Source organism: Caretta caretta, chromosome 4 (assembly GCF_965140235.1).
Source record: "Caretta caretta isolate rCarCar2 chromosome 4, rCarCar1.hap1, whole genome shotgun sequence".
Taxonomy (NCBI): Eukaryota; Metazoa; Chordata; order Testudines; family Cheloniidae; genus Caretta; species Caretta caretta.
Genome location: NC_134209.1, coordinates 110,508,313 through 110,630,208, shown reverse-complemented (window position 1 = coordinate 110,630,208; position 121,896 = coordinate 110,508,313). Strand labels below are relative to the sequence as shown.

Sequence of the window (121,896 nt, the reverse complement as noted above, 5' to 3'; positions counted from 1 at the left end):
TTGTAGTTGTTAATGCCAGTTTGTTCTCAAGAGCTTCGGGTCACTCATTGAGGTATGCTATCCACATTCTACACTGCAAAAATCACAAACAGAAATTTATGGTCTGACTTTCAGAGGGGTTGACCATTTTTATTGAACTATTTTTTATTTATTTTACTGAACTAGTTTTATTGAAATGCAGGTGCTCAGATCCCTTGAAAATCACAGCACTGCTGTATACTCCAGTAATGTAATCTTGCCACATTTATGTTCTGAAATCAGTTTGGTACACACTGACATCTCTTTGTACAGTAGTCCTTTTAGTTCCTGGAAAGCCACTCCTTTTTGTCACCTAGTAACTTTTTAATAGTCAACATTAAGCTCAGAGTTTCAGAGCTAGGTACTTGATTTTTCAGTAGGACTACGATGCAACATTTTTCTTATGCCCTAATTAAGTTACAAACTGAAGTTACAATATTTTGGAAGTGTTCTGAATGTGAGAAGTTACAATAATATTTTCTATATTTAAAAATGGAAGTAGCTGAATGTAAGATAACACCTGGTACAGATAAATCAAGTCAAGTACTGGAACAGATTTGGCATCTAAACCTAATGACAAGAGAAACACTGCTAAAGGGTGACCTTCAAGATAATGAAGATACAGCGGAATATATGCCTAGATTGATCTTTCTCATGCAAGAACTCAGCAGTTCCCTCAGCCAACAGCTACAACATAATACAGAGATCCTACAAGACACCTGCCAGCTATTGAATACTCTTCAAAACAAACACAAGCAATTGGTTTCAAGTCAAGGCAAGTAAAGATGAGTTTAACCATAAAGAGAATTTATTTAATATATAGTAAGCCAAATTTTGCCCTCTGATGCTCATGTGAAGTCACATTTTACATTAATTGGAACTTCAATATTTGTTCTTTCAGTAGAATATATTTTACTTTTTATTCTCTCCATGTATTTTTCTGAAGAGATAGTGATTTAAAAAAGGTTTCCATGTAGAATAATGAATTAAACTGAATGAATATAAAGTTTCCTTATCTATATTGTTTTGCATTATTATTTGTATAAAAATAAACAAGTAAGGGCCAATTCTTGGCTCTTCTGCCCTCTGATCCTGCATAGCTCAAGCAAACCAGAAAGTCTTCCTCCAGTCTTTCCTGAGGAAACTAAATTACTCTAGATTTTCCCCTTCTTAATGTACTGTTAAACTGGTCTGCTAATAGTATTTAATTACATAAATTTACATTTAATGGGTCAATTATGTGCTTTCACGTGGGATTCACATTAAAAATAGTATCCTGAACAAAGGATAGCATGCTTTTTCAAACCAAAAATTTCCCCCAAATCCCACCACATCAAGAATATTTAGCAAAATATAGCAGAAAAATACAATCTCTGCATTTAATAATATTTTAGTTTAGCACACCAGGATTAAGAGACTGAGAGATACAATTTCCTGACTCAGATCTTCAGCTATGCCCGTACTTATGAGTCTTAGCTCTATGGTTTTCGTAAGATATCCAAGATCATACAAGAGCTTTCTAGTGAGAAAAGACCTGCTTGCAATTTGGTTTTCCCAACTATGTATATGTGATCGGTATTAGCTACTTTTCATTCATTCATAACTCTCTGATTCTCTTTTTCCAAAAAGATTCTTTTCCATAGTCTCTCTCTTTCATATAAAATAACGAGTTAGTAAAGAAGTTAGGAGACACTTAAACATAGACTGCCACTGTATTCTGAAACTGGGTTATCTCAGGTCAGAAAAACAAGGAAAGTACAGTCCTTAAAGTGATCACATGCTTTTAAAAAATGCACAGCAGGAAATTTCAAGGTTAACATTGGAACAACATGCGGAAAGGCTCTTTTAACACAATGTTGGTGAATAGTCTAAAATTACTATGCAGTGATATGGTTCAGCTTTTAAACAAATACAGGTCAGGAAATTCAAAGGTACATAGGATAGGCAAACCTCAGTTTTCAGAATGGCTCAAGAATATATGAAAAAAATGGAACTGGGGAAAACTGAAAATTTCAAATAAAAACCTACATTTTTATTTCCAAATTTCAGGTAATGGGGGTTTGCATAACTGGAGTTTACATGTAATATCCATAGCATCTGTAGCAATATTTTGTATTACTGTATCTAGTGTCAGCTTTAAAGCCTTAATATGCATGTTCGCTGTACATAAATTGGTGTGTAGGCTGTAAGGAAAATATGAGACAAATTTAAGGTGAAATGGCTTAATGGCTGCAACTTTATTTAGTAAATAACACACAAATTGAAACCACCTAGATGCAGGCAAATAGTTTCTGCTGTAGTGGGTAACCATGGTGATGTTTTTGTAATAGTCTTATGCTCTGGATCCTACTTATAGTATTAGGTAACAGTTTGGTCACTTAAATAGTTTTAAGATTGCTCAATAGGTTTTGCAAGCCTTGTCAGGTGATATAAGCAGTACTAACTGTTTGCTTAAACCCCTGAAGCCAGTCTGTGTCCAGCTACTGCTCCCCTTCTCTGTTACACCAAGTGGATCTCAGATGCAACTGGAAACTGATCTTCCTCATAGCCCCTTAGTCCATCCATCCATTCTGGAATCCCTCTCTCCATACAGTTAGGATCCAAAATGTAGACTCCCCTACAGATGGCACTAGGTGCATCCATATACATGTATCTGATGTGTGAGAGAGATTATGATTAATTTAAATTTTTAAAAATCCCATAATTTAATTACACGTTGGCAGCAATTTTCACAAGTGGGTGAGGGAGAGGAATACACCCACTAAACCTTAGCAGTTCAGGTGCTTTTTTTGAAATCTACTCTGAGGGTTCAGAAAGTATTGGACAAATAGTGGAAGGAATGGAGCACATCCCCCTCTGCCTTTCTTATTCGGTTTTACCTCAAAGGATTGGTAAAACAATAGGAATTTTTACCCTAGTCGGTCATCTTGAAACCACACTTGAGCTACTTCCATATCATGTTCCTGAGATGACCATTGGGATATTCTCAGAATGATTGCCCCCAAACTGATAATTAAGTTAGTGGAGGATCCTTTTCTCAGTATTAATATTTAATTGTTGTGAGTTATGGTATGAACTGATTTTTTTACATCCGGTAGAAGTGCTTAGAGCTCTAAGACTAGACATATTACAAATCAAAATACATATAAATAAAACCACTTTTTTTGTTGTAAATGGACAGAATACATGACCTTTACATATTGGCTGAGTTGCAGATATTGGAAGAGCATTGGGTTAGGAATCAGTTGCGCCTCTGACTGCTAGTGTGGTGGTGGGCTGGAAATAGCTGGTGTAGATAATGAAGTAGGGACAGGTACAGGAGAATAGGACTTTATTCTAAATGAAGCCCTCTTTAAGGCCAGAATGGTATAGGGACATTTTGGGATTCCCTTTGTTACCTTACCAAGTATATGCTAGCTGGTCCATAAGGTAAGATATCTTGAATCAATTATATTTACTGTACAAACCACGCACCAAATTCTTCTAGTAAATCTGTAAATGCAAAGCATTTCTAATGAAGACAGTGGAATTTTTACATTAGTAAAATTCAGATTTACTCAGATTTACATTAGTAAACAACATGCACAATTTAGCCTTATAATGGCACATACTTAAGCCAGTAAGGGTGCATGCAAATCATGCTATATCCACTCTCTTCATTTCTTTATTCTTCAACCATTTTTTTCACATTATGCAATCATTCATTCTTTATTGAAATCTACATTTTTTTTTGAAGTTTGAAATCTCAGATCCAAGGCAGTTTACAGTTGCTAGAGTGAAAAAATGCATCTGCACAATTTTTTTCCAACTTCAGAAATAAAAAAATACATACTTTTCATACTCTGGTAATTGAACAACCATTAAATACATTTTCTTTGGATCTTTCAAATGTTAATTCCTTGGCTGAGGACAAATATAAAAAACTTTCTTGAAAATGTAATTTTTGGAGACAGATTTATATAAGCCTCTGAAAACTAGGACTGAAAGAAAAGGCCCATCTAATCTATCGCATCACACCAATAACGTTATCATATAATACAATTATTTTTCATGTAGAAAACAATAAGGTATTGATTAATCTAGACAGCTTCCTCATTAGGTGTGAAAGAAGGAGCAGTGAAGGTGAGTCATTGGATTCTATTCAGAAGAGAATCACCCTATTTGGTGTCCTTTCCCCCCTCTCTCTCAATCTTTTGCAAGTGGTAAGTGTTGCATATGGTGTTTCATCTCTATCACTTTTTTATTTGTTTTGACTTGCACTGGATTTAACCTCAGAAACAAGCCTGTGAGTATCACACAGTACTGAACAGAAATATGCTGAGAAATGCTCCCAGAGATTTGTAATGCATCTAATAAATGAAGAGAGACAGTTCCAAAACTCTCCAATTGCTACAGAGTTGACAGCAAAAGGCTTGAGGGTTGCTGTAAAAGTAATACATCTAAAATCCTTGAACGTTTTTCTTTGCAAGAATTTCCAGGAAAGGGCATAAGACAAGACAAATCAGGAAAATAAAATAATCCATTTTTCTTATAAGGTCACATTGTGACAGATATGGCAATTTCCTGTCATATGCTTGGGAGGCCTTACTGAATTAAGATTCGCAAAAAGAAAAGGAGTACTTGTGGCACCTTAGAGACTAACCAATTTATTTGAGCATGAGCTTTCGTGAGCTACAGCTCACTTCATCAGATGTATACCGTGGAAACTGCAGCAGACTTTATATACACACAGAGAATATGAAACAATACCTCCTCCCACCCCACTGTCCTGCTGGTAATAGCTTATCTAAAGTGATCATCAGGTGGGCCATTTCCAGCACAAATCCAGGTTTTCTCACCCTCCACCCCCCCACACAAATTCACTCTCCTGCTGGTGCTAGTCCATCCAAAGTGACAACTCTTTACATAATCAAGTCGGGCTATTTCCTGCATAGATCCAGGTTTTCTCACATCCCCCCCACCCCCATACACACACAAACTCACTCTCCTGCTGGTAATAGCTCATCTAAACTGACCACTCTCCAAGTTTAAATCCAAGTTAAACCAGAACATCTTAATGATGTTCATTAAAGATGTTAATGATGTTAATGATGTTCTTAAAGATGTTCTGGTTTAACTTGGATTTGTGCTGGAAATGGCCCACCTGATGATCACTTTAGATAAGCTATTACCAGCAGGACAGTGGGGTGGGAGGAGGTATTGTTTCATATTCTCTGTGTGTATATAAAGTCTGCTGCAGTTTCCACGGTATACATCTGATGAAGTGAGCTGTAGCTCACGAAAGCTCATGCTCAAATAAATTGGTTAGTCTCTAAGGTGCCACAAGTACTCCTTTTCTTTTTGCGAATACAGACTAACACGGCTGTTCCTCTGAAACCTGAATTAAGATTATGTATCTTTGGAATCCATTGTGTTACATGCATGGTTTTTGTATTATTGTCGGCTGGGATAGTATGTAATCTCTCGACGGATGGAGCTGTGACAGATGTGAGACCCGAGGGTTCAAAAGACTATACTGTTCAATGTGCCTGAGAATGTACTTTTGGGACAAAAAGTGTTAAGTGGTTTTCCTGGTGAATTCCTAATGGGAGGTGAATGCAAATTCCTCACCTCTGGTTATGCAAAAATACCCAGCCCTTTGAAGCTATGTCCTGAGGAGTGGGCCATTGTCTACTGACTGTCTTGTATATGAGGCCAAGATCTAAGGCCCAAGGTTTAACTGAGGAATACCTAATAGGAGTTGAATGCAAATCCCTTACCCCAGTTATGCCAAAAAAAATCCAATAAACCAAAACCCAGCCTTTTGAAACTATGCCCTGAGGAATGGGCCATTGTCTGCTGATCACCTCATACATGAAGCCAGAAAGGCCCAAACTGTGTAAAGGAAAGACTGAACTATTCATGGTTGTTCTGATTCTGAATCTGAGAAAGTTATGAACTTCTAATCACAGGGTAGACCCAGTTATGAGTTTTGAAGGATTGACACCAGAACTTGAGACTTCAGGTGGTATGATAAGCTTTTTAACATGCATGTAGGGTCTTTTATTGTTTTAAATTTGTTTTATCTGTAAATCTTTCACTTTCAGAATAAATGTGCTTGCTTAGAAAGAGCTGTGTGGTAACTTGTAACTGAGGGAAACACTGTTCATAGCCTCTGGAGAGAAAGCAAAATGCAGACAATGTCCTATTTAGGCAGTCTGGCTTCATGGGAATATCACAGTGTGGGCAGAGAACTGTGCAGCTTGGAAAAACCCCAGATAGAAGGAAGAGAGAAGAGGGTCTCCATCCGAGAGATGTTGATTGAGGAGCTGGTAGCCTAGTGTGAGTGCCTTTGGTCTTTGTAGTCCTCTCTGTCCATAAGGGTGAAAATGTCCAAGTCCTTTGTCCCTGACAGTAGTGAACCAACCCACCACATCATGTTCTTTTCTCCCACCTTGTTCAATTCACACTCCGCTTCAAAAACATTGTCATCCCCCTCTGTGAAATGAGGAAATAATTTGAAGTGTATGCCACTCACAGAGACAGGTACAGGGGGTTTGGTTTCATCTACCAGCTTAGTTTTCCTGGCACAGTCTCTCCATCTCGAGCTGGTATGTTCCCTGTCCTCTTTCCTCATGCTGCTCCTCCTGTTGGCTCTGGTTCTTCTTCTCTTCTTTCTCATCCTGGCACTGCCGCTCCTGGTCTGTTAACAGCTGGAGTTCCAGTCGCACTCTGTCCCTCTCCAGCCTCTTGTACTCTGTCAGTCTGTCCACAATTTCTGTTGCAGTGAGGCGTTCAATCCCCATGAGACATAGTTGCTGCCTCTGGCAGCCTCTTCCTTGCTTATCTCCAGGGAGTTGGCTCCAAGATTTTCCCCACCTGTTGGACCCTCTTTCAATGGGCTGGATGTTCCCTGCAAACCTGAGCCATCATTTCTCTTCCCGTCGTCAGAAAACAGCAAGTCAACAAGGTGCACCTTTGTCCACTCCTTAGGGTTGCACTGCCTTTCGCTACATAACTCAAGCTGCTGACTTTTCTTCAGCTGTTCTTAACCCATTTCCCCCCTCACCCAGTCTCTCTTCTCTCTATTCCTTTCCCTAAAACACCATGAGACTTTTTCCTCTGTGCTATTTCCTTACGCAGTATTTGCTTTCACTGCTGTTAGCACTTCTGGCAGTTCACCCTGTCATAGATCCCTCATACACTGCCATCATATATGACAGTTTCAGGAGAACTACACCTGCCTTCCTCCCTCGTCCACTAAGTGCACCACACCGGGATCCCAGCTCCTCAGCTGTCACACCTCTCTTGAATAGAGATGCACATCTCTCCCCCTCCTGACAGGGGCTTTTCCAGGCTGCAAAGTTCCTTGCCAACACTGTGATATTCCCAGCAAGCCAGACTGCCTAAACAGACCAGCACCAATGCTTTATTTTCTCTCTAGAGGCTATGAACAGCATAATTGCCCTCAGTTACAAGTTACCATACAGCTCTCTGTAAGTAAGCACATTCATTCTTAAGGTGAAAGAATTATAGAGAACATATTCAAAACAATAAAAGAACCTACAAACCTGCTTTAAAAGGTCACCCCAACTCCAACCTCGATCTCTGGTAGGTGTCAGTCCTTCAACACCTGCAACTGGGTTTTCCTTGTGGTTACAAGTTCATAACTATTTCAGCTTCAGAATGAGTACAGCTATGAATAGTTCAGTCTTTCTTTTACACAGCTTGGGCCTTTCTGGCTTCATGTATGAGGTGATCAGCAGACAACGGCCCACTCCTCAGGGCATAATTTCAAAAGGCTGGGTTTTGGTTTGTTGGGTTTTTTGGCATAACTGGAGGTAGGGGATTTGCATTTAACTTCTATTAGGTATTCCCCAGTAAAACCACTTAACACTTTTTGTTCCATAAATCCATTCTTGTCTGGCACATTGTTGAGTATAGTCCTTTGAACCCCCAAGTCTCACATCTTTCACTTCTCCCTCTTTCAGAAGTTACATAAACAATTAATGTAATACAAAGGACCTCAAAGATTCTTAAACTTAATTCAGTAAGGTCTCCCAAGGATATGGCAAGAAATTGCCACACCTGTCACACAGTTGTTATAGAAACAACAGCTAATTCCTGTGTTTCCGCACAGGAGTGTTCTCAGCTTTCATTAGAAGAAATCTCCACCATGTCTAGGGTTTGATCCGACAAGGCACTTAACTTTAACCATGGGTTTCAGAGGAACAGCCGTGTTAGTCTGTATTCGCAAAAAGAAAAGGAGTACTTGTGGCACCTTAGAGACTAACCAATTTATTTGAGCATGAGCTTTCGTGAGCTACAGCTCACATCTGATGAAGTGAGCTGTAGCTCACGAAAGCTCATGCTCAAATAAATTGGTTAGTCTCTAAGGTGCCACAAGTACTCCTCTTCTTTTTGCGAACTTTAACCATGTGGGAAGTCTCTGTCACTACTCAGATACTTAATTGCTTTGCTGGATCAGGGTCAGAGTGGTCAGCGCCTTGCAGAATGAGGCCTTCTGGACAGAAAAATAATTAAGATTGAATATTGGACTGCTCCTGAGCTAATTACAGCTATTATGCAGCAGTTTTCTGATTTGAATTGGTTGTCTTCAAGAATTTAGCTACTGTCTGATCATTAAACTAGTATTAATTAGAAGTTCTGGGAGGGCTGAGACTATAGTTTTATAAGTCAGTATCCAGTTCTTCATCAACTAAGTCACTCAAATTCACTTTGCTTTTGAAATAAATACTTTATTGTGTATTAAATAAAAAATGAAAGAAAAGAAACAGAATATATTATCCAATATGCATATACATAAGCCATTTGCATAGCTGTGCAGAGTTCCTTGTGTATGTATTAGGTAATATAGTGATAGCCATGTCGGTCCCAGGATATTAAAGAGGCAAGGTGGGTGAGGTAATATCTTTTATTGGACTAACTTCTGTTGGTGAGAGAGATAGAAGCTTTTGAGCCACACAGAGCTCTTTTTCAGATCTCAGAGTACCTTTTTTAGACCTAAGAAGATCCCTGTGGGGCTCAAAAGCTTGTCTCTCTCACCAACAGAAGTTGATTCAGTAAAATGTATTACTTTACCCGTGTGGTCTCTCGTGTGTGTATTGACTTTTTTTTGCATACTATCACTAATATTTCAGTGACAATTAATTACATTTTTTTCTAGAGATCATCGCTCTTGTGGGTTGTCTTCGGAAAATAAATGAACTCTTTCTGGATACAGTTACACATCTTCAAGAGGCAAAAAACAAATTTTATGATATTAGATGCAGACATGATGATAAATCTCAATCCCAGATTGTTCAAGTTGTTTCCAATGAAATAGTTGTGTGCGAAAGAGAAAAGACACATTCTGGGAAAGTATCTGCTGGTGTACGTCAGCGACTCCAGGTAACTTCTCCCATGAATGAAAGGAAAAGTCCGAACATTCACCAAGTCCAGTCAAGTGAAAACAAAACAGTGGAAAAAGAAACTGCTTTATCAGTAAGTGAAAAAAATTCTGATCAAGAACAGGCAGTAAGCAGAGACCTCCCAAAGCTAATGGAAAATGAAGATCACAAGCTCCTACAGAGTTCACATACAGAGCAAAAAGATTGCAACAGAAAGGATGAAAGTCATGGAGCAAGGCCTTATAATAAGAAATGCCCAAAGAGAGCTTTTCAAGAAGTTCCCGGGAGCAATGGAGATGATATAATTGTATCTGGAAAGTCCGAAGATATCTGTGATAGATCTGTAATCAATCTTTCTGATCAAGAACAGGCAGTAAGTGAAGAACCTCCAACTCAGATGGAATATGAAGATCACAAACCAACAGAGAATTCATGTGAAGAAGAAAAAGATGATGAGAAAAAGGAGGAAATTTATGAGATTAATGGGAACAACACAAACAAGGCAATTGAGTCTGCAAGGTCGGAGAATATATGCAATACACCTGCTATGAATCTTTCAACAAATGATTCAGAAGAAGTGGAAAGATCAAGTCCCTGGATGAACAAAGAGTAAGTATGAAAAAGTTGACTATTTGTAAACACACATCTGCGTGCACTCCAGCCATTGGACGTGCATAAAGGGCAGTTCACCCTTTAGTATGGACACTAAATAAAAATGTAACTCTGCACTGAAGATTTTAATGTAGCTTCCTGAAATCTTGAGCACATAAAAGGTCAGATTTGAAACTTATTGAAATCAGTAGAAAGATTTCATTGATTGATGTCAATGAGCTTTGGATCAGGTCCCAAAATTAGGCAGCTTTCCTATAATTTGTAACATACATTTTTAATCAGTGTTACTGATATTTTTCTAGGTCCTATGCACTTGTTAGTTAATGCAAGGTATTACTGATCAGTTCCCTGTGCTTTATAAAAACTGAAAAGATAGGTGGATAATTTGGATATATTTATTATTTAAATATATTAAATGCATATATAAATTGGTTTATTGCTTACATAATATAGGACAAAAAAAGCCCAGAGAATAATATTGTGTATTTTTCTGCAGATTTCTAGCAGAAGTGAGTGGTAATATTGAACCTGAAGTTGCCTGTTATATTACAGCACCTTCCATCACTCTCGAAAATTTAGTATGCAGGATCATCAATGACATGAGTTCCTTGGTGGTGGAAGATTCTGAGGCGCTGGTCAGCAATGTCATCAGTGTTGCGTGCTTAGACCAGGGGAAACTAATCCCCTTTCCTATCAACATTGCAATCCCATTCACTGCACGCTACAGAGGAAATTATCGAGACATCATGGTGAAGGTGACCAATATGAACTTTCAATCAAGTTACTTAACTCCCATTTCCTTTGATGGGTACCAGGGAAACCAGAAGGTTGGTGAATTCTTATTTGAGTATTATGACAGGGTCTATTGTGGCTGAACAGTTAAGGTTGAGTTAAATTTTGCAATTAAAGAAGTGATTAATAAGCCATGCTTTCCATCATGAATTTCCTATATTGCCAAGGTTACCTAAATACGAAGACCCACATTTTCTAAGGTGACCATTAGTTTTGGGTGCCTCAAGCTTCAGGTGCTAATTCACGCCCCCAGAACAACCCCCAAGATAGGGAGGCATAAAGGTGACCTAAAGCTGCCTATCCTCCCTTCCTCCCACAGGTGGCTCAGAGTATAATTTGGTTCAGTGTGGATCTAACCTGATTTTTTTCTAGACTAAATTGTATTTCTCTCTCCAAGATTCCCCATGATTGATTGGATACAAAACTCCCCAATTAACATCTTCTCTTCAGAAACATTAATTGGAGAAGTACTTTGCCCCAGAATACAGATGACTCTACAGTTTTGTTTTGTTTTAAATGTGAGCATGCGTGTGAAGTTGACAATTCTTTAGTAAATGAAACAGAGGAGAGATTATTTTGCATTTAACCTAAAGAACAGTAACACTTATATCTGCATACACCCACCCTCCCACTGACTAAACATAGGATGAAAACTTGTTAATGACACTGAGCCTTATTCACCACTGAAAGTTACTGGAGTAACACAGTAGAGAACCAGGCTGTCAAAATGGTAATAACATTTAAGTTATTTTCATTTTGCTTCTCAGAATACAGTTAGTTCATCCACCGGAAATGATAATCTACTAACAATTGTAGCATCCTTTTTCTCCCAAAGGGGACCTTTGCAGAGGTGAAAATTTGCCAGCTTGGTATTTTTTCTGTGGTTTCATGCTTAAAAAAAGAAACATTCACCATTCCAAAGAAAGGGCTCTCACAAAAGCTAAGCATGGATTCTAGAATCTCTTTCTACTACCCTCCAGAAATGTTCAGTTCTCCAGTGACCATGCAGTTAAAGGTAAGTGTGAAATATTCATATTTTTCTTTGCATCATGTCCAGGTCACATGAGTAGTTCCAAAGAGAAACCCATCATAATGATGAAGGCCTCCAAACAGTGTTATTACTGTGGTTCCACTGCATAGACAGCTAGGTGGATATGGAGTGGACATTAAGAGGGACTCTGCAACCTTTATGCATAACAGACCTGGGCTTCATGTCAAATCCTTTTTAAAACCCAGGTGCCCTGATTAGCCTGCCTTAATTGATTCTAGCAGCTTCTTGATTGGCTGCAGGTGTTCTAATCAGCCTGTCTTAATTGTCTCCAGAAGGTTCCTGATTGTTCTGGAACCTTCCCTGTTACCTTACCCAGGGAAAAGGGACCTACTTAGCCTGGGGCTAATATATCTGCCTTCTATTACTCTCCTATAGCCATCTAGCCTGACCCTGTCACAGCAGATATAAATGAAGCAGTAGCTATTTGTATGCTTGCTATGTTCTGGGAAACAAGACTGTTTCCAACAATATTAATAATTATAATTAAAAAATCTACACAGTACATGAAGTCTTTGGGTCAGGCAGTGGTGTATTCTGTAGGCAAACTTTCTCCGCTCTGATCCATTCCCTTTGAGCTAATCTGGAAGTGCAAAAGAGTCATTGTCTCCCTATAAGTCAGTGGTCCTCAAATTGTGGGGCATGCTCGCCTGGGGGGTGCAGAGGAATATTTTTTGCAGGACAGGCCATCTGGTGGAGCCCTGGCCAGCCCTTGGGGGGCAGGTTGAAAGCTGCCTAGTCCTGCTGTGCCCCCAGACCAGCTTCGACCCCACCTGCAGCTCCATGATGTCCCCAGACGCAGCTCCACTCTCACCCCTGTTCCAACCCCAGCCCAGCTCTGATCCCAGCTGCAGTTCCACTCTCCCCGCTGCTCCACTCTCAGCCCCAGCCCCAGCTCCAGCCCCACTTCACCCTTTGCTGTTCCAACGTCCCAGCTCTGATCCCAGCTCCGTTCCACTCACAGCCCAGCTCCAGGCCTGGCCCAGCTCTACTCCGCCCCCCTGCTCTGCTCGCAGCCACAGTTCTACTCCATCCCCTGCTCCACTCCAGCCCAGCTCCAACCTCAGCCGCAGCTCCACCCCCAGCCCAGCTCTGCCCTCATTCGCTCTCTGCCCCAAAGCCAGCTCTGCCTCTAGCCCCAGTTCTGCCCCCAGCTGTGCAGTAATAGAGGGGGGTTGCAGACAGATTCCATTACTGGTAAGAGGGGGCATGACAGGAAAAGTTTGGGCACCGCTGCTATAAGTCCGATGCTGGGAATACCTCATTGTGTGGATGTCCCCAGCAGGCATAGAGCCAATAAAACCTGTTCCTATTCCTTCCTCCTTAGAGTCACAAGCACAGAGGGTGTTCCTAGAGTTGGGAGGTCAGGAATGGCTGGACTATGATATGCTTCAGCTATTCCTAGATAATATATTGATCCTAGGGGATTATAACCAGCTGGTCCAAAGTTAGAGAACTGGAAGGCTGTTGTACTAGGGACCGAGAATCTGGGAGAGAAAATTGGCTACCTTATAGCTTCCCTGATCTGGTGCATCCAGAAAATCTGACCCTATTTTTGCAAATATGTGTAAATAATTACTTTTACTAATAATGATATGAATACTCTTGTTCTCACCTCCATCCTTTCTCAAGCAAAACTCCCAGTGTAGTCAGTGAGAGTTTACTCTGACTAAGAACCTCAAGATTTGACCTAGCTGTAATATGTAAATGAAAACAACAAGTTAAATCAGAGCATGAATTTAAAATCCTTGGCAAGCAGAATGTGTATTAAAAGAGTCATAAAAATGAATATAAGAGTACAGACAAAAAGGTAGTGTATAAATTCTACCTTTTAAAACAATCACACACACTAACAGGAGTCCAAATTATTTAATTAACAATGGCAGCAGTTTCTGATGACACTGTTACAAAGCACTTGGTTGTGCATATGGTAAAATGATTGGGAAAGGAAGAATCTTAGAGCTCATCAACAGAGTTAAAGAAAAAAATCTAGATGGTCTCAATTAAAAAATGGGAAGAGATTTTGTGAAATGCAACTCTCCTCCAGTTCCTGAAGTTAAACTAAAATGATTTTTAAAAAAGCAACATTTAAGTACTTGTACATTAATTATTCTGTTACTTGCTATACATAGGTCCAGCCAATTGAGCCATCACTGGTTTCCATATTAAAGGCAAAATATGACATGTACCATGCAGTAGTGTCTACTAGCCCACTGGTTCATATCCAGCATCCTTCATCCCAGCCATTTAACAAGTCAGTCAGTGTTATTCTACCCTGTCCTCCAAATCCAGAAAAAAAGAGATCGGGAGATGCAACAGAACATGGAAGAGCATCTAGTGCCACTGTAACCAGGGTTACAACTGCATATCATCTTTGGTAAGTGAGAACTTCTACCTACAAATCCAGCAAGATCAAGGCATCAATGGAATTGCAAATAGCCCTGACCAAACTAGTTTTATATTAAAATATATTCTTCACCTTAAAGTGTTCTGAAGGTGTCCTCTTCAAAAAATATAATTGGCCAGATTTTCAACTGATGTAAAACATAGCTCCATTGACTTCAATGAAACCACCCTGACCTACACCAGCTGGGGATCTCACCCAGGGTTTTTAACAGAAGATTGGGAAAAATTGAGACATATGTAGTAAAGAAGAATTTTGCTGTTTTCATTTTATTTAACTCCAGATTTTGCCAGCTTGACTCACACTGAGTAGTATTTTATTCCATGAGTAGTCCAGAATACAACTCAATGTTAGTCAGAGTGGCAGCTACGATCATGTCCAGGATTCACCCTTCATTGCTGTAGATGGCTGAGTTTATTTCCTAGCAGAACAAACCAAAAAACCCACTCACTCTAAGTTCTGTTTCCTACTCAATGCTTCTTCATGGCCATTAATGACATCAAGTACAATGTGAAACAAATAGTTCAAAGCACAGAAGGATCAAGGACAACAACCTTATAATGGGCAGATGGCCAGCCTGGTCTCTGGGCTCTACTCTAAAAGGTCAGAAGGTTATATGGGTCAAGAGTTCCAAAACCTAGTGATTTTTTGAGTGCCTTAATTTCACGGTGCCCAGCACTGCTCAGCTTTATGGGTGCCAGGTTTATATAATTTTTGGTGGTGCCCAGAATGGATCCAAACAGAGCTGTCCCGTCCATAGAACGGACTGGGACAACCACCCCGGCCCCCGTGATTTGGGGGCCCCACACTTCAGGGGGACACGAGGTCCAGAGTGGCCTGGAGGATTAGTGGGGGGCCTGGTGCTGGCAGCAGTAAGTGACGCAACCTGGCCCAAGCCTGCTCTGCCCAGCCCCGGCGTTGCTTGGGGGATGGGGTGGAAGCCAGAAAGAGGTGCAGTGGGGGCTTGGGGGAAAAGGGTGGAATGGGGAGGGGGTGGAGCAGGGCCATGCTGGCGCTGGGTCACGTCGCTTGCTGCTGCCAGCACCAGGCTCCCCGCTAGCCCTTCAGGCCACCCTGGACCCAGCATCCTGCTGAAGCGCAGAGCCCCACAAAGTGCGCTAAGCCCAAACATTGGTGGAGCCGGGCCCATGTTCCTAAATATTGGTGGAGTATAGGCACCACAGGCCCATATAACTCGCCGCCTATGCTCAGCTTGATCAGAGGGTGGACGTACAGCACCAAGTTCTTTCTGAAAATCAGCCCCTCCCCCTTAGAAAATAGAGACAGCTGTAATCACTAGTCACTTTTGGTAATCTTGGTGACAATTCCTAATAGTAGTTCTTAACTGGCAGGTTAATGAAGTGCTCCTGACAACGAAACCCACTTGTCTGCTTCCCTAGGTGAAAGCCTGGATAAAACCCTGTAGTAGGAACAAAGGTAGTGGGATTTCTTTTTAGGGGCCAGTTGGAGCAGGTTGCTGTCAGCCTAGAAATGTTGCTCCTCTAAATCCCAAAGAGATGGTTTAACCAATCCTACTGATCCTTTGAAAATTATAATATATATTCCATCATGTAAAATCAAATAGGCTGCCGCACAAGCAGGGGTTTAGGTGGTAAAGGGAATAACTGTTCCAATTTTTCACTTCTGGAAACCTCCTTAGATCACTTTTTAAAAAGGATTAAGTCTCATTCTAATCCCTTGTAGACCCTCATCCTCATCATAGATGCACCCTGTGATTTGGCAAGGTTGGTCATCACTGCTTATAGAAAGTTCTAAACCGATATCCTGTACCACGGGTGTTCGATAGTTCACAAATGCTTGCATCTCACCTGCCCACACTTAGCAATGCTGTCAGCCTAGAGCTGTGTAAAGTACATGACTTGAACTTCAGATGTACCTGAATTTATGCTAGGTTCTAATTTGAAGTGTGCCTGTAACATGGATTCTGTTCCTTGAAGACCCAGGATACTTCATTACTTCAGTTAGTACAAATATACCTGTAATGCAGAGGAGAAAGAGGGTATAATGCAGAGGAGAAAGAGTATAAACCAGGGGTCAAACTAAAATGTCTCAAAACACAATTTAATGTGGCTGAATAACTTGATTCAATGGCCTAAGAATAGTGAGCCACATAGTTTTAAGCTTTTCTGCTCCTATACATTACATAGTGTTCAAGGCCTGGATTAACACAAAATAAAACAACAAACTGCAACTTATTTTCACGTATTCCTAGTACTTTGAACCATTTTATATTTAACCAATAAATGTCTTAGAACTCTTTAAAGCATAATCTTATACCACATACATGTAATGTAGAGCAGAAAGAGACTCAGGATCTATACAAAACAGGGCTCAAACTAAAACAAAACGTCTGAAGGACACAGGTATGGGGGGGGGGGGAAGGGAGGTAGTTTGTCCAAAAAGCTCAACCACTGAACATACATGTTCATGAAATACTGTGCAGCGTCCATATAATCTTGATGCAAACTCTTTTGCTTCCTTTGGATATCTGCAGAATTTCTCAGGCCATTTTTTAGAGTATATTTAGGCTTTCTTCAGAACACCTGATTTCCCACAGCACTAGTTGAAGACCACAGGACATGAAGGAGCTCAGCTTTTTTGAAAATTGGGCCCTTAAAATTCAAGCTTTGTTTATAGGGATAGGCTGGGTGGAGGAAGTCACATTGTGGTTTTTTTGTGACCCTGATTGAGTCTGTCCCATGTGATCAGACTGTTCACTCCAGTTCAGCAGAAACTATTTTAATTTTGTTCTTCCTTGATAGGTGGCTTTTCTGCTGAGGTCTCTGATCTAGCTGAAGAAGTCAAAAATAAACCATGTCTCCTAGCTGCTGTGTTTCTCTGGCTCCGATAGATAGCATCTTAGTGTGTAATTGTCTGTAATTTCCCCAGTTGTTGTTAACTGTCTTATTATGAGTTTATATTTTGGTTCACGTAACAACTATAACTAGTTTTGGAAGGCTAGTTTTATTTTCCCCAAGATCAGACTTTTGGTTTTACACAGGGCTAACGTGTATTTCCACTTCTGGTGAATCAGTGTAAATCAGATGACCTTGTCAAAAGCAAACCTTGATATAAGTTTTGCTCAATATTAGACTAGAGGTTAACTACATTCATTTGGACATGAACCTTTCCAAACTACAGAGCCTGAGTATACCCGCAAACCAGTCCATACATGCCATTTTCTAGATGCAGTTTTTCAGTAAGAGACAAACCATCCCAGATGGTCTGCAGCTAGGCAGATTAAAGAGAAGGGAAAAGACACTGCTACAACACAAGTATTTAATATCCACAGAGCTTTATTTTAACCTTTGTAATGATTTCTCCTGTCTTGTGGTTGTCCAGGGCAATGAGTGCCTCTGTGAGAAAACATGGAGAGAATCTTGGTGAATCCTTGAAAGTATTGGGTTACAGAAGCAAAGAAGAGGAGTGGGTTGTGCTTGATGATGTTATTGTGCGGAATGCACGAAACGGACTTGTATCATTTGAAGTAGATGAGTATTTAGAAAGGTAACATATAAATAATTTCATTCAATTATTTAGATAAAAGATTCATATCCAAAGAAATTAATGAATGGGAACTTACTAGAGTTGAGAAATCATTCACTAAGAATTATTTTACTTGCCAAAGTTTGGCTCTTCCAGTCTGTAAATGTTTCATGAGATACGGATGACTTTCTTAGATTTGTATGTTATGAATAATTATGCCAAAAATTATTTTGGTAAATAATTTTTCATCTGTATATTGTGCACAAACATAACACAGAATGCACTTGACATCTGAAATTTAAGTTATAGTAATTAATTTTGATTGGACAGTATTTCTGCTCCCTGGCTGGATGAGCATAACTGTCAGTTTTAAGATTTCAGGTTGACATATATTCTCCAGTATTCACTTAAAATTCTCTGTTTATGTAAAGATTCTGCCAACAAATTTTGTATGATAGATCATGCCTGGGAACCAAAACAACCTGAGTCTAACCACAGTTGACTCAAATGCATTTAAACCTTTGAAAATCAATTTGTGATTTGTTTTCCGCAGAATTTATGCACATGATTTCATACATATTGGGTTTAGTGCTGCTATGTTTATGCAGGATAAATCCCTATTGATGTCTATGGGAGTTCTGCAAAAATAAGGACTGTGTTCTCAAAACCATGAACATTAGAATAAAGACCTTATTGTGTTGAACTGGGAGGTATTTGGGAGTTTGGTGAAAGTGCAGATTACTATGTACATGTGCAGCAATTACCTCTGTCATTCACTGTAGTTTATTACTGTATCATTTTGAAAACAAAATAGAGGATATTTTGATATGCCCTAACACTGAACACCTAACACTCAAGTTTCATACAAGTAGCAACAAGTTGTGTATCTTACTCATGTCAAATAGCCAGATTTACATCTGAGTCTGTTGTTAGAGAGGCTTATCGTATCTTGCATTATTGTTCCATCCAGCTAAATATTCTAAATGGCTCTAGAAGTGAAAAGCTCTGTAAACACATCAGGAAGAAACATGGAAAAAAAAAACAGTTCCCTACATATTGAATCATAAATATACTGCTATTAAAATATGTAAAAAAATTGCCTCAGTTTCATCATATCTTAAAAATATAAAATGAAACGAATATATAAATTCATGTTGTTTTAAATACTTATTTAAAATCTTTAATTTAGTATGATATAAAGGTCTGAAATGAGACAGCTTTTGTATTTATTCTCTGTAATGTACATACTATACTTTGCAATTACAATATAGTTGATCAAATATGAGAATATATATTTCAGCTGAAGATCCTACATACTATATATTAGTCATCATTTCTATACATTTTTGATACACATTAATTCTACTTCCCTCAAAACCAGTTACCCTCTTATTCCAATTACAATATTTTGATTCATCAGCTGGGTTTTGAGTCTTCATGAGAACTGAAATAACATAGGGATTAACATACTTGAACTGATCACTGAGAATTTATTCTAATATTCTGTGTAACAGCAGTCAGTGCCACTGGTGGATGTTTCAGATGGAGGTATAACCTTCCCATTACAACCAAGATCATTTAGTTATTCAATAGCTTATTGTAAGAGAGCAAGAAAATTCTTTCCTGCCCCCAAGTTGTGGTTATCTTATGCCCTGAAGCATGAGTTATTCATATACATATCTAGCCTTTCATATTTTGTTTTAACTCAATAATATCCTCTGGCAACAAGATCCAAAAGGTACACAGCACAAAAGATGTTTTGTTTCCCTTTCAAATTTACTACTAAATGGCCCAGTTGGAATCAATGGGATTTTTGTTGAAAGTCAGTGGGACTTAAGATAAGTGCCAAACTCACAATTGAAAATTTTACCTATGGCCTTTAGTGGGAGAAAAATGAGGTACAACAGGGGAATGTTTCAATAAAGCTTTCAATCCTGAACAGCTTGACTTTTGGCCTGATGTCATATTCCAGAAAACTAATCTGAGCATTTGTTTCCTACCTTGAGGAGGAAAAATGTTATAGAATGGTCATCAGTTACCTGAACCACTATATTATCTTGCTTGATAAGTTGCAAAAGGTAAATAAAACGATTTATAATTCAATAAAGAATTAAGTGTCACCTCAGGGACTACTTATTTTCTTCTCTCTTCTTTTCTTCTTAATGCAGCTTTATTGTCATCCGCCTCTCATTTGCCATGGACAATACACATCTAGTTCTATTTATGCAGGCTCTGGAGGAAGCCATTCGCAGCACCATGGCTAATGTCGTACTATATCAGAAAAAAGAAAACCCTCATAAAATAGTTGTTTTACTGGTTCTGTCCAAAGAACTGAACTGGGAGCTGCAAAACCTGCGTGAGGAGGGATACTTTGGTCCTCCAGAACCAACGCAACAGTTTCAACTAAGAGAAGGAGAGCAGATTCATTTTAGATTTAGTGGCAACATATTTGCCTCAGGTAAACTGGCCATTTCTTGTACATAAATACAACCTATCAAGTGAACAAATCTCATATAATATAGAACTTTGTCTTGCTTCCACCTGTTGCAAATAGTGAGCTTGCATTTAGGTAATTCTTTGAAACGGCACACTTCACTGTTGTCATTCAGTCCTTATTTTTTGTAAACTTGTAATTCGATAGGCAACCACTCCACTCTGATTACATGAAAAGAAGTTCATATGGTGAAATCCTAGCCCACTTGACATTAATTGGTATTTTGTCAATTACTTCAATAGGGTCAATATTTTACCCATAGCCCTCCCTTTTCTACTAATCTTCTTTTATGGTCATTTTAAGAACATCTCATTGGGGTTAAATGGATTTTGAATAAAAAAGGACAGATTCTGTTCATTTACATCAGTGTAAATCTGGAGTAACTCAATTGACTTTAAGGGATAGTGGCATCTAGGGCATATTAATGTTGTTGCTGGTGGCCCTCTGAATTAATTCATGTTATGATAGCCTATTGTTTAGAAATTTCACAAGTGCTCACAGTTGGTCTAACTGCTGTCATTCACTATTACCATGGTAAAAACTATTCACTACACTAAGCACTTTTGAAAAGCCTACCCAAAATATTTATGCTCTTCTTTGCCAGGTTTTAAAATTAATTATGAGGGTGTAGCTTACCACCTTCAGAGGTCACATTGTACACATTACATAAATTCTTCCCGGGGAAACCCATCCAAAGAAAATCAGTGTGAAAAAAATAGTATTAGCTTTGCAAGTATATTGCATAGTTATACAAAATATGTGAAGAAAATGTTACGGTTGCAGAGTTAAGTACTCAAAAAACAGGGAAATGCAAAACTTATGGATGTACATGCAACTCTTCCCCCTTTCTGTAGTCATTATAATACAAGGTTTACTTACATGACAATACACATCTCAAATAGTCATGTTATCAGTTGGGTTAAAGTCCCTTAAACTGATGAGTATAGCAGCCTCCCTTCATTCAGGTTAAATAAAAGAAACAATAGCAGTCTCAAAGAGGGGCATCCAAGGCTACTCAAAAATTTGAGCTATGTAGGTGGAGAACTCTGCTGGCTATTGTTTGGGCAAGAATAGGTCTGAGAGAGCCAGAAGCAGGAGAGTGACATAGAAGGAGCAGAGAGAGTCAAACATAGCCTGAACAAGCAGCTGGTAAGACAACCCTGGAAAAAAGCATACTGAGAAAACATTTGGGGGGGGGGGGCGGGGGTGGAGTGGTAAGGGAGGCATGGAGGGAGTGCAGGCTGAAGGAGTTTGCACCAGTGTGCAAGGAGAGTGTCTCCCGTTTTTTGGTTTCTCCTGTGTTCAGGGAAACAGGACTTTGTCCATTCTTTGTAAATAAACAAGATTGCATCAAAGGTACCTGATTCCATCATCAATTTTCCCTCCCAACTGGAACATCCTCAAGGGTCCTGAAGTTTGACCAGCTGCTCACCTCAAAAAGTGTAACATTTAACAAAATAGTACACATTGTTTCCTAGAGCCTTAGATACAATATTTTCTTCTGCTCGTACTAATTTAATTGTCAACATGGACTTTCATTTCTTGTCTCTCCATGGTTTGTATTTCATTAATTTTATCATCTCCATGTGCATTGCTTTTCAAGCAGCAACACATCTCTCCTTAGAGGCACTTTGAGGCAGCTAACTGCAAAGATAATGTAACCGTTAATTTAAGTGGCCAGGAAAGTGTAGCTGTTGCTCTGTGTTTCATACTTAGGTCCCAGGCCTGAATACAATTTGTTTTGTATGATTTTATTTGTATAAGTCCTATTGACTTATCTTGCTCTGCAAAAGATTTTGTGTTTATATACCGGAGAATCAGACATTAAAACTCAGTCTAAGAAATACATCTTTTTATAATGAATACAGATGATGGGAAGAATTTTGGAAAAGCCTACAGGCTTACTTTTCATTCACAAAGAAAGCCCAGACTGGAGCTCCAACTCCAAGAAGTGGATGAATTTGGTAACTACAGCTCACCTCATTACAAGGGAACTGCAGTATTTTACAAAATGAGCAGAGAAACAATAGCCAAGAAGTGGGATCAACCCCTTCTGCCTGATGACTATCAGGACCAGTCACCTTTATGCAAGTTAGCACTAACCTTACCAAAGGTAAGTTCCACAACTCCTTACTATTTGAAGTCTCTCTCTTCCAGACATTTTTGTGAGATTGATATATCCTTTATCAGTAAGGATCCTAATTTGCTTTACAATCTACAGTCAGACACAGAAATAACCCATCTATAAAATGTCACTACTGGGGGCGGGGGTGAAACATAGTAGCTTTTTCACCTTGCACAGCTCCACTGGGTATTAATTTAGGACTGGAAATAAAGAATCTCATTCAGCTGAAACTGTGGGGAGAATTCCCCAGTTGAAGTTTATCCAGGACACTGCAATTCGCCCCCTGCTCTCCAAAACATACCATGGAATGGCTACAAGTGGTCAGTATCGGAAGTTATTATTAAATATATGGGGGCTAGACCATGCCTTTAAGGCAGAGACCAGTGTTTGGGAAGGTGCAGAGCCACAATTTCACGGGGAGCTCAGGGAAGAATTTAGACTATCCATTTTCCTTAAGTATCCATAGATATATGGTTATCTTTGAACCTGAATACTCCATCCCCTTGCATGCCCGGTAAGTCTCTGTAACTTTGTCATGTGCGTTATTGGCTTGTCTCCATCTCTAAGACATGCATAAGATTTTCAACAATCTTCTCTCACTTTGACCATTGTAATGTCACTGGTTGCCTCCTCAAGACCCAGATCTCCAGATAAAGAAATGCCAATTGACCTCCAATACCAATTGTGTCACCTTCAGCCTCAAACATCTCTACTCCATCTCCCAATTTATTACAGAACTCTTCTGTTTGTTTTTAAAATCCTCCCCAGATTTGCTGCAAGACCTTGCGAACCATGTTGTAAACTGCCATAGCTCCATCAAAGTCAAGGCCAATTTACATCAACTGTCAATGTCTCCATTTCCCATTGTATTCCTCCCACGTTTATAGCACTAGTCTCCCACCATTGTCCCTTTACGTAGTTTCACCACTCTTGCTATGAGTCCCTTTTCTGCAGATCTGAAACAGCCTTCCTTGATGTTGTTTCCCCATTACCATACTCTTTATTTCTCTCTCCCTCTGCTATTTTTTGCTATCTAAAGGTTGAAACTGAATTAAGTTGTGTACATTTTTGCACCAGGATACATTTTATTTAAGTGAAATATAATTCAAAATTCTGTTATAAAAGACAATATATTCCTTTTCCTTTTTTATTTATTTATTTTAATTTTTCAGCAGAAAGTTAGCCTTCCTTCAGAAGTGATCTACAACAGTTATATGTGGCACTTCCCTGGAGAGTCAAAGGGGATACTTAAAGAAAATCTATTTATTTGGACTCAGGCTTCACTTTGTTTCCTTCCCTCCTCCCACCCCAGTTCTGTGGTTTATTCCATCTTCTTTCATCTTGGTGCATAAGAATCATGTTATGTATGACGTTGGATGGTACTTGAAACAAATCACATTTGCAGCTATCAAGTGCTTCAGCTTTGCTTTGGTACTTAATCACCTGCCAAGACCTTTTATTGCTTTCTGTATTCTATTGCAAAGAACATGAGCCCTTATATGTCCTGATGGGACATTCTATCAATTTGCAGTAATTACACGTGCCCCTGCTCCCCCCACCCCATTTAAATGTACGGTCATCTTTGCTATCAATACAACCTTCCAATCCCAGTGTGGTGAGGAAGTTAAGGCTGAACTGATACCAATGGTTATGAAAGAAGCAAGCACAGGAACACTGGTAATTTGGTAGTTGCTCTGTAGTGACTGGAAAACTTCTATTATTGGAGAGACCCCCCCCAAAACACATCCCTGGAAGTAAATTTTGTGGGCTCAATATTTAAAAATGAGCCCGCTCAATCTGAATAATTTCAGTAGAGGGGCCTGAATTGAGGTATAGAAAAACAGTCTGCTTCGAGTGGTTTCCTTACATGCCATTCTTAGACGCCATCATGGGGAATTCTGGCTGAAGCAGCAAACAATTTCTCCTCGAGTTCCCAGATAAACACATGCAGTAGCAGAACGTCTGCCATCCTCAGAAAAGGTGCAGCATGCGTTCCCCCTTCCTGCTTGGCCAGCAGAGCTAGCTTGTGTGGGGAGTGGAGCCATCTCCCTTTTAGGGTGCTCGCAGCACAAGTCATTTAACAGGTACCGTATTCACTAGCCTCACTGTGGCTTGCCTTTTGCAAATGGGCACAAGTGATGGGAAAGTCTGCACAGGGCCAGCCACTATATGGCTCAAAGTGTCCTCTTTCTATACCTGCCTCTTCAGAATTCAAAGTGTGTAATCAGGCTGCTTTAAATAACTCTGAAATTGCAGTATGCGCATTTATTCTACAGATTAGAATGGAATAGACCAGGAATAAGTCTGGTCCTTCCTTGCTTATTTGTAAGCATTGATGAAATCTCAGAGTTGTAGTTCTTCTGTGGATCTAGAATAAGTTAACCTTTTTTCTGCTATACAGTTTCTATATTGAATATAACAATTTCAAAATTCCCTTGAGCAAGATAGGCCTTATTACTCTAAAAATGTGTTTCTTGATAGGAAATATATAACAGACATATGTAATACATAATTTCAGGGGATCAGTGCAAGCCTTGGGTTTCCAAAGAAACTTCCTCAAGTTTGTAGTGATGAGTTTACTTAGGAGAGACTGAAAGGGATCAGATTCTGCCCTGAATGAAAATATAAAAAAAAAAAAGTAATTTCTTAGAAATGCTCAAATATGGCAAGATTTGCACTTCACTTCCCCCCTAAAAAATGAAATGCTTCTCTACAAAAGACTGAGTAGAATAAATAGCATCATAATCAGATCTCTCTCTCTTGCAAATATTTTTTGTGTACAGAACCAACATCTGTTTAGAAACAGTTGGCAAGAATTGCCATTTTAAATTGCCTTCTGTCCTTCTTTTTAACCTTAGCAAGAAAAAGGACAAATACTGGAAGTACTTTAGTTAATTCAACTTCGGTCTCTTAAAAGACATTGGTTTACATCAGGGGTCAGCGACCTTTCAGAAGTGGTGTGCCGAGTAATTTAAGGTTTTGCGTGCCAGTAATACATTTTAATGTTGTTAGAAGGTCTCTTTCTATAAGTCTAGAATATATAACTCAACTATTGTTTTTTTTTTAATTTTTAAAAATGTTTAAGAAGTTTCATTTAAAATTAAATTAAAATGTAGAGCCCCTCAGACCAGTGGCCAGGACCCGGGCAGTGTGAGTGCCACTGAAAATCAGCTCGTGTGTCGCCTTTGGCACACGTGCCATAGGTTGCCTACCCCTGGTTTACGTGCAAAAGGGCAATGGGAATGTCATATGCATTTTAGTGGTAATGAAACCCTCATGAATACAGGGTTAGACTTTGGCCATGTCTACACTACAAACTGTGGTTGATGCAAGTTACAGCGTCATTAAGCCACCGCAATTAGCATATCACGCTTGCATGGGCATACTTGTCTCCTTACGTCAGCACTGCACATCCACACAAAGAGTGCTTATATCGATGCACAGAGCAGTTTACCATGGATAGGTATCCCAGTGTGCAACTTGCCAGTGTCCAGCATATAGTCTTTTAGGAAGTTTTGGCAATGCATGGTGGGGTTGAAACAAATCATGCAGGAACCAAGGTGTCAACTTCTCAGTGTTTAACAGTCTCCGTCTCATAATTGTCAAAACTTTTTCAAAATTCCAAAAACCTGTATGGCCCTCCTCACTATCCACCATCTTTGACAGAAGCATGGAGCCTGCACAGCTCTCCACTATTGTCATAAGCATTGCAAGCACAGGATCCATGATCCTCCGCTATTTGCTGAGTTGCAAGAATGAATCAGCAGGGAACATGATGATTTCTTGGAGAACCAATTCAAGGTCACTGATGGCCTTCACAGTGCAGCTGCATATGATGGAGTGCCATTTCTGGGCCTGAGAAACAAGCACTGACTGGTGTGATTGCACCGTAATGCAGGCTTGGGATGATGAGCAATGGCTGCAGAACTTCCAGCTGCAAAAGGCCACATGCCTGGATCTGTGTGCCACGCTCACCCCAACCCTCCAGTGTAGGGACACCAGAATGAGAGCTTCACTAATAGTGGATCAATGGTGGTGATTGCACTGTGGAAACTTGTAATGCCCAATTACCCACTGACTGATAGCAATCACTTTGGAGTTGGAAAAAACACTGTGGGGCTCTTGTCATGAAAGTATGCAGGGCCGTTAAATCAACTCTGCTAGGCAGGACTGACTCTCAGCAACATGCAGGAGATTCATAGATATTTAGGTCAGAAGGGACCATTATGATCATCTAGTCTGACCTCCTGCACAACGCAGGCCACAGAATTTCACCCACCACTCCTGCAAAAAACCTCACACCTATATCTGTGCTATTGAAGTCCTCAAATCGTAGTTTAAAGACTTCAAGAAGGAGAGACTCCTCCAGCAAGTGACCCGTCCCCCATGCTACAGAGGAAGGCGAAAAACCTTGGATGGATACTGGATGGATTTTCAACAAACTGTAGTAGAGTGACAGATGGCACGCATATCCCTATATTTTGGCACCAGACCACCTTGCTACAGAGTACATCAACAGAAAGGGCTACTTTTCTATGGTTATGCAAACATTGGTGGATCACCCTGATGTTGGTGATGCATCCCTGGTGAAGTGGTCACAGAAAGTGCATGACACTTGTATCTTTAAGAACACAAAAAGCTACAAGCAGGGACTTCCCCACCTCCCCTCCAACTACCAGATGATTATTAGCAAATGTTGAAATGTCACTCAATAGTGATTTTGGGAGACCCAGTCTACCTCTTGCTCTCCTGACTCATGAAGTTGTACACAGGCCACCTTGAAAGCAGCAAGAAAAGATTCAGCTACAAACTTAGGAGGTGCAGAATGAGAGTTGAATGTGCTTTTGGTAGATTGAAAGGCTGCTGGCATCGTTTACTCACAAGATTTGATCCGTGTGAGAAAAATAGCCCAATGGTTATAGATACCTGCTGTGTGCTGCATAATATGTGTGAAGCAAAGGGGGAAAGTGGCTATCTGCTAAGTTTGAACAGCCAGACACAAAGGATATTAGAAGAATTCAATGCAGAACTATGCAGCTTAGGGAAGCATTGAAGGAGCTCTTACTTTAACAGTGAACCACAATATTGTGTTGTGCACTGTGCTGTGTCTGGCCTGGCTGTTTGGGAGCCTGTTAGGAATTGTGTGGTGCTTGATTTATGGTTATTACAGTGTGTTTGTCACTGATCCCATGAGATGTGTCACACTGTACAGCAACAAGTGGGTGCCTTCAGAATTGGTAGGCACTCTGCGACATATGTTGTGAACTAATAAAGATTAATTAGGTTCCAAATAATAGAATTTTATTCGGTAATAAGCTTAGTGAAACAATCCAGAGTGGCATGCAGGGTGGTGGTAGGGTCTCCACCAAGTCTGACATACATCTTTATAAAAGTGGCAGGTCTGCAGCTTGGCACAGCATTGACAGAAGGCCTCCTTGGCTTTCTGGTATGCCTGCCTCAGTTCCTTCACTTAGACACAGCACTGCTACTGGTCCCTCTCATATCCCTTCTTCTGCATCCCCCAGGAGATCTGCTTATAGATGTCAGCATTATTATGGCTGGTCCAGAGCTGTGCTTGTTCAGTCTCTTCTCCCCAAAGGCACAAAAGATCCAATATCTCCTGTCTACTCCAAGCTGGGGCATGTAGCCAACACGGAGGGTTGGGAAATTACATAAAACAATGGAGAGTTGTTAGGTGTGCTCACCAAGCTGTGCACTTAGGAAAAGGCACTTAAAAATGTGCGGGGCTTTAAATGGGAGGGGGCCTTCCAGTCTATGTAATCCCTGGGCAGAGGAGTTTACAATAGAGACCAGAGCGATCAGTGTTGGGTATTGTGGGACAGCTGCTGGAGGACTGTTAGGGTCAACATAGTTAACAGTGTGTACACTTGTGCTGCGTCAACCTCAGTACATCGATCATCAGTGCTACTCAGGGTTAGTAGGTTGCCGTAACTGGGTACTTACATTGGTGGGAAACAAATGTAAGTGTAGACACATGCACAAGTAGGTCAACACAAGGCAGCTTACGTTGATCTAACTTTGTAGTGTAAACCAGGCCTTTGTCCTTTCTTTTTGGCTGGTCAATGTGAGTGGTTTATGAGTTTATGTTCCATATGGGGAATTCCACTGCTATGAACTGTAGACATTTGGGATTCATAGTCCCAAGCATGGGGGAAGTATAATCCAAAGAGTTTTTGTCCTCCTTTACTGGCTTGTCAATGTGAAGTTTGAGGCTGCTGCTATTTCCAGCTAATAGGTTTAGTTCAAGCAGTACAGGACTTATATTTTGATTGTTGGATTCTGGATTCAGTCCCTGCTAACACCCCATCCAAGAGTCTGCTACAAAGAGACATGAGCCAAAGAAAGAAACACTCTTGCAATAGTTTGTGCAATGCTGAATTTGAGTAAGCACCAGGCCTTTCCTTCCACTTTGTTTTGACTGAAAGTCAGAATCTGGCTTACAATGAAAGCCAATCATTTTTGTATTTTTTATCAATTTGTGTCATAATTCTTTGATCTTTATATGTGATTTGGGATAGCATAGCAAAGCTAGGATGATTTGTTATTTTATAGCACCAAAAATTCTGCAAGGCATTTAACAAAATACATTAAAAAAAAAAGATTCAACCCCTGCCCAGAAGAGCTTACAGGGAAGTCAGTGGGCACAGGTCGAGAGTGCACAGTTTGACTCATGCCATTGGAAGTGAGGGCGACAGAGTCAAAAACAGAATGGCATAGCAAAGGACAAGGGTTCCATGAGTCTGATAATATGGATTACTCAGTTTAATATTCTAGTAGCTAGCTAAAAGGAAGATTTTGATTAGCTAAGGTGCTTTATAACCTGATCTAAAATTACTAACATGGCAAAAAGGTCTGTAGGCCAAGTTGTTATAAAACGTTCATCCTAATTTTTAAGCTCAGTGGTGTGATCCACAAATTTTAATTATATAGAGGTCCTTCCCATTGATTTTGGCTTCTAAAGAACAAAAGCATCTTAATAAAACAAGTAAAACTAGACAAGCAAGGATAGGTATGCATATAAGTCAGGGGTGGGCAAACTACAGCCCGCCAGCTGTTTTAATGCGGCCCTCGAGCTCCCACTGGGGAGCAGGGTCTGGGGCTTGCCCTGCTCTGGCGCTCCAGCTGAGGAGTAGGGTTGGGGGCCACACCGCACAGCTCCTGGAAGCAGTGGCATGTCCCCCCTCCAGCTCCTACACCTAGGGGCAGCAAGGGGGTTCTGCTCCGCCCACTGCCCCCGCCCTAGGTGCTGCCCCCGCAGTTCCCATTAGCCAGGAACCACGGCTAACGGGAGCTGCAGGGGTGGTGCCTGCGGAAGGGGCAGCACACAAAAGAGGCGCCTGGCTGCACCTCCATGTAGGAGCCGGAGTGGGGACATGCCACTGCTTCCAGGAGCTGCTTGAGGAAAGCCCTGCATGGAGCCTGCACCCCTGAGCCACCCCCCCACCCCCAACCTCCTGCCCCAGCCCTGATTCCCCTCCTGCCCTCCAAACCCCTTGGTCCCAGCCCAGAGCATGCTCCTACACCCCAAACCCCTCACCTGCAGCCCCAACCCAGAGCTCTCACCTCCCATCCCCACCCAGCCCCCTCATTTCTGGCCCCACTCCAGAGTCCTCACTTCCTCCTGCACCCCAACCCCAATTGTGTGAGCATTCATGGCCCGCCATACAATTTCATATGCTTACAAATGCAATTACAATAGCAATGTTGATAACTTACTGCAGGCAATTTCAAATTCCATGTGATGTTAATACACAGTGTTTGATGTACTTAATGAAGCAGTTACAATACCCTTATCACATTAGTGTGCAGAGAATAAAATTATGTCATTTCATCAGGAAATTTAACCAGTTACTTCCCCCCATGCACAATTAACTTCCTGCCTATATTACACACTTGCCATATTACAGTAAGTATATAATACACTTCTACAGCATTGTTTCTTCAGAATATGTAACCCACTTCTGTTTATCAGATACACTGAAGCCACATTGTTTCTTCTCTACCCAGTTCTATGAGGTTTACGTTAATCCTGTACAGTGGTTATACTACCATGCATCTCACAGGCACAATAAACACAATGCTCATTCTACTCAGTACTGTTCATCTCTGGCATATTGATAACGCAGAGTGTGTGCATGGTATTGGTATAGGGATAACAATACAGCCCAGTCTATTTGTAGACTACTATTCCGGTTGTCATAGCCCCTCTGAAAGGGTCTGTCCTTTTAGCATGCATTAAGTATTAAAGCCCTTAGCACTATTATATACGTGGAGTTTATTTTTGCTTTCAAGATGCATCTTTCTTCCCTCTTTGGTTGATTGGGAACAAGAGTCACACTCGTAGTCAATACAGAATGTTGTTTTAAACTATTAGTACTTTGTACTTCCTTTGCTTTAGGATGAGATTTTCAGAAGCATTCAGCATTAGCCCTATACTGCTCCCACCAGCTTCAATGGGAGCAGAGTTACGCCAGCCATAGTTCTTGATCTTACGATAATTCAATTTTGCAAAGCAATTAAAATTAGTAAGCTTTTCAGTACCAAAAACAAAAAAACCTCTTCCCTCTCAGATGGTGAAAAGGAGAGTCAATCTGTAGAAGACAGACAGGAAAGTAAGTCACTTATCCTATCACTTAACAGCACTTCAGAATCAGAGCCTCACCCCTTGGGCACAGCTGTATCTAATTTGGAGTTCACTCAGCTAGCTGTCTTTAGGAAGGGAATTCATTCTTTTCTTTGAAGGCAGAGGGGTTCTTGTTTCCCTTGGCTAGTTCACATTGTATAAGACTTAGCCCTGGTCTACACTAGGACTTTAGGTCGAATTTAGCAGCATTAAATCGATGTAAACCTGCACCCGTCCACACAATGAAGCCCTTTAGTTCGACTTAAAGGGGTCTTAAAATAGATTTCCGTACTCCACCCGACAAGTGGATTAGTGCTTAAATCGGCCTTGCCGGGTCGAATTTGGGGTACTGTGGACACAATTCGACGGTATTGGCCTCCGGGAGCTATCCCAGAGTGCTCCATTGTGACCGCTCTGGACAGCACTCTCAACTCAGATGCACTAGCCAGGTAGACAGGAAAAAAAAACGCGAACTTTTGAATCTCATTTCCTGTTTGGCCAGCGTGGCAAGCTGCAGGTGACCATGCAGAGCTCATCAGCAGAGGTGACCATGATGGAGTCCCAGAATCGCAAAAGAGCTCCAGCATGGACCGAACGGGAGGTACGGGCTCTGATCGCTGTATGGGGAGAAAAATCTGTGCTATCAGAACTCCGTTCCAGTTTTTGAAATGCCAAAACCTTTGTCAAAATCTCCCAGGGCATGAAGGACAGAGGCCATAACAGGGATCCGAAGCAGTGCCGCGTGAAACTTAAGGAGCTGAGGCAAGCCTACCAGAAAACCAGAGGGGCGAACGGCCGCTCCGGGTCAGAGCCCCAAACACGCCGCTTGTATGAGGAGCTGCATGCCATTTTAGGGGGTTCAGCCACCACTACCCCAGCCGTGTTGTTTGACTCCTTCAATGGAGATGGAGGCAACACGGAAGCAGGTTTTGGGGACAAAGAAGATGAAGATGATGATGATGAGGTTGTAGATAGCTCACAGCAAGCAAGCGGAGAAACCGGTTTTCCCGACAGCCAGGAACTCTCTCTCACCCTGGACCTGGAGCCAGTACCCCCCGAACCCATCCAAGGCTGCCTCCTGGACCCGGCAGACAGAGAAGGGACCTCCGGTAAGTGTACCTTTTAAAATACTATACATGGTTTAAAAGCAAGCATGTGAAAGGATTAATTTGCCCTGGCATTCACGGCTCTCTCCCAAAGCCTTTGCAAAAGGTTTCTGGGGAGGGCAGCCTTATTGCATCCTTCATGGTAGGACACTTCACCACTCCAGGCCAGTAACATGTACTCGGGAATCATTGTACAACAAAGCATTGCAGTGTATGTTTGCTGGCGTTCAAACAACATCCGTTCTTTATCTCTCTGTGTTATCCTCAGGAGAGTGAGATATCATTCATGGTCTCCTGATTGAAATAGGGTGCTTTTCTTCAGGGGACATTCAGAGGAGCCCGTTCCTGCTGAGCTGTTTGCCTGTGGCTGAACAGAAATGTTCCCCGCTGTTAGCCACAGGGAGGGGGGAGGGTTGAGGGGGTAGCCACGCGGTGGGGGGAGGCAAAATGTGACCTTGTAACGAAAGCACATGTGCTATGTATGTAATGTTAACAGCAAGGTTTACCCTGAAAGACTGTAGCCACTGTTTTATAACAGTGTCTTTTTAAATACCACTGTCCCTTTTTTTTCCCTCCACCAGCTACATGTGTTTCAATGATCACATGATCTTCTCCTTCCCAGAGGCTAGTGAAGATTAGAAAGAAAAAAAACGCACTCGTGATGAAATGTTCTCTGAGCTCATGCTGTCCTCCCACACTGACAGAGCACAGACGAATGCATGGAGGCAAATAATGTCAGAGTGCAGGAAAGCACAAAATGACCGGGAGGAGAGGTGGCGGGCTGAAGAGAGTAAGTGGTGGGCTAAAGAGAGGGCTGAAGCTCAAATGTGGCGGCAGCATGATGAGAGGAGGCAGGATTCAATGCTGAGGCTGCTGGAGGACCAAACCAGTATGCTCCAGTGTACGGCTGAGCTGCAGCAAAGGCAGCTGGAGCACAGACTGCCACTACAGCCCCTGTGTAACCAACCGCCTTCCTCCCCAAGTTCCATAGCCTCCACACCCAGACACCCAAGAACGTGGTGGGGGGGGCCATCGGCCAACCAGCCACTCCACCACAGAGGATTGCCCAAAAAAAAGAAGGCTGGCATTCAATAAATTTTAAAGTTGTAAACTTTTAAAGTGCCTTGTGGCATTTTCCTTCCCTCCTCCACCACCCCTCCTAGGCTACCTTGATAGTCATCCCCCTATTTGTGTGATGAATGAATAAAGAATGCATTAATGTGAAGCAACAATGACTTTATTGCCTCTGCAAGCAATGATTAAAGGGAGGAGGGGAGCTTGCAGGGAAGCAGAGTGAACCAAGGGGCGGGGGGTTTCATCAAGGAGAAACAAAGAGAACTTTCACACTGTAGCCTGGCCAGTCATGAAACTGGTTTTCACCGCGCCCTCCTGTGCTCTTCTAACCGCCCTGGTGTCTGGCTGCTCGTAACCAGCAGCCAGGCGATTTGCCTCAACCTCTCACCCCGCCATAAATGTCTCCCCCTTACTCTCACAGATATTGTGGAGCACACAGCAAGCAGTAATAATAGTGGGAATATTGGTTTTGCTGAGGTCTAAACGAGACAGTAAACTGCACCAGCGTGCCTTTAAACGTCCAAATGCACATTCTACCACCATTCTGCACTGGCTCAGCCTGTAGTTGAACAGCTCCTGACTACTGTCCAGGCTGCCTGTGTACAGCTTCATGAGCCATGGCATTAAGGGGTAGGGTCCCCAAGGATACATATAGGCATTTCAACGTCCCCAACAGTTATTTTCTGGTCTGGGAATAAAGTCCCTTCCTGCAGCTTTTGAAACAGACCAGAGTTCCTGAAGATGCGAGCGTCATGTACTTTTCCCGGCCATCCCACGTTGATGTTGGTGAAACATCCCTTGTGATCCACCAGGGCTTGCAGCACTATCGAAAAGTACCCCTTGCGGTTTATGTACTCGCTGGCTTGGTGCTCCAGTGCCAAGATAGGGATATGGGTTCTGTCTATGGCCCCACCACAGTTAGGGAATCCCATTGCAGCAAAGCCATCCACTATGACCTGCACATTTCCCAGGGTCACTACCCTTGGTATCAGCAGATCTTTGATTGTGTGGGCTACTTGCATCACAGCAGCCCCAACAGTAGATTTGCCCACTCCAAATTGATTCCCAACTGACCGGTAGCTGTCTGGCGTTGTAAGCTTCCACAGGGCTATTGCCACTCGCTTCTCAACTGTGAGGGCTGCTCTCATCTTGGTATTCATGCGCTTCAGGGCAGGGGAAAGCAAGTCACAAAGTTCCATGAAAGTGCCCTTACGCATGCGAAAGTTTCGCAGCCACTGGGAATCGTCCCAGACCTGCAACACTATGCGGTCCCACCAGTCCGTGCTTGTTTCCCGAGACCAGAATTGGCGTTCCACAGCATGAACCTGCCCCATTAGCACCATGATGCATGCATTGGCAGGGCCCATGCTTTCAGAGAAATCTGTGTCCATGTCCTGATCACTCACGTGACCACGCTGACGTCGCCTCCTCGCCCGGTATCGCTCTGCCAGGTTCTGGTGCTGCATATACTGCTGGATAATGCGTGTGGTGTTTAATGTGCTCCTAATTGCCAAAGTGAGCTGAGCGGCCTCCATGCTTGCCTTGGAATGGCGTCCGCACAGAAAAAAGGCGCAGAACTATTGCCTGCTGTTGCTCTGACGGAGGGAGGGGCAACTGATGACATGGCTTACAGGGTTGGCTTCAGGGAGCTAAAATCAACAAAGGGGGTGGCTTTACATCATGGAGTATTTCAGGCAGGACTTCACGGAGGGTTCCAATAAGAAATGGTGCACCTAAGTTATTGTTCTTGCTGCACCTTCTCTGTGAGTGACTGCAGTGTGACCTCGAGGAATGAGTCCCCTAGACGGGGTGGGGTGGGGGGGGTGGAGGGGAGAAGCAAATGAGTACAAAACAAATTTGGTCTATTTCTTGTTTTGATCCACTCCATCTATCTTTTACATCTTTGGCTGGCAGCAGACGGTGCAGAAGGACTGCATGCCATCCACATCTCTTGCCTGCCCGGCAGAAGATAGTACAGTACGACTGCTAGCAATCCGTATCGCCTGCCTGCTCATCATAAGACGGTTCAATAGGACTGACTGCAGGACTAAAGAGAATGACCTGGTCAAGTCACTCCAAATTTAGTCCCTGCGCCCATGTCTGCCCAGGCGCTCCTGGCCGACGTGGCCAGGAGCACCTCGGACAGGACGATGACGGCTACCAGTCGTACTGTACCGTCTGCTGCCACAAGGCAAGGGGTTGATGCTGCTGTGTAGCAATGCAGTACCGCGTCTGCCAGCACCCAGGAGACATACGATGACTGTTACCTGAGCGGGCTCCATGCTTGCCGTGGTATGGTGTCTGCACAGGTAACTCAGGAAAAAAGGCGCGAAACCATTGTCTGCCCTTGCTTTCACGGAGGGAGGGAGGGAATGGGGCCTGACGATATGTAACCAGAACCACCCGCGACAATGTTTTAGCCCCATCAGAGTGCTCCATTGTGACTGCTCTGGACAGCACTCTCAACTCAGATGCACGATTGTTTGCCGTTGCTCTGACGCAGGGAGGGGCGACTGAGGACACTGCTTACAGGGTTGGCTTCAGGGAGCTAAAATCAACAAAGGGGGTGGCTTTACATCAAAGAGTATTTCAGGCAGGACTTCACGGAGGGTTCCAATAAGAAATGGTGCACCTAAGTTATTGTTCTTATTGGAACAAGGAGGTTAGTCTGGCCTCTGATTGATACATGGCTAGATTTACCTCGCTGCACCTTCTCTGTGAGTGACTGCAGTGTGACCTAGAGGAATCAGTCCCCTAGACGGGGGAGGGGGGGGAAGCAAATGAGTACAAAACAAATCTGATCTATTTCTTGTTTTGATCCACTCCATCTGTCTTTTACATCTTTGGCTGGCAGCAGACAGTGCAGAAGGACTGCATGCCATCCACATCTCTTGCCTGCCCGGCAGAAGATGGTGCAATGTGACTGCTATCCATCCTCATCTCTTGCCTGCCCGGCAGAAGATGGTACAGTACGACTGCTAGCAATCCGTATCGCCTGCCTGCTCACCATAAGACGGTTCAACAGGACTGACTGCAGGACTAAAGAGAATGACCTGGTCAAGTCACTCCAAATTTAGTCCCTGTGCCCATGTCTGCCCAGGCGCTCCTGGCCGATGTGGCCAGGAGCACCTCAGACATGACGATGACGGCTACCAGTCATATTGCACTGTCTGCTGCCAGAAGGCAATGGGTTGCTGCTACTGTTAGCAATGCCGTACCGCGTCTGCCAGCACCCAGGAGACATACGATGACTGTTACCTGAGCGGGCTCCATGCTTGCCGTGGTATGGCGTCTGCACAGGTAACTCAGGAAAAAAGGCGCGAAACGATTGTCTGCCCTTGCTTTCACGGAGGGAGGGAGGGAAGGGGGGCCTGTAGATATGTACTCAGAACCACCTGCGACAATGTTTTAGCCCCATCAGGCACTGGGATCTCAACCCAGAATTCCAATGGGCAGCGGAGACTGCGGGAACTGTGGGATAGCTATCCACAGTGCAATGCTCCGGAAGTCAACTCTAGCTTCAGTACTGTGGAAGCACTCTGCCGAGTTAATGCACTTAGAGCATTTTCTGTTTTTTATTTTTTAAAAACATTTAAATAAATGTTTGCATTTAATAATTGGGCCACACCATTTGCAGTGCATACACTCAATTTAATCCTTTTCTCCTGTTTTTGTTTTTAAAACTTTCAAATGCTTCCTTGTGTTCTGAAACATATTCTGATACAGATTTTTGTTTTCTTCCAATTTTAGTGTGTCAAACCTTTAAACCATTATCTGCTAACAGCTTGAAATGTTTACATAGTGGGTGTGAGATTCACCAGTACGCAGTGATGAGCTGCCAAAATCTTAACAACCGATTCCCTCCTCACCCCACGAGGGGGTCGTTGCCCATCCCCGCCCCCCGGGACTCCTGCCCCATTCAATCCCCCGCGTTCCTTGAGGCCCCCCTCAGGGCCCCTGCCCCATCCACCCCCCTCCCCTGCCCCCCGACTGCCCCCAGAACCAGGCAGGATGGTCTCATGGGCCACCATAGTGGGTGCCCACCCCACCCCTAAGAGCCAGAGGGACCTGCCGGGGGGGTGAGGTGGGGAGTCCCGGAGGTGCTTACCTGGGGCAGCTCCCAGGAAGCATCCAGCAGGTCCCTCTGGCTCCTAGGGTTGGGGGAGCATAGTTGGGGGGTGGGTAGGGGGAGTGGCCACTTCCCCCACTGATCACATCACGAGTGGCACCTTAGGCGCTGACTCCGTGGGTGCTCCGGAGCTGGAGCACCCACGGGGAAAATTTGGTGGGTGCAGAGCACCCACCAGCAGCTCCCCACCCTGCACCCGGCCCCAGCTCACCTCACCTCCGCTCCTCCCCTGAACGCACCGCCCTGCTCTGCTTCTCCGCACCCCCTCCCAGCTTCCTGCAAATCAGCTGTTCGGCAGGAAGCCTGGGAGGGCTGAGAAGCAGGCGGTGGCTTCCCGCTCAGTCCGAGGGTGGCGGAGGTGAGCTGGGGCGGGAAGTGGTTCCCCTGCGTGCAGCCCCCCCCCAGATTACCTGCTGTGGCGCGGGTGGCCCTCCTTGCCCCCCTCCCACCCCAGCTCACCTCCGCCTCCCTGGGCCTGAGTGCAAAGCCGCCGCCTGCTTCTCAGCCCACCCCGGCTTCCCACACGAACAGCTGATTTGCGGGAAGAAGGCAGGGGGGTGGGGTTGAGAAGCAGAGCGAGGTGGCGCATTCAGGGAGGAGGCAGAGATGGAGTGGAGGTGAGCTGGGGCCGGGGTGGGGAGCTGCCAGTGGGTGCTCTGCACCCACCAAATTTTCCTGTTGGGTTCTCCAGCCCTGGAGCACCCATGGAGTCGGCGCCTAAGGTGCCATTTTTGGCCCGTTGTTAAATTTAGAAGCCCTTTTAGAACCGGTTGTCCCACGCGGAACAACCAGTTCTAAAAGGGCTTCTAAATTTAACCACCAGTTCTTGCGAACTGGCTCCAGCTCACCACTGCTAGTACGTTCAGATGCACACATACTTCAGAGCTTGTGAGCATGCCTGTTTGTTGTGTACTTGTGGCACCTTAGAGACTAACAAATTTATTTGAGCATAAGCTTTCGTGAGCTACAGCTCACTATGAAGTGAGCTGTAGCTCACGAAAGCTTATGCTCAAATAAATTGGTTAGTCTCTAAGGTGCCACAAGTACTCCTTTTCTTTTTGTGAATACAGACTAACATGGCTGCTACTCTGAAACCAGTTTGTTGTGTGTATCTTCTAGACTAATACATAGCCTTACTTCAACAGGCAGCTTTGCATATACACAGACTAATGCATTATTGTAATATATACATTATACAATGTATTGCATTTTCCTAAAAAAATATTTTTATATATTTGAATGATACTAAAGTAGGGTGAAAAATCAAAAAATGGAATACTTTCTTTAAAAGCTCAAGAATTTTTCAGTAAAAAAAATCAGTTTAAACGGAAAATGGAGGGGCTTATATATTCTTAAATCCACACGTGCACCCATCCCCCAAATTCTGCTAAAATTTTCCTCTTTGAGATCCAGGATCAGTCCTAACAACACTGGCTTTTCGCCTTTATGGGATAATAAAGGGCCAATTTTCTTCCAGTTAGACAAATAAAATGCATTGCAATCTACTACAACAAAATATAGTTTGTTAAAATGACCATAACTCTTCTTACACTTAGATCAGTGTATCCAAGCTAAAAAATATCCAGTTTACAATAATGAGCATTCCTTCTATACCATAACTGCTTATTCTTTAACCACAGGCTTTTGACTTTTTCTTCTCAAAGCATGTTTCACATAAGGCAAATGTAGACATGACACTGGCATCTAGAGGATGTTAAATTTAACAACACTTAAAACATCTCACATCCACCACTATAATGTAGTTACCCCAGAATTGCAGTAGTGTAAATAAAATGAGAATCTGGCCCCTCAGTTCATGTATTTTTCTCTATAATTACTATTTGGAACTGTAAATAATTACCACTTTGCTCTCACAAACTCTGAATTTAATTTAAATGTTGTTTGTGGATTAAGCTTCATATTCATGAAAGTGAAAGACCAATAGCAACAATAAAGGAAAACACTGAGCAATTATCTCAGTACAGAAGCCACCATTATTTTGACCCACAACACTTTATACCAGCCAACAATATCCCCTAAGCAGACAGTTTGGTTGTTTGGTGACATGAACAAATGGGATCTCTTTTAAAATGACCCACTACTTACCCACCTGACAATATTTTCAGTTATTTGTATTCAGCTCCCCCTTAAGTGTGTTTAATTACAGTGATATGATAGTGAGTTAGTATGTGGTGAGCTAGTTTTCCCTATAAGGCCAATCTGCATCCTGTAAAACTTTGGGAAAAAACCACGAAGCTCTTTACTGCCCAGAATGCTTCTTGTGCAATCTCTGCCCAAAAGAATATTTTTTGAAAGTTTAAGGTTAATATTACGTGTCATTTTTAAATTATGAGACTTTTAACTATAGCTAACTTTTTGAAAAATAGTTATGTCCCCCAACCCTCACCCCCAATTAGAAAAAACACCCCCCCCCCAAGAAATGCAAAAGCTTATGTGTTTTAGATGCGAGTGGTGAAATCCTGGCCTCACTGAAGCCAGTAGTTTTTCCAGAGATTTCTCTGGAGTCAGGATTTCACCTTAATGCTCATTGAGAATAATTGCATAGGACAAAATTATTTTCACCAAGTTGGACTGCAAACCAATTTGAATTATTATAACTTCCGAGAGAGCTCTTTCTTTTACACCCACCTAATGTATTTTTTATTTAAAGATATTACTCGGACTTATTTTATTTAGATTCAAAATAATAAAGAGATGCTTATCCAAGGCTGTAGGCACCGTAATACACCATTAAAAATACATGTAATACAATGAAATTCCAGTAGCATTAGATAGTTAATTCAACAGGAACCCAGCCAGCCAGAAACCTACAGAGACCCCTTTTCAGTCTTCCTTATTATAGGAAGCATACCCTCAGCAGATTTCTTTGATAACTTTGATACGTACACTGACCATTGGAATTCTAAATGTCAAAATCATTCTTCCTAAAAATTGTTGGATCCAAACCTTGTAACCCCTTCTTCACACTGAATAGTATCTTCCTCCACAATTAACCTTGGCCTTAATTTCTCTCTTCTGACAGCAGACCTCTTTGGCACCTCCATTATGGGGAGAACCAGTAATGGTGGAAATTAAATACTCCATGTACCCCTGCCTGCTCTGAGCATTAGCTATTTTCTCAATTTTAGTCAGAATGACACTGAGAACTGGCCATATCCCAAACCTTAATAAGTTAAAATATTATCAAAAGAAGTTGCTGATAAATCCAATCTTAAGCAGAAGTTTGCAAACTAAGTTACGTTTTGGACTTTCCAGTGTTATATTCATTTTTTTCTTATTTTTCAACATAAAATTCCTGAAAAATGAGTTTCTAAAAAAATAATGGTGTCGTCCAAACCATGACCATTCTCCTCACATTTATATTTTTATGTGCCACAATATCACAGAATATCACATTGGTATTCAGCAGTGCTACCCAGTGATGGAGCTATCTTGTTTTAACTGCATTTAAGAATTTTGTTGCCTACTGTGACACTCACCTCTAGTGGGTACCTCCTGTCAGCTGGATGTGATGCTGCAAGCTCTCCTGCCCCAGGCACCTCTGTAGGTTGTTGACCTCACTAGGTAGGTCTTCAGTAGCTCAGCCCTCCAGACAAGCCAGAGTGTAAAATGGATGAACCCCTTCCAGGGTAGGGAAAGTCCAACAACCTGACGGCCCTCACCAGGATGTTCAGCCCTGTTTCTGGGCCCTTTAATTCCAGCTCTTTGCTTGGGCTTCTAAAGGAGACTTGTCCCGTTCTCAGGGCTTAGGCCACTGCCCTGTGGCCGGTGGGGAGACCTGGGCCCAGGGACCCTCCTCACAGCAGCCACATACTGCTTCCTTCGGTTACCTGATACTATTCTCTGGGCCTTTTCCCATGTAGCCCCTTTGTCTTCACCCGTACCTCAGTGCTGAAGTTCTCAGAGCCTCTTCCTCCTCACTGAATGCAAATATCACCAAAATTCATCTACTGGTTCTCTTTTTGAGCTCTTGTGTCCAGCAACAAGCAAGCACACACCAACCCAGGAACTGATCTGGGCAGGCTTTGCAGTTCCTTTTATCTGAGCCAGCTGGGCTCCGATTTGCTGATTCTGTGCAGCCTTTCTAGGCAGGCCTGGAGGATCCACCTTCACTGCTCCTTTCCTGGGGCAGGGAGTGGTAGGACCATGGGGCCTCCAGGGGGGAGCCTCAAAGGGCCAGATATACCCCGTCACATCTACCTCAACTTTTTCCTTTTAACTCAAGGAGAAAACAATAGGCCTGTTTCTGAACTCAAGTCTACTGGTATAAATCAGGACTAACTGCACGGGTGTAAAAGTGGAGTAAATATGAGGAGAAAACAATCAAGTGATTCCAAGAGGTGATTTCTCTCCCCCTCTTCCCCCCCCCCCATTAGCTCTAAATCCCCATTAGCAAATTAAACTCCATGTTTAAATATAACTGCCTATTTGAGCAAGACAAAAATAAAGACCATTGTCATCTTGAAAGAAGAACAGTGCCCCCTCTGGAAGAGATTCTCATCCCATTTCATTTAATACTTTATTTTTCTAGCACTTTGTGATCATTTTATATTGGTACAACTCCACTGACTGCAAGGGAGTTGCATTGCTGTAAAACTTGTGTATTACAATGATGAATTAGGCCCTCAGATGCATACAAGATTGATTGGGTTTTGCACTGCCATGCACAAAATCCACATTAGGATCCCTACCTTCTGGACTGCTAGCAATCAGCCTCAGAGTTGAGGCTAAACCTTAGGTGAGTAGGGAACTCATGGTTGTGGTGGCTTTTAGAATACATAACTCAATACCCATGGACCTCAGTTCCTTCTTTCCAATTTTTAAACAACATTTGAAGTCTCTCTTTTCAAAAGGTTGTTAACGTAAGGTCAGGTGGAGGCCAAGTCACGCAGCACCATGTTAGTAGTCCCCATATTGCTGTTAGAGGGAGGTAAGAGTAGGGGCTACATACCTCTAATTTCCCCATCCCAAGCAGGTAGAAGGGAGCAGGGAAAGGGGAATAAAGCAGGCAATATTTTGGCTCTGTTCCCCAACTCAGTGAATCAAGGGCAGTAGGAAAAAATACTGCACTTTATCATTGAGAATACAGACCATTGCTTATAATGATCTTTTTAATGTGTTAAAATTACATATTGCACCAGACAATAAAAGAGTAAGTGTAGCTGCAATGGTAGAATTATTGATTAATCTATACATCTGAGAAGTTTCACACATTTCCTCATGTACAGTGAAACCCACAAAACATGTTTATTAGAGTGTGCCCTTCCTAAAGTTTGTGCTATGAAATTAATAAGCCAACAATTTCTAGGTATGTGCTAGGTATCATCATCTTTGTAAACAGTGACACTTGCATGTATAGGTTGAACCTCTAGTCCAGCAGCCTTGGAAGTAGAGAATTTGCTGAACCATGGGAGGTCAATGCAGAGTGCCAGTAGGTCTCCATACGTGCAGGAAGTGCAGCAGCAGCCCCCAGGCTTTGCGCCCAGAATGGCCCCCTCCCTGGGGGCCCGGCCGCTGGCCCCAGATCCTCTCCTTCCCTCCCAGAGCTGGAACGCCGTGAACCAGCTGTTTATGGTGCTCTGGAAGCACTGGGAGGGAGGCAGAGGAGTTGGTAAGCACAGGGCCACTGGCTCGCAAGGAGCTTGGTGCCGGTGGATGATCTTCACCCACTATTTTTAACCCGTGGCTGCTCCAGCTCTGGAGCATCCACAGAGTCGGCACCTATGCTGGACTACAGATGTTGCTGGACCAGAAAGTGCCAGATTAGAGAAGTTCAAGGTGCACAGGCACGTTTCTTTCAGTATCTGAAATTAGACTCCATTCTTTCATGTTATATATACACACACACATATATATATATACACACACATACACACACACCCCTTCATAATAGATTTGTCATATGACACATAGATGGCAATGTGAATCATATCTTAGAACATCTGCTACTGTGCACATCTGCACAAATGCAGCAACTTGTTCATAAAGGATACCCCAAGCTATATTATATATATATATATATACACACACACACACACACACACCTTTAATCTAGATCAGGGTTCTCAAACTTCATTGAACCATGACCCCGTTCTAACAAAAATTACTACATGACTCCCAGAGGGAGGCCAAAGCCTAAGCTCCCCCCCTCCTCTGAGTCCCTCTGCCCCAGGAGGGGGGGGGGGAAGAGGAGCGCAAAGCCTGAGCCCCCTAATGGTGGCGGGGGTCCAAAGCTGAATCCCAAGCGCTTCAGCTCCAGGCAGGGGGCCTGTAACCTGTGCCCTGCCACCCAGGGCTGAAGCCCTCAAGCTTCCGCTTCGACCCCAGGCAGTGAGGCTTGGGTTTTGGCCCTGGGCCCCAGAAAGTGTAAAGCCAGCCCTGGAAACCCCATTAAAATGGGGTCCTGACCTACCCTGGGGTCCCAACCCACAGTTTGAGAATCGCTGGTCTAGATAACATGAGTATCAGGGCACTGAGGCCCATAAGAACCCTGGAAAATTACTTGAGTAGCTAGCCAGTGCTGAAGCCCATGCTGCCACACCTTCACCTCTGGATTAGCTAGCTAGATTAAAGCTAAATTGGGCATGTCTACACAAGCTCCAAATCACACCTTATGATTGCAGTGTAGACATACTGTCAAGTACAGTGGGCCCATTGTCAGCTGCTGCAAGAGACATAGCTTCAATTATTTCATTTGGAGTATGCTGATTTACAGTAGCTTTGAATCTGGCCCAGTATGTGGTAATGGCATAAGCAGCACTCTGCTTGAAACGTTGATTTACTGTTTTCCATCCTCATATCCCCCTCCCCAGGCAGATTTGTTCATTCTCCCTCCCTAAATACTTTTTTTTTGGTAGCATGAAAAATCAATCAACCGGCCACAAAGCACAAAAAGAATTTCTACTGATTCATCAGGTAAGAGCTATTTTTTGCACTAGATGGGAGTTATTCTTAAAGTTATTTTTATTAAGTTACACTAATCTAGTTGGTGCCAATATTTTCATTTATTAAACTGACCCTTTCATAGTCAGAAGAATGTAAATAAATGATATTAAAGGAAATGAAAAAAAAAAAAAAAGGTTACTGAGAAACTTTAGCAGGGAAACAAATAGCTTATATAGTCCTGTGAAGGGGGCCAGCTCATCACTGGTGCCTCCTCACGGCTCAACATGGTGTGGCAGCCCTCTTGCCACAGAGGTCTGCTGCCGCTCGTTGCTCCATCTCTGCAGTGGCCTGCATCTTCCAGTGACGTGGCCCTCTGGGAGGAACCTTCAGGCGGTGGTTGTCAAAGAAGTTCCTGCCTTCCCTCAGCCCTTTCCTCGGGAAGGTGTGTTCTCTTCCCTGGTCTGTTGTAGAAAATATTTGAGCTGCTGCATTTTATTGCTGATTTCCTCTACACAATTTAAGTATAATGATCATTACTGAGTCAGGGAAGTTAATAATCAAAGTTTGTGCTAGAATGCAAAATTACAGGCATAGACAGGGTAAATTCTAACTCTGCTTAAGGCAGTGGCAAAACTCCCACTGACCTCAATGGGAACAGGATTTCACCCATAGTCTACAGTATGTTCAGCTTTGGAGATCTTTTTAAAAATTAAACATTTGTCTAGGAGAAGGCATCAGGAATAAATGATTTTATAGATCTTTTAAAATATATTTGTAATATTATTTTAAAAAGTCTAAATAACACCTTTCAAGCATTTACATTTTGATTAACAGAGGCCCTGTGGGATAACTTGCTGTACTGGCTTGCGGAGGAGCTCTCAGAAGATAATGCATCATTACTCTCTCTGCACCTGCCTATCCGTCGGAGCACTCTTCAGCTTGTTAGACTGAAGTGCCCTGATAATCTCACACATCAGATCTATGAGCTTCTTTGCTTCTGGAAAAAGAATCTTCCAAGATCAGCTGATAAACAGCGACTCCTATCTCGTTATCTTCGTAAGAGTGGCAGAAGTGATCTTTCAGAAGAGCTCAGGTTCAAGTGGGAGAATAAAGCATTCACTTGGCAAAAACACTGGTTTGAGATGGACAACTGAAAGACAGATTTCTAGATGTTTTCACCTTAGGAAACTTGTATAACTTGGTTCCGGATATCCAGTTATTGGAGCTCATGTTATTAGACTATCCCGAAGTAGCTATCACATGTAAGAAAACTACAGCTTTACAATAGAAGTAAGAGAAACAATTTATTAATTCTTCAGGTTGAAGCTGTCAACCACCACTTTTTTTAAGCAATTTAGAAACAGCAAAAGAATTACTTTGGTCCATTCAGTGAGACATAAGTGCAAAAATATGCACTCTTTTTTCTTAAAAAGAAAAAAGCCCACTAAGACCAGATTACATTTAAGTGGTGCCAATCATTTTGTCAATAGCAATTGAATCTAGCTATCTTGTATTTAGGTCACTTACTGTGCTAAAAGAAAAGGAGTACTTGTGGCACCTTAGAGACTAACCAATTTATTTGAGCATAAGCTTTCGTGAGCTACAGCTCACTTCATCGGATGCATACTGTGGAAAGTGTAGAAGATCTTTTTATACACACAAAGCATGAAAAAATACCTCCCCGCACCCCACTCTCCTGCTGGTAATAGCTTATCTAAAGTGATCACTCTCCTTACAATGTGTATGATAATCAAGGTGGGTCATTTCCAGCACAAATCCAGGGTTTAACAAGAGCGTCTGGGGGGGGGGGGGTAGGAAAAAACAAGGGGAAATAGGTTACCTTGCGTAATGACTTAGCCACTCCCAGTCTCTATTCAAGCCTAAGTTAATTGTATCCAATTTGCAAATTAATTCCAGTTCAACACATTACAAATACATACTGTGCTAACACATTAGTCGTCCATTAAAAGCAATTATTTTGAGTACTTTCTCTCTTTAGTTACTTATTCTGCAGCAACTCTAGATCCAGATATTGTAAAAATACATAGCTGAAACTAGCATAATGGAGTGGTCCATGATGAGGGTTCCTAGGTGCTACAGTAATACAAATATAAATCGTAATCACAATCATGAAACTATTGTGAGAGAACTTTATTTCCAAATTACAAGCATTCTGTGCTACTACCTACATTCTACCACAAGATGGCCTCTGTGTCTAGCATAAAGCTTATTCAACTAAGCTTCAGTTGCAGAAGAATACAGTAATAAAGGATAACTTTCAATTTCTCTGTAAGAACTTTGATTCTCCAGTGCTCTGCACCTTGTGCAGTCATTTACATCTATGCAAAGAAGTGATAAGGTTGGTTTCAATTTCCTGCTCCTCCACAGGTTCCCTCTGTAATCTATCATAGGTACTTACATGTGCATCATTGCCTGAAAAAAAAAGAAAAGGAGTACTTGTGGCACCTTAGAGACTAACCAATTTATTTGAGCATAAGCTTTCGTGAGCTACAGCTCACTTCATCGGATGCATACTGTGGAAAGTGTAGAAGATATTATATACACACAAAGCATGAAAAAATACCTCCTCCCACCCCACTCTCCTGCTGGTAATAGCTTATCTAAAGTGATCACTCTCCTTACAATAAGAAAAGGAGTACTTGTGGCACCTTAGAGACTAACCAATTTATTTGAGCATGAGCTTTAAATTGGTTAGTCTCTAAGGTGCCACAAGTACTCCTTTTCTTTTTGCGAATACAGACTAACACGGCTGTTACTCTGAAACCTATCATTGCCTGAGTATCTGAGTTCCTCACAGTGTATTTATACTCACAACACCCCTGTTATCCATGGAAGTACTATTATCCCCATTTTAAGGCTGGAGAACTGAGACACTGAGGTTAACTGTCTTGCCCAAGGTCGCACAGAAAGTCTGAAGTGGAGCACACAATTGAAATGGAGTCTCCCAAATCCTAGGCTAGGACCCTAATTCCTGGCCACCTTTCTCGTCCTTGACCTTAGACAAGTCACGTAGTTCTCCTGCTGTAAAAAAGTGGTAATTATTTAAGTGGGGTGTTGTGAGAATAACTACATCCTCAGATGCTCAGACAGTACAGCAATGGGCATCATATCAGAACTGAGGATAGATGGATAGAAAGTTGATGTAAAAAAATGCTGTGGTTCTGGTTTGTGTGCACTTCACAAGTATGACTAGCGAAAGTGCAAAGCAATGGTGAGTCAGGCCCATTACAAACTTGTAATGTAGGCTGGCTTCAAACAGATGTATAGTTTAATTACATTGTATAAACCATCTGCACATTGTAATCAATTGGGAAATTTACCAATGATAAATTCACAATGTGTCATTTCTAACCTAAATTGCGTTTATGGATAAAATTCTGACTTTTGGACTTAGAGTAGGTCTTCAAACCATTTATAAACAAGATAATGCTATGCAAGTTTTTAGGGCTTCCTCTTACATTTCAATAATAATGCTTACCTTGCTTTTTTAATCCCTTTCAAATCTATGAATGAAAAGCCACTCGCAGTGCTAGCTATAGTTATTTTAACTTCTACTGTAACAAAAAAATCCACTTTAGACAACAATGCAATAGGTGCACTAGCCTATCAAAAATTTCAGATATGGTGAAGCTTGCCTCAACTTTTATTCTGTGTATTGAATAAAGCCAAACATTTTATGTTGTTTTAAAACTTACTGTAATGTTGGATGGGTTTACTTTTAATTTTATTTCCAAGGCAAAGAAAGAAGTCTCAATAATTAGAACCAATAAATGTTGCTTTTGCAGTGTCATCTCTGAGCTCCTTACACTTTGACAGCTTCTAGTACTTGGAACAAATCCTAAAGTCCCACACAGTATTAATACCCAATAGCTGAGATGAGCATTATCAATAAACAGTGGACTCAGGATCAGCTCTGACATTAGCCTTTATCCACTGTCTAATACATTAGTAGACAAACCTAAGGAGAGAGTGGGAAATTTCAGAAAAATGTCCTACTATAATGTGTTTGGATTTTCTGGAGGACTAGCTATTCAAATGTATAAATATGGACTCAATTGTTACTTGGAGAGCAAAAGGTTTACTTTCAACAGCAAAATCAAACAACTCCACACTGTTTGTGGTACACAGAGAAGGAAGAAAGATTTTCTAAAGATACCAGCTGGGCAGGATTATCACTCCTTGAATCTTGTGTTCCCTAGGGTAAGACAAGCAGAATTCTCCAAGCTTCATGCTTTAACCCGTTAGTGATCGGGGAGTTTCACCTATTTAATGCCAAGGAGCAGAAGACCCAGGACTGAGAATCTTACAAGATAAGCCATCTCCATACAACAGAATGATAAGATAAGGAACTTTCTTTTTTCCCTACATACTAGTGAGGATTCTAAACAAAATCTTTCCTGGAGGACTTCCTGTTAGCAAGTTCACTAGGTGGCTGTGTTCTTTCTGTGTCCCAGGTCAGAAGATTTAGGAGCTATTATGACAAAAGTGAGAATTGCTTGAGGGCTAAAGAAGTACATGCAATAGACACAGGTGAAGTGGCTGTCATTAAGTCTCTCTAGCTTTCTGCTGTAACAGCATTGCATCACTAATAAAGTTCATATACTATAATTGGGGCACTCCAAAAGTCTTGAGCATGAGAAATGAAAGTAAAGACTAGATATATACATGAAAAATACATATGAGATCTATCTGAATGGAAGCTGAGAGAAATCTATATGAAACAAGCTGAGAAATAGGAGAACAAAGAATGTATTTCTAGAGCTGGGCAGGAAATTGTTTTCCCATTCCAGGAACATTTTTGAGATTTGGAAAGTTTTTCTTGTCTGGAAAGCTTGAAATTTTGAAAGTTTTTGCAAAGTGACCATCCAAACAAAAATAAAAATTTAGGTTCAGGTCAATTGAAATATTTTGCTTAATTATTTCTGTTTCCTTTCAGTTTTGACTGTAAAATTTTATTACTATAATTAGCTTAAATTTCTAAACAGAAAAATAGTTTCACATCAAAAAAATGGAATTTTGCATTTTGAAAGTCAAAATGGGACATTCTGACATTTTCAAAACTTTTTCCAGGCAATATTTGAAACAATAAATTTGTCAAAACTGGCCCTTTCCCAGGATGTTTCATTTTTGATGATTCAGTATTTTCCAACCACCACCACCACCACTTTGTCAAAAAATTCCTGACTAGCAATACTTCTTTTTTTTCAGCGTCTCCCCTTCTGTTGTTAGGGGTTTCATTCAAGTTAAGTTCAGAGGTGTATAAATATCAAACAACTGAACAAAATACAAATTAGACCCAAATTCAGATACTTAGAGAGGGAAGGATACCAACATGAGGGCTCAGACAGAAGAGCCATTGCTTACATTTATGAAGATCAATAGGACAGAATTAATTGAATTAGTGTGAAGCAAAGTTCACATCCTTCTTCCTAATTTACCGTTATTAACTCACTGACTTTGCCTACAGTTCTGCAACAAAAGGATACAAGCCAAACCTTATCCAGCAATGACAAAATTGCCACACATCAATTGCCAATGCTTAGGATTTCTGTTCAATCACTTTCAGTAAACGAGGAGGACTAATGCAGTTCAAATGCTAAAACGTCATCTATCACTGTATAACAGAATAGCAATTACCATAGGCCATGTGATAGGGTGTAACAGTCCAATAATATATTGGACTCTGAATGGATGGAAAATTTGTCTGATACAGAAACACTCCCTTAAGATTAGCACGCAGAACTTTATTGCAATGAGACTGAAGCTGTTCCTTAACTTGCCTGGCCAAGGCTCTCCTTTCTGTACAGAGATCTTCCAAACCTCACTTTGTACTGAGCCTCCTTTAGATTGTTCAACAGTTTAGCCAAAATAGGAGAAAGTCTCCCATGGTGGCATTGGCCAAGATTTCTCTCCACATCTTCCTTAGCCCATGCAGTTCACTCCTGTTGTATTTCCCAGAAGTGTGCTGCCGGACTATGAGATGGGAGAACAACAAACAGCTAGCTTCCGCTGAAGGTCCATATTGGAATGATACTTCCCATTTAACTTCCCCTTTGAACACTCAAATTCATATTGTTTCTATGACAGTAATATGAATATAACTCTACTCTAGAGCAAAACACACCATAGGACTCATTCCTTCCATGGCTCTACATATGCAAAATTCTGTACATATTCCCATCATCCCATGGTTCTTCCTTTCTGTTTCATAAAAATGCACGCACAAAAATGTAGCCCTCCATGAGGCTAAGATGTGATTTTTCCCCAGTTCAATTCCAGTTTTTGGAGCAGGGAGATATCAAAAGTTTCCTCTCTCACCTACACTTCATGTCCATGTGATGTAAGAACATAAACAAGTAAACAAATTTCAGGTCAAAGCATAGCCTACACCAGAAGGATGAGGTGAGCTTTTCTCCATCAGTAGCATTCAAAACCATGCTTTAGCAATTTATAGCCATGGATGATTAGATTCAAACCACAGTCAAATCAAAATTGACCATATGGAGGAAAACATGACAGCCACAGTGCTCGGATCTTTATAGGAAAGAGCAATGACCAACTACTCAAACTCGTATTTAATAAGTGTCACCCGTAGGTTGCTATCAGGGCCTGCTCCAGGCACCAGCAAACCAAGCAGGTGCCTGGGGTGGCAAATGTAAAGGGATGGCAGGACGTCGGGCTCTGGGGTAGCAACCCGTGTTCAGCTGCAAGGTTTTTAGTTTTGTTTTTTTGCCGCTTGGGGCAGCAAAAACGCTGAAGCCGGCCCTGGTTGCTATGACATTGGGCTTCCCTAGTAATAACCATTCCTCATACTGACCTCCAGATATTGATTTACCATCATCTAATCAAATCAAATATTAGCTCTTGAGTAGGAGTGCACACTGAGCTTAGACTCACTGAACTGAAAATAGGTGGGCATTGAGGGGTACAGAGTCTACCTAGGGCTAAATTCTGCTCTGTTGTATGTATGTAACCCCCTTGCCTGCAGTGGGGTAGCATACATTTAACTGAGAGCAGAATCTGAGTTTTACTGAGTAGCAGAAATAAATTAAAATCCTATCCCTAAACAAAGAGGAGTTACTGCAGGTTTGTCCAGACAGAGGAATGTAACTGTGAGTGAACGGCCATGCCAAAGTGAAATTTGACTGAGCTAAGGCAGAAGCTAGTTACTTAGTACTAAACAACTAAGTATACAAGACAGACTGAGAGAAATGCCCAAACACTGACTTTTTACAGAAAGAGTTACTGATTATATTTAGAACTTCCACAAATGGTTTTGTATAATTTTTTTTTTGGGGGGGGTTACAGAACACTACAATTTTGTTTACTATTCTGACATAAAGGACATTTTAAATACACATTGTTGTCATACACCTTTCCCTTTGCCTCATAAAATGTGTCAGTGAGCCATTTAATAAAGGATATGGGGTTTTGAAATTTATTTATAGGCTTTTTAGATGGCAATTATCATCCACTAGCCAAATGCACAAAAACAAATGATTTGATCCTCAAAAGAGGCCTCTAATATAGGAAAGCACTGTCCTCATAAAAATATAAATAAATGAGGTACAGAGAAATGAAATAATAAGGCATGTCTACACTGCATACTTATTTCAGCAGCATCCAGAGTACATGCATGGGGAGCCCCAAAGCATGGGTATAAATAGCAGCATAGATGAGTAAAGTCATGCCAGAAGCCTGTGGGTGTGTACCTGTGTATACCCTACCTACATGACTCTCTACTCACCCAACTACACTCCCCATCTACACTGCCACTAGCCAGGTAGTGCCCCACCGCCTCCCTAGTGTTGTAGCCTGTTCATAACTATACATTCACTACACACTGCCGCCTCTGATGTGTAGTGCTCACACAACCATAGAGTTTAAGACCACCAACCTCACTCAGCACCCACACGCTAAATCCAATTGCTGAAACTGACCAAAATGTTACAGACCACAGTGAGGATTCACAGGTCTTGAACCCAGGTCCACAGGCAACCTTTGTATCCTGTCTTGCTAGTAACAGAGTGGCTGATGGAACTCCAGCTTCCTCCACAGGCACAGCTAACAGGTGTCTTGATTGGAGGAGTACCCACTAACTGGTTCAGCTGAGCTATTTAACCCAGAAGGCAGCACAGGAAGTCATCTATGCACCTGGGTGAGTTTGTGGTTGGCTGCTATGTTGGACCCTGCCTTTTTGCCCGACTCCTGAGCCCCACTCCCCAGCTTTGCACCTGGTTCCTGCCCCCTGCCCCTGGTCTCCAAGTCTAGCACCAACCCTTGCCTTGACTCTGACTGATACCAGCTCTGATCCTTGGCTGATTCCTGACTCTAACTCCTGCTCCAACCACTACAGATGACTGCCTTCGGGGTGGAATACATGGGGAAAGATGGAACCAGCAGAGCTCCCGTTCTCCAAGGGGTGCAGGAATCACCAGAATGGGTATCCTGCTTTCAGGTGGACAACCAGGTGGTGACAGGGGCCCAAATTACACAGCTGACAACTAGATGCTGTGGGAATAAGTACTTCAACTTTACACAGAGAATGTTGAAGGAAAAAGGAGGCTGGGTAGCTATCTTTTTTGGCTGGTTTAGACACAACAAATCCTTCAGGGAGTTAGACTAGATGACCCTTGTGTTCCCTTCTAACACAATGATTCTGTGATAAGAGACAGCCTAAAAACCCAGTCCAGTGACTCCCTTAAAGTCCCCTGGGTAGGGAGTGCCCTCAGAGACTATCCATGGGTCTTTTACCTGATCCATGGGTCCTAGGCAACTCTCACGTCCTGGCAGCCCTTCTGAGGCTTGCTAGTAACTAGTGAGTTGATTAGCTAACAGAACCCTGACCCTACCAGTGGTACCACTCATGGGTGTCCTGATTTGAGGACCATCCAGCCCCACCAATTGGCCCAGCTGTGCTACTTAAGTCAGAAGGTGGCACAGGAAGTTGTCCATGAATTGGATAAATTCCTATCTGGCTGCTACATTTGGACCCTGCCTTCTTGCACGACCCCTGAGCCTTGCTCTCCTTCCTTGCTCCTGGTCCCTACCCCTGGTTTCCAATTCCAGCTCTGACCATTGGTTTGACTCTGACTCTGCAGTAATGCAGCCATAGTGATTGCAGCCTGGAAATATCCCAGTCAGGAGGGATAGAGAGAGATGTAGATCTCCACCAAGAGAAGTGATGGCGGAAAAGCCTGGACCGGAGAGTGGATCCCCTTTTTGGGCCACAGAGTGGAAACTGCTAGGTGCAGTTGCTGTGACAGACTTGTCCATCATGCTTATAAACCTGTCTGCCAAATGTCTTTAGGGATGAAGAGGAATCTATCTCAAGGGATTATTGTGATGACTCACAATAATGTCACTTCAGACAATTAACAGAATTTTGGAATGACTTTTTTGTACTTATCAGAAAGAACATAACATGTAAGAATGTTTTCATTTGAAATTAGGACATTGTTTCCCACAAAATCATAAGCATTTTATTTTACTCTGAAGAAGGAAGAACAATAGTGCTGTCACTTAATGAGAGGTTATTATTGCAAGTTTCTGCCCAGACACTAAGGGAAAGTAGCTGTATACCTGAATTAATTAGGACAGCAGCTCCTCTTATATAAGTCACGTGCTTGTTAATGAAGGGGTTTAATAACCAATGGTTCCCATTTTATTGATTATATTACAATCAGTCACTAAAGATAGAGATCCATGAATAAGTCAAAACTGTTGAAAAATGCATTTTGGTTACATGTGATGTAGAATATGATTGCATGTGAATGTACTTAATGCCTTAAATTAAAAAAAAAAATCTGATCCACAAAAATATATACCACTATACATTAACTGGGAGAATTGGCTCTGTCTACTACCCTTAAACAGCTCCTTTTCCTCCTCACAGGATGGCATTGTTATATTTTGGCAAAAATAGATAACTAATCAAAATGGTAATTTTGGATAGCATTCAAAACAGGTGTCCTAAAGAAGCGCATGCTGAATTTTTGACCCAAGTTCAATGTCATCCACTCAGCATGTCTGTTCAAACACACATCCTGTTTTAGATCATGGCACGTGACCCCAGTAAACAATTGTGGTAAGCCTCTAGTTAAAAGTACTGTAAGGAATGCAAAGAGAGTGACTTTCACCTGATAAAACTTAGCACATCTACTCAATTGGTCTTAAAAAGATTCCATTTTCGATTATGTATTTGGGTTACCTCTTAGAGATTTTTGAAAAATTCTCTCAATTTGTGAAAAATGTGGGGAAAAAAAATCTTTCAAAAAAACTTACCACCTTTTTAAAAATACCCAGCTACACACTGCCTACAGAGTCCCTGGAAGCAGCTTGAATCTCATCTTTGGGAGTGTGCAGGTGCCATACAAGTTTAATCCAGTCACTTGCCAGGAGACTATTAATTCATGAAGATAGCTGCCGTATCCAGCCACCAGCTGACAAGCAACAAGGATAGGATTAGCTTCAACATGCAGCCCGCAGACAAAGAGGAAAACGTTAAAAATTATAAAGTTTTAATTTATAGCCAAGAGAAACTGATCCTAGCAACTATTACAGTTCTGGTTCATTTGACAAAGTTGTTGTCAGTGCACCAGGAGGTCCCCATTCAAGTCTTGGCTGCAGTAATGCAGCCATAGTGATTCCAGACATCATCTTCAGGAGTCTTCTAATTGGTTAAATCTGCTCACCATTTGTTGACACAAGAGATAGCACCTGTGATGCTGACAGACCAGCTCAGGTCAGAGTTAGAACAATTCATGTGGATGTGAATCTCAAAGTAGTGTTAAGTGTACTAATTCATTTCTGTGTTAGAATAGTTCAAAGGAATGTTATAGTATTGTTTTTCATGTGAATGCTATCTTTGTACCTAGCCCTAGATCAAAGAAGGTATTAGCATTTAAATGAGAATTTACTTAATGTGTAAAACTGCATGAAAACTAATGAAGGACTGTTTCTGGCTATCACATTGTTCATAAATAAGGCTATGATTTAGTCATGGGTATTTTTAGTAAAAGTCAGAGAGGCCATGGGCAATAAACAAAAATCATGGCCAGGGAGCTGTCCATGACTTTTAGTAAAAAATACCTGTAACTAAATCTTAGGTGTTGGGGAAGGGAGGATGTACCAGCAGATACTGCTGGTCTGTGGGGGCCCTCCGGGCGGAGCGGGCAGAGAGAGGTGGCCCAGGGCACTGCTGGTACTACTGGACCACTGCTCCAGGGCAGCGCCCAGGAGCAGATGCCTAGGGCCACCTGAGCAGCAGCCAATTCAGCTGGTCCCTCGGGCCGCCCCAGCTGCAGAAGTCACGGAATCAGTGACCTGTGTGAAATTATTTTATTTTATTTATTTATTTTAGCCTTATTCATAAAAACTAATGAAAGATGGTCTGGATGGCTATAACTAAATACTTTATGTATGTCTCTGTAATTGGATTGCCCATTAACTGGGATTGAAGCCTTAGAACTCTAAATGAGAAGCATGCTAAACTTCAAACCATGGGCTGTTGAATTCAACAAAAGGAATTCCCAGACTGTCTGCATTGCTGATTCTTCATCAAAGAAAGGACCCACATGGTTTAAGACACCTGTCTACTTGTTTTCTGTGAACAGGACCTATATATACACACTGACTTAAAGGAATGATCCTATATATCTGGACTGATGGATTCTGACAGGGAAATTCTGAGTGATTGGACAGAGGTGCCCAACACTATTCTGGATAAGTCTCTCAGGGTTATGTAGATCTAGCAAGTATGGAAACCACCTCTCTGCTATCATTTGGACTACAAACTTAGACTCACCTATAATGTATCTTACTTGCTTTAACCTCTCAATAACTCATTTCTTTTTCTTAGCTAATAAATATTTAGTTTACTAGAGAAATTTGCTATAGTGTTGTCTTCGGTGTGAGATCCTGAGTATCCATTGACCTGGGGTAAATGAGTGGGCCTTTGTGATAAAAGGTTATTAAAACCAACAATCACTCCTGACCCCAAAGTCCAGTTTGTCTGGGAGGCAAGATGTGCTGGAGAACCTAAAGGGGACTGTTTGTGACATTATGGTAATACTGGCATAGTGATTCAGGAGTGTATAGTTGTTACTGGCTTGGTGAAATCTAATTCTGGAATATGCCAACAGTTTGGGGCGTCTGCCCTGTTTTCTGACAGTGTGTCCTGAGATTGGTACTCTCAGCTCTGAGCCATTTCTCAGCAATTTGTCCTGATTCAGGTATTTTCAGCTGTGAGCCACTGAGGCACAGTGACAGAAGGTCAATTGTGAAATTGAAAATAAACATGGACAATAACATAGAAGTGTCAGTGGCAAAACCTGTCAATGCCTTATGTAAAGTGCCTAAATTTGCAGGACACTGGATGGAAGGCTTCAAATTTAACCATTCCGAAGTCAATGTAACTGACAACCCTATGAATATCTAACATTTTCTCCTTGAACTCTGCATCCTGTATCATGAACATAGGAACATTAAGGCACATGTTCTCAGCTCCTATAATTGCAGTCAGATTTTCAGGAAAACTCAGCATATTGTGTGCACAGTGGGTGCTGAGCTCTCTTGACAAATCTAACAGAAAGTGTCACAATGGGAGCTACTGGGCGCTGAACACTACTGAAAATCTGGTCCTTACTTCAGGTGCTGTCATAAATATAAAGGGAAGGCTAACCACCTTTAAATCCCTCCTGGCCAGAAGAAAAAACCCTTTCACCTGTAAAGGGTTAAGAAGCTAAAGATAACCTCGCTGGCACCTGACCAAAATGACCAATGAGGAGACAAGATACTTTCAAAGCTGGGGAGAGGAGGGAAACAAAGGGTTCTCTCTGTCTGTCTGGTTTTTCTTTTGCCAGGACTAGAGCAGAAATGCAGGTCAGACCTCCTGTAAAGGGTTAATAAGCAATCTTGTTAGATATGCGTTAGATTCTGTTTTGTTTAAATGGCTGAGAAAATAAGCTGTGCTGAATGGAATGTATATTCCGGTTTTTGTGTCTTTTTGTAACTTAAGGTTTTGCCTAGAGGGATTCTCTATGTTTTGAATCTGATTACCCTGTAAGGTATTTACCATCCTGATTTTACAGAGGTGATTCTTTTACTTCAATTAAAATTCTTCTTTTAAGAACCTGATTGCTTTTTCCTTGTTCTTAAGATCCAAGGGTTTGGGTCTGTGTTCACCTATGCAAATTGGTGACGATTTTTATCAAGCCTTCCCCAGGAAAGGGGGTGTAGGGCTTGGGGGGATTTTTGGGGGGAAAGACATCTCCAAGTGGGCTCTTTCATGGTTATATTTTGTTAGACGCTTGGTGGTGGTAGCAATAAAGTCCAGGGACAAAAGGTAAAATAGTTTGTACCTTGGGGAAGTTTTAACCTAAGGGGGTAAAAATAAGCTTAAGGGGTTTTTCATGCAGGTCCCCTCATCTGTACCCTAGAGTTCAGAGTGGGGAAGCAACCTTGACTGGTGCCTACGCAGGAGCTGAGCATTTTTGAAATGTCTGTACCTGGTTGTGAGTGCTGGAGTAACTTTGAAAATCTGGCCCTGAGAGACAGCAGAACAATGCCCTATTCATTAAGTTCCATCCCTTTAGTCACCAAATCTAACTGTATTTCCACATCTTTAGCCAAACTTTAATACTAAAGCCCAATTATTCCTCCCCCCTATAATTTTTATAAAAGAAGCTGAAATATCAAAATGACTCACTGACAGATCTATAAGAGGAGGCAGTAGGCAGGGCAAACTGCTGAATAGAAACTACAGTCTAGAGAGTAGCTTGAAAATACATCCTGCTGCCACTAACAATATGGATCTCAGGGAGCCTAGCATTTTTGACATTCAAGTTTCAGATTTAAAAAAAAATCCAGAAAATAGATTTTACAAAACAGCTTACATGAGCACATCTAATGTTCCAGGAGACCAGGGGGTTATTGCTTAATAATAATCATTTTGAAATATCCTTAAAATATGTGACTGATTCTGCATCATCAAGTTGTACTCACTGATCACTTATATGAGCATGACTCTAGTACTGTTACCCTCCATCTCTTCTCCTCCTGTTTGCTAGAATCACTTGTTGCATCATATTTTTAATTAAGCTTTGATCCTACAATGAGTTCCTCTCACTGGGTCCATTCACCACAGCAACACCTGTTAGCCATCATAGGGATTAGCTCTGGCAGCTGATGTGTCATCTCCTGGTGGTGTCTCTCCCATCATCATTGTCTGCAGACCCACCTCAGTCCAAGTACCGCAGCATCTTCTTCATGACTTGACCCTCCAGCCATGTCACCATCCATGTTTTCCCCCTGCTGGGAAGGGGAGGGGAGTATCTCCATCAAGAGTCAAGCCACTTCCCCAGTGGTAAGTGGGGGTGGGGGGACCTGAGCCTGCTCACTGTTCTGGATCCCAGCCCAGGGACTCTGTGGATAGAAGACTCCTGCTAGGCCTCTTTAACCTCTGTCTCTGCTGCTTCAATTCCGTGGACCGCTTCCCCAAGGCCCCAGCACCTTCTTTGCCCTGCAGCTCCCTTGTATGTGATCTCACTAGGCCCTCAATGGCTGCTCCATGTAGCCACCCTCTAATTGGCTGCTTCCTATACAGCCTAGGCTGCTTGGAGGACTCACCTCTCCACTGCTCCTTTCTGGGATGGAGTGGCAGGCCCATGAGGCCTCCAATAACCCCTTCCTCTCCATAGAATCATAGAATATCAGGGTTGAAAGGGACCTCAGGAGGTCATCTAGTCCAACCCCCTGCTCAAAGCAGGACCGATCCCCAATTAAATCATCCCAGCCAGGGCTTTGTCAAGCCTGACCTTAAACTTCTAAGGAAGGAGATTCTACCACCTCCCTAGGTAACACATTCCAGTGTTTCACCACCCTCCTAATGAAAAAGTTTTTCCTAATATCCAGCCTAAATCTCCCCCACTGCAACTTGACACCATTACTCCTTGTTCTGTCATCTGCTACCACTGAGAACAGTCTAGAGCCATCCTCTTTGGAACCCCCTTTCAGGTAGTTGAAAGCAGCTATCAAATCCCCCCTCATTCTTCTCTTCTGTAGACTAAACATCCCCAGTTCCCTCAGCCTCTCCTCATAACTCATGTGTTCCAGTCCCCTAATCATTTTTGTTGCCCTCCGCTGGACTCATTCCAATTTTTCCACATCCTTTTTGTAGTGTGGGGCCCAAAACTGGACACAGTACTCCAGATGAGGCCTCACCAGAGTTGAATAGAGGGGAATGATCACGTCCCTCGATCTGCTGGCAATGCCCCTACCTATACATCCCCAAATGCCATTGGCCTTCTTGGCAACAAGGGCACACTGTTGACTCATATCCAGCTTCTCGTCCACTGTAACCCCTAGGTCCTTTTCTGCAGGACTGCTGCCGAGCCATTCGGTCCCTAGTCTGTAGCGGTGCATTGGATTCTTCCGTCCTAAGTGCAGGACTCTGCACTTGTCCTTGTTGAACCTCATCAGATTTCTTTTGGTCCAATCCTCCTTTGTCTAGGTCCCTCTGTATCCTATCCCTACCCTCCAGTGTATCTACCTTTCCTTCCAGTTTATTTCTAGTGTGGGGTGTCCATCTATCTGTCCCATTTGGGTAGACTCCAGTGCCCATGCAGAGCCCCATGGAAGTTAGGGATCTTATTGAACAATTTGAAGGATCAGGACATTAGATTTTTAAGCTCTTCAGGGTAGGGGTCATGTCTGCTTATGTTTCTAATATAATAGGGCTGTTGGGTGCTGCTATTATATAAAGAATAATAAATAAGAAATCCTTGGTATTGTTTGCAAGGCTGGTAGTTAAACATTGCTAATTTACATATCAAGTCATTGACCTTCAGCTGACATAGGTCATGTCCAGACGGTTCAGTAGGAAAACAGTTTTAAAGGACAATCAGGCGTAAAAAAGTGTTTCAATAAGGATAGTTCCCTTATTTTTATTAATTGACAAACAGTTATGAAATGAGTACACCTGTAATATGCTATTATAATCACTAGATAGGCATTCAAAACAAATCATTGTACACAGAGTTTTGGATTCATAGATGTAAGACCAGAAGGGACCACCATGATCTTCTATCTAACCTCAGCGTAATGCAGGCCAAAGAACCTCACCAAATTATATCTGCATCCAGCCCATAACTTTTGTTCGAGCTACAGCCTCTCTTTTTACATCAAGACTGGATGTTTTTCTAAGACTGTAAGTAATGGAACATCTACTACATTCCTAGGCAAGTTGTTCCAATGGTTAATTATCCTTTCTACTAAAATGTTCCACCTAATTTCTAGCCTGAGTTTGTCTAGCTTCAGTTTCCAATCTTTGGATTTTGTTATACCTTTGTCACCATCCTTCTTGAAAGTGTGGACACCAAATTTCAGTAACACAATATACATCCACTAATACAGTGTGCAGAGGTAAAGACACTGCATTAAGGTAGATGTTTTTGTGGAAGCTTACCTAGAAGTCACTGAACCCTAATCAGAGCTTTCCCCCCACTAGTCCCCTCCACCAAAGTTATTATTCCATAGAGGTAACCTATTATGGAAGAATGGCAGACTGGAGGTTAAGACAGAGGACTGGTACTCAGAAGATATAAATTCAATTCCTGGGGCTGCAGTAGACTACCTGTTTGATCATGGGCCAGTCAGAGCCTTGATATTCAGAGATGCTAAAAACACCCACATTTCCAATAGTCAAAGGGAACTGCAAGTGCTTAACGCCACTGGGGAGGAAATCAAACCTTTAGTCTGTGCCTTAGTTTTTTATCTGTAAATTGGGGGTGATGATATTTCCTTTGCCCCTCCTTTGTCTTGTCATTCTAGATTGTAAATTATTCAAGGCTGGGACTCTTACTACACACTTGTGCAGTGCTTAGCAGAATGGAGCCATGATCTCATTTGGGGCCTCTACTCATTTTTGGAATATGAATAAATAATCAAAGCTATCTCTACTTTCCAAAACTAAAGTTCCCTCTTGCTAAGCGTTTCAGCAAATGATGCATCTTCTCTTGTTGCTAATTTGACAAGAAACAGATGTTTGATGTCAGACTAGCAACAACTTCTGTTATGACTGATAGCAGGCCCCCATGAAATCAGCCCTCTTCTACCACATAATCTTTACTCTTATTTGGGGTGAACTGTAAACAAGTAAACACAATCTATTAGTAGCAGTTATGCCCATCTCAGACTGGCATGTCAACAAGACAACAGCAGCTGTCTGCAATTAACTGATTAAAAGCAGCACAAAGGGGCTTGAGCATGCAAGGCCTGAATTCTCATTACAGTAAGGCATCTTTTCACTGTTCTCATGTCAAGAGTGCAGTAAAGAGGACTCGGTATCATAGGATATATTGTCTAACTGCTCTGCAGTGTATAATTGCTATGCAATTCCTATTAATGTATCAGAACCAAATAGCTAAATCCCCACATACAATTTTCAAAATGTACTTAGCAGGACCACACTATTTGTAAGGGGACTGTTGCCCCCTTACTAACTAACATTCAGTGGGGGTGTTTTAGTTGCTAGCTCCCAGTACTAAAAAGGGAGAAGGGTCAATGGGGAATCAGGACCCTGAGACTGACAGCCCCCAGGAACAATGGGGAGAGGCCAATGCTCCAGGTCGGCCTGAATGACAGGGCGGGCAGGCTAATCAAAGAGTCAGAAGGCCAGGGAGGCCCCGTCCTCCATGTGAGCTGGAATTGCCTGGGTCAGACAGAGTGGGGCCGAGCTAAGGAGAAAGCAGGGGAGCAAGCTGAGCTGGGGAGCAGAGCTGTGCCAGATCCAGAGAGAGCAGACCCTGTCCTGGGAGCAGAGCTGCAGCCCCAAAGCCAGAGGCACAGCCCAGAGAGAGCAGACTTGCCTGGGGAGGAGAGCTGCAGCAACCAGATCCAGAGGGGCCAGAAAAGCAGCCCAGGAAGCAGGTCACTGCTGGGAGCAGAGTCACAGAAGCAGCCTGCAGAGCAGACCTGTCCTGGGAGCAGAGCTGCAGCAACCAGAGGCAGAGGGGCCAGAGAAGCAGCCCAGGGAGCTGGAGGCAGAGCAGCAGAGACAGAGTGGTGGAGCTGGGGCTGGAGCAGTTCGGAGCTGGGTGCAGTGAGCAGCTGGGGAGAACGAGGGGGACCCTGGGCAGAGGGCCCAGCGCAGGAAGACGCCTCAGCCAAGGGGCTCTGCAGGCCAGGCTTGGATCGTAACCCCGACAGGGCGGGGGCGACACTGGGAAGAAGGGTCCTACCCCTGAGAGCGTGTGGCCACCACCAGAGCAAGTGTCCAAACCACAGCATCCCTACAGCAAAGCCAGGGCCTGAGACTTACAAGGAACAGACTGTGAACTGCCCTGATATTCCAGAGACACTGTTCGTGATGTTCCCTGACACAGCAGGGTTGGGGGTGGAGCCCCCCAGGAATCCTGGGCCTAGCCTTGTTGGGGTTAACGAGGACTCTGCCAGACAGGAGAGTGGAAGAGGAGATGCTCTTCATTGCTAGCCCAGAACAACAGGGCCAGGTCAGGACCTTGCGCTCAAGCATTGCAGCTAAGTAATGGCTGCGTTTTGTTTTTTAAAGGTGCAGATGCCAATTTTTGAGCTTTAGTTAGTGGTTTAGAGACTGATGCTGTCTCAGGGTATGGGACACCCTTGTCTAAGCAGGTTGCCACAACTTGTGGACTAAGGGAGAGAGTGCCTACAGCCCCACAGGGAAGCTATGGAGCAGCCCCACCTCTGACATTTCCCTACAAATAATTTCATTTTGACCTAGAATGTGCAAGGATCATCAGGAACGTTAATAGGAGTCCTGTAGACATTTGAGGACAGAATATGGAACAAAGACATTTAGATTATTTTGGTAAAATTGTATAAGAAAAGTAGTCTTCTTACATTTGGTTATTCTGACAAACCTGTTTCCCCAGCTTAAAAAAAAAGCATACTTTATATATTCCATCATGTATTTCCCAGTTTGCATTACCACTATGTACCCTGTCAACCAGAGCAACTAAACTTCCAACCCACTTTCTGGAACCTGTTTAATGCTGTCAAAACAGGTTTCTGATTAACAGAAAAAGCAGTATATTCGTACTCCTCTTAGACCACATTAATATCAAAAAACATTTTATCTCCTAGAAATTTGAATGGATCCCTTTCTTTTTAACCAAGGGGGAAAAAATTTTCCCCTTCAGTTTTGGAGCTTAACAAAAGTCTTGCTGCAAATTAGAAGTGTGATACAGTATGGCAGTAATTCCAGCACAACTAATTTTTTGGGGCTGGAATGAAAAAGTAAGAGCATCTCTCCCTTTCTCTCCTTGAATAGCATTCTATAACAAAGTGATCCTATAATCAACACTAGGAGAGTGTGTGTCTTAATACACATCTAGTGGCTGGGCCACATAATAGATAAAAATCTGTGATAGCTTCCAAGCAGAAAGTATTTCTTAGCTCAAATAGAAGAAACTCATGCTTATAGCACAGAAGTTCAAATGCTGCTGTTGACCCAGTGAGGGGTGAGTTATATCCTGTTTATTACAACTGTTCTTTTAATCTGTCCTCAGAGGAACTCCATTTGTCTCTGACCTCCCTTCAAGGGCCTTGAAATGAGTATAGGGCTAAGAGTCAGGAGAATTGGGTTTCTTCCTAGTTTTGTGACCTTGGGCAGTTGAATGGGGGAGATTTTCAAAGGCCCAAATGAGAGAGAGTCAGTCTGTTAGGAGGCTGACTTTCAATGCAAGTTGACCACCTTTGTGCCTTTAAAAATCTTCCCATTATCTTCTTATGCTTTAATTTCCCCATCTGAAAAACTGGGATAATAGTTACCATCTTTGTAAGGCACTTGGAGATCTACAGATATGAAAGTGCTGTCATAGCACTTGCATAAGTAGAATATATGAGAGTATTTCTAGTAACATGGTACATGAAAATATTAATATCCTCCTTAATTTGGTTCGTGGTCAGATTACAGCTCTTCTTGCTGAAAAGAAGTAAGTAATAAAAGACTGTTTGTAACCACCTATCAGAAAGCTGGAATAGTCTAAGAAAACTGGATAGAATTCTAACCAAATTGGGAAGTCTGATCACAATTGGATGTATTCATATCTAACAGCTTTAAAATATACATGCCTACTCCCTATCACACCAGCAGATGTCATACAAGGGCTTCTGGACAAATATTGCTTCCTTGTATTTTCAATTCTGAAGCCAAGGGGTGAAATAGTTATTAGTACAAACAGAGGTCTCTATAGGAGATTGAAGAATGTAAAGCACCAGAAGATTTAGATATTAGGTAATTTCTTTGAGCAAGTTAAGTAAGTGAAATTCTTGCTTTCAGCGTAGAAATTCCTTTCTACATTTTAACTGTAAAACAAAGTGACATTTTGGTGGTGTGCGCACAGAGAGTGAGTCAGAGGAATTAAAGAGATACCGGACCAATCTTATTAAAAAAGTATGCTGGTTATTTCCAGAACTACATGGAATCTGTGATTAACTAGAAATTCAATACTGCAGAGTCCACTTACAATACCAGAGGTGCTTGAATATTCTTCTTTCATATGTCTAAATAAATATACCTTAGATTAGAGCTGAGTGAATAATGCACACAAAACACGAACTTCCTCCTCTACAAATTCATTCTCTCCTTTCTCTTTCTGTGTCTCACTTCTCATCTTCCCTGACTCGCTCTGCTGCTTACAGCTGCAGGCTCATTTGCTCTACTTTTCACTTCCTTCCCGAATCCTCTCCAACTGCTCCCTCTTTGCCCAGTGTCTTGCCAGTTTCTTTTTGTTTAAGAGGAGAAAACAAATGCAGTTCAGGAAGAGCTCTCTCACATCTCACTATTCTTCACTCCCTTCCCCAATACTTGTAGTCCTGGTTACCTCCACTTCTGTGGGCATATGGTAGAGTGTGGGGGAGTCGGGGTCCTGCACCCTCCACTTCCTGCAATTCACCATGACTCTCAGCCAGCCAGCAAAAGAGGTTCATTTGATGACCAGGAACACAGTCTAAAATGGAGCTTGTAGGTACAGAACCCCTCAGTCAGGTCCATCTGGGGATGTGGGGAGCTCAGACCCAGGTTCTGGGCCTCAGTCTCCCCAGCCAGCTCCAAACTGAATCTCCCTCCAGCAGTCTCACCCAGCCACACCCCCCCGGCTCCTCCTTTTCCAGTTTCCTGGGCAGAAGGTGTCACCTGGCCCCAACCTCCTCCTGGACTCACGTTACAAAGGACAGCTGCCGTCCTTTACCTGCTGGCTGTCAAGTATCATCATCCCTCAGTGAATCACACCCTTACATCCCACCACCATCTAGTATTAATGCAGACAAACTAGTAAAACTCCCATACAACTAGTAAAACTCCCTTACTCCGTCACAGCATAATTTGGCCCACAATGTGATGAAATTTAGACAGAAATGGGTCTTCATTGCACAAACCCAAAGACACTCTGGATTAAGATTTCTACTGTATAAAGGCTATATGTATTATAGGGTTCTAAAACTTTTTTGGCATGTAATTCTGATATACAACACAGAACTTTTACCTTTGAATTTTCCTGCTTTTGCCCTAATACCATATAACCTTTAATAAGTTTTGCCTGAGTAAATAGTGCTGGATTAGTTTCTAGATCTAATGGTGAGTGGGAAATTAACGATTATTCAGTCTAAAGTCGAGAGAAATTTACTGTTTCAAGAACCATTTGGTTTAGTCTTCTAATACCTCTCACATTCACGCACAAAAGTGCTTAATACAGTGTATATGGGTACTACACCAATAACAAATTAGAGGAGGAAATATAAACCACATTTTAATTGAACCAGTTTAGTGCTAGTGTAGATGGGGACAAGATGACAGTTCAACTCTTTCTCCCACTGCTATCCTAAAGTGCATTGGTGACATTTAGAAATCACCAAGACTCTACTGCTTGTGTAAACTGTCATGAAATGACAGAAAAATACCAAGGGGGCGTTGCAATAGAAATGGCTTAGAACAAAGTCGGGCAAAACTGCTGTGGCTGAGAACATCAGACAGCATGGCGACAGGGGATACATTGAAGCACAAGTGCTTAACCACTTTTTCAACTGAGAGATCTTCAGTTCTCTAGGGTAGACACAGCTTATGGGCTTGTGGCTTTTAGTTAAAACTCCTGTTCTTGCAACACAGAAATCAATGGGAATAGGGCTAAGCCCTAAAAAGAAGAAATGGAGTGGGCTCAGTAGTACCTCTGTAAGTATGTATTACGTTATTTACTGGTCAATCCACATCACTGTGCTCTGCAGCTCTCTGGGCACCTCTCTCTTGACTTCACATTACACCTTGTCAATTTCGCATGCACAATATCCTGAAACTGACAAACAAATGGTGGCATCAATTCACACCTAAATATAAATGGATTAATTGATTTATGGTTTCTAAAATAAAGGCTCAGGAAAAAATGCTGTCAAGTCTTTTGATCTTTGTTTTCTTCCAATGACTGGTAAACATAGTTACACCATACAATAAATTGATCTTCAACTTAAGTTCAATGATTCTATAACGTGTCTGTTTACTGTAACTGATTTTAAGATGAAATCCCAAAAAGGTAGACAAGTAGTAATTCATAGGTGAAATGGAAAATTAGCTACTAGTTAAAGTTATGAAATTACTGTTCGTTCTGGCAGTTTTATAAAATATGAATGCTTGGTTGAATGGCATAATTTCTTTACCTGAATAGTCTGACAAATCTTATTAAATGATCATACTAAGACTGTCAAGCGATTAAATTTTTTTTGATTAATTGCACTATTAAACAATAGAATGCCATTTATTTAAATGGTTTGGGATGATTTCTACATTTTCAAATCTTCAACACAAAATACAAAATGTACAGTACTCACTTTATATGATAAATATTGGCACTGTAAAAATATTTTTCAATTCACCTAAGTACAGTAGTGCAATCTCTTGATCATGAAAATTGAATTTACAAATGCAGAATTATGCACAAAAAATAACTGCATTCAAAAATTAAAATGTTGAACTTTAGACTAGAGCCTACAAGTCCACCCAGTCCTATTTCTTGTTTAGCAAATTGCTCAGACAAAACAAGTTTGTTTACTTGTGCAGGAGATCATGCTGCCCGCTTCTTGTTTACAGTGTCACCTGAAGGTGAGAAAAGGTGTTCACATAGCACTGTTGTAGCCGGTGTCGCAAGACATTTTCATGCCAGATGCGCTAAAGATTCAAATATACCTTCATGCTTCAGCCACCATTCCAGTGGACATGCTTCCATGCTAATAGTGGGTTCTGCTCGATAACAATCCAAAGCGGTGCAGACCAACACATGTTGATTTTCATCATCTGAGTCAGATGCCACCAACAGAAGGTTGATTTTCTTTTTTGGTGGTTCGGGTTCTGCAGTTTCTGCATCAGAGTGTTGCTCTTTTAAGACTTCTGAAAGCAGGCTCCACACCTCGTCCCTCTCAGATTTTGGAAGGCACTTCAGATTCTTAAGTTTTGGGTCGAGTGCTGAGGTATCTTTAGAAATCTCTCATTGGTACCTTCTTTGCATTTTGTCAAATCTGCAGTGAAAGTGTTCTTAAAACAACCAATATGCTGGGTCATCATCCAAGACTGCTATAACATGAAATATGGTGGAGTGCAGGTAAAACACAGAGCACGAGATACAATTCTCCCCCAAGGAGTTCAATCACAAATTTAATTAACACTTTTTTTTAAAAAAACGAACATCATAAGCATGGAAGCATGTCGTCTGGAATGGTGGCCAAAGCGTGAAGGGGCATATGAATGTTTAGCATATCTGGCATGTAAATATCTTGCAATGCTGGCTACAAAGTTGCCATGTGAACACCTGTTCTCACTTTCAGGTGACATTGTAAATAAGAAGCAGGCAGCATTATCTCCTGCACATGTAAACAAACTTGTTTATCTTAGTGATTGGCTGAACAAGAAGTAGGACTGAGAGGACTTGTACGCTCTAAAGTTTTACATGGTTTTGTTTTTGAGTGCAGTTATGTGATAAAAAAATCTACATTTGTAAGTTGCACTTTCATAATAGAAATTGCACTACAGTACTTGTATGAGGTGAATTGAAAAATACTAGGGGGTTTTAAATAATTTTTACAGTGCAAATATTTGTAATAAAAATATAAAGTGAGCACTGTACACTGTATTCTGTGTTGTAAATTAAATCAAGACATTTGAAAATGAAGAAAAACATCCAAAATATTTAATTTCAATTGGTATTCTATTGTTTAACAGTGTGATTAAAACTAATCCTTTTAAAATATTAACTCAATTGCAATTGATCAATCATGATCAATCACGTGAGTTAACTGCAATTAATTGACAGCCCTAGTGCATACTAATTTTAATGAACTTTCCAATGTCATTCAAAACATTTTATCTAAAATGAATTTGTTAGTGGTGATACCTTCACCCATACACTTTTTAAATTTATTTAAATTTTTGGTGGATACAAAATGACTTTTTTCATTTTCTTTTAAATTACAGATTTACTAAAATAAGTATTTCTAATACAATCAAGTATTCAAATATGCACAAATACACCCCTAACATGACAGGAATTCTCTGCAATTTTTTCTTAATCTTAATAAATATTTTTTCTCTTAGAAGTCTTAAATTGGAGACTGAGGATAAAAGGGTAGCTCTTCAGTTATCGCTGATTTTGTTCCAGGAAGATGGGGTGCTGTCAATGTCTTTATTTCCTTGATCTAGCTAAATAGACCTGACCACTTTATTGTAAGTTAGGCATTTAATGGTTCTGAAGCATCCAAGAAAGGTAGAAGAACAAAATGATTATATTTCCAAATGAGCAGTAGGTAGGTAACAGTCTACTTGATGGGGCTAAATTATCATGGCCTTGTGGTCAAGGCACTGGACTGGGACACAGGAGATCTGATTCAATTCCCATTTCTGCCACAGACTTTCTGCATGACCTTAGACAAGTCACTTAATCTATATTTCTTTTCTCCCATCATTTGGGCTGCCAACACTTAAATTACTAAAAATATTGGGATTTTTAACTCTTGGATATCCACTTTGAGACAATTACTGGGACCTGATTTTCAGAGAGTGGGGTGCTCAGCAATTGGCAACAATATTAAAATCACTACAAATCTGAGACTTATTAGAAGCCATGACCTATAGATAACAAGAAAAGAAAGGACTGAATTTTCAGCATCACTCAATTTCTCCAGATGGTAACTGTATATATATTAGGTAAAGTTTAAGGTAAGGTAAGGCTTGTAAGTACACTCATTGAAATCAATAACAAAGTTCTCATTGACTTGGGTCAGAGCCCAAATGGGCTCTCTTTGTTTCGGGCCAAGTTGTGCTGGTTTTGTACCAGTATGTAAGTAGCAGAAAGCAGAAAGGAAAGTGCTCGTGTCCTAAAAGGGAATGGGGCGGGAATATTGGCCTTGTTTCCCCCCCTCTGAGTCATGAATTAAATAACTATAGTTAGGATTGGGTGAGTCAGTTCTGTAATAAGACAGCCAGCTCACACCAGTCAACTCATCGGCATTTTTTGAGCCTCAGAAAAAACTTATTTGTATGTTTGGGTGTGTCTGTAATTTCCAGTTGTGCTCCTACTACTGGCTGTGAAACAGCCTAAACAGTTCACATAGGTATGACAACATTAATCCATGCTGATGGTGGACAAAGAGTATCTAGGGGCATAATGAGCCACTAAACAAGCTAAGTTTTGTTGCTTAAACAGACACAGGAATTGCAACTCCATTCAAAAGTAAACACACGGGCAATTGCCTTGCCAATTTTTTTCAAGGACAAAATTAGTAAGGAACAGTTACTTTCAGGAATCCAAGAAGTTATTAAAATAATTAGCATGGAAAACAGGTGTTATGAAACTCATATTGACTGCTTTGGCTTTAATGTAGTTTTGATACATTTTCAAATATCAAGAGAAAAATGGATCAGATCCTTCAGCGTGATGTGGCTCCTTTGAGACACTTCATTAGTCCAAAGGGGTCAAACTGCTTTAAGACAACAGGGGAGTATCCCCGCAGCATAGGGGAATTCCCAGGTAGATTTCCAGGCTTTACACCACTCACCCTCACAACCTCTGATGTAGGGAGTGTGACAAAGTACTGCTGTGCTCCAAATATCCCTGGTTACTATAATGAGCCTGTTGCGGCCATTGAAGGTATTGTAGAAGTCTTGAGGTTGTTTAAGATGTACTGGGGCAAAACTGGTTTCTGGCTGACCTAAGAATAATGGGAATAAATGTCAAAGTCAAATTTGCGCATCCCCACACCTTGAGTGCTGTATCAAGCACAGCACAGTTGGTCCCAAAGATCTAGGCCTAAGAGGTTTTGAAATAAATAAATATTATTATTATTATTATGGGTTTCTAAAGGCAGTTTCTAAATAAGGCTATTTATAAAACTGCAAATATTACTAAAATCCAAAATTACAGCTTGTGTCTTTTCCTAAGAGTAGTGTGGAGCTTTTAAGGATTTTTTTTCTAAATAAAGCATAATTTTTAAGAATAAAAGTTTTTTTAAAATTATGCTTTATTTAGAAAAAAAATCCTTAAAAGCTCCACACTACTCTTAGGAAAAGACACAAGCTGTAATTTTGGATTTTAGTAATATTTTCCAGTTTATACCAGGATTTCTGAAGCCAAGTCACAGATACATTAAGCAGATATTGCTGTATCACACAAAACATTCCTCTCATTACTATTTTTTAAACTGAAGTAGAGCCTAGGGGTATCAGTGAAGGAGCAGGGTCCTAGAGTGACAGGAAGTAAATCAGCCCTAGAGGCATGGAAGGAAACTGACACTTCCCCCAGTTTGCTCACCAGCTAGTTTATGATACAATGCAGGAGATGGATGAGTGAAATAGGAAGTAAAGAGGGAAAGGCCAAGGTAGCACAATGGTGAGCAAAGTCTAGTATGATAACCAGTAGTCTCAGTTCACCTGCTGCCTAGCCAGCTATGAAAGTTAGTTATCCTACCCACAGACAAGTAAACCAAAATATTCAGTGAAATCCTGGCTCCATTGAAAACAATGGGAATTTTGCCATTGGCTTTAATGAGGTCAGAATTTCATCCAATATATCTTAAACTTCAAGCTGTTGTGATTAAACCTGCAGCTGCTCTGCATACTGAATTTGCACTGGATTCAGTGGGAGTGTCTACATAAAGTAGGTACAGAATTGGGTCCATATTTTATATAGATAGGTATTGTTCATACAAACTATCTGCCTTCGGAATGTATAGGATTACAGATCCTATTGGGAAGTGGGCGGGCAAAGCCCGCCCACTGCTAAAGGATCCCCCCCAGCCTAAGAGGGGGATCCACAGGACCTGGACACCAAATAAATCCAGGGGACAACTAATGAAATAACAGGGACAGGAGTGCGGTCAAAGGGTCAAACGAAGGGAGCCAGATGGGGACACCGAGCAGAGAACCCCAGACAGCGCCCACTGCTCCTCAAAGGCGTCAAGGGAGTCAGTGGACGCCGCCCAGAGGAACTCTGCCCAGATACGTGAACGGACCAAGGATCGGAAATAGGCCCCACAGGAGACTCCATCAGCCATAGCAGGCAGGATATGGTCACTACAGGATGTTACAGAAAATTACTGTGTAAAGACACTGCCTGATAAATTAAAACATCCCTTTAGAACACCAGTAACTACAGTGGAGAAAAATTAAGAAGCGTAAGAAGGAGAGAAAATATAGATCTGTAATAGAGATGGAGGCTTAGTGTTAAATGGTAATAAGATACCAAAGATTAGTTAATTTTGCAAAGTACTTTTATGGTGAAAGTAGTAAGATGACTTTTGTGAACAATGAAAATAATTTTCAATTAATGTTCGTTTGAATCTGAAAGCAACTTATTAAAATTTATCCATATTCATGACCCTTTCATGTTTGTTTTCCATGAACATTTGTGTACTCAAGTATTACTTAACCAAAAGTGAGTTTTAGCTGAAATATTCACCAAAAGTAAAATCTTAAAATGTATATTCAGTTGTGAGAATTGCAGTTCTGACCGTGTTGGTCAGTTATTGACGCACATGCTATTGGTTCCATTCCCTCATTGGAAGATTTATATAGCTATCCAATAGAGAGTGGATTTCAAATTGTAGTGTTGGACAGATACATAAATCTTCCTGACAGAATTGAAACAATACCAATAGACAGCACAAACTGACTATTCACACAAGCTACTGGCAAACAATCTATAGACAAGTAATTATTCCCTGAAGAGGTTCATGAAAATTTCAAACACAATAAACTGAGATTTGCATGAGCAATTTGTAAACAGGAGAAAACAAAGAAATTTGTTAAATTCCTTATGAATTATTTATCTAGCTCTACTGGTATGATTTTACAGTAAGTTCCAAATTGCAGGAACTCCTGATGGCTCTTACGCCAACAATGCTGCAATTGTGGGAAATCGAAAGGAGAGCGTTAGGATGCCAGTGCTAGAAAAGTGGAATGAATGGATAAAAGATTGGAGACAGAAAAGGTGCCCGACTTCATTCCCACTAAAGGTATTGGGAATTTTAAGAACATATAGAATTTTGAATTGGCTCCTGAGATGAATAGAAAGAAGGCCACCTCATTAAATAAAATACGGAAAAAAAAAACCTTGCAAGACGATCTTAGACCCAAAGACATATTTGTCCAGTTCCTCCAGATTGATGAGTTACACTAGTCAGAAATGCAGCAGGGTGATGAAGTGGCAAAAGTAGTACTAAATGACCGTTGTGACTTCCTGGCCCTATGGCTGGTAACACCAGTCTGACCCCTAGCAGAAAACGGAGCACAAAGCCTGAAGATTAGCACCTGCACAAGACTGAGCAACTGCCCACTTGGGCCATTTCAGTAGCCAGACTTCATCTGGGTTCAGGGCTACTCCACCATGCTCCCTTTTTCTGGCTCCTGGCATGGCCAAGGCAGATAAGTGGCAAAAGAACTACTGCACAGGCTCCATGCCACTACAATTGTTTAGGAGGATACCAGCTAAGGTTAACGTTTGCTTTGAGCCTGCAGAGCAGCACAAAGCAGACTTAACCAGCTAGAGAATCTGCTCCTGTCAGGGTTGCTTTTGATTGAGGTACTGGGGGAGGAGGGGGAGGATACACGACACACACCTCAGCTATTTTTCAAGAGTTGAATATACCAGTACACAATCGCTGAGATTTAAACAAACAAATGAAATGCCATATTGTTATGACAGACCACCAGTCTCAGGTACTATTCATGACTGAATTTAGCCTTCAACAAAATTCAAAACAGTTTTGAAGGCCTGAGAGAACAAAGCACTGAGAGGAATGCTGGCTGTGAAAGAACGAATATTAAAACCAATTAACATTACTTTGCACTAGGAGTAAGAAGTGAAACACAGAAGCAGGATGTGAAGATATGCAGTAAGCGAAAAGAAATTAAACAGCAAAGCAGCAACATTCTAGCGACATTTGGAGCTATGCATTAAAAGGAGAAACCTTATCCAAATGTTCGGCAAGTCTTGAAAATAAGTGAAGAAGTGAAGTGGAGAAGGATCAAAGGGAGGACAAGTGCAGAAGCTTCCTAGAGGTTAAGAGGTTTGATTAATGTTTAGAAAGTATGCTTATGTTGATATGAAAATGTCTTGTAGAAATTTCAAGAACAGCTCAAATGCATCTCCAAAGATTATGCAAATCCTGATTTGATAGTTATACCAGTGAGACTTGCACAGTCTTCTGTAAAAACCATGAGCACTCAGGGAATTTACAGCTGTCATTATGTTCCAAATCATGGCCTCTTGGAACTTTTTGTCAATAATGGGGCTAGAACTCGGATCCTGGTGCTCTAAAAAGTACAGTTTACTGCCACTTCAGCCAACGCTTTTTGCTGTTAAACAGTAAGCATGCCTTTGGCATAATTTCTTTAGTTTTGATTCCATCCAGAAGGTGATGGTGATGCATACACATGCTAGTAAGTTTACTACAGTATGCTAAACTCCTGCATAAGGAGGACTATCATTGATCCATAAGAGGAAGAAAATATTTATCATTTTTTAAAAAAATGAATATGGAGCTATAGATAAATACAAAAATAAAGTAGGGTAGCACTTTATGCTGTAAAAAGTGCTTATTTTCTTCTGTTAGCCAACATGTTCATATTACAAAATATATATAAAAATAACCAGTGTCTGCGTGAATCTTTGTACCGACTTCCTCAGGCATCAAGAAGGGTTCTTAAGGTAAATTGTTGCACAAAATGAAGGAAGAGAAAAGAACACTGCCACAAAAAACTTGTCTGATGGGAGATTCAGATTTGAAACAATGTAACTTCCTCTCCAGCAGAGACTCTAACCTTCTGAATCAAGGAAAAGTCAATTAAAGATTGAGTTTCTCCCCTGTTCTCTGCAAAATGTAATTTGCATTTTAACACCTTACTGCTGTGCCAAAAATGTTGAAGTGAAATGTTTCAAATAAGCTTGTCAACCATAGCAGAAGGCTGACTCTGGCATGTTTCGCAGTTTTTACACTTTCAGTTATTATTGTAGTCTGTTAAAGTACATTTCTAACTGAAATTTTAGTGCTTTCAGCTGATACTGATGGGGCTTAAGAATCTGTTGCAGGTTCTTTTGATCTTGTATACATTTCTGACTGCAGCCTATTTAGTTTCTCTCCAGTAAGGTTTCTCTGTTGGTTCTACTTCTGAACTGTAGTTCCTGCATCACAAATATGCAGACAGATACGTAAGGCCTACTAGACACCTGGACAGTCAGCGATTCAGAATTTATAAGGCAGTCAAAGCATCAAGTGCAGCAGAATAGGCATGAGTTCTGACCCACTTATTATAAACACAATCTGAAAGAGAATACCTCAAGATTTTAAATATCTAGGGCCTCAGTCTCAAGTGCAAAACAGCCACAGTGCACTTCACAAGGACCCCTAAAGCTGATGCAACTCCTCCAAAGAGAATGACCCCCATGTAAGGGTGATTTTCCAGTGATGAAGAGCTCTTACGGCATTCCCCATCCCTGTTGCTGGCACAGGTTAGCTGGAAGACAGAGGTCATCGTTCTGAGATGACTCTGCATCATGCCATCCTTCAGATGTATTTTTGGCCCCTTGTGGCAGTTTGCAGCTGCCATGAGTTTCAGGACCTCTCAGGCAGCAGTACTTCATAACAGGGGTAGCAGCCCTTCATACAGCTGCACCAGGATCAGGCAGAGCAAAGATGAGATTTAAGCCACTTTTGCACCTTCCCCTCCACTGATCTGCTATAAATTTGATCTCAATATTGAGACATGAGACTCTACAAAGCAAACAGAAAAAAAGGAGGAAGTATTGTTAGGTTGTAATAAGAATGAGGCAGAGAATAGTACTGGACATTAGTATGGTATTTCCATATTTCTCAGCAATATGTACTAACATTTAGTATAGCATTTCCTGTCTTTTGACAGGAAATTTGTTAGTCTCTAAGGTGCCACAAGTACTCCTTTTCTTTTTGTCTTTTGAGTGTTATATATGAGTGTGGGGGTTAGACTAAATGACCCTTGCAGTCCATTTTAACCCTATGATTCTATATACCAATTGATGGTGAACCCTGCTCACCCCATCTCAAAAAGATTATAGCCAAAAGGAGCCACAGAAGAGCAACAGAAGTTATTAGGGGCTGGAAATGTGTTCTGTAGCAGATCATTTAAAGGCAAACAAGTTAGAGATAACACAGAAGTAGATAAAGTACTGTTTGCAGTGTTGTTGTAGCCATGCCGATGCCAGGATATTAGACAAGGTGGGTGTCATAAACATACTGCTAAGGGTAGCATAAAATCCCTCCTTTACCTGTAAGGGATTAAGAAGATCAAGTGACCTGGTTGGCACCTGACCAAAAGGACCCATAAGGGAAGAAGCTCCTTTCAAATCTGTGGGGGGAGGTTTTGTTTGTGGCGTCTTTTGTTGTTCTCTCCAGAACAAAGAGACCGGGGCAGGAAAAACATATCTCCTAAAACCCTACCTGAAATAAGCATCTAAGATTACAAATTGTAAGTAATAACAAGGAAAGGCGTTAGCATATGGAAAATTCACAAGCTAAAACAAAAGATAATCTAAGAGGGAGGTTTATTCCTGTTTTTTGTAACTTTAAAGTTTTGCCTAGAGGGGAATCCTCTGTGTTTTAAATCTTACTACCATGTAAAATTACCTCCCATCCTGATTTTACAGAGGTGCTTCTTTTACTTTTTTCTTTATAATAAAGTTCTGATTTTAAGAATCGGATTGGTTTTTAGTGTCCAAAAACCCAAGGTTCTGGTCTGTGCTCACCTTGGTTACCTATTTGGTTGGTATATTATTCTCAAGCCTCCCCAGGAAAGGGGGTGAAAGGGCTTGGGGGGGATATTTTGGGGAAACACGAACTCCAAGTGGTCCTTTTCCTGAATCTTTGTCTAACTCACTTGGTGGTGGCAGCGATACCGTCCAAAGACAAGGAAGAATTTATGCTTTAGGGAAGTTTTTAACCTAAGCTAGTAGAATTAAGCTTAGGGGGTCTTTCATGCGGGTCCCCACATCTGTACCCCAGAGTTCAGAGTGGGGAGGGAACCCTGACAGTGGGTGAGGTAATGTCTTTTATTGGAACCAACTTTTGTTGGTGAGAGAAAGAGATAAACAGCCCTGTGTGGCTTAAAAACTCTCTCCCACCAACATAAGTTGATCCAGTTAAAAAAACATTACCTCACCCACCTTTTCTAAAATAAAGAGGGCCATTTGAGCTTGAGAGAGTTTCCCCTGAGCCATGGGTTGGTGCAGAGCTGTGCCATCCCAGGAGGAGCCCTGGGATGAAACTGACAATCATCATGTTCTTGTCTTGCTCTGGGAGAGTCAGGTGAGGGGTGGAAGGAGAAAACTTATTGCAGCCATTTACATGGTGCAGTTTACTTCCACACACGCACACGCACACACACCTTTCTAGGCAGGATATGGAGAAAGAGTGGAGCCACGGCTCTGTCCTTGTTCTTCCCCACTCCACATATGGGAAGAGTAGCAGTCCCCTGTGCCAAGACTGGAGATCTAGGTAAATCCTGCGTGCCCTTAGACCTCTGTGCATCTGCTTAGAGCTCAATGGCAATCTAGCCCATAAAGAAAGTAAATCAATGTCCTTTTTACCATATTAAGAACACTAGACCAGTGGCCAGTAAAAGGGAACACATTAAAGTTGATAGAGGAAGAAATATATTTTATAAAAGAGAGAATGGAAAATTAGCCTCACTGCCACAGTGGAGCTCCCTGTCAGATTTCAGTGAGGCCAGGAACTCAACAGGATTAAGAGGATTAGAGAGTTATATGAATCATAAGAACATTCACAGTTACATTAAGGTAAAAAAATCCTGTAAGGGATATGAGCCCTCATGCTTCAGGGCATAAACCACCCACTTATTGCCTGGGATTAGGAAAACAGTTCCCTTCAGGGAGGTTATTCCATCACTGTATGCTACAGGAGTTCTTGCACCTTTCTCTAAAGCAGCTGGTACAGGACACTGTGAGACATAGGACACTTAACTAGAAGTACCACCAATCTGATGCCACTGGCACTTCAGATATTTCTATGCTCTCAAAAGAATGTAGTGTATGTGAGAGAGAGAGAAGAGTGCTGGACTAAGAGACCTCCATTTACAAATATGGAAATAAAGCTTAACTATGGGTAAGGCTATGATTTTGTTATGGAGGTTGTGGAAGTCACAGAATCTGATTTCCAGAGATGTCTGTGATTTCAGCCCACAGTGCCTGGAAGCTGCCATGGGCACCCGGTAGTTCCTGGTGGTGCTGTGGGGGACCCTGCAGCTCTGAGCCATGGGTGGAGGGTACCCTGCAGCTCCCCATTTTGTCATGCATATTTTTATGTAGTCACGGATAGGTCACAGGCTAAGTTCCCTATAAGCTGTGTGGCCACCCAGCAGCCTATTAAGCACTGGGCAGGTGCTCAGAGAACCTGGCCAGCTATACAAGCTAGTAACAAACAAACTTCTATCTCACGACACAGGTTAACAAGAAGTTAGAAATGCAGTCTCCTTAGGCATCCCAGCCCTTATCTCACCACCCACACACTTGACTTTATGTTGAGTGGTTATTGAAAACCAATTTCAAACAAAAGGTTCTTCTGATCTCAAGAGATCAGCCACACAACCAGCTCAATATATAACTCAGATCTTACTCAATAATCACACTAGTGCCAATCCTTTAGTAACTAGAAATCTAAAGGTTTATCAAAGAAAAGAAGAAGAGAATTAACATGGTTAGTCGATCCTATACATACAATAATGGCAATGTTCTTATATCAGGTTTGTAGCAGTGATGTTAGAGATTGCTGGATTGTAAAATCTCTCTGCTAATGTCCAAAAGATTGGAAGGTCCTCAGTACTTAATCAATATGCTCCTTCCAGTTGTAAATCCACAGTCCAGAGAAAGAGCAGGAAAGAAGCAAGATGGAGATGTTTCAGGGGTCTTTTATACCCTTTGCCATGTGCCTGGAATTTTACTGTCCCAAACAAAGCTCATCGCCCAGCTTGTGGAAAATTACTGGCACAAGATGGAATCCAGGGTCACACGAGTATATCACATGTCCTTACATGGCTTGATGACTCCCAGGAGGTAGCCATTGGCCCGTTGGAGCCTGGAGCATCTGCAGGAAGAAGTATCTGGGCAGAAAGTTTCTTCTAGGGCTCATTGTTAGAGCTAAGTGTCTTTGATGGGTCATCATCACAAAACTGTCTGACTTCAATGTAGATTTTACCTGGTGGGTGTTGTCCCAGGAACAAATACATTTGGGATATAGCTATATAGCCAATATTCATAACTTCAGATACAGTGATGATACAAAGATTTAAACAGGATAATTCTGATTTAGCAAGTCATAACTCTTTCATTGACACCTTACATGACATACTTTGTATAAGATTTGTCGCAATTGTCTAACAGTAGCACTATCATTTTTATGAATGGTCATTTCAGTTGTACAGCACCACATGTAATCTGCATAGATTTAGAGAGATTATTAACAGTGACCGTTAGACAGTGAGCACTGAGCATACACATAAATCCAAATATACACATAGTGGTCATGTGGTCTATACAGCAATGTATTATGAGTATCCATCATGAAGAAATGCAGTGTAATTGAACATCAAAATTGCCATATAAAACCAGATTCTCTTCTCTTTTATCATCAGTTCCCAGACTCACTAATACCAATCATAGTCTTATTTGGCAATTCAAGTTATTTTGTATGTTTGCCATTTTCTGGGTGGAACAATTTTGCCAGAATTCCCTGTTTACTTTTAATTTCTGAACATTTAGATTCTGTCCCATGGGTTTTGAATCTCCATCTAGAGTGAACAGTTCTTTTGTTCTGCTTTCCTGAACACTGAGTATTTTAGAATATTTCTGAGTTCACTTCAAAGACTCCTCTTTCTCTGAGAATCAGTAGAGCAATTCAAGAAATGTGTTTCATTGTTTCTTTAGAAAAGAACTTATTTTCTGGAAAATTATGAGCAAAAGTCTAATTTTGTCTCCCCTTTGTGAGGAGGAGTGATTTCATTCTTACTTTACATATCTTATCTCTACTTCAACATTTCAACTACAATGCATCCTTAAAATCCCCATTTAAATATAGTTAATACAGAGTAATAGTAAGCAAATGGACTTCCCATTCTGCTCTGAACAGAATATAAATCCACCGTGCCTAATCCAAATGTACCCTCTTCCAGTAGTTTGTTTTTTTGCTAACTCAAGGCATGTCTTAACTGCAAAGTTAGCTTAAGTTACCACTCGAGTCCCATCCACACACAAAAACTCTTGCCTTGAGTACAGTGGCTAGCCTGTCAGGGGACATAGGCTAAAGCAAGAGTTAACACAGATTGTCAGCTGCTAACATGACTGCTCTGCAATATGGATGCAGGCTAGCTCCACTCAAGTGCCATTGGTCCTCCAATGCCATCCCACAATTCCCTCATGTGTCCAGAAAGCATGGACAAGTTCTCCCACAATTCACTGGCAAAGAATTAATAAGGCAGCTCAGGACACTGCTGCACAAAGAGCCATGGAATATGCTTTCAGAAGTCTTAGTATCACACACGAGTGTGCACAGTACCAGTGCTGATACAGCACCATGAGTGTTATTTCATAGTGTAGCTGCTCTCACTTGAGCTAGGTTGACTTGAGAGATATAACTTGAATTTAGATAACTCAAGTTCCCTCTGCAGTGATGACACACCATCAGATAATATAGGGTTAAGTTCTCTCCCCAAACTTGGCCTGGCTTGGGTTTTCCCTGCATGACCTCTTCCATCCCTCCCCTAATTACCTCTGCCTGTGAGAGAGACTTCAACCCTGTCATAAATATAAAGGGAAGGGTAAACCCCTTTAAAATCCCTCCTGGCCAGAGGAAAAATCCTCTCACCTGTAAAGGGTTAAGAAGCTAAAGGTAACCTTGCTGGCACCTGACCAAAATGACCAATGAGGAGACAAGATACTTTCAAAAGCTGGGAGGAGGGAGAAAAACAAAGGGTCTGTGTCTGTCTGTATGATGCTTTTGCCGGGGACAGAACAGGAATGGAGTCTTAGAACTTAGTAAGTAATCTAGCTAGGTATATGTTAGATTATGATTTCTTTAAATGGCTGAGAAAATAGCTGTGCTGAATAGAATGAATATTCCTGTGTGTGTGTGTGTGTGTGTCTTTTTTGTAATTTAAGGTTTTGCCTAGAGGGATTCTCTATGTTTTGAATCTAATTACCCTGTAAGGTATTTACCATTCTGATTTTACAGAGATGATTCTTTTTTACTTCTATTAAAAGTCTTCTTGTAAGGAAACTGAATGCTTTATCATTTTTTCTAAGATCCAAGGGTTTGGGTCTGTGTTCACCGATGCAAATTGGTGAGGATTTTTACCAAACTTTCCCCAGGAAGTGGGGTACAAGGGTTAGGAGGATTTTGGGGGGAAAGACATGTCCAAACTATGTTTTTTCAGGAACCCAGATAAAGTTTGGTGGTGGCAGTGGAAGTCCAAGGGTAAAATAGTTTGTACCTGGGGGAAGTTTTAACCTAAGTTGGTAAAAGTAAGCTTAGGAGGTTTTCATGCAGGTCCCCACATCTGTATCCTAGAGTTCAGAGTGGGGAAGGAACCTTGACAAACCCATTTTATATTCTGGCTATAGTTAACAAGATGCATATGCCACTATGATGTAGCAGTCATTACTTTCCTCTTTATGAAGAGTTCAAGCATTTGATATCAGAATGAATCAATAGAGGAGGCCTGTATCCCTACCATGTCTGAGCGTCTGATATTCTATTATAGTCATGTTTAAAGAAGTACATTACATACATGATGACTTAGGATACTGGGTATACAGTTCAATTTTAATTTGAAGTAAATGTGTCACTAAAGTCCATAAGAGATACTATAATAATTTCATGAAAAAATTGTCTTTTTCCTTCATTTCTCCATATTTCTTTCTGAGAACTCGGATTTGAAAAGTGGAAAATAATGATCAATTTAAGCCACCAAATACAGAAAAATGTATAAACTATAAAGCATCTTAAAATGCATTCACTTAATTTGTAATTTTCCCTTTCTGTAAGCATCCTGAGTTGTTGCTTTGTTCTGAATGCAGAAGTTGAAGAGCTAAAAACAACAAAAAAAACCTTCCTGCATCTGACATCATATGACTGATGTAACATATGCGAAAGGAAATAAAATCTTTTCAACTAAAAATAAAAAAAAATAAAAAGGCAACTAAATCTTCATAGAGGCTTCATAAAAGGGTCCACATCTTTAACTGCTGCAAATGACTGCAGCTCTGTTGACTTTAATGAAACTGCTGATTTACACCAGCTGCTCCAAGATGGGTCTCCCTTCATATTGTAAGATCATTCCCTGTACTACTAGTCTCATATAGTTGTGGGTCCTTTGCTTCTAATACCCTCACAGATGTTGTTTCATGTACATGTATCTTTCATCTTTCTTATAGTTACGATTACTCACATGGCTTTCCTATCAACACAATCATTAAAAATCAAGAAAATCAACAGTTCAGACAACACCAATATCCATCCCAACTGCAGTTGACATGTCTTATGAATCGTGTGTCAAAAATTTTTTAAAAAGTGACTCCTATGAGGAAAGGTTAAAAAAAACTTTGCTTAGTTAGTCTTGAGAAAAGACTGAGGGAGGACCAGATAACATAACTCTTTGAAAACTCTTAAGGGCTGTTATAAAGAGGAGTTATAAAGAGAAATTTTATGTTAGGTATCATTAGAAACCTATTTCTAATAAGGATAGTTGAGCACTGGAATAGGCTTCCAAGGAAGGTTGTGGAATCCCCATCACTGGAGGTTTTAAGAACAGGTTAGACAGGTCCTGCTTCAGTGTGGAGGGCTGGCCTAGATGACCTCTCAAGGTCCCCTCCAGTCCTACATATCTAAATGGACTCTCAAGCTCCTCATCTCCACAATAAAGCTCTTTCACTTCCAACCCATAACACATCTCAAAATTGCACTGAAATGCAAAACAAACTAATATTAATGAAGTTTAAGAGCTCTTACCCAGAAAGATATTTAATGTAACATTTTATGTTGTTATTTCTCCCTATGAGAAGTGTCCTTGGAACTTCTGACAACTGTACATACGAAACTTCTGATTTCCATAACTGGAAAAGACTGACCTCCAGCATATCTTGTGGTCCCAGTCTGGCCAGTTACATGCCTAACTTTAAGCACACAAGTAGCCCCCGTAGGCACCTGCTTAAATGCATTGCTGAAATGGGGTCTCTAACATCCTCCCTTCATTCTAGAAAGTCTTCCAGGTTAAAGAAACTGTAATAGATATATCTTATAAATTAGCTAGCTAAAAGAGGACAGCGTCATCTTAAAAAATTCTTATTCAGAAAAAGGAAAATACAAAACACTTCTAGAAACAGTAGGGTGTTTCTGAACAGTTAATACACAGTCAAGTTAAATTCAGCTGCACTTTCCCAAAAGTCAGTGAACATCAGTCTGCAGTCTGAATATTAAACACTGTACATTATTTTGGCCTTTCAGATCTTATAAATCATGTATAAAATCCAATATTACTTAGGGAAAAAATGTATTAAATTCAATCTTCTAATTAGAGCCCATGAACTTTGTGGAGCACCACATTTATCTTATACATACTGCAATGTCAATATATACCAAGACTTTTATTACTATTAAAAAGCTACCAATTTATGACTAATTAAAATGAGTGAAGCAAAATGATAAACAAAGAAAAACCACCCAAATTCAGTCATTAAAGTGAAACTCCAAACACAGAATAAATATAAAGTCACTTGAATGCATTATCAGATCTTCAGTCATTTCAGGACATAAACTATTCTAAATCAATGCACATAAGCTACTGTGCCAAATTCATCCCAGAAGTTATTTGAGGGATGAAATTGGCCCATTGACTTTATTCTTGGATTTATGAGATTGTTCTTCAGTGTGTTGTTTACACAAATGTAGGTTTGTCCACTTAATTGCAAGAAATGGAAGTCTGCTGTTATTCCAAGAAAAATAATAACTTGACTAGATTTCCATTTGTAGTAGTTATGGACAAATGGGCATGTTAGACGTTATTGTTCCCTATAGCTGACATGATTCCTTCACTGCACAATATTCAGTACTGTTGAGCATATATACAGAGACTGGATTGTATAAAATCAGATGGAGAATTTCTAATGGACTTTGAACCCTTTGAAATGTATAAGAATACATATAAACAGTGAGTAGCAGTGCTTCTGGGTTCTTTACTTCCCCCTCTGCTTTTTTGCATCTTGGAAGCACTCTCTTTAGTGCAGGGGCTAACAAGCCATTACAAAGGTCATACAAAGAATGGAGGTTTCTTACTCTTTCCCCTCATGCACCCTTTGTGCTTGTGCAAGGGCCAGCCACAATCCAGCCCTTAGTTCTTTCAAACTCTTTAATTGCTTGTGCTAGGAGCCTGGATTTAGGATTGCTCATTTATAAGCATAAATTTGACCTAGTTGGTAGGACTGAAATCTGGTGGGAAGATAAACATGATTGGAATGTAAAAATCATGACTTATAACCTTATTTAGGAAGGATTAGGTGGGCAGAAAGGGAGTGGCCCTCAGTCAAACACAGCATTACCCATTTCCAAGTCACTGACAACTCAGAAGTACATGCTCTTGAATGCTCATTGTGGATCAATGCCCTAACACAGTGGTTCTCAACCCACAGCCTGCATGGGTGTGCTAAAGGCTGCCGCCCATTCTCATGTGGCCAGGTCCGGTGCTGCTGCCTGTCTTGCGCCCAAGGTTCTGCTCCTGGCCCCATTCTGTGGAGGGGGTCTCTGGGAGGGGGCACTGGGCATAAGGGTGTGTGGGCAGGTTTGTGGGGGGCACACTAAGGTTCTCAACCTGCAGCACAGGTAACATTGTGGCCCACAATGATAAATAGGTCGAGAACCACTGCCTTAACAGGTAAAATACAAGAGGGGGGTATTAGTTAGCGTCTGTGACAGACCACCAAAAAAAAGTCACACTAGAGAACAGGATGACTGCCTCCTTAAGCACCTATCTTCTATATTGTGTAGGGGGGAAAAAGCTGTGTTGTCATGGTGGACTTCACTCTGAATGACGTGCTAGAAGCCTCATACTGCCAGTATTAACAAGTCCTTGGAATTTCTGAAAATTATAGGTGACACTTTCCTAGCTCAAAAAGTGTTGCATTCAACATTGGAGGCTACTATATTAGACTTCACCTTGATACATAAAGAGGAATTGATCACAGAATTAAAAATCAGTGGTTGCTTAAGTGCAAGTAATCAAGACCTAATTAAATTTGTGTGAAAATCGCACAAGTCCCAACGGGTAATATTTTATATATAATGCTTTAAATGAACCAGTTTCACAAACTGAAAACAATCAGCCAAGTCAGGTGGGAGAAAGAATTTAAAGAGAAAAATGTGAATCATAACTGTGAACTGCTTAAGAATATTTAACACAATCCCACAGTAAAGAAAATGGTTACACTGGTTTAATACAAAAACACCCTAATTTGGAGGGGAAATGAAAGTAGTAATGCAAAATAATTTTTATTTTGCACACACACAAAAGGAAGCTGATACCAATGTATATAAATTAGAAGTTAGGAATTATAGCAAATGGATAAGGGAAGCAAAAAGACAACAGGAAAAATCCATGGCCATGAGAGTTAAGGTCTATAGGAGTTTTTTTTTTAAAATATGTCAGGAACAAAAGGATCCCTAACAATGGTATTTGCCCATTACTAGATGAAATGATAGAATTGTCAATAATAATGCAAAAGGGGCAGAAGTATTCAATACATATTTCTGTTCTGTATTTGTGATTATATCTGGTTTATTCCCACCATTTGATGATGAAATACTTCCTATTTCAATAGCAAGGAGGATGATAAACAGCAGAGTCACAGAGTGGCTGGCCCCTGTAAATTAAGTAGGTCCAGTTCCCCTGTGCCAGAACCCATGTTCCCAATTTGGCCAAGTGAGAGGACAAGGGAGCACCTGGGGCTCCCTCCTCAGATTCTCCCTAATGAGTCGGAGTTGCCTGGAAAAGACAGAATCTGTTGAGAGCAGAAAGCTCTGCAGGCCTTCCTTGAGAATAGGGAGGAATTGGCTAGGACGCTGGCAGAGGGGCTAGTTTGCTGACTGTCTGGACCTAGAAGGCCAGTGTTAGGTGGCTGAAAACCGCTAGGAGACAAGAGCCAATGGAGAAACTAGTCTGCAGATGTTCCCGAGCAAGAGATCCAGTGTCAGGAGGCTGAAAAGGGCTGAGTTATTGGGCTGTGAGAACTGAATGCTAGTTGATTCCTGGGTGAGGAGCTTTTTAAAAAGTCACTGTACATTTTTAGGTTTTACTGTAGGAATTAAGAGAACAATTATTAGGAGGGTTCTATGCATTATTGTATGGTATCTAAATAAATTATGCTCAAAATGGCATGATGAATGGACACTGGTAGAGAGTGTTCTTTTTATAGCTGGACTGAGAGTAAACTGATGCAGGTGCACCTGCTGGGTCATGACCTGCCACAGAAAGGTGCTCCAGACTGCTACTAAAGCTAGACATTTTTAAATAAGCCGGTCCAGATAACTTGTATCCAAGAGTTTTAAAAGAGCTGGATAAGTAGCTCGTTGGACTGTTAATATCAATTTTTACTAAGTCTTGAAACACTGGGAAAGTTCCAGAGGACTGGAAGAAAACTATTGTTCTAAGAAGGGTAAATGGGATGACTTGGGTAAGTATTCACCAATAACACACATTTGATATGGTTTATATGACAGTTACAAGTGTCTTTATCTGCATCAATAACCATATAGGGTTAGCTCATAACCCAAATACCCAGCAGTATAGCGTAGTGTAGTGAGGCATGTATCATAGACAATGGGAACTACATCGCCAAAGAGGAGGCTATCTGAGGCTCATTTCTGATCCAAGCGCTGAGACTTAGTCAATTGTCAGAGACACCAGCCCACACTTGCCTCATGTGAGAGTTGAGGGTCCCAATGAAGGGTGTGTCAACCTGTATAAGACTGAAGTCAACACAGCACAGCAAGTCCTGGCCAAAAGCTTCTCAGCCCTTTAATGAGATTTGGTAACCATAAGCGGGTTCCTCCTACAACCACAATTCTGATCTGTGTGCCTGCCTCAAAGGTATGACAAACATAATACACTAAAGAACCCCAAACCCCAGCCTCTGAGCACTCTAGGAAAGATGAAAAAAATTGCTTGACTGCTCATGCCAAAATGCATTATATATTCTTCCTAAACCTAGAGGTAACCAGCCAAAGCACTCCAGGTGAATCACCATAGATTCCCCACGTCCATGAACAAACTACACCAAGAATGGAGTTAGGGTAGGTGGGTAGATTAGACTGGGCTGGCTGGAGCGCTGTCTCTCAGGGCATGCATAGACCACATCTCCACCTGGAACTAAGCAGTGGGATTGAATAGCAGCCACAGGAGCCCAGCCTGGGCTAATCCTGGCTACTTGGTGGAACACAGTGTGGGAGCAGTTCATCCCTCACCACTGCCATCAAGGACATGCCTGGGATGTCTGTTCTGCAGCTGGAATGATCAAAGCAGTGCCCTGATAAAGAGAAACAGCACTGAGTTCACTTCATTTCCCCTCAGTATGTTTCAGTTCATTTAGCAGATGAATATTTGAGGTTTTGGGGTTGTTGTTTTTCAAAAAGAATTTTGAATCAGTTTTTTTTTAATACACACGTCAATGTCAACTGACTTAAAACGTTTAGAGGGTAAATTTCAGTAGCAATGCAAGTGTTTACTATATACATTACATAAACTGGACAAAACCTGGCAATTTGCCATCTATTAGAATGAATATCAATGTTATGGGCGGCTTGCGTTCTCATGGGTTCTGACAAGAGCTAATTCAAGTGTATAATGCACAAGAGGCACTGGTTAAAGTAGATGAGGGCTATTAACTTGGTTTATAGCTTTATTGTTGAGTTGTGGAAGTCTAAAGATGTAATGTTCAGATATATTAAGTAAGGAAAACAAAAATCTAATTGTGCTTTGATTTGGTTCATACACAAACTGTCTAGGCAAACGAAAACCTAACTTCAATTCCCAAATCTCACATAATAAATAAATTGTAGATCATATTTTTTCATAGACCAAGGTTTGAAGCTCTTAAGTTAACCTAAAAGGGCTCGATCTCTGCACTGGCTCCCTACTGAAATAGAACTGAAGATGTACCCTAACTCCTTCCACACACCCCGCCTTCCTGACCCCATGATAGCCGTGTTCCATGGAGAAATGAAACAGTTGACAAATAGGGGAAAGACTGCTGAGCTCAAGGGACAGAACATTGAAGAGAAGTGGAGCTAGATCATGGAACTCATTAACAGACGCTATAACTAGTGTTATGCCAGGAATATTTCAAAAAGTACACATTTCTCCAGTGAGTCTGTGAAATCTCTCCAGTGATCTCACTTTACTTTAGGATCTGGAAATAGAAATCACTCTCCTTAATTACCCAAGTTAGAGACTGCACTCTGAGAGTAGCACTAAAATGTGTTTAGTTCCATTTCCTTGGTCTTATAGGTGATCTGGGTCTAATTTTGTTTTTAAATAAAAATAGCGTTTTGCCTTTTAGAAAACTGTAAAGCTGAAAGCCTCTTTATAAAACTGACACTCTTTCCATTTCCCCTGTTCCTTTACTTTTCAGGCCACACACATTTTTAAACACCTCTCATCTCTAACTGTAGGAGTTTAGAACAGACATGCCTTCTGTTGCATTTAATAAAGGCTAAAATTTTCTAAAGTACCAAATAACTTAGGAACTCAAGTCCCAGTTTCAAAAGTAATTTAGTTACTTAGGAGCCTAAGTCTCATTGAAAGTCAGTAGAATTCAGGCTCCTAGGTGCCTAAGTCACTTCTGAAAACAGGAAATCATGAGAAAAATGAAACTTCCACAGGCTTGATGCCTCTCATCAGGCACAGAAGGGGCAATTTGCAACCCCCCCATCTGTACAACTGTACATGTGCAGTTGAGGTGTGAGGGATTCCCTCCTGGAGGAGAACAGGCACCTCTTCAGTTTGACAGAAGTTGGAAGCATTAATATCCTCTGAGCCTCCATTGGCTGGTCTGAAAAAGTCAATCTTCTGTATACCTGGGGTCACACTCCCCTCCTCTGGTTAATCTCAGCACCAGTCCCCATGAGAGAGTAGGGGATCATAGGAGGCTTGCTCTGTAACTATTTTCCTCCAGGCATACCTTCTTCTGTTTGGGACTGTCTGTATTCCTTTTACACAGCAGGGCTGCTACTAGCAGGTCAGGCTTCTGTACCAGATATGGACTGGCTACAGAGCTTCCATTGTGGCAGGAGCTACAAGAGATGTGTTCTTTTTAAAAGACTTTAATGCACTGCCAGGTGTGGTTGTCACCAGTTCGGGTAAGTCATGTTACACATGCGGTGGCCTTTGCATCATGGCACCACTGAGTGGATGAACATTGAATACAATTTTAGCATTCCACCACGGGGACTCTAACAGGGTGGTTTACTCCTTAATGGTTAGTTGCCTGGGACCAGTCAACCCTAGCTACTAAGGAGGCACACCTGGGCAGAGATCAGCTGATTCCCCCATTAAAGAGCAGCAGGAAAAGGGGGAGGCTTCTGGGCATCACTAGGCTCCAGCATGGAACCCTCAGTTTTCAGGGAGAAGGCTCCAGTCAAGGCAGGCCCACAGCAGGACTCAATTGGGACTTAAGAATATTTATTTTGAATATTTTGTTATATTAATAAATCCAACCCCAGGAAGGGGTATTGCTGAACTTAAGAAGAGTTTGTCTATAAGGTGCCAGCAGAAGTCAGGCATTAAATCTGACCATTAGTATTAACTAGGCAATAGGATAAGGATACCCCTGTATACAAATACTTCATAATGATACAAGAAAGACCAAACAGAACATTCTTCAGTATAAACTGCTTCACCTTATGCACCAGTTATCTGTGCTCATAAAGCACAAGAGCCTACATGAGAACGATGAACGTTGGAGATATCAAGGTAGGATGTGTGATACTGTACCTATTGTGTGGATATGTCCTATCATCTAGCCCTCATGGAATCAAATTTAACAAGAGCTGAACAGTCTGTTTAGGATAGAGCCCTCACCACCCTTATAGAGCTCCATGAATAATTATATATATAAATAAATTGCAGGACTTCTACAGCTTTAGGGGAAAAGGTTTGGCAATTTAATCTATGTGAGTGTGACCTGGTTCACTCACCACTGAGGCACCTCCTGGCAGCTGTCATGGGAATTAGCCCTGCTTGCCAGGACATCCTCCTCTGGTGGTGCCTCACTGCCATCACTTTTGTTCCAGGAGCTGCACCACTCCCATGACTGTGGCATCCCCTTCAGTGGCACTGCCCTCCAGCTGCACCACACTCTATTCCCCCACTTCAGACCTGCAATCTCTGTCCAGCCACTCCCTCAGTGGCAACTGCAGTCCATTGTCCTGGGACTGCACCCTCTTCTGCCCAAACCTCAGGGCCTCAGCCTACAGGCCCTAGCAGGCAGGGGGGGCAGAAGCTCTCTCTCGCTCCCCTAGTCGCTGCTTATAGCGCTGCTCTAGCTCAGGTACTGGTGCGCCTGCCTCCTGCTAGGAGCCTCACCTTTTCCCTAAGAGCTCCAGTCAGCTACTGAACTGTGCTCAGCCCTGCAGCCTCTCTTATATGAGCCTGCCAGGCCATGATTGGCTGCTTCTCTCAGCCCCTTTCTAATTGGCTGCCTCTGGCACAGCCTCCCTAGGGCTGCTTCAGAAAAACTCCTTTTCTTCCAGTGAGGGACAGCCAACCCATCACATGCACTAAACACATAGTTTTACACAAATGGGGAACCTATTCTTATTGACTACAGACAGTTGGAAATTTTTCAGTGAAACAGAATTTTGTTGGAAAATGCCACTAGGTCATATCCAAAATGTCTCACGAAAAATAGTTGAGTTCAATGAACTTCTGCTGAATTACAGGCAGCGAGGGTTCTGTTGGAATCCTGTCTGGTTCCCTGCCAATTGTCCTGGGGAGCTACTGGGGAGCCTTGCAGTGTGGACTGCTCCAAGGCCAGGAATGTTGTTTGACACTTTCTCTTACCTTTATGATCATTTTTCTTATCACCTAATCTCCTCTGTTCCCTTCTTGGACTACACTATTTATTTTAGGTCATAGGATTGATGAGATCTGTAAGCAATGTAAGGCTCTATGAAAGAAAAATTTACTTGATTTATCATCTGGCATTTGTTTAGTACTCCAGAGCCATCATCATAGCCTTCAGTAAACAGATGAACTTCAGGGTTACTTTCAATAGCAGACAAGAAGTTGAATACTAAATGTAGAATTAGCTGGTGATATGCAGGTCTGGTAGCACCTGCCTAGTGAGATTGTCCAACAGTGCTCACTGTAAGGCCGTGTTTTCAGTTGCTTATAACTTTGCCAGACTAATGATTTGGGCTGAAATTTGCCATATCAGGTGTCTACCTCAGGCCATATTTTTTTCTAAAACATTTCAGCCAAAACAGCCCAGCCATCTCTGAGAATGAGGATAAGAAGAAAATACATTGTTTTGTCCATGTTAAAAATGTTAGTGACCTTTTCTTCTAAAAGATCTAGGATCAACACCCCATCTAACAGGGACTTGAAATTTGCCAAAGGGGTGGTCTTTGCATCAGGGATTGAGCCAGCTGAAAGTTTTCTAATGGAAGGGTTCCCTTCAGTTCCTCATCCATAAAATGGAGATGATAATAATATCCCCTCCTCTCACACGCATGTTATGAAAATAAGTTAATGTTTGTGAAATGTTTAGCTATTATGGAGATGAGTGCGATAGAAAAGCCCACGAAGAAATGAATAGTGTGTTCAGAGCAAGGTTCAAGTAGTGTGCAGTGAAAAAACCATGGGACCACACACTGAGAAAACAAAATATTAAACAGCTGCTCATTGAGTGAGCACCATCCATTATGTGCATTAAATGAGGCAATGGCCCAACAGGAAAAAAAGTATGATTATCATGTAATTAATTGAAGTCTATATTATAATTTATATGCTCAAGAGGGCTGAATTAAAGTTGCGTGAGGCAGCCTTAATTCTGGCATTTCCGAACTTGGGAGGGCTTGACTTTGCAACATTTATTGAACCAACTTCTGGTGGCAGAAGAGACATGCTCCTGAGATTCTCAGAGCTCTCCTTCAGGTCTGGGAAAGGTAACCAGAATAATGTCACAGCTCATTACAAGGAGGGACAGATTGTTAAGCATAAGGGGTTAACATATGTTGCAAGAAACCACTTAAAATGAAGAGGGCAATTAACACCTCTGCAGTCATAGGACAGTGGATAATTAGTAGGCTACAAATTATTCTAATGAGCTATAAAACCAGTGTCTGTTGAGACCATGATTTTTAGTGGCTAGCTGAATCATGAATTTAAGTTCCCAGGCTCATCTTTTGAAGGTATTGTGCATGTTTCCTTTGAGGAGGAGGACTGAGAAGTCTGCTATGGAGTTATCACTTTGAAGTTTTCATCCATGGATGGTACAGTGTTTTTGCCTTTTATCGTTTTTCTGTGTTGAGTTTATTTGAGAGCACAGTGATTTGTCTGGCTTCACCCATCTATGTTGGGGCATTTGGTGCACCGGATGAGGTATGCCATGTTGTGATAGAGATATCTAGGACCCATGGGTCTTGAAAGGTGTGTTATGCGTGGTACTGATCCTTGTAGCAGTGGAGATGTGGCTGCAGGTTTTACATCTGTTGTCCTGGCAAGGTCTGGTGCCACTTTGAGTTGATGTGCCCTCGTCTGTAGGGAGCTTGCTTCTGTTAGACCCTGCTAGAACAACAGATACAAAAGGGAATGTGAAAAAATTCAAACAAGGTAGGTCAGGCTCAGTCCCTAACTTACTTCCCTGTAACTCTTTTGACTTCAGCAATATTACTCCTGATTTTCACCTTTGAAACAGAGAGTAAGTTTGGTAAACTTTCATTTAGTCTTATTTCCATTCAAATGCTATAAAAGAAAATTATTAAAAAATAACATTAAAAGCAAAATTGGAAGTAGAGGTGGAGTTAAGTTGAAAATCCTTATCCAAAGGATTCCGATATAGTCAACCACAAAATTCATTTTCATACATGGGTCCAGATTCTGAAAGGCCTGTGCTGTAAAATTTAAGAGGTATTGCGATCCTGGGCCTGATCCTGAGATCAGGCCCATCTATGTTCAGTGCACGAGCATGGTTTGGGGGTAGACACAGAGGTGGTTTTATGCCATCTCTCTTCTTCCTTGATCCTAGGGACAACTTCGGGGGCAGTTCAGCCCGCAGCACAATTTACAGCAGCCCTGAACTCCTCCAATTTACACTGCTTGGTAACAGCCCCTAAGGACCATATCAGTGTCACAGCATCAGCAAAATGCCCCTTGTTCGTACTAAGCTGGGATGACCAGGATCTGGAAGGATAAGGCCAACCATGCCAACGTTACACCATACATAGATTCCCCTGCACAAGAGGAATTCCCAGCTAGTAATTTGCATCACTGGTGGGACAAAAGAAGATGGAAAATTGGCCAGAACAATGCAGAGATCTCACCCATTGTTTTCTAGTTCTATCTAGCTATTTTGAGATTTGAGACCCACCTCTCACTGAGAATGAGAAAAGTAAGACATTTCACAGTTAAAGTTTTATATTTACTTACAATATTGTACGTGAAGGATTGCAAGTTTTTAGTATCAGTTAATACTATACATGATCATGTGTGCACAATGAGGTGATTTATGAACATACTATAATGGCAGTTCTAGCTCTGATTTAAAGAGCCTTTCGTTTGTTTGGGTGATGGCTACATTTCAGCAATGAAATAATTCCTATACAGTATGCTGTCTTGGAAAGTACTTTTGGATCCATCTGGGTGAAATCAATGGGAACGGATTGGTGCTCGGTGTTTTGCGAAAAGTTTCTGTAGGTGCCTTAATATGGACACAAGGCCCTAATTTATGCTCATTTTAAAAAATCTTGGGCAGAGATTTCTGTTTTGATTTATAATTTAAATTTTTAAAAGCATCTCTCTGGTCAGAAAGCCTGTAGAGAAAATTTCAGAGAGGGTTTTATGGCCAAGTCAAGTGTGAAATTAAAAAAAAAAAAGGTGGATGGACTCTCTCTCTCACACACATGCCCATACACACACACGAATTAGCTTGGAACCCTTGAACAGTTAACAGCAAGCACAGGGATAGACTCTCTATTTGGAATCTAGTCCATAGTAAAGGGCAGCACCTTGTTTCACTTCCCCTAGAGCAGCCTGCAGGGGCTGAGATGTAGATTGTGATTCAGTATCTCCCTCCTACAGGTCTCCTCATTGTTCCAGGTAGGGAGAAAACTATGCCTATAACTAATTAAGGGATAGCTTGTGACATTCCAGTTTGCTACTCTTTGCTTGCCTCTGCACTGTCACGCTTTCCCTGGAGCAGTCTGGAAGGGAGATGGTGAAACAGTGACTCTGTTGCTCCATATGAGGGAGTACCCTTAATCGGGTCTGGCACTGTGAATTTTCCCTGTTATGCCAGTGGAATTACATCACCAGGCATTTTAGAGTCAAGGCTCACCCATTCCCTTCTTTTTCCCCACAAAAGAGATGTAGTGGCTCCAGGCAGCCTGCTTCCCCGCTACACTCAGGAAACTGTGGTACAGGATGCCATCTATTCTCTTGCCGCAGCATGTAGGATGGGCATGATCTAGCCCATAATAATCCAAAAAGAAAATATCTGAGTCCTCTGTAGGCACCACTTTTATTTATTCTTGGTTCTAGATCAGGGTTTTATGGTCCTGAAATAATAGCTCATAGATTTTTTTTTTTTTAAGAACCCATCCATAGTGGAGCAATATTCTTTGTTACCACAGGGTGGCACCTCTTAAACTCTTAGCTGTATGACAAACTTGTCAACATATTTTTAAGCTAACTACATTATATAGGAGTAAGAGATATTCACCCAATTATTCCTAAGATTTTGTTTTAATCTCCCCCTAAAGTATTTCATTTGGGGATAATAAATATTTTGCTATATGTTAGATCTAGGCACAAACTTTGAAAAGAATAATGTATTTGCTTAATGTATCTGCTTTTTCGGCCTACGGAATTCCATGAGAAGACCATTTTCTTAAATTTAGTCATTATTTACACTTGTCCAGTATTTTTAAACTCTGGTTAATTGCAGATTTAAAAATCAAGTTGCTTACTTGAGACAAGTCAGCTAAATCTAGTCAGATTGTTTCTGCTGTCTGATTGAATAAGCACACAAGCACGTCTGTGTTAAATGCTTACCAAAGATAATTTAAAATTTGGTTTCTATTAATGTTTTGTACATGCAACTTTTAAATTTAGTTTCCACTCATTTTTCAGGCAGCAGAAGTTGTTCACTTAAATGTTTATAGAAAATATATACAAAAAAGGGGTATAAACAGGTCTTGAAAAATTCAGTTCAAAATCTATTAGTCACTAAAATTATTGAACTGTTTTCTCCTAACATTATTGTATATATACACACTTATGGGTATGTCTACACTATGAAATTAGGTCGATTTTATATGTCAGTTTTTAGAAATCAATTTTATACAGTCGATTGTGTATGTCCCCACTAAGCTCATTAAGTTGGCAGAGTGCGTCCTCACTACCATGGCTAGAACCGACTCACAGAGCGGTGCACTGTGGGACGCTATCCCACAGTTCCTGCAGTCTCTGCTGCCCATTGGAATTCTGGGTTAAGCTCCCAATGCCTGATGGGGCAAAAACATTGTTGCAGGTGGTTTTGGGTACATGTCGTCAGTCTCCCCTCCTTCCCTCCCTCCGTGAAAGCAACTGCAAACAATCATTTCATGCTTTTTTCCTGGGTTACCCGTGCAGATGCCATAGCATGGCAAGCATGGAGCCCACTCAGCTCACCGCTGCTGTTGTGAACATTGTAAACTCCTCGCGCATTATACTGCAGTATGTGCAGAACCTGGGTAAGAGACGGCAGCACGAGGATGATTGTGAGCAGGACATGGACACAGATAGTTCCTGAAAGCACCGGATGTGGCAATTGGGACATCATAGCGGCAGTGGGGCTGGTGATACAGTGGAACACTGATTTTGGGTCCAGCAAACAAGCACAGACTGGTGGGACCACATGTCTTGTGGGTATGGGATGATTCCCAGTGGATGCAAAACTTTCACATGCATAAGGCCACTTTCTTGGAACTCTGTGAGTTGCTTTCCCCGACCCCAAAGCGCAGGAATACCAAGATGAGAGCTGCCCTGACAATTGAGAAGCAAGTGGCGATAGCCCTGTGGAAGTTTGCAACGCCTGACTGCTACCGGTCAGTCGGGAATCAATTTGGAGTGGGCAAATCTACTGTGGGGACTGCTGTGATTCAAGTAGCCAATGCAATCACTGACGTTCTCCTATCAAGGGCAGTGACTCTGAGAAATGTGCAGGTCATAGTGGATGGCTTTGCTGCAATGGGTTTCCCTAACTGTGGTGGGGCAATAGACGGAAGGCATATCCCTATCTTGGCACTGGACCACCTTGCCAACCAATACGTAGACCACAAGGAGTACTTCTCAATGGTGCTGCAAGCACTGGTGGATCACAAGGGACGTTTCACCAACATCCACGTGGGATGGCCAGGAAAGGTGCATGACGCTCGCATCTTTAGGAACTCCGGGCTGCTTGAGCAGCTGCAAGAAGGGACTTACTTCCCAGACCAGAAAATTACTGTTGGGGAATGTTGAAATGCCAGTAGTTAACCTTGGAGACCCAGCATACCCCTTGCTCCCATGTCTCATGAAGCCATACACAGGCAGCCTGGACAGTAGTAAGGAGCAGTTCAACTATAGGCTGAGTAAGTGCAGAATGGTGGTAGAATGTGCCTTTGGACATTTAAAAGCTTGCTGGTGCTGTTTGCTGACTAGGTTAGACCTCAGCGCAACCAATATTCCCATTCTTATTCCTGCTTACTGTGTGCTCCATAATATCTGTGAGAGTAAGGGGGAAGACATTTATGGCGGGGTGGGAGGTTGAGGTAAATCGCCTGGCTGCCAATTTTGAACAGCCAGACACCAGGGTGATTAGAAGAGCACAGGTAGGCGCGCTGCACATCAGAGAGGTTTGAAAACCAGTTTCATGACTGGCCAGACTATGTGTGTGTTTCTCCTTGATGCAAACCCGCCCCCTTTGTTGATTTTAATTCCCTGTAAGCCAACCACCCTCCCCCCTTCAATCACAGCTGGCAAAGGAAATAAAGTCACTATTGTTTTGAAACCATGCATTCTTTTTATTAATTGAAAAAAAAAGGGAGATAACTGATAAGGTAGCCCAGGGGGGTAGGGTGGGGTGGGGGAGGAGGGAAGGACAAGGGCACATTGCTTATTGTAGCCACACTACAAATCAAAACTGTTTGAATGACAGCCTTCTGTTGCTTGGGCCATCCTCTGGAGTGGTATGGCTGGGTGCCCAGAGCCGCCTCTTCCTCTCCCGCCCCCGCATTCTTGGGTATTTGGGTGAGGAGGATATGGAACCGGGGGAGGAGGGCAGGTGGTTGTACAGTAGATGCAGCAGCAGCCTGTGCTTTTGGCTTTCCTGCAATTCCGCCAGACATCTGAGCATGTCCGTTTGCTCCCCCATTAGCCTCAGCATTGCGTCCCGCCTCTTCTCATCGTGCTCACTTAATGCTTTCCTGGCCTCTGCCACTGAATGCCTCCATTTATTAAGCTATGCCCAATCAGTTGTGGGAGGACTGCATGAGCTTGGAAAACATGTCATCACGAGTGCGTTTTTTTCGCCTTCTAATCTGCGATAACCTCAGGGACGGAGATGATAGGGGGAGCACAAAAACATTTGCACCTGCAGGGGGATAAAAAGGGAGAGTAAAATTTAAGATGATACATTTCTGAGAACAAAAGGGAGACTCTTTCACAGTGAATCAAGAAATTCACAGCAGACAGCACATGTGCTTTAGGTACAAGGTCGCATTTTGCCTTTTATATTGAGCGCCTGCCGGTATGGTGACACATCACATACGGCTGAGCAACAGAATTTGGGTTCCAGGCAGCCATGGTAAGCCAAAGGGTATGCGGGTTTGGCTTCTAACGCCTTCATAACATGTGGGAATGTTTTCAAACTGCAGCATCCTCCTTTCCCATAGCAAGCAATGCTGGTTGGGTTTGCCATTTAAAAGGAGGGGTTGCGGGTGGATGTGCAGCACACACCTTCCTCCCACCCCTCCACATGGCTATTTGGGATGATCCCTTCACTTCTTCCCCCCCATGTGGCTTTGGGATGACCCCTTTTAGCCAAGTGCAAACAGCCCAGCATGAACGGGGTCCTTTTACTGTTCCCTTACAAAAATTTCCCTATTTCAACCAGGTGACCATGAATGATATCACTCTCCTGAGGCTAACACAGAAAGATAAAGACTGAATGTTGCTTGAATGCGACCAAAACCCAGGACCATTCACTGCCATGCTTCGTGCTGCAATGATTCCAGACTACTTGCTACTGGCTTGGCGTGGTAAAGTGTCCTAACTTGGAGGACGAAATAAGGCAGCCCTCCCCAGAAACCTTCTGCAAAGGCTTTCAGAGTACCTCCAGGAGATCTTCATGGAGATGTCACTGGAGGATTCCCGCTCCATCCCCAGACACGTTAACAGACTTTTCCAGTAGCTGTACTTGCCGCAAATGCATCCCAATTCTTCAAGACAAATCAAACATTAAACACTATTGCTTTAAAACCCTGTACTGTAGTTAAATGTGCACTCACCAGAGCTGCCTTCTCCGCCTTCAGGGTCGGGGATCCCGCCTTGGGAGGGTATTGGCTCCAGGGTGATGAAAAGGTCCTGGCTGCCGGGCAGAACGGATTCATCGCTTGTCTGCTACGCATTCTCCTCCTCCTCCTCTTCCTCATCCACAAAATCCTCCTCCATGTTGCGTGAGACTCTCCCTTGCAGGTGTCCACGGACAGTGATGGGGTAGTGGTAGGGTCCCCCCCTAGAATGCCATGCAGCTGATCATAGAAGCAGCATGTATGGGGCTCTAACCCAGAGTGACCATTTGCCTCCTTTGTCTTTTAGTAGGTTTCTCTAAGCTCCTTGACTTTCACGTGCCACTGCTGTGTGTCCCTGTTGTAGCCTCTGTCCACCATGCCCTGTGCGATTCTGGCATATATATTAGCATTTCTTCTTTTTGATCGGAGTTCTGCCTGCACAGATTCTTGTCCCCATACAGCAATCAGATCCAGTGTTTCCCAGTTGCTCTATGCTGGAGCTCGTTTGCGATTCTGGGGGGACTGCATGGTCACATGCTGAGCTCGCCACACTGACCAAACAGGAAATAAAATTCAAAAGTTCCCGGGGCTTTTCCTGTGTATCTGGCTAGTGCATCAGAGTTGAAAGTGTTATCCAAATTGTTCACATCAGAACACTCTGGGGTAGTTCCCGGAGGCCAATAACGTTGATTTGCATCTGCACTACCCCAAATTCGACCCAGCAAAGTCGATTTTAGCACTACTCCCCTCACCGGGGAGGAGTACAGAATTCAATTTTAAGAGCCCTTTAGGTCGACGGAACAGGGTTGCTTGTGTAGACGCATTCATTATAAAATCGACCTAACGTGGCTAAATTCAACCCAACCCTGTAGTGTAGACCAGGGCATAGACAAAACATTTCTTCAGAGGTTGCATTTTTTTCCAAAGATACTGCTATCCCTTTTTTCTATCACACTCTGGGGGTTATGACAACAAATAGCTTTGCTGATATAAATCCTTATCCAAAGCCCAGTGAAGTCAGTGGAAAAATTGCTATTGACTTCAGTGGGCTATGAATCAGGGTTACAGAAAGAAGGTTTTGAGTTTAATGAAGTACTTAGTTTCTTCCATTATTTAAAACAAACAATTATACGTAGGCAGTGATATACTTAGGGATCATGAAGGATTTCAGTGTCTTTTATAGTGGCAAATAACATATGGGTTGCTGCTTGACTTTCTTTCTGTTTGGAATTACTGAAAGTAAAAATGAACATGCAAAGCTTTTGTCTGGTAAGGTCTCATATCCAATCTTTGACCTTGTTATTAAAAGAGGGCTAATGTAGCCCTTGGATGCCTAAACAGGGGAATCTCAAGTAGGAAGGTATATTAGCTCTGCATTTAGCACTGGTGTGACTGCTACTGGAATACTATCTCCAATTCTGGTATCCAGCATTTACAAAGGGTGTTGATAAATTGGACAAATTCAGAGAAGAGCCACAAGAATGATTAAAGGATTGGAAGACATGCCTTCTAGTGACAATCTCAAGAAGTTCAATCCATTTAATTTAACAAAGAGAAAGTTGAGGCATGACTTGATCAGTCTGAGACCCTGCTTGGGAACAGAAATTTGACAGAGGGCTCTTCAATCAAACAGAAAAAGGTATAATAGGATCCAATGGCTAGAAGTGGAAGACAAATTCAGACTGGAAATAAGGCATAGATTTTTTGTCAGTGAAGGTAATTAACCATTGGGACAACGTACCAAGGGCTACCCAAGGGATTCTTTATCACTGGCAATTTTAAAAATACAATTGGATGTTTTCCTAAAAGATATACTCTAATTCAAACAGGAATTAATTCAGGGATGTCCTGTATTGTACAAGAGATCAGACCAGACAATCAGAGGTCCTTCTGGCCTTTGAATCTATGAATCTTTCATGTTAAAAGAAAACTGGATAAAAGATGGAATTTCAGTGCAGTGACTGTAAACAAGAAATGTTTTTTAAAAATTTAAAAGATTATTTTCTGCCCTTGGTTTTGCAATGCACCAATGCCTTGTTAAATTTCTTGCTATAGACTTTGTAAAATTATCAGCTACAGCGCTACTTTTAACACAGCCTATGTGCGTACAGCATTTTGCATCAGTGTTGGTAGACTAATGTTATTTTATAATTAACTTGCAATCACTGATTTGGTAAATGTCAGTACTGCAGAGTAGTTTGTGGGGTTTTTTTACTTGATAAATGAAGTGTAATTACTTGCAAACATACCTACTGTGATATCTACATTTGTAGACCAGCAAAGCTTTGTAACTCATCTTTGCAACTAAAATGAAGGTGTTTCATTTTTTACAAGAGGAAGTTTAGATTAAAAAAATAGAATTCCACCATCAGTCGGCTCAGGACATGTCATTTTATAAAGTTGGTCCAAACCCCGCAATTCTTCTGATTGAGAACTAAAACTGAACCAGGTAACAGGAGGAAATTTGGGCAGAACAACAGACATAGTAAAGAATGGGATTATATGTTAATGTTTGCACAACAATTGAAAATGGTTAAATGATTTTTATTTGATAAGGTGTTTGGTTTTGGTGTGGTTTGGTTTTAATGCTACAAGTATAGTGGTAGCTGGATTTTGCTATTTGTTATTGCATCTCTCACTTAAAACTACAGGATAATGTATATGAAATAGGGATGAGTCAACTTATATTAACACAGGTCAATCTATACTACCTAATGCAATGGGCATGGGTAGAATGCCCCCACAACCCAGTTACTCCCAGCTGTGGGGTAGCCCTTTAAGGCTATAGGTAGCTGAGTGTAATAAAAATAATAATACCTCTCTCTTATGTAGAGCTTTTATCAGTAGTTCTCAAAGCTCTTTCCAAAGAAAGTGATCATCATAATCATCACCCCCATTTTATAGATGGGCAAACTGAGGCACAGAGAGGTGGAGTAACTTGCCCAAGGTCACCCTGTAGAGCAATGGTAGTACTGGGACTACAACCCAGATGACTTGACTGTTAGAAACTTCCAATTTATGCTGGAACTGTACCAGTTCCGACCAGCCTAAGATTTTGGTGAGGCAAAGGGAGTGCAAAGATTGGTTAATAGCTCCTTTATCCTCCCCACCCTGTACTACACCTTCCTGTACGCAGTCATGCACAACTCACCCAGGCCAGAGAATCTAGCCTTTTAAGTCTACCATGTGCTGCAGTTGCTCCCTTCTACTGGTTATAACTGTACTGGAAGGGTATGCATCAATCAGCAAACCAACTGAGACAGCAGATCTCAAGTAAAACTTCCTTTGACTGGAGGTATCAGGAAGCATTAAAAACTAAACAAGTTTGTGTCACAATTTCCATTAATGAACATTAGTTGCTTTTAAACTGTTACTTTAAAAGTATTCAACACAAAGCTCTTAATTATTGGTGGAAGATTCATATTCCTGGTGTAACTCTGCACGGTGATTAAGATCGTTTAGTGCCTTTACAAAGGCTTTGGGAAAATGAAGGTAAACTGATAGTTTCTCCTTAAAGTGACTATCATCTAAGACTACATATAAAGGTCATTTAGTGATAATTAAATGTACTCTGATTCTAACTCTTAGCCTCAGACAATGTGTATCCAATTCACAGATGAGTACACAATCCATGAATATTCACTTGGTTGACTGAAAGTGAGTATTTTTGGCTAATAGGCTCTTCTAACATAATCTCTTATTAAAATGAGAGATTGAAAACTCTTATTAAATAGCAGAGAATTAAAAATGTCAGCACAATTAAGAATCGTTTGCACAGGAACACCATTAGAAGATAGATACCTACAGTGAGCATTGGCTTATTTGCATTTCCACTTAGTCCAAAATTGACCCTAAAGATAGTCTGATTCTTTTGTATTTCCTGTCTTTCAAAACCTATCAAAATGTTCAAACTAAAGAGAAACCAGTTTACCACCACTCTGAATACTGGGGTCAGTTCCAATCACATTTGTTTTCCGATGGCCCAAATGGCTTCCTCTTATCACCAGCGTTCGTGGCATTCAATACAGAGTTATATTAAAAGATTATGTTTGAACTGGAATCCACACTTATCTGTACAATTTTAGGGTTAATATTGTTCTCAGTTCATGCATGTAACTTCCACTGGAATCCATGCGACTTTGCATTAAAAATTGAAGACAGAATATGGCCTTGCCATTCAGTTGCATTCTGCAGGGAAAGATACAACATATTGTTTTTCATCTCAGTGCCCCTTTTTGGTGGTTTTTTTTTTTTTTTTTTTTGCTCAAAATAAGAAATGCCAGTTTTGTTTTACAGTTCTAAATGTTAGTTCTATGTATTCCCCTTGATAGAAACTAGTCATCTAGCTTTCAGCTAGGCTCCACTTATTGAAACACATGATGCAGGGATTTCCTTCTCAAGGTACCATTTCATTTAATACTGTACATTCAAAACTTCATACATCCAGTAAATTAATATTTGACAATGATACACAGTTACACTATCCAACAAGCGTTCAAATTGTCAACGTTTTAGAATTGCAATTAAATTTCCATTATTTCTTTGCTTTTTGTATTTTTTTTTAAAAGATGGTGGTTTGTGCAGAGTTGGTGAGGTGTTGAGCACAGGCCATGCAAAGCCAGTGGGTTTTCATTAAGTCTACTAAATAGGTCTGTTGCCTTAGTGAGGACATGGTCTGACAATTTGTCCAAGTATATCCTTATGTTTTGCCCCCCCACAGTGCTCCCTATCCTCTGGATGGATAACGTGCTATTATGTCTGTCAGGGGAGACTGGGGCATCATTCAAAGAGGGCAGAATTAAGGTTTTGTAGTGGGGTGGTCTATACTTTAACTCTCTCTTTTCCAATGTAGGAGCACTCAATATTCCCAAAGGGTACAGGGTATCCTTTCACTTCTTAACTGTACTGGCAGGTTACTCATCAATCAGTGAAAGGTACCCTTTCACTTCTTTTCAGCAATTTCCTTATTCTATGAAAAATATATGTAAAGTCTACTTGAGACTGATGTATCTTAATTGAGATGATAGTTATTAATCATTGCAAACATCACTTTCTGTAGAAAATGCCAAGATATGGGATCCCACACAATTGTCCCATCGTATTAATCTCAGCCCATTTAACTGTAATTAGCATCAGTTTCCTTCATCACTATTGTTCTCAACTATACATGCAAGCTGCTACTTGTTAAAGATAAGGGATTCATTTTGCATTTATTTCTGAGAAAAGCCAGCTTTCTAGCAGCATCTCGTTCTGGAAAGTTCAGTGACAGCCACTTGCAGCGTGAAGCAGATTGCACACTTACTGGTGGTGAAGTCATAGAATCATAGAATATCAGCGCTGGAAGGGACCTCAGGAGGTCATCAGGTCCAACCCCCTGCTCAAAGCAGGACCAATCCCCAACTAAATCATCCCAGCCGGGGCTTTCTCAAGCCTGACCTTGAAAATATCTAAGGAAGGAGATTCCACCACCTCCCTAGGTAACGCATTCCAGTGTTTCACCACCCTCCTAGTGAAAAAGTTTTTCCGAATATCCCACCTAAACCTCCCCCACTGCAACTAGTCAGAAACAAATAGGAAAGTCTGCTGAGGTCAAACATTGTATTTCAGCAGTTTCACTTGGAATAGCTAATACATTTTAATCACGGCCAACATATCAACAGTGATCTCACTTTAGGACTTAGATCACTGGACATTTTTTAGCAGGCCTGGTTTCTCCTCAGGTGAAAGTGTGACTCAGTTGTGAATCAGGGATTTAAGTCATATAATGTTTTATCTATAAGGAAGAAGTATAAAGTAACATGGAACTTCTCTGTTCAGTTCAGTCTTTATGGCTTTTTAAAAACCATCTTTCCTTTTTACCTAGAGACAATATAAATAGATTTTTCCCAAGAAGATAGAAATGCATTGCTGGTTTTTCCTAACAATGAATTAATATAAATTCAGAGTTGTGGTTACTGCAGCAGTGACTGATGAGCTCATATTTTTAGTCAGATCAAGTGTTTTCTATTAACATACAAAGTGATTTGTTACTTTATTTAATCCTAGGCTTAACACTGAAGAGCTAAATGATAGGAAAGAGAGAAAAGAAAGATGACCTTGTGGCTGACATTGGACTGGGACTACATAGCTATTCAGGGAAGTATTTATACACATACTTAACTTGATACATGTGTTTAAATCCCATTGAAGTCTGATGAAGTGAGCTGTAGCTCACGAAAGCTTATGCTCAAATTTGTTAGTCTCTAAGGTGCCACAAGTACTCCTTTTCTTTTTGCAGATACAGACTAACACGGCTGCTACTCTGAAACCTGCCATTAAGTCACTGGGACTTAAGCACATGCTTAAGTGTTTTGCTGGACTTCATGCTCAAGTCCCATTGAAATAAATGGGAGTCTTTCCACTGACTTCAATTAGAATTGGGTCTGGCCCTAAATCTCCCTGTGATTCACCTTCCCTGTTTATAAAATGGGAATAACAGTACTTTCATACCTACATTACAGCAGACTAAATATTGACATTTGTGAGGAGCTCAAATACTGCAGTGAGAAGCACAATAAAGAAAGCCTATACATAAAATAATGCAGTTTAAAAGGATGTGTATTCATATATATATGAATAGTGGAAGTTAAAGTTAGGGGTTTCTTTAAGGTATTAGTGATGGATGAAGGGAAGTCAAACTGACTCCAGGTGAATTCCAAAACTTGGGGGAAATTAGGGATTTTAAACAAAACCTAGACAAATTATTTTTGATAGTTGAAATGGGCGGTAAACTCTCATGGAAGGGAATGCACTTATGCACGTAGAAAAGGAAAAGCATGGTGTGGAGTTGAGCACTGCAGCTTTGGTACATGTCTGAAGCGAGCAGAGGGTTCTCAAACCCAGTCCTCGCTTGCTGTTGCCTCTACATTACCTGCTTGTTTGCAGTGCATTTTTGTTTGCCTGCTTTTCCTCCCCTCATGGTGGTGGTTTTACTCTGCTTAGGTGGCTTTCTTGTGTGCTGGATGTGTGGGGGAATTGAGTTCCTGGGTTATAGGCCATCCCAGATCTGCAAATATTCACAAAGTTAGTTTTAGCTGGTTTTAGGCTTTATTTCTATCATTTTTACTGATTTAATTTAAAATGAGACTATATTCCATGTTTTTTTTTGTCTGAGAAATCTTACAGATCTAGTGTTACCATGACCTGTAAGTCTTGCTAGTTTTTTCTCTAAGATGCTCCTACTACCAGCATGTCAAGCTGCCTTCCAAGACACAAATCTGTTGAACAAGTCCCTCTAGGCTTAACTTGAAAAAGCTCTGGAATTCACCGCCATTCATCCATGAAGCTTCTGATACAAACGAGCCTGAAAACTGGCAACATTCATATACTTTTTTTCCCACTGATTAATTGGAAAGTAAAACCAGTGACTAACCCTGGACAAAAATAGTGCATCTTTAGCCAGAAGAGCAGATGAGAACCTCTCTGGGGGAAAAGGCAGAACTGAACATGCCAATTCATTTTCTAGGTATCTGGAATGTATTGCAATTCTTGGTCCACTTGGGAATCAATGGCGCTCCCTCTCTGAGCTCCATACCCACTGTATGGGGCTGGTCCCATTTTTCCACCCTGCAGCTTTGCCCCCTGGTGGGTTGGACCAGTCCCTCATGGCAGGGCTCAGAGAGGGAGCACCACCAACTCACCTCAGAAAGCCACTCAGCCTGTCTGTGTTGAGGGGGACACCCAAAAAAATCAGGATGCAAGGATGTGACCCCACATGCGCCCAGAGATGATGCGTGGAAGTGGGGAAAGTGAAGAAAAATGGTAGGGGGCACAAATATGCTTGCTTCCCCCAGCATTAAAATGCCTAGTTACAGCTCTGCACCCCGTCATTTGTTTCAAGTCTTCTGGCTTTTTGCATATACTCCAAGGTCTGCAGGATTTTGCAGTAGATCTCATGAGCTCTAAAGGTTTGTGGGATATGCTCCCTGCCTGGTTTGCAAAGGCCAGACCCCGCCTCCCAGATCAAATGAGAGGAAAGCATGTTAAAACTGATTGAATTCCCCAGCCTGGGTCTTTCTAGTGGAGAGTATTATTTGGCCCAGAAACCCTTATAGATGAGGCATGGTAAGAGGGCCAACTCACAAGTCAGGTGTCTAAGGTGAAATTGAGGTTCCATGCACTCAAGAAAGTAAAGGATAAGAGCTGAGAAGAATAAGGCTATTATAATCACAGTAATGTAATAAACTTTCTCCAGAAGAACATATGTTTACAGAGAGGATGGGAGATGGACTAGGGAATTTGTCTTCATATTATACAAAATCTGTTCTCTTAAATAACCTGCACAACACTCTGGAGTGTAATTAACCATTGTGATGTGTAGGGTACTGAGCACATTTAAAAAGCCTGCAATTTTGGCTTAGGCCCACATTTTTAAAAGTATTGAGACGTTGTTGCAATTAGCATTGCAATGCCTAATTCATTTAGGAGCCTACATCTCAATTTCAAAAGCATTTAATCACTTAGGAACCAAAATCTGAACAACAGCCCATTACAATCTAGATTATCCCAAAGTCTAAAGTATTGGATTCTGGGGGTTTGGGTTCAGCTGATTGGAGATGTAGGGGCAAGACATTACTAAAATCTAAATCTGAATACCAGCTGTCTCAAAGTTTGTGGGTATTCATATCCAGGATTTTAGTTCAGCCCTAGCTCTGTTGAAAATCATCAGTATTATAGATTTTCTATTTGTTGTTGAGGAATAGAAGGAGGTAGTGATTCACTATTATATAAAAAACATTTGTTCATTAGAATTTGAAAACACGTTTATTTGTTTTTTTAAATGCTGCACTGTATTCTGTGGATTGGTTGAGATATGCTCCTTTTGTTTTCAGCTGACCAGCAACTGCTTCCTCGTCTTAAAAAATAAAATAAAATTACTTGTCTCAAATAGCGGCAATGGAAATTGACATTATAAAAGGAAACCAACAACTTTCCAGAAGCTTTCATTTCCCTGTGCATAGCTGCTTAACGGGAAAAGTTGCACATCATTACCTCTGTGCAGAACAAGTTAAGATTTCCAATTATTTTTAATAGTTAGGGGTAGTAAAAGAAAGAAGGATGAACCTTCCTTGAAGGATTTGTGAATGTAAATTTGATCTAAGTTAACATTTAAAAAAAAAAAACGAGGGGGGAAAAGAATGTGCTTTCTTTGATTGAATTCCAAGGCTTTATGAAAGTTTACATCAATTGATTTTGGGTGTGTTCAGTTCTGGACACCTCACTAACAAAAAGATGGAGAGGGGATTCTGGGGGAGTTGCAAAATGAGTGAAGTGCTAGAGGAATTGATTTAGACTATTTCTTTTAAAAAGTCACTACATATGAGTGCCTTGGCTCAACAATAATTCAGAAGAGGTTGGTAGGACAGATATGATAACTGTCTTCTAATATCTGAAGGTTGAAAGTACCAAGGATGGAATACTATTATTCAAGATGCTAAAATGTGCTAGTTATAATAGTACAAATTTTAAGAAAAAGCAAAAGTTTATACTGATTTTATATTTTAAAAAAAATTGCTTATGAAATATATTAGGACCTGATCCCATTGCTGACTGTGCAGACACAAGCGTCTGCCCGCAGGATCAGGATCTTAGATTCTAGAATAGTCTCACTAGTGAAATGGAAGTTCTGCTACTTGTGACATTTCATAGAAGATTTGGCCCAGCACTAAAAAAATACACTGTGGGAAAGAATTCTGCACTAAGAGGGGATGGACTAATTGGGAGCCATCTTCATCTCTAGTATGATTGTCATGATTTCTCTCCCCTCCACCCCTTGTTAAATTAAACTCTTTCCACTTCATTGCCAATATTGGAGCAAGAAAGTCCATGATGGCTTATCCACCCAAGCCACTTTGTGCCTACTAACAATGCCTAAAGCTCCTGCCTACCCCTCTACCCCTACTCCACAGGGGAAATTGCCAGAGAGAAGCCAAAGTGGGTCCTGAAGGATTCACTGGCTCACTTCCTGCACAAGTATCATCCCTAAACTGAAATCTTCCCCTCTCCTTGCACAAGAGAGCTCTATGAGTTTTGCTGCATCTGTGGTCCTTGAGGGATATAGAAGAGAGGGTATGATTTTTTCCATCATGATCAAAATAGCCTCTTTGAATGTAACCAGTTAGGGAAATCAACTGTATTTACTTTTGTCCTGCAGCTTCTGACATACGGTTTACAGTCCCGTTCTCCGCCCCCACCCCTTCAAATACAAAACTGGTTTAAAATCTAGGTTCTTATGACCTTCATCTGCCTCCCAACTTCTTACACAAGGTGTCTGCAAACGTGCACCCAGGTAGCTTTGATAAGAAAGGTGCGGATATAAAATATTATGCACCACACCAGGAGTATAGTTTGGCTGCAGGATGACAAAATAAAGACTTCCAGCTAGATGATGCATGCTATTGCTGAATTTATCCGTTAGAGCCAAAGGACAACTGATGCAGGGGTTTTCACACTATGATTTACAGCTTTATTAGCAGTTCTAAAATAATGGCCTTTTGCAAGTTGTTATATTTATTTATAAACCCTGCAGACAAAGATCAGCTGATTGAAAAACGCATAAATTAAAAGCCTCAAGAACTGTTTTTCACAAGCCTTTTTCCTCTCTTAATAAATCTTATTTTAGCATAGGGTCTAATTGGATGAACCTCTTTTCTTGGGATTAAAATGGTAGCAGGTGCTTCCCCTTCAGGCTTGCTTGCTTTGGTAAAGCAGCAAGAGCTTCCTAATTATGAGAAAATGAGGACATCTGCACATAAGCAAACAAGATTTTTTTTTTTTTATGAAACACATTTGTGGTTTCTCCTCCATCAAATGTAAAAATCATTATATACTAAAAATAGAGAGATTAAAATGTAAATGCATATTTTATTCCATTAATATATACAAATCCAGACAGTTCTCAGTCCTTAAGCTTATCTAAATACTGTGGGGAAAAAAACAAAATTTATTAGCTATAATAGAAAAAGATCATTTTCACATTCAATACTATATATTACTAGTCCCTTACCTATATTATTTTTATAGACAGGTATTTGTTGCTGGCTCAAAATGTTGATATTAACTTTTTATAGGGTTTCAAAAATACTTTTTTAAAATTTTATGTTAAGAAGGGAAATTATGAACGTAAAAGCAGGAAATTCTTTAACTTGAAAGATATAAAGACCAGATTTACATTATTGGGTAGATTATATGTATCTAAAAATATAATCCTGAACAGATTCCTTTTAAAACTGGAGTTAGAAGATTTTTCTCCGCTTTTAAAGAGTAGCGTAGCTAAAAACTATTTCCAAACAGGTTTGCATATATGTAAATAAAGATTATAATATTAGAGGGCCAAATTTATGGATGACAAAAATAGTAATATAAAATACACATTAAGTATATAAGCTAGAGTAATTTACAATAACTGCATTCACTGGGTAAATAAATTGAATAGCAGCTATCAGGAGAATGCAAAATAAAATATGAAGACAGGTTCTTACACCATTTAAAGATTTGATCTTGCACTCCTTGAACTTACTTTAGCAACATTTACTTTGATTTTTGTGGGTATAGAATCAAATTTATTAAATGCCAATTTACATCTGGTACGTAATTTACATCACCATTTGCCTCCTCTTCTCCCCCGCCCACCCTTCCCTACCACCACCACTACTATTTATGGCACAATCCCAGCACAAAATTCACATGCATGCTAAACATTTCTGTTATACTTTCATTCCTGGTTTGACCTCTCTTTAATCCCTGGAATTCTACAGTTTGTCAGAACTTGGAATTCATAGATCCTCTGACACCAGACAGTAATGAGTAAATTCTGCTAACCTTACTGAAGCATGCCATCCCACTAAAGTCAATGGGCCACCTTAGTCCATACACACAGGACCATTTGGTGGGAAAAGAGCATGTCCCTGACACATTAACTCTCCTTTCCTTTTGCTTCTATTGAGCATAGATAATAAAACTCACAAAGGATTAAGTGGAACCTTGGGCCAGAATTGCATCAAGTCACTCTGGTCAGGAATTAGTACTATCTACTAGGTTTCAGAGGAACAGCCGTGTTAGTCTGTATTCGCAAAAAGAAAAGGAGTACTTGTGGCACCTTAGAGACTAACCAATTTATTTGAGCATGAGCTTTCGTGAGCTACAGCTCACTTCATCAGATGTTTACCGTGGAAACTGCAGCAGACTTTATATACACACAGAGAATATGAAACAATACCTCCTCCCACCCCACTGTCCTGCTGGTAATAGCTTATCTAAAATGATCAACAGGTGGGCCATTTCCAGCACAAATCCAGGTTTTCTCACCCTCCACCCCCCCACACAAATTCACTCTCCTGCTGGTGCTAGCCCATCCAAAGTGACAACTCTTTACATAATCAAGTCGGGCTATTTCCTGCATAGATCAAGGTTTTCTCACATCCCCCCCACCCCCATACACACACAAACTCACTCTCCTGCTGGTAATAGCTCATCTAAACTGACCACTCTCCAAGTTTAAATCCAAGTTAAACCAGAACATCTGGGGGGGGGGGTAGGAAAAAACAAGAGGAAACAGGCTACCTTGCATAATGACTTAGCCACTCCCAGTCTCTATTTAAGCCTAAATTAATAGTATCCAATTTGCAAATGAATTCCAATTCAGCAGTTTCTCGCTGGAGTCTGGATTTGAAGTTTTTTTGTTTTAGATGTCAAGAATTATAACATTCATAAACCAGTCGGAGAACACTTCAATCTCTCTGGTCACGCAATCACAGACATGAAGGTCGCTATCTTAAAACAAAAAAACTTCAAATCCAGACTCCAGCGAGAAACTGCTGAATTGGAATTCATTTGCAAATTGGATACTATTAATTTAGGCTTAAATAGAGACTGGGAGTGGTAAGTCATTATGCAAGGTAGCCTGTTTCCTCTTGTTTTTTCCTACCCCCCCCCCCAGATGTTCTGGTTTAACTTGGATTTAAACTTGGAGAGTGGTCAGTTTAGATGAGCTATTACCAGCAGGAGAGTGAGTTTGTGTGTGTATGGGGGTGGGGGGGATGTGAGAAAACCTTGATCTATGCAGGAAATAGCCCGACTTGATTATGTAAAGAGTTGTCACTTTGGATGGGCTAGCACCAGCAGGAGAGTGAATTTGTGTGGGGGGGTGGAGGGTGAGAAAACCTGGATTTGTGCTGGAAATGGCCCACCTGTTGATCATTTTAGATAAGCTATTACCAGCAGGACAGTGGGGTGGGAGGAGGTATTGTTTCATATTCTCTGTGTGTATATAAAGTCTGCTGCAGTTTCCACGGTAAACATCTGATGAAGTGAGCTGTAGCTCACGAAAGCTCATGCTCAAATAAATTGGTTAGTCTCTAAGGTGCCACAAGTACTCCTTTTCTTTTTACTATCTACTAGTGCAACATAGTAGCAGACACTAGGGACATGGAACAGAGGCAGGGATTCCATAAACAGTTTATTGGACAAAAGAATACTGAAGACAAGTGTAAGAAAGAAAAATGCACTGGATTTCTTGATCGTTCATCGATTTGCTATAGCTACTAGGACTAATCTCAAAACATTTACACATCCAGACATGCGACAGTATTACTGAAAGCCATACACTAGGCTTCACTAGGTATAAAGAGAGTTTCAGAATTGCAGATTTGCATTAGTGGGGAAAGAGTTTTGTCCGAGGATGACTGCATTTGTGCTGAGTAAGGATTTTGCTTACTGGTGAGTAAATCCACACTGCACTAGACCATTTTTAAAAGGGTATGAAAAAATGGTAGCTATCAATTGTAAGAAAAGAAAAAGACTTTATCCCTATTGCAAGTAACCAGTAAGTCAAATGGCTGTTGTCCTCTCTTCAAAATAGTAAGCCCCTAGCTAAGGGTATGTCTATTTTTCCATTAGGGTTGTGACTAAAGCACATGTAGACATACTAAAGGCTAGCTTTGATCTAGCTTGCTTGAACACCAGCTGTGAAGCCACAACTGCATGGACTGTACAAGCCTGGGTGTGTACTTCAGTCACTAGCCCATGCTGTCCTGGCTTCACTGCTATTGTTATTTAAGCTAGATAGATGAAAGCTAGTTCAGGTATGTCTGTGTGTTGCAGTCATACCTCTTATAGCTGGTAGACACATCCAAAGTGCTGGTTTGGTAGTCCATTTTCCATCCGTATTTACTGTGGGTTCAGCCCGATAGCTCTGCAACACACATTCTAGAGTAGAATTACAGTTGGCTACAAGTGCTTCTGGGTAGAACACTGCTTGTCAACGACGGAGGTGGAATGGTAATGATTTAACAAGATAAACACTTCTTCCCATCTGTCCTCTTGTACCTAATGCCTTTTATTTTTAACAAGAGGAATCTTTTCCTCCTCTCCCCCCAATTAAAGCGATAATCACTGAGTTTTGCAATTTATTTTACCTGGCTCTTGGGGTATGCTAGGTTTTGACTTGAAAAGTCAACTGTCATGTTTCAGAGAAGCAGCTCCCTGGAAACTGGAATTGCCCATGAATTTATTCAACTTGAGGATATTTTGGGTAGTTTGCAGGTGGTTTCTATTCCTCCTCCTCCTCCTCCTCCCATTTCTTCACTACGGGGAGATTGATGTTGTTGCAATCAATGCAGCATGGATTGATTTAGCAGGTCTAGTGACCACCAGCTAAATTGACAGCGGGGTGCTCTCTGGTCGACCCTGGCACTCCAACTCTCCAAGAAGAGTAAGTGAAGTCGACCGGAGAACATCTCCCATTGACGCAGTGCAGTGAAGACACTGGGGTAAGTCAACCTCAGCTACGTCGACTCCAGCTACATTATTCACATAGATGGAGTAGTGTAATGTAGGCCGATTTACCCCTGTAGTGAGGACAAGCCCAATATTTCACTAGAGTATTATTTCCATATAAGCAGAAATTAGTGTCTCATATTTTGATTTGCATTAGATAATTTAGTAGGGCATGTATTTAATATCATGCCCCGAGCTAAGCTTTGCATTTCCTATCAGATTATACAAATAATTTACAGATATGCTGATTTGTTGCTTCTTAATGAACTGGATGTTTTGTAAACTGAATTTCTAGATTTCTATTAAAATACAGCTTGGGATCCCTCTTTATGCAACGTTATATATTTTGATCTTCCTTTCTGTACTGAGAGGACAGTATTAAGTTGACTTGTCAAGGTATCACAAACAGTAAGGGATTTTCTGATCTATCGTTTGGCTTTCCATTAACCTAATCTCATTCATACTCTCTCTAGGATGGACAGACAGACACTCGTTTCTTTTCCTGAAATTCAAACAGATTATATAAGTATGGTTTTTCCTATGCAAAGTCAGAGTTTTCTTCTAAATGCTCTTTACAAAATGAATTTAATACTGATGAAAAGTAGACTATTATAAGCAGTTCCAAGTTCACACCCGGCTCTGAACAGAATCTTCATTATGTGGGCCAGATCCTCAGCTGCTGCAAATCAGCTGAACTCCATTGATTTACATTTTCTGTTCTGAATATTTGATTTACCAATAAATACCAAAACCACAGGAAGGTGGTAAGTTTGGACTCTGTACAGTGGGATAGGTATTCAGCTGGAGCAAATCAGTTTAGTTTGAGTAACTTCAGTATGTCCCAATTGCCACAAAACAGCAACAGTTAAGCAGGGTTCTAACAGGGAGGGTTGTCAAAAAAAAAAAACCCCACGTCTGCACCTATTACACATATTGGTAGAACTGAACTAGTTATACACATAGAAGGGTCAGCATAGAAAAAACAAGAAGAAATGAGTGTTTCCCCATACTACCCCACTAAGTAACATAGCCCTGTCTTGGAGGTAAAATCTCTAGGAACATAAAGGTAATTCATGCTCCATCCCCATTGAACTCTTAGCCTAATAATTCTGATGTTTTCCCTGATGGTCACGTATTTCCAGAAAGAAAAGAAAAGAGACAAAAATAACTCTGCCTTTATTTTGCATAAGTTATTCTGAATATTCTTGCCAAAAAATATCATAAGCTCTTCGTCTTACATTTTGCTTTTATGGTGTCTTCAGCTGCAATATGTCCTTCAAGTCTAACTTTAGCATTCTGAAAGAAACACTTATTTTAATCCCCTCCAAATAGGATTTATAACTGTGCAACTAAGGCAATGTTGTCTGATGTCTCTGATGCATACAAATTACTATGATTTTTCTAAATTGTTATATCATCTCCTATGCATTATTGTTTCACATTTTATCACTGTTTCTGTAATTCATTTGCTGTGTGTGCACATGGGGGAGGGGAAGGTCAGGTGGAGAAGGCAGGCAAGAAATCATATAAATTATTCTCAAATTAAATATTTATAATGGCTCCCAGTGGCTTGCAGTAGCACATTGACTACTGGGAGAATGGCAAACACTCCTGATTGGCTTGATTTGGCTCCCATTCAACTCCCATTAATGTTAATGGTGTAGGATCAAGCCCCTTATAAGTCAGGTTGCAACAAAAGTCTAAGACTTGTGATTCCTCTATTTCATTTTCAAATTTAAGCTAAAAAGCTTCCTGCTGAGGAATAGCCCTTGGGCTAGAGTAGAAGGATGAAAGAAAAAAAGCAAAGAAAGAAGATTGACAAGGAAGACAGATTGACAAGGAAGAGGGAAAGGAAGGAAGTGGGAAAAGTCAGCAGAAGGGGAAAGAACGTAATAAACAAGGAGGAAGAATGTTGCTGTCTTTCATAGGCAACATTTAGGCTTTCTTATAATATGTCTCTTGTTAAACATAAGGTCCCAGTCTTGTATCAAGATCCTAGTGTGTGGACTGTTGAGCTCCTGCAGAGCCCTGGTGAAGTCAAAGTGTGTCCCTGTGTGCAGACTGTAGATCACAATGAAGGATCAGGGTCCAAGTTATTAAAACATTGAAAACTAAGCAGACACAAGAAAACAGGAGACTTGACCTAAGAGAAAGGGACAGTCAATTATTTTGTTAACTAGCTTTTACAATTAAAATTCCAACTCACATAATCAAAATGAAAAATTATATTAGAAAATCCTTCAGCTTTTCACTTTAATCACTAAGCACTTTATTTGGAAATGCACTGAAATAATTTGTGATTCAGTTAATTAAAATAGTACTTTTGACCACTGACTCATAGATTCAAGGATAGAAGGGACCATAATGATCATCTAACCTTACCTAACAAAATTTCTACCTGTTGCTAATAGTGTGCCAACTTATTGCAAAAGCTATTGACCAGCAAGAAGAATGAATAACTATTATGATTGGGCGAACTTTTTGCAGTGAATAGTTGACAAATGTAATCAGCTCAAACTGTGATTACAGATTGATTTATTATTTGGTCAAAAACTAATAATAACGTATTTTGGTGTTTTGTATGGGTTGTTTGTGAACTATTGGCTTCAACTGGATCCTAGACTTTATGCTCTTCAGATGGGATTGGACAGGTCATTGGTTCTACTCCCTATTTGTAGGACAAGCTTCAAAAAACAGAAGAAGGGAGGTCAATTAGACTGCAATATAGCCAACAGGATACTTTCACTGCAAACATGTTTGTGTGAACTTCACTTTCTGGAAGCAGTCCCGAAGACAAAATCAAATCATGTATATGAAAATAGTCACATGTACCAAAGCAAATTATAAAAGTTTTCATTTGAAGAAAAAAAAAGGGGTGGGGGAAGAGCGTGGGGGGAAGTAGGTACTTTTTTTTTTTAAAGTATTTAGCCAGCAGTATTCAGTACATAACAATTTGAGTAGCATGGATGACAGTAGCTTTCAAAAGCATTTTGCATTTTTAAAGACAATTGTACATATAAGATTTAAAGTAAATACTAAATCTATGGAGTTACTCTGGGTTCACACATGTAGTTAGAATTCAGTTATAAGTATCTCTCGAAACTCTAATCCATTTTAAAAGATTAAAATCTATGGAACTAAATTGTATCTTTATTCTATTCAGGGATAGATAATAAAGACAGAAAATATCATATTGCCTCTATATAAAGGTATGCCCACATCTTGAATGTGCACGCAGATGTGGTCACCCCATTTCAAAAAACATATTGGAATTGGAAAAGGTTCATAAAAGGGCAACAAAAATGATTAGGGAATATGGAACGGCTTCCATATGAGGAGAGATAAATAAGACTGGGACTTTTCAGCTTGGAAAAGAGATGACTAATGGGGGATATGAAGGAGGTCTATAAAATCAATACTGGTGTGGAGAAATTAAATAAGGAAGAGTTATTTACTACTCATAACACAAGAACTAGGGGTCACCAAATGAAATTAATAGGCAGCAGGTTTAAAACCAATAAAAGGAAGTATTTTTTCCACACAATGCACATTCAACCTATGGAACTCTTTGTCAGAGAATGTTGTGAAGGCCAAGTCTATAACAGGGTTCAACAAAGAATTAGATAAGTTCATGGAGGATAGGTCCTGTCAAGGTTCCTCCCCCACTCTGAACTCTAGGGTACAGATGTGGGGACCTGCATGAAAACCTCCTAAGCTTACTTTCACCAGCTTAGGTTAAAACTTCCCCAAGGTACAAATTAATTTTATCCTTTGTCCTTGGAATATCCACTGCCACCACCAAACTCTAACTGGGTTTATTGGGAAATGTAGTTTGGACACATCTTTCCCCCCAAAATCCTCCGAACCCTTGCACCCCACTTCCTGGGAAAGGTTTGGTAAAAATCCTCACCAATTTGCATAGGTGACCACAGACCCAAACCCTTGGATCTGAGAACAATGAAAAAGCATTCAGTTTTCTTACAAGAAGACTTTTAATAGAAATAGAAGTAAAGGACTCACCCCTGTAAAATCAGGATATCTTACAGGGTAATTAGATTCAAAACATAGAGAATCACTCTAGGCAAAACCTTAAGTTACAAAAAAGACACACAGACAGAAATAGTCATTCTATTCAGCACAGTTCTTTTCCCAGTCATTTAAAGAAATCATAATCTAACACATACCTAGCTAGATTACTTACTAAAAGTTCTAAGACTCCATTCCTGTTCTATCCCCGGCAAAAGCAGCGTACCGACAGACACAGACCCTTTGTTTCTCTCCCTCCTCCCAGCTTTTGAAAGTATCTTGTCTCCTCATTGGTCATTTTGGTCAGGTGCCAGCGAGGTTACCTTTAGCTTCTTAACCCTTTACAGGTGAGAGGATTTTTCCTCTGGCCAGGAGGGATTTTAAAGGGGTTTACCCTTCCCTTTATACTTATGACAGGTCCATCAATGGCTATTAACCAGGATGGGAAGGGATGGTGTCCCTAGCCTCTGTTTGCCAGAAGCTGGGAATGGGCAACGGGATGGATTACCTGTTCTGTTCATTCCTTCTGGGGCACCTAGCATTGGCCACTGTCAGAAGACAGGATAATGGGCTAGATGGAACCAGTATGACCGTTCTTATATCAGTGATAGAATTTGATGCGTCTTAGGAATTTTTTGTGGAGTTCTCTCTTTTCCTTTTTAAAAGCTGTCAAACTCTGTCAGAAGGGGAAAAGTTAACTCATATTTGAATCTCCTGAAAATTATTTTAGCCTACATTGCAATATCCTTGAAAAACTTTCTTGAATTATGGTTCAGTATCATTGGACTCCATTATATTAAATGCAAAAGTTTATTATTGTGGGCCTGGATGATCAAAGGACTACATTGAACAATATGGCAGATAAGAATATTCTTTGGGACAGTGTGTGTGTGAAGTTGATTTCCTGGGAAATATCTAGGAGAAGAGGACTGAAAATTCCTCCCTTCCCACTAGCAAAAACACAGCCTTTTGAAGCTATGTCCTGAAGAAGGGACCATTGCCTGCTGATTGATCTTCAAATTCTGGGAATATGTAGTCCCAACATGTGTAATGGAAAGTCTAACTTGTGCACGAAGGTGCTTGTTCTGAACTAAAACCATCAGGAACTTGTAAGCACAGCAAAACCTCTGTGTGGGGTTTGCGGTACTGAGTCCTACCAGAGCCCTTACAGGAGTGTGGGGAGGGGAAGAGAGGGGTGATCTCTGGTTAGCTTATTAGCAAGTGTGTGTTTTTATTAAGAATAAATGTGCTTGCTCAGAAAAAGCTGTGTGGTAGCTTATAACTGTGAGCAATTACACTGTTTATAGCGTCTGAAGAGAGAAAGCAAAGAGCAGAGAATAGCCTGTTTAGGAAGTCTGGCTCACGGAACGTATCACAGAGTAGGCAGGGAACTGTGCAGCCTGGAAAAACTCCTGATTAGGAGGGAGAGAGACATGAGTCTCTGCCCAAGAGAGGAGATGGGTCAGGAGCTGGGAGGTCTACAGTGGGTACCCTTCGTGGATCATGAGGGGGGAATCAAGTGCAGTTGCCTGAACAGGACCTGATTAAAAGATATCGGAAGTCAATGAGAGTCTTTCCATTAACTTCAGTGAGCTCTGGATGAGGGCCTTAGTACATTTAAATAAATTATGAGACGCAGTATGGCTTAGAGCTCTGCACACAGAATATTTCCCTTATATAAAACATACACAGCTATATTTAAATGAGTTGCATTACTTTTTTTGTGAATTTAGAAAACATTTTTAGTTTAGTTTTAAAATACTGTGGCTATTAATCCTTATTGTAAGTGTGCACATTGTACCATATGCCTAAAGAGCATTTTATGTATAATTAAAATAAAAAATTTAGTAAAGAACTTTACTAAAATTTTACTAACCTTGCTATATCTTACTGACCTCATTTGTCTTCTACGATGGTCTCTTTCAACTATTTCTGTTCTTACTATTGTCTACCTACATCTCTTATTCCTCTTAAATTTTAATTCTCCCAAGACCTCCCCCAAAATTCCTTTCATTTTGCCCTCAAAATGGCCCCTTAATGGCTTTGTACACTTGCTTCTGAAATGGACATTCACAATGGATGTCTGAAGAAAGCATGTGCCTTTTGGGACAAAATAAATGAAACAGCTTTCAGAACTAAAACATTGAATTCAGAGGAAAATGCCTCACAAGTCTGACTGAAACTCTTTACCCATGTTTGAGTGGAGACTTATTTTCATAGTGCATGTCATCACAAAGACTTGTACTCCCAAGCAAAAATGTTCTGATTTATATTTAGCTATTGGTTATACATTTGACCCCTCCTTCTGTTGTTACTATGTTAATAAGGACAGCAGGGGGGATTTAATTACTATTCTAATCAAATTAACTTGTTAGGAAATAATACTGTACCAAATTCTTCTAAATTATGTGACTGCATCTGTATGCATCATGAGATGACATGGTTTACTATGCACAAGAGACTACTTGCTTCATTTTTCCAAGAGACATAGGTACCAACCCTACATTGTCAAATATATTAATCTTGTCCATATTTTATGCCACTACCTAATAAAAATGAGCAGAGATGGATAGGATCTTCACAAGGATCATGATAAGCTATCAGAGTGACAGTTTTAAACTAAGATTTATTGGGATAGATAGAAACAATGAAAATGGTGCTATACATTATGCAGTGGTAAATCAGTATATGTGGGTTTCTGCATGAGTTGAATCCCTATCCATGTTCAATGAATAGCATAACCTTATGTAGAAGTTACCCCCTCCTGAGGGGGATTCTACATTGGGGAAAAGAGTCAGTTTTCCATTGGTGCAGCTCCAGTGAAAAGCTGTAGTATAGACAGGGCTTAGGCTATCAATTGACCACCTTGTTCATACATCTTCCACCTTTCTTACCACTAAAGGAGCTGCACCAATGGAGAATTAATTATGTGGTTGATTTCTAGATAACCCTGAAAGGTATTAAAGAATTGCAGGATTTGGCAGCAAGCCAAATAACGGTTATGGGACGGTAGCTCCAAGGTGGCAGAAAACCAGATGGTAACCAAAAGGCATCTAAGATGGCAGAGAAATGCATGAACTTTTACTTCCATTTCTGATTCCTCCTTTCTTGGACTTACTTACAGAAGTTCCTAGTAATGTTACTTACAATAACCATTTATATTGGGAAGTAGAAAGAGTTCTACTTGAGGAAAACCACTTTTTTCATGCTAGTAAATTTCAGTGAAAAAATTATTTCCCCATTTGTGTTATAAGTACCTACATGGGGAACAAATATTTAATAATGGGCTCTTCAATCTGTCAGAGAAATGTATAACATGACCAAATGGCTGGAAGTTAAAGCTAGACAAATTCTGACTGAAAATAAAGAGTATTTTTAAACAGAGAGATTAATTTATGAATCCCTCAAAACCTCTGAAACAACGAGTTCCCAGAGAAAAGTTTAAAAGCAAGGTACACCATGAAGCAAACTAAGATCACCATATGAGCGGATGGTTTTGTTATATTTTGGCACTTGTATATTGCCGATATCTCCATCCTACTCTAACAAAAGGCTACATACATTCTAGATAAGGTCAAAAAGTCACTCCTTTGCTTGGATTTGGTTTTATTACTAGTCTAGGCTTTCTTGCTATGTGACTTCTTTAGGATCAGTCTGCCACCAAAACCTAGATTCTCTCTGGAGAGCTACCACCGCTACCTTCATATTCAGAATGGTGTTTAACAACCACCACATGCCTCAGTGAACCAGTAAGAGTTATCTTGCAGATCCCAGAAGGCTTTCAACACCTCTCAGGATGGGACAACCAGAGAATACTGCCACCATTAGGGCCCTGATCCTGCAAACACTTAAGCATATGCCTAATTTTACTACCACAAATAAACGCATAGATTTGAATGAAAGTACTCTCATAAGTAATGGTAAGCATACGCGCACTTGTTTGAGAACAGGGCTTGAGAGTCCTTTTAATTTAGTAAGAATTGTAGTGGCAGTTTTCAATCCCTTTCAGCCTGATTCCTTCAGACTCTATATTATTCTACAGTGGTTCTCAAACTTTTGTATTGGTGACCCCTTTCACACAGCAAGCCTGTGAGTGTAAGCCTCCCTTTTAAATTAAAAAAACCTTTTTTATATTTAATACTATTATAAATGCTGGAGGCAAAAGAGGGCTTGCAGGTGGAGGCTGACAGCTCATGACCCCCAACATAATAACCTCGTAGCCTCCTGAGGGGCCACAACCCCCAGTTTCAGAAAGCCTCTTCTATGAAAGCAGCGAAGAGTCCTGTGGCACCTTATAGACTAACAGACGTATTGGAGCATAAGATTTCGTGGGTGAATACCCACTTCGTCGGATGCATGTAGTGGAAGTTTCCAGAGGCAGGTATAAATATGCAAGCATATTTCTATAACTTAATCCTATAGTACAATTACTGTTC

At 41.2% G+C, this 121,896-nt stretch overlaps 1 protein-coding gene across 1 annotated transcript; it reads left to right on the top strand.

Annotated features, from left to right (window-relative positions):
• The first annotated feature begins 510 nt into the window (after nucleotides 1-510).
• On the top strand, nucleotides 511-45,402 carry DTHD1 (death domain containing 1). Its single transcript, XM_048848606.2, has 10 exons — nucleotides 511-793; nucleotides 9,185-10,016; nucleotides 10,516-10,846; nucleotides 11,647-11,826; nucleotides 13,992-14,236; nucleotides 17,627-17,791; nucleotides 19,939-20,228; nucleotides 22,133-22,377; nucleotides 44,221-44,278; nucleotides 45,083-45,402. Exons 1-10 carry the CDS (start codon nucleotides 511-513, stop codon nucleotides 45,400-45,402), a joined length of 2,949 nt encoding a protein of 982 aa, XP_048704563.1.
• The last annotated feature ends 76,494 nt before the right edge of the window (nucleotides 45,403-121,896 follow it).

Bases quoted from the DNA above. Each gene is read 5' to 3' on its own strand.
- DTHD1 (XM_048848606.2), top strand. From the start codon at position 511: ATGGAAGTAGCTGAATGTAAGATAACACCTGGTACAGATAAATCAAGT. The intron at 20,229-22,132 runs GTAAACTGGCCA...TAATGAATACAG, and splicing joins TGGCAACATATTTGCCTCAG to ATGATGGGAAGAATTTTGGA. The intron at 22,378-44,220 runs GTAAGTTCCACA...TTTTTTTGGTAG, and splicing joins TAGCACTAACCTTACCAAAG to CATGAAAAATCAATCAACCG.